This window comes from Desmodus rotundus, chromosome 9 (genome assembly GCF_022682495.2).
Source record: "Desmodus rotundus isolate HL8 chromosome 9, HLdesRot8A.1, whole genome shotgun sequence".
NCBI lineage: Eukaryota > Metazoa > Chordata > Mammalia > Chiroptera > Phyllostomidae > Desmodus > Desmodus rotundus.
The window spans coordinates 58,920,667-59,064,172 of NC_071395.1; the positions used below are offsets into that span (position 1 = coordinate 58,920,667).

A 143,506-nucleotide genomic window follows, 5' to 3' on the forward strand; every position below is an offset into this window, starting at 1 on the left:
TCTTCTTTATCTCCTTGGTTGTCAAAATTCCATACAGTTCGATTTTCTGTCAGTTCTGGTTGTTTTTTGTTTTTAAATTTTTGTTGTCCTTCTTTTGTTTCTGTGAGGAGGCAGAGTATATCTACCTACACCTCCATCTCGGCCAGAAGTCCTAATTAAAATATTTATTGAAGCCTTTATGATAAACCTAAGTATCTTCCATTTAGTAGATATACACTTCAAAATAGCTTCACAGAAACATTCACAAACCAAATGGCTTCAATGTACTGTTTAAAATAGACTTATGAAAACTTAGATGTGGAAATTTATTTAGATACTACCTAGTGCAAATTTTCAGTTTACAAATTATTGGGGGAAGTAATTTGACCCTAACAGAAACTGGTTTTAGTGTTTATGTTCCAAATACTTCCTAAAATATGCCAATAATAAAAATTCTTAGAATCAGTGCAATAAAGGTGAAGAAAAGAAAAATTTAATGAAGCTTGATTTAGGTCACTTGTATAGTATGTGACTGTTCTAAGATATGTGGGTGGAACTGTTCAGGTGGGTCAATATAACCCACACCACCAGACCGTTCTGTGTGGTGTGGGCCCAGCTCCCATTCGAAAAGGCCAATGGAAAGCGAGGTCCAGCACTCAGGACCCACGCCTATGGATAGGTTCTCCCACAGGGAATCAGGCCTACATTGTACCTAGGCCGCTTTGAGACTTGCTTTTTGCTAACACTCCCTCACCCTGAATTGAGGCAGCAAATGTTTACTGCATATCTTTAAAGTAACTTCCTAAAATCTACGCTAAACCTTGCAAGGATGAGTGTAACCAGTTCAACCACTTTCCTTTTTACATTTGCAAATATCCTTCTTTTTTGATGTAATTAACAACATCCTCTCCTTTGTTTTCTGTAAAAGGTAACCACCTAAAGTGCATAGTAAATGAGGACCATCCTCAATGTAATGTGCCCAGAAAAGCAATAAAAGCCTGTCAAGGCAAGGGTTGGGGTGCTCTCCCCTTGAGAGAGTGGCCGAGCCATCCTTTTTCCTCCACAGGACTTGGTAGTCCGTGTGAATTTGTCTTGTCTCAGCCACAACACCTTGGACACTGCAGGCTGGTGCCCGCATCAGCTAGCACCCTGAACAGGGACCCAGGGCTACGAGCCGTCGTTTTGGACAACACACCAACTTGGTTGGAATGCGCACATCGGCCCAGGTGAAGGCCAATGACACTGAGTGCTTTTTGGTTAGGTCATAGGGTATGTTAGATTTCAGAGGAAAAGGGTTTTCTTCCTAGGTCTCCCTCTCTTGCGACCTCTTTACATCTGTACCTTCTTTAGTAAGCAGGAGCCTTACTCTCTCTCCTAAGTATTTGCTGCAATCTCTTGGGCACGGGTCGAGTAGTTAAGAGCCACAAGGGCGCTCGCCGCTAAAAGTCACCCATGACAGTATTAGCTGGATGTGGACTGGGTCAGAACACTAGGTTTCTTGCCAGCCGCAGGCAAAAGTCCATGCAACGAGAGGCACACTGTAAAAACACTCAAAAGCCCATCCCCACAGCACAACCCCCAACTAGGTCTAGACTTGGAAGAAAGAGCAAAGACTTTCCCTGTAATCAGCTTTAAAAACAGCAACTAGTTACAGGAATATTTTAAAAGCATCTCAGCAAATTTTTTCTTTCAAGCCGCCTCTTGCGGTCTTTTCGATTTTGCCTTTTCCCTCTGTCTGCCTGCATAAGGAAGTGAATGAGTGTTTCAGTTTGACCAGACTCTGAATATCGCTTTCCAGAAGAATTTAGTGTTAGTCACAGGTTTTGTATGAGAGCTTTTAGCATTCGCCAAGCTCCGAAGACAAAAGGCACTTCTTCCCCTCAGCCCGAGAAACTGTGTTCCCATGTGAGTTGGAACCTTGCAAGGGTGTCTGGGATCAATCCCCGAGACGTGCAGGGGCCTTATAGGGACCTCCAACACTGCTTAATTTAACTTCTGGCTCATCTGGGAAGCACCATGTAAAGGTTGGTTACCTAGAGCTACGAGCCCCCCACCTCGCAGCCCTAAATGCTGGGGGAGAACCAGAAACCCATAAGCAGGGTGAGGGTACTTGGAAAGTCCGGTACCCCTCTTCCTGACTGTCTTTCACTAACAGCACATTTCGACCCACCACACTATATCCCTCAATAGCTAACTAGTTAGGGTTCAGCACAGGCGGCAGAATCTGAAAAGACAACAGTTGAAAGTAAAAAGGAGCCCTTTAATAGCAAGAATGGGCTCTGATTTATCTAAAGAACAGGAAGTTTAGCCACTGGTGTTACAGTAGCTCCTCCAGGAAGTGGGTTGCAAGGTGAAGGAGCAGCATCTCATTCAGCTTTTACAAATTATAAAGGAATACTACCCTGCTTTTCCTGATGAGGGAACCTTAGATGTAAAGGTTTGGGAAGATGTAGGCGATAGGTTATGATCTTTACAGGACAGTGGTGTTTCTATCGTAACTCAAAATTTAATAACTTGGGGACTAGTCAGGACTGCTCTCCTGCCAATATGGGCTAGGAGACCAGAACTAGTCACAAAGGAAGATAAAGAGTCTAGTTCAGAGATGGAAGTCATATGTAATATAGTGGAAAGAACCAGCTATAAAAGTTCTGCCTACAGCCCCACTGGAGGACCTGTTTCGTAGCCGTCGCTCCTTACTTCAACTCTGGGAGCGTTCCTCCTTGCAGGATGACTCACCACCAAGATAGCCAGAAAATTTAGACAGATAATACTGTTAGGGCCATATGACGGTGCCTGCGGCAGGCAGCAGAAGCTGGGGATTTAGATGCCCTTTCAGCCTTCCCCATTATAGTCAAGGGTCGAAGAAATGTCCATGGACCCCTTCCTTTTTTCCTTTACAAGGATCTAAAAAAGAGCATTAGAGAAAATGGGCTTCAGTCTCCTTATACTAATGGGCTATTTCAAAACCATCACTGACAACTATAGAATAGCCCCCTTGTGACTGGATTGCCCTGGCCAGGACAGTCTTAACCCCAGCTCAGTTCACAGCCTGGCATTTGGAGTACTCTCAGCGAGCTGGCCACCAAGCGGCCGAGAATGCACAAGTGAGTAATTCTGTCACCCTCCTTATGTTGCTTGGGTCTGGTGATTTTGCCACCACTGCGGATCAGGCCAGGCTTGATCCTCATGCTTTTAGTCAAAGTACTCAAATTGCTCTCAGAGCCATGAAGGCTGTGCCTGACTGCAGGGAATTTCTTCCTTTAACAATATCCATCAGGGTGCTGCAGAGGCATATATTGACTTTATTGATCGCCTCCAAGAAGCTATTACAAGGCAAGTAGATAATGACAGAGCAGCCAAATCTCTTTTGTGGCAGTTAGCTTATGAAAACGCTAACAAAGACTGCAGGACCATTATAGGACCCCTGCGAACTACCACCAAAGACACCAGTGAGTTTATCAAGTTTTGCCAAGATGTTGGCACAGAGAAGCATAAGACTTCTGTCTTAGCTGCTGCAATTAAGGGAGATCCAAGATGTTACAATTGTGGAAAGCCTGGTCACCTGCACAAGGATTGTTTGTCCACACCAGAAGGGCGAAAGGGTAATTACAAGCTTCCCCTAAAGGATTGTCTGAGCTGTGGCAAGGGCAGGCATTAGGCAAAGGAATGCCACTCTAAATTTGACAAAAATGGCCAACCTATTCAGGGAAACTTCTGAGGGGGCGCCCGATCCAGCTTCCCCAACCCAAATCGGAGCTTTCAGAAAAGCAATCAATATCAGGGGATGCAGGGAAATGAACAATTTCTGACCTTCGGGCAGCCACCCACAGAAGCACAGGGTTGGAATTTGTCACCACCAATGAGCTCATCTTAAAGGAACAGGATCAAGTAATTATAGCTCCCATTGGTATCTGGGGACCTTTGCCCCCAGGAACGGTCAGTTTAATCTTAGGGAGATCCAGTATTACTACCAAAGGCATTTTTCGGCCAGGGATCATTGACTCAGACTATCAAGGGGAAATTAAAATCATGCTTAAAGCTTCTGGCTATCATATTATTCCCGCTCAAACGTGCATTGCTCAGCTGCTCCTACTCCCCTACGTAATCTCAAAGACTCAAAATACAGTGAGTGGGGAAGGAGGCTTCGGTAGTACAGACAATCAATCAGTGTTTTTGGACAGAATCAATCAAATTAAATAAACCAATCTTACAAATAAAGATAAAGGATAAGACCTTTCAAGGCCTCATAGTAACAGGAGCCAACACCTCCGTTATCTCAAATCAGTTTTGGCCTCCAGAGTGGCCTCTAACAGACAGCAGAACGCCTGTGACAGGTGTTGGGGGAGTTTCTCAACCACAAGTCAGTGTATGGTGTCTTAAATGTTACAGACCAGAAGGACAGGTAGGGAGAATTCAACCATATATCCTGCTTATGCCCCTTAATATTTGGGGTCGTGATCTCCTCAGTCACTGGGGGATGCAAATCTCTCTGCCGCATTTTCCCTAATGGCCACTGCTCTTATAACTCCCCTACTGCTTACCTGGCTCTCCAATACACCCGTATGGGTTGATCAGTGGCCACTTAAAGGAGAGCAACTTGAACAGACCTGCTATTTAGTTAAACAACAGTTAGAAGCAGGTCACATTGAACCCTCTAACAGCCCTTGTAATACACCTATTTTTGTTGTACCAAAGAAATCTGGCAAATGGAGGCTTATTCATGATCTAAGAAAAATCAATGAAATGCTCCAACCTATGGGCCCCCTACAGCTGCGAGTTCCCGATCCAGCTTGCATTCCAAAGGATTGGCCACTTTTAGTTATTGACCTAAAGGATTGTTTCTTTACAATCCCTTTAGCAGAAAAAGATCTGGAGTGTTTCAAATGTTCCCTCCCAGTCATTAACAATTCTCAGCCTTTACAGCAGTTTAAATGGAGAGTTTTGCCTCAGGGAATGCTCAACAGGCCAAACATCTGCCAGCATTTTGTTCATAGAGCCATTCAGCCAGTAAGAGATCAGTTTCCTAATTTAATTATCTATCATTATATGGATGACATCCTGATCGCAGCTCCTTCACAAGATATTTTAGCAAAAACTGCTTCCTTTCTTAAGAATTCTGTAGCCTCTGCTGGGCTGGTAATTGCTCCAGAAAAAATCTAGCATTAAGAACCTTGGAAATATTTAGGCTATATCCTTTTTAATAGGGCAATCTGGCCTCAAGTCCTTCAAATTAATCTGCCCAAGTATTTAACTCTTAATTGCCTCCAACAACTCCTGGGTGCTACCCAGCCTTGGAATATGTACCTAACAATTAACTCATTTATTTAATGCCCTTAAAGTGGACCCAGGTCTTCATTTCCCCAGAAAACTGTCCTCCAAGGCCCTACAAGAATTAAATATAATAAATCAACATATTCAGCAGCGACAACTAACCAGAATTAATTCACAATTTCCTTTCTGACTTTTCTGTTTCCCAACCTTAGGCACCCCAATGGGTCTTATAGGACAGCTATCACCCCACTTAACTATGATAGAATGGCTTTTTCTGTCTCATCAACCACAACGTACTATTACCACCTATATAACTGCATTGTGCCATCTCATTATAAAAGGACATGAGTGAACACAGCAGTTATTTGGATATGATCCTGCCTTTATTAACTGTCCCCTTAAATTGTTTATTTACAACAATTGGAAGCTCAATCTTTGGAATTTCAGTGTGCCATAGCTGACTTTGTAGGGGGACTAGAAATTAACCTGCCTTCAGATAGATTGCTTCAAAACATTCCATTCCTTCAAATAAGGCTACCAGAAAAGGTCAGCCCAATGCCAATAACTGGGGTGAGAACTGTGTTTCTTCATGGGTCCAGAAAAACTGGATGGGCTGCTACTACCTGGCAAGAGGACAAAAACTGAAGAAGTTTTGTATCCTCACTACATTCCTCTACTCAAAGGGCTGAGCTTTTTGCTGCAATCATGGCCCTGTGGCAATGGCCCCAGGAACATTTGAATATTGTCTGTGACTCAGGGTATACTGTTTATACTATTCTGCATCTAGATCAGGCATTAATTAAGACTTCTATTGACCCCAATCTACTTACCCTATTTTTGACCCTACAGTCCCTCCTTGACGGGCAAGAACACCCCATCTTCATTACTCATATTCGATCCCATTCAGGGTTGCCTGACCCCCTGGTGGATGGTAACAATAAGGCAGATGCCTTAGTCAGTGTTCTTACTGCCTTCTGGAAAACAACAGCTTCTCATCAGTCTCTTCATCAAAATAGCCAGGCACTTTGACATTGAAAGCGATTTGACATTCCTAGCTCCCAAGGTAAGCAAATTATTAAAGAATGTCCTGATTGCCAAGCCCTTAGCAAGGCACCCCCATCTACAGGAGTTAATCCTTGAGGACTAAGTTCTCAAATAATTTCGCAAACAGATGTCATTACTCATTACTCTCCCTTTGGGAAATTCAAATATGTTCATATTTCTATTGATACTTATCCTGGCACCCTGCATGCATCTGCTTTAACAGGAGAATCTGCTAAAAATATACAAGCATTTAGTCATTTAGGACAGCCTCAGCAAATAAAAACTGATAATGGCCCTGAATACCTTGCCCATTCCACTCAGGTCTTCCTTCAGCATTGGAATATCCAACATAAAACAGGAATACCTTACAATCCAACTGGTCAGGCAATTGTAGAACAGGCTCACCATACTTTTAAAAATCTTATTAAAAAACAAAAAGGGGAAATTATGAGTCCTCCACCAAAAGTTTGACTATGTTAGCCATGTTTACCTATAATTTTCTAAGTTGTGATGAATCACTCTGTACTCCAATTGAAAAACATTTTCAGACAAAAGAGTCAAAACCGCCTTACCCTCAGGTTTTATATAGAGATCCGTTGGGAGATGGCTCTTGGCAGGGCCCTGTAGATCTCTTAACATGGGGAAGAGGGTATGCATGTATTTCCATTCCTACAGGTCCTGTCTGGCTACCAGCCGAAAGAACAAAGTTTTATCATGGGCAAAATAAACACCGAGCTCCTTTGCCTGGAGGTGAGAACCAATCAACTTACAGACCAGATGGCCCAGCTGACCCTGAACAACCAGAAGGAAAACAGACACCCACACTGTCACTCACGGACTTGGGTCTGCCAACAGAGGAGGATGGGGCCTGCCCTAAAGACAGGGATCGAGGCTCAAGTGCCTCCTGCAGAGGGCAACAACCCCTCAGTGCCCCATAATGTTCTCTTTAGGCGTGTCCCCACCACATGGGGGGACATCAAGGCTCTTAATGCTCGAGCAAAGGTCTTTTTGAACAAAAGGTGTTCCAGACCCTCCACAAAAATCTACAATGGCTGAACCCTAAAAACTGATTTAATGGACTGATTTTATGAGTTTGGGTCATGGCAGCCCTTGGATGCCTCCTTGTCTTAATCCTTATTTGTGCTTTATGATATATATGGAAGTTGTTTGCTCAAGATTGCATTTGGGAACAGTAAATAGTAGGTTTCACAGGCTCAACAACTACAATTGCATTCACAAACAAAAAAGGGGAGATGTTGGGAACCACCCTGCCTGGTTTCAGCAGCTGTAATCCCCCATGGTTAAGGCTGAGTGAAAGACCTTGGGACCCTAAGCCACTGAGGAGATGAAGCTTATCTCCCTGGCAGGAGCACCGCCTCTGCCCACTTTACTTCACCCTGCCTGGCCCCCAGTGCATGATTGGTTAGCCAACAAAGGGTAAGATTCCTCAAGGGAAGGACGACCTAAGACAGCCATGATCACAAGGACTTGGAGGGCTATAGAAAAAGGGGGTGATGGACACTCACCCCTCAGCTTTGACATAGCCTGAGTCCTCATTCTGCCTGCAAGAAGTCTCCTAATCTCTTGGCTGTCTTACTTCCCCTGCTCCACCTAAGCCTGAAACAATGCTGGAGGTGGGTGCGGCCCTGTACAGGTAAGGGCGAGTTCCCCATGGAGATAAGACCTAAGAAGGAATGCATAAAATCCTATCAAACCTGCTTTGCTAATACCCTCAATTTAAATGATAAGGGTACAAGGCTGAAATAGGCTTGTTTCCCCAAAGTTTTATGGCCCTTTAGCCATTTGACCCTGACTCTAAATCAGCCCTCATAGTTCTTTGAATGTTATCTATTGTTTGATCATTACTGCCTGACAATGACGGGCTTAATCTGAGAATGTGAGTCTTCTGAGCAGCTGGTTGCTTACTGATTATAATAATGCTCTGTATACTTTGATGCATGTGCAAATTATTTTCCCAGGGTCATGTGAAAGAGTAGCAAGTAGCAACCTTTATGGGATCTATAGTGGTCCTAACTAAAAACAAGGGGGGAAATATAGGAGACCGTTCTGCGTGGCGTGGGTCCAGCTCCCACTCGGAAAGGCCAGTGGAAAGCAAGGTCCAGCACACAGAAGCCATGCCCATGGGTAGGTTCTCCCACAGGGAATCAGGCCTACATTGTACCTAGGCCGCTTTGAGACTTGCTTTTTGCTAACACTCCCTCACCCTGAATTGAGGCAGCAAACATTTACTGCATATCTTTAAAGTAACTTCCTAAAATCTATGCTAAACCTTGCAAGGATGAGTGTAACCAGTTCAACCACTTTTCTTTTTACATTTGCAAATATCCTTCTTTTTTGATGTAATTAGCAACATCCTCTCCTTTGTTTTCTGTAAAAGGTAACCATCTAAAGCTAACCCGTGCATAGTAAATGAGGACCATCCTCAATGTAATGTGCCTAGAAAAGAAATAAGAACCTGTCAAGGCAAGGGTCGGGGTGCTCTCCCCTTGACAGAATGGCTGTGCCATCCCTTTTCTTCCATAGGACTCGGTAGTCCATGTGAATTTGTCTTGTCTCAGCCACAATGCCTCAGACCCTGCAGGCCGGTGTCTGCATCAGGTCAGTATCACAATGTCCAGGGAGAGTTCTAAGGGTCCAGTTGGGCATCTTCCCAAGTATTTGCCCACCCAGGTTCCTCCACTGGGTTCATGACTCATACTTCCTCTCTTCCTCCCATTCCCATTAATATTCTAAAGTCTCTAATCATCACAGGCCTTTTGCCCTCAATCTATTTTTTCTTTTTCATTTTTCAGCTCTATTTATCAGACATTTTTTCTCATATGATTCAACCTCTCCCATATAAATTTTTCTCACATTAAATAACATTTCTTCTTCAAATTATCTTTTTTGAATCTCCCAGGGTTGTCTTCTTTATTTTATATTAACAACTGGCATAAAATAATATAAAAAGACCAAATGCTCTAGCTAAGATGGGAAGAGTTTTCAGTTTCATGTGAAATAGTAACACTCAGTCCTATTTTTAAATTAACAGAAAAAAATTAAAAGCTGGTGGTTTTTTATTTTGACCGCCTTGAGAATAACACTATATTTGCTATATATTAAGCAGTTATCCATATGTTGATATATTCATATTGCAGACAATTTGGACTCTTCCAACACATGCTCATCATTAAAATAGGTGAAAGTACCTATTACACAGTAATTATACAAATAAATGAAATTGTTGTGATCTAAAAGAACTTATTCTCTGGTTTCAATATTTGTGAAAGCCCATTCTTAATGCACTTGGCACTCTGCTATACCCAAATGTTAGATATGGAAAAAAACATTTACTCTTGCCGTACTGACATAACATTTAATTTCATGAAAATAAAAAGCACAATATAAGACACACTGTGCCTACTTGCACAACCAAAACGACAACAACAATTTTAAAAACCAAAAGCAACCAGAACTGACAGAAAAACTAACTATCTGGAAGTCCAACAACCAAGGAGTTAAAGAATAAACATTCATCCAGACCGGTAGGAAGGGCAGAGATGGGCAGCCAGGCAGAGAGGACTTGTGGCAAGGTGGTGTCTAGAAGACCGGGACAGGCAAGGCAGTAGCGGGCAGACTGGGAGAGGCAGCAGCTGGCAGAGCAGGTAGTCCCACATTTGTATGTGGATAAACTGGGAGGAGTAAGTGGGGAGTGAGACAGACCATGCAACCCAGGGTTCCAGTGTGGAGAAATAGACCCTCAAAACCTCTGACTGAAAAACCTGTGAGGGTTGCAGCAGTGGGAGAAACTCCCAGCCTGACAGGAAGGTTCACTGGAGAGACCCACAGGGTCCTAGAATGTATACAAAACCACCCACCTCGTAATTGGCACAAGAAGGGCCAAATTTGATTGTGCGTAGTGGCAGATGTGACTGAAAGCCGGCAGAGGGCTGAACATGTGACACGGTTCCCTCCCAGACCTGTCCCCCAAGTACAGTGCCACAGCCCAGAAAAAATACACAAAAAGCTCCAGAAAAAATACAACTAAGTGAAGAAGAGATGGCCAACCTATTTGATGCAGAAATCAAAACACTGGTAATCAGGATGCCCACAGAATTGGTTGAGTATGGTTGCAAAATAGAGGAAAAAGTGAAGGCTACGAACAGTGAAATAAAGGAAAATGTACAGGGAGCCAACAGTGATGGGAAGGAAACTGGGACTCAAATCAATGGTATGGACCAGAAGGAAGAAACAAACATCCAACCAGAAAAGAATGAAGAAACAAGAACTCGGAAAAATGAGGAGAGGCTTAGGAACCTCCAGGACATCTTTAAACATTCCAACAGCTGAATCATAGGGGTGCCAGAAGGAGAAGAAGAAGAGTAAGAAATTAAAAACTTATTTGAAAAAATAATGAAGGATGGGGAGAAAAGGCATACAACTGTAATTGAATAACAATAAACATTTTTTTTTTAAAGAGACAAAACAAAAAGAAAAAAAATAATGAAGGAGAACTTCTCCAATCTGGTAAGGAAATAGACTTCCGTGAAGTCCAAGAAGCCCAGAGAGTCCCAAAGAAGTTGGACCCAAGGAAGCACACACCAAGGCACATCATCATTAAGTTACCCAAGATTAAAGCTAAGGAGAGAATCTTAAAAGCAGCAAGATGAAAGGAGAGAGTTACCTACAAAGGAGTTCCTATAAGACTATCAGCTGATTTCTCAAAAGAGACCTTACAGGCAAGAGGGGCTGGAAAGAAGTATTCCAAGTCATGAAAGGCAAAGACCTACATCCAAGATTACTCCATCCAGCAAAGCTTTCATTTAGAATGGAAGGCAGATAAAGTGCTTCTCAGATAAGGTCAAGTTAAAGGAGTTCATCATCACCTTATTATATGAAATGTTAAAGGAACTTATCTAAGAAAAAGAAGATCAAAAATATGAACAGTAAAATGACAATAAACTCACAGCTATTAACAACCAAACCTAAAAATAAAAACAAAAGCAAACTAAGCAAACAACTAGAACAGGAACAGAACCACAGAAATGGAGATCACATGGAGGGTTATCAACAGGGGAGTGGGAGGGGGAGAGAGGGGGGAAAGGTACAGAGAATAAGTATCATAAATGGTAGGTAGAAAATAGACAGGGGGAGGTTAAGAATAGTATAGGAAATGTAGAAGCCAAAGAACTCATTTGTACGACCCATGGACTTGAACTAAAGGCGGGGAATGCGGGTGGGAGGGGGTATGCCGGGCAGAGGGGAATAAAGGGTGGAAATGGGACAACTGTAATAGCATAATCAATAAAATATATTTTAAAATGTTTATCATAAATTTCCTGTAATCAAGGATGGTTATAAAACAGTAACAGATACGTATAATTATATTTCTCTTAGGTTCTTTTTCAACTGTGTGCCTTTGGGTAAATCATATACTTCAGTTTTCTTTTTTTTATTATTCCAAGTATTTTATTTTTTTAAATGTAATCTTTATTGTACTTTTTCCATTACCATTTAGTCTCCTTATACCCTCCTCCCCCCAGCAATCACCACACTGTTGTCTGTGTCCACAAGTCCTTTTTCCTTTTTGCTCAATCTATACTCCATCATCTTGCCTCCCCCACTAATTGTCATCCTGCTCTCCATCTATGAGTCTGTCCCCATCTTACATGTTAGTTCAGTTTGTTCATTAGATTCCACATATGAGTGAAATCATATCATATTTTTCTTTCTCTAACTGGCTTATTTCACTTAGCATAATGTTTTCTTTTTTGTAATAAGCAAAGTATTTATTGAAGTTGTCTGTGAATATAGATGTGGAAACAACTGAAAAGCACTGGACCAAACCACATAATTTATTGTGAATAAAATGGAGGGAACTGAAGGTTGGGGAGAAGGTCTTATATTTCCAGAACACTGTTCACTTGATATCACTGCATTGCTGTTATATTTATTTGAAAACTAAATTAGTAAATTAGATTATGTCTTTTCTGGAATGCCAAGATAAAGCAAGTTATTCAGGATGGTTTGAAGAAACCAGGTTTTCAACTTCATCCTGCTGGGGATCTTTGATCACAGCCCCACCCATATCTTCCTCTTCTCTCTGGTTTTGGGCATCAGTGGCCTTCATAGGAAACACTATCATGATTCTCCTCATCTACATGGACACCCAGCTCCACACCCCCATGTACTTCCTTCTCAGTCAACTGTCCCTCATGGACCTCATACTTATCTGCACCACTGTACACAAAATGGCCTTCAACTACTTGTCTGGCACCAAGTCCATTTCTCTGGCCAGTTGTGGAGCCCAGATATTCTTCTATGTGTCCCTGGTTGGAGCTGAATGTTTCCTGTTGGCTGTAATGGCCTATGACCGCTATGTGGCTATATGCCACTGTGTTCAATACACCATCCTTATGAATCAGAAACTCTGTGTCCTCCTGGCTGTTGTTTCCTGGATATTGGGTTGTCTTGATGGCATCATTGTTCTTGCAGTGGCCTTGTCCTTTTCTTATTGCAGGTCTGTGGAAGTTCATCACTTTTTCTGTGATGCTGCTGCCCTTTTACCTTTATCTTGCACAGACACTTTTGCATTTGAAAGACTGCTTTTCATCTGTTGTGTGGTGATGCTAATTTTCCCAGTCTCAGTTACTATTATCTCCTACTCCAGAGTCCTGCAGGCTGTCATTCACATGAGCTCTGTGGAAAGTCACTGCAAAGCCTTTACCACCTGTTCCTCCCAGCTGTCCATTGTTGGACTCTACTATGGTGCTTCCATGTTCGTATACATGAGACCAGCCTCTAACTGTACTCCAGACCAGGACAAGGTGGTGTCAGCTTTCTACACCATTTTAACTCCCATGCTACACCCTCTTATCTACAGTCTCCACAACAAAGAGGCATTCAGGGGACTTCAAAAATTATTGAGGAGGAACCAAGATGGCGGCGTAGGTAGACACACTGCGCCTCCTCGCACAACCAGAACTGACAGAGAATTGAACAGCAAGGGGGACTGACACCAAGGAAATAGGAAATAAACACATCCAGACTGGTAGGAGGGGCGAAGACGGGCACCGGGGTGGAGAGGACTCACGTGGCTGTGGCGGGACTGAGACTGGCGGAGTGTGGGACAAATGGCGCAGGCAGTCCGAGCACTAGCAGACCCTGCGGCCCCACATTTGCACAGATAAACCCAGAGGGCCGGACTCAGAGTGGCGGAGAGTGGGGCAGGCAGAGTGGCGGGTAGCACCCTGCGGCACCACATTCGCCCACAGATAAACCTGACGAACGGCGGGCAGCGAAGCAGACCATGCAACCCAGGGCTCCAGCTCGGGGAAATAAAGCCTCAAACCTCTGATTGAAAGCGCCCCTGGGGGTTGGGGCGGCAGCAGGAGAGACTCCCAGCCTCACAGGAGAGGTTGTTGGAGAGACCCACAGGGGCCTAGAGTGTGCACAGGCCCACTTAATCGGGAACCAGCACCAGAGTGGCCCAGTTTGATTGTGGGTATTGGAGTGAAAGATTGAACTCCGGAGGACAGTGAGGCAGGCGCCATTGCTCCCACTCAGCCCCTCCCCCACGTACAGCGTCACAGCACAGCCACCAGCATTACCCCGCCCCGGTGAACACCTAAGGCTCCGCCCCTTTAAGTAACAGACGCGCCAAGACAAACAAACAAAAAAAATGGCCCAAATGACAGAACACTTCAAAGCTCCAGAAAAAATACAACTAAGCGAGGAAGAGATAGCCAACCTATCGGATGCACAGTTCAAAGCACTGGTTATCAATATGCTCACAGACTTGGTTGAATCTGTTCGAAAAACAGATGAAAAAATGAAGTCTATGCTAAGACAAACAAAGGAAAATGTACAGGGAACCAATAGTGATGAGAAGGAAACTGGGACTCAAATCAATGGTATGGACCAGAAGGAAGAAGCAAACATCCAACCAGAAAAAAATGAAGAAACAAGAACTTGGAAAAATGAGGAGAGGCTTAGGAACCTGCAGGACACCTTGAAACGTTCCAACATCCGAATTATAGGGGTGCCAGAAGGAGAAGAGGAAGAACAAAAAATTGAAAACTTATTTGAACAAATAATGGAGAACTTCCCTACTCTGGCAAAGGAAATAGACTTCCGGGAAGTCCAGGAAGCTCAGAGAGTCCCAAAGAAGCTGGACCCAAGGAGGAACACACCAAGGCACATCATAATTACATTACCCAAGATTAAACGCAAGGACCTACATCCAAGATTACTGTATCCAGCAAAGCTATCATTTAGAATGGAAGGGCAGATAAAGTGCTTCTCAGATAAGGTCAAGTTAAAGAAGCTCATCATCACCAAGCCCTTATTATATGAAATGTTAAAGGGAGTTACCTAAGAAAAAGAAGATCAAAAATAGGAACAGTAAAAATGACAGCAAACTCACAGTTATTAACGGCCACACATAAAACAAAAACAAGAGCAAACTAGGCAAACAACTAGAACATGAGGGTTGTCAATAAGGGAGTGGGAGGGGGAGAGGCGGGTAAAGGTACAGAGAATAAGTAGCATAGATGATAGGTGGAAAATAGACAGGGGGAGGGTAAAAATAGTGTAGGAAATGTGGAAGCCAAAGAACTTATAAGTATGACCTGTGGACATGAACTATGGGGGGGAATGTGGGAGGGAGGGGGGTGGGCAGGATGGAGTGGAGTGGGGGGGGAAATGGGACAACTGTAATAGCATAATTAATAAATATATTTAAATTAAAAAAATTATTGAGGAAAGAAAAGTTAATGTAACTTCAAAAACCATAGAGTGTCCATTCTTGTCAATACTCCTTCATAGATTCTGAAACCCTTGTCAACTTTTTACAAATTTGAAATGTCTACTTTATTTTTTTTTTTAATATATTTATTGATTATGCTATTACAGTTGTCCCATTTCCCCCCCCACTCCACTCCATCCTGCCCATCCCCCTCCCTCCTACATTCCCCCCCTATAGTTCATGTCCATAGGTCATACTTATAAGTTCTTTGGCTTCTACATTTCCTACACTATTTTTACCCTCCCCCTGTCTATTTTCCACCTATCATCTATGCTACTTATTCTCTGTACCTTTCCCCCTCTCTCCCCCTCCCACTCCCTTAATGACAACCCTCATGTTCTAGTTGTTTGCCTAGTTTGCTCTCGTTTTTGTTTTATGTGTGGCCGTTAATAACTGTGAGTTTGCTGTCATTTTTACTGTTCCAATTTTTGATCTTCTTTTTCTTAGGTAACTCCCTTTAACATTTCATATAATAAGGGCTTGGTGATGATGAGCTTCTTTAACTTGACCTTATCTGAGAAGCACTTTATCTTCCCTTCCATTCTAAGTGATAGCTTTGCTGGATACAGTAATCTTGGATGTAGGTCCTTGCGTTTAATCTTGGGTAATGTAATTATGATGTGCCTTGGTGTGTTCCTCCTTGGGTCCAGCTTCTTTGGGACTCTCTGAGCTTCCTGGACTTCCTGGAAGTCTATTTCCTTTGCCAGATTAGGGAAGTTCTCCGTCATTATTTGTTCAAATAAGTTTTCAATTTTTTGTTCTTCCTCTTCTCCTTCTGGCACCCCTATAATTCGGATGTGGGAACGTTTCAAGGCGTCCGGAAGGTTCCTAAGCCTCTCCTCATTTTTCCAAGTTCTTGTTTCTTCATTCTTTTCTGTTTGGATGTTTGTTTCTTCCTTCTGGTCCACACCATTGATTTGAGTCCCAGTTTCTTTCTCATCACTATTGGTTCCCTGTGCATTTTCCTTTGTTTCTCCTAGCATAGGCTTCATTTTTTCATCTGTTTTTCGAATAGATTCAACCAAGTCTGTGAGCATATTGATAACCAGTGCTTTGAACTGTGCATCCGTTAGGTTGGCTATCTCTTCGTCGCTTAGTTGTATTTTTTCTGGAGCTTTGAAGTGTTCTGTCATTTGGGCCATTTTTTTTTTTTTTTTGTCTTGGCGCGTCTGTTACTTTAAGGGGCGGAGCCTTAGGTGTTCACCAGGGCGGGGGTAACGCTGGTCGCTGAGCTGTGACGCTGTACGAGGGGGAGGGGCCGAGTGGGAGCAATGGCGCCCGCCTCACTCTCCTCCGGATTTCAATCCTTCACTCTGCTACCCACAATCAAACTGGGCCCCTCTGGTGCTGGTTCCCGAGTAAGTGGGCCTGTGCACACTCTAGGCCCCTGTGGGTCTCTCCAACAACCTCTCCTGTGAGGCTGGGAGTCTCTCCTGCTGCCGCCCCAACCCCCAGGGGCGCTTTCAATCAGAGGTTTCAGGCTTTATTTCCTGGAGCTGGAGCCCTGGGTTGCGCGGTCTGCTCCCTGCCGTTCGTCAGGTTTATCTGTGGGCAAATTTGGTGCCGCGGGGTGCTACCCGCTGCTCTGCCTGCCCCACTCTCCGCCACTCTGAGTCTGGCCCTCTCGGTTTATCTGCGCAGATGTGGGTCCGCAGGGTCTGTTAGTGCTCGGACTGTCTGCGCCATTTGTCCCACACTCCGCCAGTCTCAGTCCCGCCACAGCCACGCGAGTCCTCTCCACCCCGGTGCCCGTCTCCGCCCCTCCTACCAGTCTGGATGAATGGTTATTTTCTATTTTCTTGGTGTTGGTCCCCCTTGCTGTTCGATTCTCTGTCAGTTCTGGTTGTGCGAGGAGGCGCAGTGTGTCTACCTACGCCGCCATCTTGGTTCTCCCGAAATGTCTACTTTAGTATAAAATTACACAGGCACTATGGGTAAAGTGGGCTGCATTTGAACATTAGCATAGGTTGCTTCACTCTGTAAATTTCAGTTGTGTAACTGGTTGTTAGCCATGATTACTTGACTTTAGGATGCTTGTCTTTCAACCCAGGTATGAGTCTACTGATCTTTGCTTTACCCAACAAAATGGTTTGCAACAGAGCCATTGCTTTCAGTGAGCCTCCTCTTTGTTTAAGTCAGTACTTGTCTTCAGTTTTACCTTTCCTTGAGCCTGTATATTGACCCTTTTATTCTTGACTCTTTTCTACTTAATTCCCATGCATTCAGAAGCAGGAAATTAGTGTTGGCAGTTCCTTAAATAAAGTCTTATATCTCTCTAAAGAGGGAAGGGGGTTGGGAGGTGGGCAAAGTGGAGGCAAAAGACTAAAAAAATTCTACATATTTTTACCTTTCAGATTAAAATGCATATTTTAACTAATAAAGGATCTAGTTAGGATACACAACCTTCGTCTTTGTTGTGAATATTTTATCTCCTACTAATCTTTGTATTAATAACTAGAATCAATTTGAAGCTATTAGAACACTATCATTTTCTGAATATAATAACCATGATTTCTTAATACAACTCTGAAGAATTGATATCCTACAAAAATAGGGGGGAAAGTTTTCTTGATGAGAATTCATGGTCTGTAAATATCTCACAACAATTGCTTTAATATTCCATGGAGTACCCACACTTTAACATAACCAAATTGTTATTAATTATTGTAGTTTGTATAACTTGATCATCTACATCCTTGAAATTGAAAGCAATCTTTGCTTGATTCACAGAGATTACCTTAATTTCTGTATACATTATTAAATGCCAATATTCACTTTGTAATGTATTATTGCTCTATAAATGCATGTTTAAACTGAAACCAGACTTGTGCTTTAATGATATGCACCATTGATTATAATCTGTTGCATCTTTTACCAAAATAGCAAAATTTTGGAATAAGTAGAATATGCTTAGTAAGTTTGTGCATATATATGTATGTGTAAAAATACATGTGAAATATATATATATATATGTATATTTTACATACAAGGAAATTCAACATTTTAATGTACAGAGTTTGGTGATTTTAATAGATTCACAGATGTGTACAAACATTAATATAATTTAATTCCAAACATTTTTATCTTCCCCCCAAAAGCACACCCATACCCATTAACTTTCATTTCTCATTTTCTCCTCCCCAACACTCAAGTTAGTGATTTTTCCTCAGAGTTTTGCCTATTTAGGACATTATATAATGGGAGGAACAGGGGAAGGTCTATCAAGGAAGATGTATAAAGGACATATGGACAAAGACAAATGGGATAGGTTCAAGGGTAGGAGGTGAGGATGGGTGGGGTGGAGCAGGGGGCCGAGGTACAATGAAAATGGAGAAAACTGTACTTGAACAACAATAAAAAAATGGAACCATATAATATATGTGATATTTTGTGACTGACTTTTCTCATTTAACATAATGTTTTTAAGGTTCATGTTGAAGCATGTATCAGTATTTCATTCATTTATATTAATAAATAATATTCCATTGTAAAGTTATACCATATTTTGTTTATTCACTCAACGATTGACATTTTGGTGATTCATGATACTTTACAAACATTTTTTTAATCCTCACCTGAGGATATGTCTTTTTAATTAATTTTAGAAAGAGAGGAATGGAGAGAGAGAGAAGACAGAGAGAGAGGAACAACAATGTGAGAGAGAAACATCAATTGGCATAAACAAAAAGAAAGACAAAAATCACATGATCATATCAATAGATGCAGAAAAAGCATTTGATAATGTACAGCACATATGTATGATCAAAACAATCAGCAAAGTGGGAGTAGAGGGAGCTTACCTCAACTTAATAAAGGCCACATACAAGAAACCACAGCCAACATCATACAAAAACTAAAAGCTTTCCCACTAAGATCAGGAACAAGACAAGGATGTCTGCTTCCCCCTCTTTCATTCAACATACTATTGGAAGTCCTAGCCATAGCGATCAGACAAGAAAAAGAAATAAAAGGCATTGAAATTAGAAAGGAGGAAGTAAAAATGTAATTGTTTGCAGATGACAAGGTAGTGTGCATAGAAAACCATATAAACTCCACCAAAAAATTACTAGACCTAGTAAGTGTATTTGGGAAAACAGCGAGATATAAAGTTAATATTAAACAACTTAAGGCATTTTTGTACACCAACCAAGAAATGCCAGAAACAGAGGTCAGGAAAAAATATCCCTTTGCTATGATAACAAGGAAAATAAAGTGCCTAAGACTAAACCTAACCAAGGAGGTAAAAGATCTGTACTCAGAAAACTACACAACAATGAAGAAAGAAATTAAGGAAGACACTAATAAATAGAAGCGTACACCATATTCGTGGATTGGAAGACTTAACATCATCAAAATGCCCATAGTATCCAAAGCAATTTATAGATTGAATGCCAATCTATACCAATGAAATACCAATGACATATTTCACAGACATAGAACAAACATTTCAGAAATTTATATGGAACCATAAATGACACTGAATAGCCACAGCAATTTTGAGAAAGAAGAACAAAGCTGGAGGGGTCAAAATATATGATATAAAACTATATTAGAAGGCCACAGTAATCAAGACAGTCTGGTTCTGGCATAAGAACAGACACATAGATCAGTGGAACAGAGAGAGAACCCCAAAATAAACCCATATCTCCATGGTCAATTAATATTTGACAAAGAGGGCAGAAGAAGAGAATGGAGTAAAAACAGTCTCTTCAACAAATGGTGTTGGGAGATCTGGACAACTACGTGTAAAAAAATGAAACTCGACGACCAACTTACACAATACACAAAAATAAACTCAAGATGGATAAAAGTCTTAAATATAAGTTGCAACACCATAAATTTTATTGTTGCTCAAGTACAGTTTTCTGCCTTTTTCCCCTCCTCTCCCCGCTACCCCAACCATCCCCACCTCCCTCCCCTGCTTCCTCCACCTCTTGGTTTTGTCCATGTGTCCTTTATAGTTGTTCCTGAAAACCCTTCACCCTTCCCCCCATTATCCCCCCCATCTCCCCTCTGGTTAATGTCCGTTTGTTCTTAATTTCAATGTCTGTAAAAACTGTACTTGAACAACAATACAATTTTTTAAAATGGGGAAAAAAACCCACAATGAGATACCACTTCACACCTGTCATCATAAATGAATCAACAAACAACAAGTGTGGTGAGGTTGTGGAGAAAAGGGAACCCTACTACACTCTTGGTGGGAATGCAGACTGGTGCAGCCACTGTGGAAAACAGTATGGAATTTCCTCAGAAAACTAAAAATGGAAATACCTTTTGACCTGGCAATTCCACCACTGGGAACATATCCTAAGAATCCTGAAACACAAATTCGAAAGAACCTATGCACCCCAATGTTCATAGCAGCACAATTTATAATAGTCAAGTGCTGGAAGCAACCTGAGTGCCCATCAGTAAATGAGTGGATCAAAAACTGGTACATTTCATAGTGGAATACTACACAGCAGAAAGAAAGAAGGAGGTCTTACTCTTTGAGACAGCATAAATGGAACTGGAGAGCATTATGCTAATTGAAATAAGCCAGGTGGTGAAAGAAAAATACCATATGATCTCACTTGTAAGTGGAACCTAATCAACAAAACAAACAAGGAAGTAAAATATAACCAGAGACACTGAAATAAAGAACAAATTGATGGTAACCAGAAGGGAAGGGGGAGAGGCATAACATAGGAAAGAAGGGGAAGGGTCATCAAGGAATATGTATCAAGAGCCCATGGACAAAGTCAAAGGGGGCAAGATTGAGGGTGAGAGTCAGGCTTGGGTGGGGTGGGGGAAAAATGGAGACAACTGTACTTGAACAACAATTTAAAAAAGAAACATCAGGAAGAACCAAGATGGCGGCGCATGTAGACACACTGCGCCTCCTCGCACAACCAGAACTGACAGAAAATCGAACAGCAAGGAAGTGCGACACCAAGGAAATAAAACATAAACATTCATCCAGACCGGTAGGAGGGGTGGAGACGGGCAGCAGGGGCGGAGAGGACTAGCGGGACAGAGACTGCAGAGTGTGGGACAAACGGGGCAGGCAGTCTGACCACTAGCAGACCCTGCGGCTCCACATTCACGCACAGATAAACCGAGAGGGCTGGACTCAGAGTGGCGGAGAACAGGACAGGCAGAGCAGTGGGTAGCACCCCGTGGCCCCACATTCTCGCACAGATAAACCGGACAAACGGCGGGGAGCTAAGCAGACCGCACAATCCAGGGCTCCAGCGCAGGGAAATAAAGCCTCAAACCTCTGATTGAAAGCGCCCGCCGTGAGGTTTAGGGCGGCAGCAGGAGAGACTCCCAGCCTCACAGGAGAGGTCGTTGGAGAGACCCACAGGGGCCTAGGGCAAGCACAAGCCCACCCACTCGGGAACCAGCACCAGAGGGGCCCAGTTTGATTGTGGGTAGCAGGGGGAGTGACTGAAATCCGGTGGAGAGAGGAGGGGGCGCTATTGCTCCCTCTTGGCCCCTCCCCCATGTATACCATCACAGCGCAGTGACCAGCATTACCTCGCCCAGGTGAACACCTAAGGCTCTGCCCCTTTAAGTAACAGACGCGCCAAGACCAAAAAAAGAAAAAATGGTCCAAATGACAGAACACTTCAAAGCTCCAGAAAAAATACAACTAAGTGAGGAAGAGATAGCCAACTTATCAGATGCACAGTTCAAAACACTGGTTATCGAGACACTCACAGAATTGGTTGAATCTGTTCGAAAACCAGATGAAAAAATGAAGCCTATGCTAAGAGAAACAAAGGAAAATGTACCACTTCTCATAGTGATGAGAAGGATTTGAGGGGCTCAAATCAACGGTGTGGACCAGAAGGAAGAAAGAAACATCCAACCAGAAAAGAATGAAGAAACAAGAATCCGGAAAAATGAGGAGAGGCTTAGGAACCTCCAGGACATCTTGAAACGTTCCAACATCCGAATTAGAGGGGTGCCAGAAGGAGAAGAGGAAGAACAAAAAAATGAAAACTTATTTGAACAAATAATGAAGGAGAACTTCCCCAGTCTGGCAAAGGAAATAGACTTCCAGGAAGTCCAGGAAGCTCAGAGAGTCCCAAAGAAGCTGGACCCAAGGAGGAACACACCAAGGCACATCATAATTACATTACCCAAGATGAAACAGAAGGAGAGAATCTTAGAAGCAGCAAGAAAAAAGGACACAGTTACCTACAAAGGAGTTCCCATAAGACTGTCAGCTGATTTCTCCAAAGAGACCTTACAGGCAAGAAGGGACTGGCAAGAAGTATTCCAAGTCATGAAAGGCAAGGGCCTACATCCAAGATTACTGTATCCAGCAAAGCTATCATTTAGAATGGAAGGGAAGATAAAGTGCTTCTCAGATAAGGTCAAGTTAAAGGAGTTCATCATCACCAAGCCCTTATTATATGAAATGTTAAAGGGAATTACCTAAGAAAAAGAAGGTAAAAAATATGAACAGTAAAAATGACAGCAAACTCACAGTTATTAATGACCGCACCTAAAACAAAAACAAGAGCAAACTAGGCAAACAACTAGAACAGGAACAGAACCATAGAGATGGAGATCACATGGAGGGTTGTCAATAGGGGAGTGGGAGAGGGAGAGGGGGGGAAAGGTACAGAGAATAAATAGCATAGATGATAGGTGGAAAATAGACAGAGGGAGGGTAAGAATAGTGTAGGAAATGTAGAAGCCAAAGAACTTATAAGTATGACCCATGGACATGAACTATAGGGGGGGAATGAGGGAGGGAGGGGGTGGGCAGGATGGAGTGGAGTGAGGGGGGGAATGGGAGAACTGTAATAGCATAATCAATAAATATATTAAAAAAAAGAGAGAAACATCAATTGGTTGCCTCCCATATGCACCCTGACTAGGGATTGAACCTGCAACCTAGTTACATTCCCTGACCCGGAATTGAACCCATAAGTTTTTGGTGTTTGGGATGACATTCCAACCAGCTGAGCCACCTGGCCAGGGCTATACAAAGTTTTTTATGAACACATGCTTTCCAATATCTTGAGTATATACCTAGGAGTAGAACTGCTTGATGATATGGTAACTTTATATTTAACTTTTTGCAGAATTGCCAAACTTTCCAAAGTGGCTAACAAAGTTTGGATTTCTACGTTTAGTATAGTAGGGTTCCAAATTCTCTACATTATCATACATTCTTGTTGTTTTCTATTTTTCTTATACATTACAACCATCTACTAGGGTATAAAGTGGTATTTCATTGTGGTGTTGATTGGCATTTTTCAATAACTACCGATGATATACATCTTTTTATGTGATTATTTTCATTTGAATATTTTCTTTGAGGAAATGTCCACCCAGATTCTTTGCTCATTTTTATGAGGTTATTTGTCCTTTTGTTGAGGTGGTAGCTTTGTTTATTTATAGTATTCTGGATATTAGACTCTAATCCACTCTATGATTTGCAATTCTTTTCTTTGTGAGTTGCCTATTTGCTTTATTGATGATTTCCTTTACATTTTAATTTACAAATATGTTTTAATTTTTATGTATTCTAATGTATATATTTTTAGCATTTTATGGCTTATGTTTTTGTATACTATGTAAGAAAAATTTAATACAAGGTCACAAAGATTAATATTTTATTTTTAGAGTTTTAAAGTCTCTAAAAATAAAATATTAATCTTTGTGACCTTGTATTAAATTTTTCTTACATATGCTAAGTGAAATAAGCCAGGTGGTGAGGGACAAATACCATATGATCTCACCTTTAACTGGAACATAATCAACAAAAGAAAAAAGCAAACAAAATATAACCAGGGACATTGAAGTTAAGAACAATCTAACAATAGCCAGAGGGGAGTGGGGAGGGGGTAGTGGGGAGAGGGGCTTCCAGGAACTACTATAAAGGACACATGGACAAAACCAAGGGGAAGGGTGGAGGTGGGGGAGGGAGGTGGGTTTGGCGGGGGTGGGGCGGAGGGGTGGGGAGAAAATGCAGACAACTGTAATTGAACAACAATAAAAAAAATAAAACTAAAAAAAAATAAACCACTTGAGGTAATTTGAGGTATTAGATAGTGGTCCAACTTCATTCTGTGCCTGTGGCTATCCAGTTGTTACAATACAATTTGTTGAAGGTACTATGCTTTACCCATTAAATTGTTTGGTACCGTTGTGAAAATGAGTTGAACACACATGTATATATTTTCTCCTGGACTCCTAATTCTACTTCATATGTCTATACATTTACCCGTATGTTAATACTGCACTTCCTTGATTACTGTAGCCTCATTGCAAGTGAGAAGTCAGAAACTATGAGACCTCTAACTTTGGTCTTGTTGGTCCAGATTGTTTAGTCTACTGTGAATATCTTAAATTTCCATGTAAATTTTAAGATCAGCTTGTCAATTTCTGAAATAGGATCAGCTGGGATTTTTTTATAGAGGTGGTATAGCATCTTTAGGTCACTTCGGGGAATTTTCCAATTTTACAATAAGCTATACAATTTGTAAGCACAAACTATGTTTGAACTTGTTTCTTTGTTTTAACTTTTCTATTTTTAAAGATTTTATTTATTTACTTTTAGAGAAAGGGAGTGAGAGGGAGAGAAACATCAATGTATGGTTGCCTCTCATGTGCCCCCAAGTGGGTACCTCACCTGCAACCCAGGCATGTGTCCTGAATGAGAATTAAACCAGTGACCCTTTGGTTCACAGGCCAGTACTCAATCCATTGATTGATACCAGCCAGGGCTAATTGTTTTTCTTTTAATTTTTGTACTTTTTAGGTGTGCAAATATTTTGTTAAATTTACTACTAAATATTTTATCCTTTTTGATGCCATTACAAATTGACTGTTACCTAAATTTAGTTCCCTAAAGTTCATTGCCAGTGTCAATGTGTCTGACATGCAAATAATTGTGCATGTGTTGAAATCTCATGTTTATTTGTCTTTCCCTTTTTAAGCCTTTTATATACTTTACAATCATCTTTATGAAGATAGTTTCTTTAGTGACTACGGAACTCAATATCTACTCATCATCGTTCACTTTCAGATCTATATCTTTATGGTTTGGGTCCCTGAAGTCACCTGGGATATCATGCTCTGCTTTTTCACATATATTTATGGTTCTCCTGATAAATATATTTTGAAGCATAATCATCAAACAATTCCAGAAATATTTAGCTCATCACCACCTCATACTTTTGCCTAATTTCATTGTTTCTAAAACAAATATGACACTTCAGTACTCCTTTCTGTCTGTTATACTGTAAGGTTAAAAACTCTGCAGTCAGAAGCCTATGTTCACAACTCAGGTTTGTCGCTGGACATGTAACCAGGGGTAAATTAATATACTAGCTATTCCTGAATATCTATCTGTCCAATGAGATGAGAATGATGGAATGATCAGAGGACTAAATAAGCTCAGAACTCTGAGGCACTAAGAAAAGTTTCTTTAACATAAAAGTACTTCATAAGAATGAGGTTGTTTATCATTGTGGGACTAAAGGTACTGATGTTCAATGTTTCTTTCCCATTTTTAAAATTTATTGTTGCTCAAATATAGTTATCTGCCTTTTTCCCCTACCACTGCCCCCGACCCTAGCCATTCCCATCTCCATCCCCTGATTCCAACTCCCCTTGGTTTTGTCCATGTACCCTATACAGTTGTTCCAGAAAACTCTTCCCCATTTCCCCCATTATCCCTTCCCACCTCTCCTCTGGTTACTATCCGTTTGTTCTTAATTTCAATGTCTCTGGTTATATTTTGCTTGTTTCTTTGTTTTGTTGATTAGGTTCCTGTTAAAGGTGAGATCATATGGTATTTTTCTTTCACCACCTGTCTTATTTCAAATAGCATAATGCTCTCCAGTTCCATCCATGTTGTCCCAAATGGGATAGTAGCTCCTTCTTTCTTTCTGCTGCATAGTATTCCATTGCGTAAGTGTACATAGTTTTTTTTTTTTTTTTTTTTTTTGGTAAGCAATATTTTATTTTATTTTACTTTATTTTTTTTAATTGTTATTCAATTACAGTTGTATGCCTCTTCTCCCCATCCCTCCACCCCACCCCAGGTGAACCCACCTCCCTCACCCACCTCCACCCTCCCCCTTGGTTTTGTCCATGTGTCCTTTATAGTAGTTCCTGTAATCCCCTCTACCCACTGTCCCCGCCCCCCCCCTCCCCCCCCGCCCTGGCTATTGTTAGATTGTTCTTAACTTCAATGTCTCTGGTTATATTTTGTTTGTTTTTTTCTTCTATTGATTATGTTCCAGTTAAAGGTGAGATCATATGGTATTTGTCCCTCACCGCCTGGCTTATTTCACTTAGCATTATGCTCTCCAATTTCATCCATGCTGTTGCAAAGGGTATAAGCTCCTTCTTTCTCTCTGCTGCGTAGAATTCCATTGTGTAAATATACCATAGTTTTTGGATCCACTCGTTTGCTGATGGGCACTTCGGTTGCTTCCAGTACTTGGCTATTGTAAATTGTGCTGCTATGAACATTGGGGTGCACAGATTCTTTTGGATTGGTGTTTCAGTGTTCTTAGGGTATAATCCCAGCAGCGGAATTGCTGGGTCAAAGGGCAGTTCCATTTTTAGTTTTCTGAGGAAATTCCATATTGTTTTCCACAGTGGCCTCACCAGTCTGCATTCCCACCAACAGTGCACGAGGGTTCCCTTTTCTCCACATCCTCTCCAACATTTGTTTGTAGATTTGTTTATGTTGGCCATTCTGACTGGTGTGAGATGATACCTCATTGTGGTTTTAATTTGCATCTCTCTGATGGCTATTGATGCTGAGCATCTTTTCATATGTCTCTGGGCCCTCTGTATGTCTTCCTTGGAGAAGTGTCTGTTCAAGTCCTTTGCCCATTTTTTCATTGGGTTGTTTGTCTTCCTGGAGTGGAGTCGTGTGAGTTCTTTATATATTTTGGAGATCAGGCCCTTGTCTGAGGTATCATTGGCAAATATGTTTTCCCATACTGTTGGTTCTCTTTGTAATTTGGTGCTGTTTTCTTTAGCCATGCAGAAGCTTTTTATTTTGATGAGGTCCCATTTGTTTATTCTTTCCTTTATGTCCCTTGCTTTAGGGGATGTCTCTGTGAGGATGCTGCTGCGTGGAATGTCTGAGATTTTCCTGCCAATGTTTTCCTCAAGGACTTTTATGGTGTTACGGCTTATATTTAAGTCTTTTATCCATCTTGAGTTTATTTTCGTGTATGGCGTAAGTTGGTGATCGAGTTTCATTTTTTTGCACGTAGCTGTCCAGATCTCCCAACACCATCTGTTGAAGAGGCTGTTTTTGCTGCATTTTATGCTCCTGCCTCCTTTGTCAAATATTAATTGATCGTATAGACTTGAGTTTATTTCTGGGCTCTCTATTCTGTTCCATTGGTCTATGTGCCTGTTTTTGTGCCAGTACCAGGCTGTTTTGATGACAGTGGCCTTGTATTACAGTTTGATATCAGGTATTGTGATCCCTCCTGCTTTGTTCTTCTTTCTCAATATTGCTGTAGCTATTTGGGGTCGTTTATGGTTCCATATGAATTTCTGCAATGTTTGTTCTATATCTGAGAAATATGTCATGGGTACTCTAATAGGGATTGCACTGAATCTATAAATTGCTTTGGGTAGTATGGCCATTTTGATGATGTTAATTCTTCCAGTCCATGAACATGGTACATGCTTCCATTTGTTTGTATCTTCCTTAATTTCTTTCTTCAGTGTTGTGTAGTTTTCTGAGTACAGGTCTTTTACCTCCTTGGTTAGGTTTATTCCTAGGTACTTTATTTTTCTTGTTGCTATATCGAATGGGATTTTTTTTCCTGATTTCTGTTTCTGCAGTTTCATTGCTGGTGTACAGGAATGCCTTTGATTTCTGGGTATTGACTCTGTATCCAGCTGTTTTGCCAAATTCATTTATTAGGTCGAGTAGTTTTTTGGTGGAGTCTATAGGGTTTTCCATGTACACTATCATGTCGTCTGCAAACAGTGACAGTTTCATTTCCTCCTTTCCAATTTGATTGCCTTTTATTGCTTTTTCTTGTCTGATTGCTGTGGCTAGGACTTCCAATACTATGTTGAATAGGAGTGGTGAGAGAGGGCATCCTTGTCTTGATCCTTATCTTAGTGGAAAAGCTCTAAGTTTTTTTCCATTGAGTGTGATGTTGGCTGTAGGTCTCTCATATATGGCCTTTATTATGTTGAGGACTGCTCCCTTTATTCCCACTTTGCTGAGTGTTTTTATCAGAAATGGGTGCTGTATCTTATTGAACGCTTTTTCCCCATCTATTGATATGATCATGTGATTTTTGTCTTTGCTGTTGTTGATGTGATGTATTATGTTTATTGATTTGTGCATATTGTACCATCCTTGCATCCCTGGGATGAATCCCACTTGGTCATGGTGGATGATCTTTTTGATATATTGCTGGATGCGGTTTGCTAATATTTTGTTGAGAATTTTAGCGTCTATGTTCATCAGCGATATTGGCCTGAAGTTTTCTTTCTTCGTTGTGTCTTTATCTGGTTTTGGGATTAGGATGATGTTGGCTTCATAAAAAGAGTTTGGGAGTCTTCCATCAGTTTGGATTTTTTTGAATAGTCTGTGAAGGACAGGGGTTGGCTCTTCCTTAAATGCTTTGTAGAAATCTCCTGTGAAACCATCTGGTCCAGGGCTTTTGTGTGATGGTAGTTTTTTGATGACTGCTTCAATTTCCTTTGCTGTTATTGGTCTGTTCAGGTCTTCTGCTTCTTCTTCATTCAGTTTTGGAAGATTATATTTTTCTAGAAATGTGTCCATTTCATCTAGGTTTTCAAATTTCTTAGCATACAGTTCTTCATAGTAATTTCTTACGATCCTTTGTATTTCTGTGGTATCAGTTGTAATCTCTCCACTTTCATTTCTAATTCTGTTTATTTGGATCCTCTCTCTTTTCTTCTTGATGAGCCTACTTAAAGGCTTATCGATTTTGTTTATCTTTTCAAAGAACCAGCTCCTGGATTCATTGATCCTTACAATTGTGCTTTTAGTCTCTATGTCATTTAGTTCTGCTATGATCTTGGTTATTTCCTTCCTTCTGCTTGCTCTGGGCTGTCTTTGTTGTTGTTCCTCCAGTTCTTGTAGGCATAGGGTTAGGTTGTTTGTTTGAACTGTTTCTAACTTCTTAAGGTAGGCCTGTATTGCTATGAACTTCCCTCTCAGGACTGCCTTTGCTGTGTCCCATAGGTTTTGGGTTGTTGTGAGTTCGTTTTCATTTGTTTCCAGGAAGTTTTTGATTTCTTCCCTAATCTCGTTCTTGACCCATTCATTGTTTAATAGCATGCTATTCAGTCTCCATGATTTTGAGTGTTTTGGGTTTTTACCCTTGGGGTTGGTTTCTAGTTTCAGACCCTTGTGGTCAGAGAAGATGCTTGATATGATTTCCATTTTCTTGAATTTGTTGAGGCTTGCTTTGTGTCCTATCATGTGGTCTATCTTTGAGAAAGTTCCATGGACACTTGAAAAGAATGTGTATTTTGCTTCTTTGGGATGAAAAGCTCTGTATATATCAGTTAAGTCCATTTCCTCTAGGGTATTGTTAAGTGACACAATATCTTTGTTGATATTTTGTTTGGAAGACCTGTCCATTTTTGATAGTGGGGTGTTAAAGTCCCTTACTGTAATTGTGTTGCTGTCAATATCTTTCTTGAAATCCTCCAAGATTTTCTTTATGTATTTGGGTGCTCCTATGTTGGGTGCATATATATTTACAATGTTTATGTCTTCTTGGTGGATTCGTCCTTTGAGTATTATGAAGTGACCTTCTGGGTCTCTCTGTATGGCCCTTCTTTGGAAGTCTATTTTGTCTGATATGAGTATTGCTACCCCTGCTTTATTTTCCTGTCCGTTTGCTTGGAAAATTTGTTTCCAGCCCTTCACTTTCAGTCTGTGTAAGTCTTTTGTCCTGAGATGGGTCTCTTGTAGGCAGCATATGTGTGGGTCATGTTTTCCTATCCATTCAGCTGTTCTATGTCTTTTGATTGGAGCATTTAATCCATTTACATTGAAGGTTATTATCGATAGGTAGTTATTCATTGCCATTATTTCCTACCTGTGTTCCTCTGTCTTTCTCTTTTCCTTCCTTTCCTTAAAGCAGTCCCTTGAGCATCTCTTGCAGAGCTGGTTTGGTGGAGCTGTATTCTTTTAGACTTCTTTTGTCTGGGAAACTCTTTATTTGGTCTTCTATCTTGATTGAGAGCTTTGCTGGGTAAAGTAGTCTTGGTTGCAGGCCTCTGGTTCTCATTACTTGGAATATTTTTTGCCATTCTCTTCTGGCTTGGAGCGTTTCCATTGAGAAGTCAGTTGCTAACCTTATTGGGGCTCCCTTGTATGTTACTTCCTTTTTCTCCCTTGCTGCCTTTAAGATCCTCTCTTTGTCTTGGAAATTTGCCATTTTAATTATGATGTGTCTTGCAGTGGGCCTCTTTGGGTTCCTCTTGCTTGGGACTCTCTGTGATTCCTGGATTTGGGTGACATTTTCTCTCCTCAGATTAGGGAAATTTTCCATCATTACTTTTTCAAACAGGTTTTCTATCCCTTGCTCTTCTTCTTCTCCTTCTGGTATTCCTATTACACGGATATTGTTACGTTTCATGTTGTCCTGCATTTCCCTTAATCCCTCTTCATTCTTTCTGAGCCTCTTTTCCTTTTCTTGCTCTTTCTGGGTGTTTTTTTCTACTTTGTCCTCCAGCTCGCTGATCCGATCCTCTGCTTCATCAAGCCTGCTTTTAATTCCTTCTACTGTGTTCTTCAATTCAGAAATTGTATTCTTCATTTCCTCTTGGCTCTTGTTGATATTTTCTATTTCCTTTTTCATGTTGATATAGTTTGCAGTGAGTTCATTGTAGTTTCCTTGTAGTTTCTGGTAGTTCTCTTTGACCTCAGAGAGCTCAGTGAGCTTCCTGATGACCATTGCTTTGAACTCAGTATCTGATAGTTGGTTTGCCTCTTTTTCGGTTAGCATTCTTTCTGAGACTTCCTCTTTTCCTTTCATTTGGGAATTGTTTCTTTGTCTTCCCATTTTTTGTGAGGCTTTTCTTGTTGGCCTCTGCTTCTTAAATTGCTCTATTCTGACTCCCTGGGTTTATGATACGAACTTCTATGGTAGAATGCCAATGGGATTCGGTGGTGCTGTCTCCTTAATCTCCTGTGCTCACTGGTCTTGATTTGACGTTTATGTGTTTAACACGGTCTAACTCTAGTCTTTTCAGCACTCCAGGTTTTGTTGTCTCACCTGTGGGAAAAAGAGAAAGGGGGGAAGAAAGAAAAGAAAGAAAAAACAAACAAACAAACAAACAAAAAACAAAAAAAACAAAACAAAGATGGGAAGGAGGGAAAAAGGAAATAGAAAAGGAGGAAAGGAAGGAAGGAGGGAAGAAGGAATAAAGAAAGATCGGAGGCAAGATAAGAAGGAATTTTAACAAAAATTAAAACATAGAAATAGATAAAAGAAGGCAGGAAGAAGACAAAACTGGTAAAGGATGGGAGGAAGAAGGAAGGAAGAAAAAAAAAAGAGAGAGGAAGAAGGAATTCAGGGGGAAAGGAGGAAAGGAAAAAAAAAAATCTTCTGCTGGCTTTAAACGGGTCAGGTTAGTTCTGCTGGTCGATCTGTCTGTGCAACGGGAGGGGGTGGTTGGAAGGATTGGTTTCACTTTTCTCCCTTCCTGGGTCACACTCTTCGCTGTTGTTCAGCCTACAGACTCCACTATCACTGTAGCTCCCCTCTGCTGGGTGTTCTGCCTTTGTCCTAGAGAGCTAGTAGGGCCTGCAGGGTGTGCAAGTGTTAGGTAGGCATTGTAGGTGTGGTCCCTGGCAGGCAATCAGGCCATTGATCAGCCAATCCAGCAGCTTTGTTCTTGGGACGCACAAGCGGCGGCTCCAGTGGCCTTGGCTTGGGACGCGTGCGCGTGCAGCAGGGGTATCTCGCAGCTTTGGGTTTGTGAAGCTCTCAAGCGGCTTTGTGCTTGGAGCGCGCAGCCGGCTGATCCAGCCGCCTGGGCTTGGGGCGCTCGAGCGCAGGCTGCGGATTCAGCTGCCTTGGGGTTAGGACGCTCGCCAGTGGCTTTGTGCTTGGAAAACGCTCATCCAGCCTGCCCTGCGCTTGGTGAGCGCGCAGCCGGCCGAGCCAGCAGCCCTGTGCTTGGGGGGCCGATCCAGCCACCCTGGGCTTGAGTCTCTCGGGCGGGCGGGGCCGCCCTGGGACCGAATCAGGAGGCACTTGGTTCTGAGGTTTTGGGCCTGTGGGTGGAGTAGCTAGCTTCTGCTCCAGATGATCTCGGAGGTTTCATGTATGGGCCCCCCCCCCACCCCGTTCGCTAATCTGCGCGCGACGAGACCTCAGGTGAGCGCCAGGGCTGCTTATCTGGCGCTCACAGTCCAGGGGCAGAGGGGGGAGGGGCGCCAGGGGCCACGGATGCTGCCGAGAGTTCTCTAACTAGCCCCTGAGTGTCTCTATTTTCTTTTTCTTTTTGAGAAATTCCTCCTTTTCAAGCCCCCCTGGTCCAATCAACACCTGGCTGCTCACAGCTCAGCCTGGCCCTCTCCCAAGACTCCTGCAGCAGCCCCTGCGCCTGGGCTGGCGCTTCTGCCGCCCTTGGCCCTTGTACCGCGCGGTCCCGGTCGCGGGTCCTGGGGACCTTATTGTCCTTGAGCGCTCTTCTTACCATCAGATCTTTCAATGTCCTCTATCTTTGGTCTCTGATCTTCGTATATGCTGGAATACTGTTGGCTGTTCGCTCTGCTCCTCAGATCAGCTAGGTATTTCCCTGGCGTTGAGGGGAAGTGGACACCACTCCCACCTATGTTGCCGCCATCTTCCCATAGTTTTTTGATCCATTCATTTACTGATGGACACTTTAGGTTGCTTCCAGCACTTGACTATTGTAAATTGTGCTGCCATGAACATTGGGGTGCATAGGTTGTTTTGGATTGGTGTTTCAGGGTTCCTAGGATATAGTCCTAGCAGTGGAATTGCAGGGTCAAATGGCAGTTCCATTTTTAGTTTTCTGAGGAAATTCCATACTGTTTTCCATAGTGGCCATACAAGTCTGAATTGTCACCAACAACAAGTCTGCACTAGGATTCCCTTTTCTCCACATCCTCTCCAACACTTGTTGTTTGTTGCTTTGTTTATGATAGCCATTCTCAATGGTGTGAAGTGGTATCTCATTGTGGTTTTAATTTGCATCTCTGTGATGGCTCCTGATGCTGAGCATCTTTTCATAGGTCTCTGGATTCTCTCTATGTCCTTCATGGAGAAGTGTCTGTTCAAGTCCTTTACCATTTTTAAATTGGGTTGTTTGTCTTCCTAGAGTGGAGTCATGTGAATTCTTTATATATTTCGGAGCTCAAACCCTTGTCTGAGGTATCTTTGGCAAATATGTTTTCCCATGCTGTTGGTTCTCTTTTCATTTTAATGCTGTTTTCTTTAGCCATGCAGAAGCTTTTTATTTTGATGAGGTCCCATTTGTTTATTTTTTTCTTTTGTGTCCCTTGCTCTAGGGGACATATCGGTGAAAATATTGCTACATGGAATGTCTGAGATTTTCCTGCCTATCTTCTCCTCTAGGACTTTTATGGTGTCATGGTTTATATTTAAGTCTTTTATCCACCTTGAATTTATTGTATGGTGTGAGTTGGTGATCGAGTTTCATTTTTTTGCACATAGCTGTCCAGATCTCCCAACACCATCTGTTGAAGAGGCTGTTTTTGCTCCATTTTATGCTCCTGCCTCTTTTGTTAAATATTAATTGACCATAAAGACTTCAGTTTATTTCTGGGCTCTCTGTCCTGTTACATTGGTCTATGTGCCTGTTTTTATGCCAGTACCAGGCTGTTTTGATTACAGTGGCCTTGTCATACAGTTTGATATCAGGTATTGTGATCCCTCCTGCTTTGTTCTTCTTTCTCAAAATTGCTGCAGCTATTTGGGGTCGTTTATGGTTCTATATAAATTTCTGAAATGTTTGTTCTATATCTGTGAAATATGTCATAGGTACTTTAATAGGGATTGCATTGAATGTATAAATTGCTTTGGATACTATGGGCATTTTGATGATGTTAAGACTTCCAATCCACGAATATGGTGTATGCTTCTATTTATTAGTGTCTTCCTTAATTTCTTTCTTCAGTGTTGTGTAGTTTTCTGAGTACAGGTCTTTTACCTCCTTGGTTAGGTTTATTCCTAGGTGTTTTATTTTTCTTGTTGCTATATCAAATGGATTTTTTCCCCTGATTTCTGTTTCTGAAGTTTCATTGTTGGTGTATAAGAATGCCTTTGATTTCTGAGTATTGACTTTGTATCCAGCTGTTTTGCCAAATTATTTATTAGGTTGAGTAGTTTTTTGGTGGAGTCTATAGGATTTTCCATCACATTACATCTTGAAGAACTAGAAATAGAAGCATAAAGGTAACACCAAATTGGGACAGTTATAATAGAACAACAATTTTTAAAAAAGTTTTATTGTTATTCAATTACAGTTGTGTGCCTTTTCTCCCCATCCCTCCACCCCACCCCAGGTGAACCCACCTCCCTCACCCACCTCCACCCTCCCCCTTGGTTTTGTCCATGTGTCCTTTATAGTAGTTCCTGTAATCCCCTCTTCCCACTGTCCCCGCCCCCCCTCCCCCCGCCCTGGCTATTGTTAGATTGTTCTTAACTTCAATGTCTCTGGTTATATTTTGTTTGCTTTTTTCTTCTATTGATTATGTTCCAGTTAAAGGTGAGATCATATGGTATTTGTCCCTCACCTCCTGGCTTATTTCACTTAGCATAATGCTCTCCAGTTTCATCCATGCTGTTGCAAAGGGTATAAGCTCCTTCTTTCTCTCTGCTGCGTAGAATTCCATTGTGTAAATATACCATAGTTTTTGGATCCACTCGTTTGCTGATGGGCACTTCGGTTGCTTCCAGTACTTGGCTATTGTAAATTGTGCTGCTATGAACATTGGGGTGCACAGGTTCTTTTGGATTGGTGTTTCAGTGTTCTTAGGGTATAATCCCAGCAGCGGAATTGCTGGGTCAAAGGGCAGTTCCATTTTTAGTTTTCTGAGGAAATTCCATATTGTTTTCCACAGTGGCCTCACCAGTCTGCATTCCCACCAACAGTGCACTAGGAGAACAACAATTTTTAAAATGATATAAAATATCAGTACAAAGCAGGAAAAGGAAATAAAAATTAGAGCAACATTGAATTAAATAAAGAAGAAAAAGACTAAAAATTAATATATGAGAGCTAGTTTTTTAGAAGAATAATAAAATTGATGAACCCCTGGCTAGACTCACTAAGGAAAAAAAGAGAAAAGCTAAAATAAGCAAAATCAGAAATGAAAACGAAGTTACCACAGACATCACAGAAATACAAAGGGTCATACTAGAATACTGTGAAAGACTATATGCCACTATATTCAATGGGTAAGCTCCTAGAAATATATAACCTTCCTAGACTGAATCCTGAAAAACTGTAACATTTAAATAGACTGATCAACAATGAGTCAGTTGAAACTTCCCAAAAAGTAAAATTCTGGGAACAGATGACTTTGTACTTTATTCTACCAAACATTCAAAAAACATTTGATACCTCTCCTTCTCAAACTCTTCCAAAAACTTGAAGAAGCAGCAATATATTCTAACACACTTTATGAGGTAAACATAACCTGGATAACCAAAACCTGGCAAGGATAGCATTTTTTAAAACTACAGAGCAATATCTCTGATGAATGTCCATGCAAAAATCATAAACAAGATTCTAGCAAATCTAATATAATATAACATAGAAAAATAATAATCATGGCCTAGTGCGGTTCATTCCAGGAGCACAAAGATGGTCCAACATATGCAAACTACATTAAAAAAACAAAGGATTAAAATCTTATGACTTTATCAACAGCTGCAGAAAAAGCATTTGATGAGACTGAACATCCATTTACAATTAAAACACTCAATAAAATATGTAGGGAAGGAAAATAACTAAACACATTCAAGGCTATTTCACAAACCCTCAGCTAATATCATATGTGATGGTGAGAAATTGAAATCTTTTCCTCTAAGGCCAGGAAAAACACAAAATATCCAATCTTGCCACAGTTATTGGAAGTTGAGCAATTAGGCAAGAGAAAGAAATGAAGAGCATACAAATCGAGAATGAAGAAGTAAAAAATGTCACTGTCTGCAGATGACATGATTCTTTATAAAGAAAGCCCTATGGAGTCCACAAAAAAAAGAACAAAACTGTTGGAAACAATAAAATATAAGGTAAATTTACAAGATACAAAATTAATGTAGAAAAATCCACTGCATTTTTATATATTAACAAAAATATTCAGAAAAAGAAAAGAAAAACATGAATCCTTTTGCAATTGCAAGAAAAAGAATAAAATATCTAGGAATAAACTTAATCAAGGATGTGATAAACCTGTATACAGAAAATTATAAAGCATTATTAAGAGATTTAAAAAGACACAATAAATTAAAAAGATCTTCCATTTTCATGGATTGGGAGAATCGACATAGTTCAAAATTTCATATTACTCAAACCAATGTACAGATTTAAACCAGTCCCCATCAAAATTGCAATGACATTAAAAAAATAGAACAAAAAACCCATCAGATTTGTATGGAACCACAGAGACCCCAAACAGCCAAAGCAGTCCTGAGAGAAAAGAATAAAGCCAGGGGTGTCATACTCCCCAACTGCAAACTAGAAAGCTATGACAATCAAAACAGCATGGTCTTGGCAGAGAAATAGACACACACAGAACAATGGAACACAATCAAGAGCCCAAAATAAACCCACATGAATATGGGCAAGTAACTTTTTTCAAAGCAGCCAAAAACATTCAATGGATTTTTTAAAGAACCCTCTTCAACAAATGATGTGGCAAAAATTGAAAAGCCACTTGCAAATGAATAAAACTAAAATATAGTTTTACCCCATATATAAAAATTTACTCAAAAGGGGCAAACATATAAATATAAGACCTGATCCCTGGCTGGTGTGGCTCAGTGGATTGAGTGCCACCTTGCAAACTAAAGGGTCGCCAATTCAATTCCCAGTCAGGGCACATACGTGGGTTGCAGGCCAGGTCCCCAGTAGGGGGCCCTTGAGAGGCAACCACACATTGATGTTTCTCTCCCTCTTTCTCCTTCCTTTCCCCTTTGTAAATAAATAAGTAAATCTTTATGTATTTCCCCTCTGTAAAATAAATAAATAAAATCTTTAAAAAAATAAATAAATGTAAGACCTGAAACAATAAATTACATAGAAGAAAACAAAGGTACTAAAATTACAGACCTTGATCTTAGAGAAGACTTTATGAATTTGACTCCAAAAGCAAGGGACATAAAGGCAAAAATAAATGAGCGGGACTATATCAAACTAAAAAGCTTCTGCACAGCAAACAAACTGCCTACTAAATAGAAAGACAACCAACTGAATGGGAGGAGACATTTGCAAACAACAGTTCTGACAAGGGGCTACATCCAAAATATGTAAAGAACTCACATAACTCAACACCAAACAAAGAAATAATCCAATTAAAAATGGGCAGAGGACCTGAGCAGATGCTTCTCCCAAGAAGATATACAAATGGCCAACTGATGTATATAAAAATATTCAAGTTCCCTAGCTATTAGGAAAATGCAAATCAAAATAATGAGATACCTCCTCACACCTCTTAGAATGGCTATTATGAACAAGACAGGTAATAAGAAGTGTTGGGGAGGTTGTGGAGGAAAAGGAACCCTCATTCACTGCTGGTGGGACTGTAAGCTGGTACAGCCACTATAGAAAACAGTATGAGGATTCCTCAAAAATTAAGAATAGATTTGTCTATGGGCACTTGGGCTATTAAGTAAATGAGTGGAGAAAAAAAGCTGTGGTATATTTATTTACACAGTGGAATATTACTTGGCCATTTTTAAAAAAGGAAATCTTACCTTTTTGTGACAGCATAGTTGGACCTGGAGAGTATATGCTAACTAAAATACACCAGTCAGATAAAGACAAGTACCATATGATCTCATTTACATGTCAAATCTAATGAACAAAATAAACTGACAAAATAGAAAGAGGCATGTATTATAGAAGTATACACTTGAAACCTATATAATCTTATGAACAAATGCCCCCCCAATAAATTTAATAAAAAGAAAAAATAATAAAAACATAAAGAGTCTTGGGTGCTTTGCAAGTTGAGTAAGGATGGGTCTCAGGGCATCATCAGCATGGCCAAGCAGTGTTCACCAGGTTAATGCAGATTCAGATTTGGCATCAGTTCTAAGCCTGGGGTTACTCAGCAAGAGTTACAGGGCACGGCATGGCCAGCCACCACTCCCCTGAGGCCTGTGGACCTTCGAGAGTTTTTAAGAAAGACAGAATTGCAGGCCAAGGCTGTCTTCTCACCACTAGAACAGCCTACAGCTGTTCATGGGACAAGGCTGACTGCTACTAAGAGAGCCTCCTCCTGCACTTAAGTTGGGTTGAGTGGGGTCTCAGGGAGTCATCAGGATGTGGCAAGTGATGTTGATCATGTTAATGCAGATTTAGATTTGGTCATGAGTGGGAAGGCTCAAAATAGGAAAAATGTTGCCTGCATGTTAGCTGTGTGGAAGGAGGGCTCAACACAAGGACATTGGTGGGTGTACCTTCAGTCCTTGACCTCAAGCAACACAACTTAGTTTTCCTCTGTATGTTTCTGGCACCTGTTATACTGCTCTCTTTCTGCCTGAGCTCAGGCTGAGTTCCTGTGAATAGGTGAGTCTGTGTATGCGCCCTTTAAGGTTACACCTGGGTTTCCGGAAGTCTTCCATTTCCCCAGATGGATGGAATCCTCAGTAACTTTCACAGCCAGATGTTGTGGGGGCTCCTGTTCTCATCACTGGTGCTTCAGTCTGGGGAGACTGGTGTGAGGTTGGGACCTCTTGCTTTTCCGGGGAAACCTCTGCAGCTGAGAAATCTTTTCCAATTCTTAACCACCATACGTGGGCGTGGGTCCAGTCCACATCATGTCTCTGCCCCTCCTACCAGTCCAAAGATGGCTTCTTCTTTATATTCTTAGTCATAAGCTAGTATTCTAATGGTTCTCCGGGTTCATTGTTCTAAAATTTAGTTGTAATTTTGATGTGCTTATGGGAGGAGGTAAGTTCAGTGTCCACCTACTCTGCCTTCTTGATCAGAACCTTAAAAGAGTCCTGGCTGATGTGGCTCAGTGGATTGAGTGTCGGCCTGTGAACCAAAGGGTCATCAGTTTGATTCCCAGTCAGAGCATATGCCTGGGTTGTGGGCCAGGTCCCCAGTTGGGAGTGTGCAGGAGGCAACCACATGATGCGGATCCCGGCCAGCAGGATCCTGTGTTGTGTCAGCAATAGACAAATACACACGGACTACAGAAATCCTGTGGAGAAAAAGGGACGGCGTGGCCACTCTCTCAAGAGGAGAGTGCCTCGACCCTTGCCTTGACAGGCTTGTATTGCTTTTCTGGGCACATTACATTGAGGATGGTCCTCATTTACTATGCACAGGTTCACTTTAGGTGGTTACAGAAAACAAAGGAGAGGGTGTTGCTAATTACATCAAAAAAGAAGGATATTTGCAAATGTAAAGGGAAAAGTGGTTGAACTGGTTACACTCATCTTTGCAAGGTTTAGCATAGATTTTAGGAAGTTACTTTAAAGATATGCAGTAAACATTTGCTGCCTCAATTCAGGGTGAGGGAGTTTTAGCAAAAAGCAAGTCTCAAAGCAGCCTAGGTACAATGAGGGCCTGGTTCCCCATAGGTGAACCTATCCATGGGCGTGGGTCCTGCCTGCCAAACCTCGCACCCACTGGCTTTTCCAAGTGGGAGCTGGGCTACATTTCCCACGTGTGGAACAGTTCCCTATAACCACATGTTGATGTATCCCGCTTTTTCTCCTTCCCTTCCCCTCTCTCTAAAAATAAATAAATAAAATCTTCTTTAAAAAAAAGAACCTTAAAAGCTATTAGATATTAAATGGAGGAGAAAGATAATATATTAAAATAAGGAATAACTATGATGAAATATCAAAAAAACTTCAACTTCAAACTTTTAAGTATAATCTCCAAATCTATTTTCAATTCCTTGCTCTCTCTTTTCTCCTTCTGGCACACCTATTATACTTCTGTTTTTACATTTGATGTTGCCCCAGAGGTATTTAAAATATTATTATTTATTATTTTTTTCTCTTTGCTGTTTCAATTTGATGTTTTTTATTACCTTGTCTTCTAGATTACTGATTCAATCCTCTGATTTTTCTGATCTGTTATTGATTCATTCTAATGTATGCTTCATTGTAGTTATTGTAGTTTTCATTTCCATTTGGTTCTTTTTTATGTTTTCTGTCTCCTTTTTTATGGTTTCTCTCTCTTTGTTAAAGTTCTCACTGAATTCGTCTATTCTTTCCCTAAGTTCATGGAGCATCCTGAAGTTAGTCACTATTTGTGCCAGGCTTGGGGCTACCTGCTAGGAGTAACAAAGTGATCTGTGTTTGGTTGCTGCTTGTGCTGAGTTTGGATGTGCTTGGGAAAATCTATGCTGTATGCCAAGGTCTGCTGCCACTAGTCCAATCACCACTTGTGCTGGGCTTGAGGCTGCCTAGTTGGAGCTACATTACAGGCCAAGACTAGTTGTTGCGCATGCCAGGTTTGGGGTCACTTGGAGGTACAACGTGTGTTGAGACTGGTCATCACTTGTGTTAAGCTTGGGGCTTCTTGGCAGAAGCTACAATGTATTCCAAGGCTGGCTGCTGCTTGGGTGATTTTTCAGAGAGTCTGTAGCATGAGCCAAGCATTGCCACCACCTGTATGAGATTAGTGGGCCTTTGAGAAAGTCTATAATGAAAACCTAAAGCAAATATCACTCATGTGGGCTTTATAGACCTTTAAGTGAAACTGCAGCATGAGGTGAGGCAAGCTGCTTCTGCGGAGGAGGCACTGGGAAAGACTGGAGCTGGGCAAGGAAGTTGGGTGGGGTGGGTCTCAGGGATTCCCCAGGACAGTGCAAATGGTGTTATTCAGGTTAATGGAGACCACAGACTTGACACTCATCTGTGCCAGGCTGACTGGCTGGAAGAAAAGCTCCACAAAGGAACAATGGTACCTGCCAGCACTTCTGTTCCCAGAGGAAGTAGCTCCCAACCCTGCCAGTCTAGTCCTCACCCTGAAGTTAGTAAAGTTACTTTCTCCCCATATGTCCCTGGTGCTTTTTGAGCTGCTTCCCGTGACCTGATGCTTAAAGTGAGTTTGTTTGCCAGCCCTTCGGTCTTCCAAAGCTTTTTATCTCTCTGGGATATAATCCCTGATGATTTTCACAGCCTGGTATTGTGGGGATACCTCTTCCGAGTACTGGCACCCCAGTCTGGGAACTCCTCACAGGGAACCTCCATAGCTGAACTATCCCTTCCATTTCTTTTAGAGGAAGAAAATGGTAGGGAGGGAGGGAGGGAGGGAAGAACAGAGAGAGAGAGAAACATCAATTTTTTATACATTCATCAGTTGCTCCTTGTATGTGCCCTAACTAGGGATTGAACCTGCAAACTTGGTGTATCAAACAACACTCTAACTGACCTACCCAGCCAGGGCTTCCCTTCCATTTCTTAATTGCCATGTGTAGGTGTACTACCTGCCTTTCTGCATCTTCACTCCTCACACCAATTGATGTGGCTTCTTTATTTTCTTAGTTATAGGAAGTCTGTTCAGCTAGTCTTCAGGTGGTTCTCAGTGATAGTTATTCTGTATTGTGTTTGTCATTTTAATATGATCATGGGATGCGATGATCTCAGAGTTTCCTTACTCTGCCATCTTGACCAAAAGTCCTAAAATTTAAGTTTTTATGTTGGTTGGTTTTTCTTGAGGGGGAGGAAATCATAGGTCTTTCAATGGTGTGTGGCCCTCCCAAGGATCATAGTATATAAACAGATACTATAAACAGTAAGTTGAGAAATCTCAGGCTAGGGTGGGCTGACTAGGAACAGGGTGAGAATGTTGGGGGCACCTTGAGTGGGAGTTAAAGCATGAGTAAAGGCAGGTTCCATTCTGGGACAGGTGTGTGGAGTTAGGAATTCTATGGACTATTTAAATTTAAATTAATTAAAATTGAATGAAATTAAATTTCAGTTTCCTAGTCTAACTAGCCACATCCCAAGTGTACAATAACCTCAAGAGCCACATAAGTTACTTGTATTAGTTTCCTGGGGCTGCTATAATAAATTACCACAGGCTGGAGGAGTCAAAACAAGATATGTATTCTCTCATTGTTCTGGAGGCCAGAAGTCTGAAGTTAGTTGCTGGCAAGGCCATGCTCCCTCCAGAGACTCTAGGGGAGAATCTGTTTATTGCTTTTTACATTCCTTTGTTTGTGGCTGCATCACTCCAACCTCTTGTTTCCATGGCCTCATAGCTCCTCCTCCTTTTCTGTGTCTTTTCGCGTCTGTTTCAAAACTCCCCCGCTCCTGTCTTACAAAGTACATGTGATTGCATTTAGGGCCCACCCAAAGCTTAATCACACCTTTTCCATATAAGGTAATATCCACAAGTTCTCAGGATTAGGAGGTGAAGGTACCTTTGGGGCCACCATTCAACCCAGTACTATATCGGCATAAATAACAACATTTTCATTTTGCAGGAAGTTCTTTTGTACACTGCTGTAGAGGAAGGTATGAACAAAACAGGGGCTGTGCAGTAAATCTGATGACCTTAGGGACCTAAAGTAACCTCACAGGGTGATCTAATAATAAATTTCTAACTGGGCAGGTGATGCAGATCTTGGCCGGCAAGATCTGTTGTTGTGGTTGCAGTATTCCAATACACATACACACGGACTACAAAGGTCCAGTGGGGGAAAAGGGACAACACGGCCACTCTCTCAAGAGGAGAGTGCTTCTGAGCACCTCGGCCACTCCCTCAAGAGGGGAGCGTGTGGACCCTTGCCTTGACAGGCTTTTATTGTTTTTCTAGGTCCCTTACATCAAAGAAGGTCCTCTTTTACTATGCAAAGGTTTGTTTTGGGTGGTTATCTTTTTCAGACAAGGGAGAGGGTGTCACTGAATACATCAAAGGAGGATATTTGCAATGTAAAGGGAGAAGTGGTCCAAAGGGCTAGGTTCCATACCTGGAAGGTCTAGCCCAGATTTTAGGAAGATAAAGATACTCAGTAAACATTTGCTTGCCTCAGGGTAAGAGAGTTTTAGCAACAGCAGGTCTCATAGCAGTCTAGGTACAATGCAGGCCTGATTTCCCACTGGAGAATTTATCCATGGACTTGGGTCCTGCCTGCCAACCTCGCTCCCCACTGGCTTTTCTGAGTGGGGGCTGAACCACATTTCCCATGCTTGGAACGGTTCGCCACAGGCAGGCTGTGCTGGGCAGTCATACCCCAGGCCTATTGTTACAGAGCAAGGCAGGGGTGGTTCACAATAAATTATTACAGAAAGGATTCCCCCTTTCTGTCTCTGGAGGTTCCTCCCCCCCATGCCCACCTGCTAGGTTCGCAATGCCCACCGCCAGAGGAAAGACGTCTCTCATGCCAGAGACTGGTGAAAAGGAAAGGAATCGTTTATTTAAAAGTTACACAAACTTAGAGTAATGGCTTAATGTCTTCAATAAGATACTAAAGTCCTTTAGAATACCCACAGATGCACAGTCCTTCCCTCTCCCTGTGCCCAGTCCGGGATACCGTATCCCAGGAAAAGAAGTAGAAGTCCATGATTCGGGCTCCCAGCACCATCAGCTGTGTGGCTGCTGCAGTCTCCAGTTAATCCAAAGCCATGTGGCACCTTCTCATGGCCCACCAGCAAGAGTCCTTTCTACCCTTTCTTCCCGGCAAAGTCTCTCCTGCTGCCTAAGCCGCATGGTCCTCCTCCTTTTACTTCAGAACCTCGTGGCCCTCTCTTTACTTTACCAAAGCTGCCTGATCCTCTCCTTTCTCCCCCCAAACCTTGTGGTCCTCCCTCTCTACTTGCTTCAGAACCTCGTGGTTCTCTCCTTTTACTTCAGAACCTAGTGGCCCTCTCTCTATCTACTTGCTTCAGAACCTCATGGTTCTCCCTCTCTATGGCTGCTGTGCCTAGGTTTAAATCCCAGCGCCCATCTTCCTTTGCAGCCCCATTTCCGACTCCTCCTATCCTCCTACAATCAGTTACACCTGCCAGCATCCCCGTATTCTTCCAGCTTTACTGGGCTGCCATAGTAAGTCTGGGCAGGTGTGGCCCCATGGCATGGAGCCAGTCATCTCCAAGCTCTCACGCAGGCCCTGTAACCAGGGGGAGTTGCTTCCCAGTCCCATCTTGGGTGGAAGTCGCTCCCATCTCCCTGGATCAAAGCAGGGCCACAGCTATTTAACATATCTATGAAACCAGTTAAAGGTTATAGATATGTTAAATGACCATGCCAGGGGTTAGCTGCAAAGCTCTTGCTACCCAAAACAGCTCTGAATGGCCCTGTTCCATGTGTCCCATCCCCCCTGGCTCAGGCTTGTGGGGGTGAGGACATCCCATATATATTTTCTAATATTTCCTGGACACCTTGAGCTCTGGACCCCATTACAAATCCCTTCTTGGGGCCCTCCTCTTGGCTGCACCCTGCTTCACTATGACTTTCTTAGTAAAAGGTTCATCTTTACCTTAATTGAGCCCTGTTCATTGTTCTAGTGAATCTAGTTTAACACACCTTTGAAATGTTACAGTAATCCTCTTTTCAAGACCCCTGAAGGGAGCACATCATCTTGTTGCCTGTATACCATTCTTATTTACTGTAAATATTAGATATTTTATCTCTTAATTTTACTTTCATCCAATCATAGAGATGACCCCACCTTGCTTTTCTCCCATCTCCTTAATCTACCACCAATGGGATTCATGTAATCTCTCCTCCTTTGATTCTAAAACTGCCATTCTCTGAAGTATTTTCTCACTCCATTGATATCTTGCTTTTGGGAATGTCCCCAGTTTGGTTCAAATAAACTAATAAACTCATAAAACTTTCTATACGTTTGCATATTCTTACATCAACAGAGGTTATGAGCCAAGGGTCAAAAAACTTGTTGAGTGGTCAGAAATAATTCCATAGATGGTGAATCTGTCACAAAGAATAAGGCAGTACATATAAATGTCAAAGGAGTAAGGTCTTCTCAATTGTAGTTTTAAAAAACAACATGGAATTCCCCATGTTAATAATTTTAAGTATACAATGCAGCAGGGCCACTACACATTATTGTGCATTCGATTCCTACAAATTTTTCATCTTTCAAAACTAAAACTCTATACCCATTGAACAACTCCTCTTTCCCCCTCTCCCCAGCCCCTATTTCATTTGTGGGGAGGCATGTAGTATTTGTCGTTTCTGACTAACTTATCTCACTTCCAAGTGGAAGGATTTACTTCTTATTCTTCTTTTTTAAAGATTCCATTTATTTATTTTTAGGGAGAGGGGAAGGGAAGGAGAAAGAGAGGGAGACAAACATCAATGTGTGGTTGCCTCTTGAGCACCCCCTACTGGGGACCTGGCCCACAACCCAGGCATGTGCCCTGACTGGGAATTGAACCAGCAACTGCAGGCCCGCACTCAATCCACTGAGCTACACCAGCCAGGGCTGGAAGAACTTACTTCTTTTTAAGGCTAAATAACATTATACATATATACACACACATATATATATACACACACATATATGTGTATATGTATATAATCTCATTTTGTTCATAAATTCATCCCTCAATGAACATCTAGTTTGCTTCCAAAAAGAAGTAGGGTTTTTGCAGTTGCTGCAAAATCCAGGCCTGAAAACAGTGGAAGAATAGGCAGAATTCTGAAAATTGCACTCCACACACAATGACAGCCCATTCATGTTCTTGGCACAAAGCTCATGACTGTGCATGGGGTGACTGTGCACAGGTCCTTGACTCCCCAGGTTCTGGGTGCAGAGTTTCCCTGTCGAGGTCTGTGAGCTGTGTTAAAGGATGTTCCCAAGTGTGGGTGGGGATCAGACAAAGTAGGTCACATGGACCACTCACAGGGGCTGGTGGAGGGCTGCTCAGAGTCCATCACACAGGTGCCTTCTCAGAGGTGGGGTGCGCAGGTAGGGAGAAGGCTCAGCTCCATCCAATAAGACATATTCAGTGGGATGTGGTGGGTACACACCAGAGAACCCTGAAAACAGGGACCCCCCTCCCCTGAGCCTCATTCCCTGAACTGTGAAAAGAGCCCAGCAAGCCTTCTGCAGTCACGTGAGCCCTGAAGCATCTCATTGGCCAGTACCACCAAAGGGCCGAGAGAGTGAGAGGCGGGACTAATGGGGATGGACCAACGGGGAAGTGGCAGCCCCTGACCTACACATGCGCAGTGCATTCTGGCCCCCTGCAGCGCAAGCTGTTTTGGACCGTATTGCCAGTTACACGTTCAGGTACAGGTGCACACTGCAAGGTTACACAGGCCACCCCAGACCCATATGCTCTGCCAGCTCATGGAACCCTGTGGAAAAGAGCACACAGGCCACACTTGATCCCAGATGTCTAGGAGGGCGAGCTCTCCACTATGCAAGGGATCCGCAGGCCGGGAGGGTCACAGATGGGAGGCCACTGATGGGCAGGGTGGTCCAGGCATACAGCTGACCAGCCCTGTCTCCCACAGAAAATCGACCAGCACCATGCTCCCCACAGCTCTTTGTCACCTGCTCCTGGCCTGCAGCCTCTCCCTGGCACCGTTTCTTGGAGGTGAGAGTGCCTGGGGCCACCCACACCCCACATCACCGCCATCATTCTCACCTGCACCCATACCAGCACCCCCAACCCCCATCCTGCATCCCCACTCACACCCTGCACCCCACATCAGCATCCTCACCAGCACCATCATACACACGAGCACCCCTGCTGGTCAACAAAATTAGAGATTTCAGGTACACAATTCTAAAATACATCATCTGTACACTGTATTGTGTGTTCACCACTCCAAGCCAAGATTCTGTCCATCACCGTTTACCCCCGCATATACCCTTCTCCCCCACCCTTCCCCCCTGCCCCAGCAGTCACCACACTGTTGTCCGTGTCCATGAGCTTTTATCTCATTTCTCTTCTTTTTTGCTCAATCCCTCCACTTCTCCCTCCCATCCTCCCCCCCCACCACCCCTAACCCCCACCCCTGACAGCTGTCAGCATGCTCTCCATCTATTTTGCATGTTAGTTTATTTTGTTCATTAGACACAACATATGAGTGAAAACACGTATTTGTCTTTCTCTGACTGCCTTATTTCACTTAGCATGATGCTCTCTGGGCCCATCCATAGTGCCACAAAGGGTAACACTTCCTTCTTTTTTATGACTGAGTAGTACTGGATACTTGGACCACACTTGGGAGGAACATGAGACATAGTGGAGGGCTGACATTTAGAAAACTTTAATTAGAGGGTAGCTTGCTGTTTTTCTCTGGAGACCACTATATATTGTGGAAAGGAAGGAGGAAAGAAAATGTTCACCCCAGAAGGGTGAATCACAGTTCCTTGTCCAAGCGGCTTTCCTTTCCGATGTCCCCAAGGGATGTGGGGACTGTGGGTACAGCCTCCACTACCCCTCCTTATTCACTGGATACCATGTGCTTCATCTGCTTATGGACCGCACTCATTCCATTCGTGCTACCTAATCATTTTAAATTACTGGGGTTGTCCCAGGGCATCCTGGGATTTCCTCCCAAGCTGGCTTCCTCCATCACTAGGATAGTCCGCTCACCCACTGGCCAGTGGTGTAAACTGCTTATACTCATACCCTTTTGCCCCCCCTTTCCTCAGCCTCTTAATTGCCCATCATTTTGTTGTTGTTGTTGTTGTTTGTTTGTTTTTTATAGAAAGGACTCACCCCTCACTGATGGACCAATACAAATAGTTATCACTTACTAAGAATTCACTTTGAGCCAGTTTAGGATTCCTGGTGAAAATAAGAAAGTTTGGCATAATTTTACTTAGTATTGCATGTCTTTCTTGCTTTCTTTCCTTCTCCTTTGCTTCTGTCACCTAATAAAAGATTACAGAAAATCTCTTATTAGTATTTGGGACAGGCCTTAGGTAAAATGTGGACATTTATCTTGAGCTGTCAACCTTCAAGTCCTGCACTTCTTTCTCTAGTTCCTGTCTTTCCCACTGCATCATATCAAAGCCAGCCTCACTGAATTTTCCATGAAAACTTATTTTCAAGGAAGGATGGGAAAATCATGGTTCCTCTCACTGTGAATAACTGAGAACCTGCCCGTGGTGCTCTGCATTTTCACAGAAACCAAAGCCCAAAGCTAAAAAAAACCAAAAAGACCTTTTCCTTCAATAACAGACATAAGAGAGTTTGTGACTGGTGTTGGGCCTAGAGAACAGGGACGTCTGTCCACTCACATTCCAGCAGCTTCCTTCCAGTTCAAACACTATTGCCTGGATAGCCAGGGGTCTGAGGGAGGCCTGAGGGCAGCACCATGGGGAGGGAGTGAAGTGATATGCCCACACTTAACCAGGGGACCATTGTTTCCGGAGGGGTGATCTCCATTCCTCTTGCTTTGTGGTTATGATTTGTAGTGAAGTTTGCTTCAGTAGTTCTATAATGAGCCTTTTTCAGTTTTATTGAAGTGTGTTGGCACATATCACTGTGATAGATTTAAGGCATACAACATAACGGTCTGACTTACATATGTTGTGAAAGGATGACAATAAGCTTTGTTAACATCCATCCTCTCATAGAGATATAGCAGAAAGGAAAAGCAAAAATTTTTTTTCTCTGTGATGAGAATTCTTAAAATTTCTCTCTTAAGTTACCTATATATCATAGTGTTATCTATAGTCACATCATGCTCTATATTATATCCCTAGTACTTAGGTATCTTATAAATGGAAGTTTGTACCTTTTTGATCACCTTCCCACAAATCCCCTTCCTTTTGTAATCACAAATCTGATCTCTGTTTCTATGAGTTTGGGTTTTACTTTATTTAAAAACTCATAGGCACAGACAAAAGTATGGTGATTACAAGAGGGAAAGGGGTTGGAGGGAGTTAGAAGAGGGTAAACGGGGGATAAATGGTGACAGGAGGAGACTTCACTTGGGATGGTGAACACACAATACACTACACAGATGATGTATTATATAATTGTACACCTGAAACCTATATCATTTTATTAACCAATGTCACACCGATAAATTCAATAAAACCTCTGGAAAAAAATTCCACATATAAGGGAGATCATACAGTATTTTTCTTTCTCTGTCTGACCTATTTCACGTAGTATAATGGCTTCAAGATACATCCATGTTGTCACAAACAGCAGGATTTTCTGTTATTTTATGACTGAATAATATCTCCGTGTGTGTATATCACAACTTGTTTATTCTTTCATTTGTTGATTGACACCTAGGTTGCTTCCATATCTTGGCTATTGTAAATAATGCTGCAATGAACATAAGGTTGCATATATCTCTTTGAATTAGTGTTTTTGTTTTCTTTAGGTAAATACCCACAAGTGGGATCTTTGGGTCAAAAGGCAGCTCCATTTTTAATTTTTTGAGGAAACCCCATACTGTTTTATGCAGTGGTTACACCAATCTGCATTCCCACCAATAGTGCACAAAGTTTCCCCTTTCTCCACGTCCTCGCCAGCACTTGTTTGTTGATTTATTGATGACAGCCATTCTGACAGTGTGAAGTGGTATATCATTGTGGTTTTGATTTGCATTTCTCTGGTTACTGGCTATGTTGAGCATCTTTTCATGAATCTGTTGGTACTTTGTATTTCTTCTTCAGTAAAATGTCTATTTTTTAAATTGAATTACTTAGTTTTTTGCAGGCTTTTTTTTTTAGGGGGCAAAAGCAAATTTTAAAACCTATCTTTTTCTATCTTTTCTCACTGTTTTCATTTACTTTATTTGTTTTTGAATAACAAACAACATAGTTTAATATAGTTTTTTAAAATAATATAGTTTTACACTTTACATACATTTTAATATAGTTTTTTAAAATAAATACTATATGCCCATGGTATAAAATGCAAAAAGTGTAGAGCAGAGAATATATTATCCTCTCTTCTCTAGCCTCCCACCTGAACTTCTTGGAGACGACCATAATTGTCCCTTCTTGAGGACCTTTCCAGAAATGGTCTGTGTATTTAGCAACATATCCAAATGTATCTTTTTCTTCCATGGCATTTTATACCTAGTGTTACAGCTCTTGCTTTTTTCCTTTCAAGGTGCACCTTGTAGGGCTTTCCTATCAGTGTGTGTAGAAGGACACATTCTGTGAACGCACGTCTATTTCATGAATGTACTGGAACCTGTCTAACCATGAGCATTTCAGTTATTTCCAATCACTTGGTATCACAGAGATCCCTGCAGTAAATGACCTACAAATACAATTACACATGTAGGAAAATTCCTTGGAATTACTGGATCAAAGAGTTTGTGCAATCTAACCTTGTTTCCAAATTATCACATTGTTCTCCAAAGAAGTGGCACTGGTTTACCCACCAGAAGTAGAAGGAAAATGCCCTGTAACCAGCACACTCTAGGTTTAACTGGATTTTTTGTCTTACCATGGAAGACTTTGTGCAGTGCTCTCTACTGGGATGTTTCATGATGAGCAAAATGTCTGCTGTTTATGTGGCTTTTGAGCATTTGAAATGCGAATAGTGCAACCAAGGCAGTGAACTTTTAATTGAGTAAATTTAAAGAGATGGTGAACAGAGCAGCTTCAAGCACAGTGAGGTGTGAGAGTTTGGAAGAAGAGGGGATTGGAGACATTGCTGAGAAATTATGAACTGGAGTTTCTTTAATGTTAATGACTGTAATTCTTTTTTTATGTCATTTTGTTTGTTTTTTAACTACTTTTGGCTGTATGTGCTTCCTCAAGCAAGACTCTCCAGGGACAGCAGGCCAGGTCAGCCCTGTGTCTGTAAGGGTCTCAGTGTCTTGAGAGCTCCAGCTGTCTCTGGACTCTGGTTCTGCCCCAGCTCCTGCCCAGGGTGGAGGCCTGCTACCCTCACATTTGCAGGGCCCAGGGCAATATGGCTCCATGTTTAAAAGGGACACATTAAGCTTTAATAAAAAGATTAATCTATGTTGCATTCTCTTACCTGGATAAAAGGTCTGCAATTTTCACACCTCTTAGAGTCTCATGCCAGGGAAGGCCAGCACTGAGAGATCCCTGGCCCAAGCCTGCGTCCTCTGTCCATCCTGCCACCCCCTCACAGTGAAGGGGTCCCGATCCTGTGCATGGACATGCCAGTCCTTAGGCCAGCCTCTCCACTGCTGTCACCTCTGCAAACTGCTCCATCTGTCTGAGCAAGAAATCCCAGGATTCTGGGTACCCAGGCAAGGTGTGGGGAGGGTGTTCAGGCTCCTAGTGGGCATGCCCCTTGATGTCACACACTACTTGTCCCTGCCCTTCCCCCATGGAGGCTGGTGCAGCCAGAGGAGAATGAGGGGAGGCTCTGCTGGAGGGGAAAGTAAATAATTCAAAACCACCTTTTCAAAGCCCGAGGAAAATTCTGCAGATAAATACTGTGACTTTTACTCCCTTTTCCCCCTTTCCTTAAATTCTCACAGGTTTCCCACCTCTTTATCCACAGTTTTCTCCACTATGTGGACATCTTTCATTGGAGCAGCCAAGTCTGGTTTTTGTCCTCAGCAGCAGGGGTAGTAGGACACTTGGATGGAGACAGGGGGTCAGAGGACTCAGTTCTCTGAGCAGTTACAGAGCCCCAAAGTCAGAGAGTGCAAGAGGGTGAAGGCTCCTTCCTGTCAGCTGGGCCCTGTTTGAGATTTTGTGCATGCTTCATCCTTTGCCCTTTGTCACACTGCAACATTCAGTGTAAGTGTCTGGAAGCCACCCTTCCAGTGAGGTGACCCTGTGAATTGCAACCACATCCTGCACTTACTGTCCTGTTCCAGTTCTCTCTAGTGTTTAATCATCATCTGATGCACCATGTGTGTGTGTTTGTTTGTTTGTTTTAGTCTGCCCTCCTCACCAGAAAGTTGCCTCCACGAGGGTGGGGATTTTTGTGGTAACTCTAGGGTTGAGGGTCCCATAACCAATGCTGGAGTGGGTGAGTCCAGACAGTTTTCTGTCTTTTTTTAAAGTCTCCTGGGAGATTAAAATGAATGACCTAGAGGAGAAAGATGTGGATGAATTCACCTCCAATGGCTTTAAGTGCCCAACCTGCTTCGCAGTGATGGGAAGGAAGTGTGACAGTGAGCTCAAGTGGTGCACAGCAGACAAAGTGAAATGTGTCGAATTCTCTGGCATCATAAACACAGGTACCTTTTAAGGATGCAGTATTGTGTAAACGCAGAGCAGTGGCAATCTGCCACCAGTTTATGGGGCATGTGTCCTAAAGGCAGGATTGAGGAGAATCCAGCTTTTGTCCTAATCTCTTAGAAATAAGGACACCACAGTAGTCTGACTCTGACAGTATGTCTAACTGGCTTTCTCACATTAATTCATTCATTTATGAATTTGTGTACTTTTCCCAAGTCTCTGCTGGCTTTGAGGAAGTTAGTTCAGTATATTGGTTGAAACTTCATCCTCTGCAAACTTTGGTTAGGTTTTTTTTGTTGTTTGTTTTTTACACAAAGTAGTAATTTATGTCCTTGCCCCAGGAAGGTTTAATTTCCAAAGTAAAAGTTTTGGAGATAGGTAATGATTACTTTCTTCAAAAAGATTGTAAAACATAATTTACTGTGCTCCCTTTAAGAAAATCCAACACCAAGTTGAAGTTAATTGAAGACACACATTACAAATAAATTAGGGCACAGGAGGGTTCCTAGGAGTGGAGCTCCATAGGGCTGGGTTGTTCTGAAACTCTTCTTTACCTTCTCACTTTCTGTCACTGTTGCTGAGGAACTCAGCCTTCTTACTAAGATCAAGGGCTGGTCATGTCCATCAGTCTCTTGGATTCTTATGTTTGTACTGTCTGTAATTTGTGTGACAGTGATTCTGCATTACAATAGCAATCACTGATATTGCACCCAGAGAAGGCAGGTGAAATCACCAAGAGCACAGGGTGCTCCACGTGAAACAGTATATCAGGAGGCACTTTGAAAGGCAGAACAATCAAAGCAATTGCTTTTGTATGTCTGTTATTTCTTACAAGATAATGTAAACCAAGGATAAAAGAAAATTCGATTTGAGTCCTTAAAATCATGAAGTGTGAAACAGATGCACCAAGTCCTGACATCCACAGTGTAGGGTCACTAAGGACTTGTGGGCAAACAAATGTCTATAAAAACATTATGCAGGTGATAATATAAATTGGAAAATTTTTACTTACATAGGTTTAGAACATACATGAGTATTTGATTGAAATAGGTTGTGAAGATTTTGCAAGCCAGGTGTTTGGGGGACACCATGCCAGCTGATTGCCTCAGTTGTGGGGGATGACCCACACACAGTGTGGCCTGGTGGGTATCAGACTCCAGCCCAGTCTGGGTTGGGGAAAGGGTGAAAGAGAGAGTAAAGAGGAGAAGAGTGGAAGTCTCATTCATAATTTCTTGCAGGTCTTAAAGACATAGCTGTTGAAATGAAGAAATGCATACAAGCAGATCTCTGCAAAGAAACAATAACTTATATGGGCTTTCCAGTTGTTAACAGGAGCAAAAATTGCAGATCAGCCATCAGAAATGGGGCATGGGTCAGACCTCCAACTTTGGTCTTCTTTGTTCTCTTTCTCAAGAAGCTGCTTTATTAAGCTGCTGCGAGGGCCAAGCCCATTTCCCTTTCTAAATTAAACATGTATTTTTTGGTTTATGAATTCTTTCATGTTTGTTGATTTCTCCACACTTATATTCAGTTGTCCATTTATTGACTCATTCAGCAAGGTTTATTTGTGTACCCAGCCTCACACAAAGTGGGTCAGGATCAAAGTCAGTCCTTGCCTTTGAGAACATCCCAGAGGATTTGGAAGAGTACAGGCACAGATGAAATGCTTAGGAAGCAATGCAAGAAGCAAGAATAAGAGTGGTACCTCTGCTCAAGTAGCCTGAGGTTACTGCTTCAGGCACAAGGTAGAAGTGGCAGGTATGGGTTTCCTTAGGGAAGGTGAAGATTACAGATGACCTGTGAGGAGATCTCTGTCATTTGGCAGCAGGGGTAGTGTGTATGGTGTGTGGGAAGTGGGCAGAGGCTAACATGCAACAGCTGAGGTCAGTCATAGGCAGACTGAGACAAATATGTTGGCCCATCTGGAAGCCTCTATCTGTGAATGATGGAGGTGCCACTGGTGGGCGAACACAGTGTACTCACTGCACTGAGCACAGTCTGCTCCCTTGATGGAAAGCAGTCCCTAGTCCCCTGGAGACATGGTCTAAAATCAGGGGCCTCCTTGTGGCTCTCACCTCTGAATGCCCATTAGAATCACCTGGTAGCTTTCAAGGAGAACACTCATTGGGCCACACTGGGGATCAGGACTCTGGTGATCTGAGGGAGTCCTGGCCCCTGCCTCCTCCCAGCCCTGCATAATTTTTGTCCTCAGCCTATTTAGTTTTTATCTCCTCCCAGTGATTCTAACTTTCAGCTATTGTTAAAAAAACAAACAAACAAACAAACAAACAAAACACTGCGGTCTGAGGAAAAAAGTAAAAGTCTTTATTTACACAAAGTGGAAGATGTTCAATTAAGCTAACCAACAAGTGCATGTAAACAAGAACTTTCTAAGGATATCAAACGTCACTTTGTTACTGGACAGGCAACCAGCCAGAAGCAGGTCTACCTCAGGTTCTTGACTTCGTACAGGAAAGATTTCACAACACGAGTCCAGGTGATTCTGAGAATAAATGTATTGCAGTTGGGGATGATGAAACAAGGAAGGACAAGGTAGAAGAACAAACAGGAGAGAGCTTAGGCAGGGTTCTGATTTGGCTCCCTACAAATGTTATAGCAAAGGAGTGAGCCAAGGTGGGGCTGCCGTTAGCTCACCAGGAAGTCAGAAAAAAGGGGGATCAGTGGGTTAGCCTGGGTCAAACTTCTGCTGCCCACTGCTCCCCTGGCTGGAAGTCTCCTGGGGACCCTTAGAATTTAGGAGCAAGTGAAAAGCTAATGCCCAGGAAGGGACATGGGCTTGCTCTAGAGCACGGGTGTCCAACTCATTTTCACCGGGGGCCACAGCCTCGTGGTTGCCTTTTAAGGGCCAAAGTAATTTTAGGACTGTATAAATGTAACTACTCCTTAACTGCGAAGGAGTTGAAATTACATTTGGCCCTTAAATGAGTTGGACACCCCTGCTCTAGAGCAAGCCCACACTGCATCTTGGTTTTGAGGGCTTTATATCTTTTTCCTGTGGGTGAGAATCTTGGGCGAAGGTATCAGCAGAATATTCATCAGCTTTCCAGGTGCATTTTTCATATGCTGATGCATCAAAATGAGTGATAGGGGGTTTGGGGAATATTCTTTGGTCCGTTACCTTTTTATTTTATCTTGAATCTGTTTGGCTTTTAATGGGAGTTTTTGTTATTTGTTTCCTTGACTTCATTGGGTTAGGCTGGCACAAATGACATTAATTGGGTCTCTGCTCTGTCTCCCAGACCAGGGAGATTTAAGCTGTGTATTCAGTTAAGGAGGACATATGTACACAATTCAGGGGATTGCAGGGGGAGATATTTTTGCAGATGTGGTTTTGTACCCGCGGTTTTGTGGTTTTGTTCTGGCAGCACCTGCACAACAGCATACAAGATGTGGTGGGCAGAGTGATGCTCAGTCAACCAGCTGGAGGGAAGGACCAACCAAAGAAAGACCCAACAATAATCAAAATCCAAAGACATACAGTTAGCCAACATAAACTGCATAAAGGGCATCCCAAGAACATCCAGTTCAGGAGATCAAGGAGACTGCACCACTGAATCTTACAGGTCTCCTACCATAGAAGTTCACACCACAAACTCAGGGAGTCAAAACAGACCAATTTAAGAGCAGAGACAAACAAGAAGAGTCTCACAAATAATGGGAAGACAAAGAAACAATCCCCAAACAAAAGGAAAAGAAGAATCCTCAGAAAGAATGCTAAACGAAATAGAGGCAAGTCAACTATCAGATATTGAGTTCAAAACAATGGTTATAGGGAAGTTCAATGAGCTCACTGAGAATGACCAAAATCTACAGGGAAACTACAAGGAACTTACTGCAAATTACATGAGCATAAAAAGGGACATAGAAACTATAAACAAGAGCCAAGAGGAAATGAAGAATACGATTTCTGAATTGAAGAATACAGTACAAGGAATCAAAAGCAGCCTCAAAGAAGCAGAGGATAGAATCAGCAGGCTGAAGAACAGGTAGAAAAGAACTGCCAGAAGGAGCAAGAAAAGGAAAAGAGACTCCGAAAGAACGAAGAGGTGTTAAGGGAACTGCAGGGCAACATGAAACATAATAATATCCGTATAGTAGGGATACCAGAAGGAGAAAAGAAAGGGATGGAAAACCTGTTTGAAAAAGTAATGATGGAAAACTTCCCAAATTTGATGAAACAAAAAGTCACACAAATCCAGGAAGCAGAGAAGGTACCAATCAACAAGAACCTAAACAGGCCTACTTCAAGACAGATCATAATTAAAAGGGCAAAATTCCAAGACAAACAGATCTTTTTAAAAAAATATATTTATTGATTATGCTATTACACTTGTCCCATTTCCCCCCTCACTCCACTCCATCCTGCCCACTCCCTCCCTCCCACATTCCCACCCTATAGTTCATGTCCATGGGTCATACTTGTAAGTTCTTTGGCTTCTACATTTCCTACACTATTCTTACCCTCCCCCTGTCTATTTTCCACCTGTCATCTATGCTACTTATTCCCTGTACCTTTCCCCTCCTCTCCCTCTCCCACTCCCCTATTGACAACCCTCCATGTGATCTCCATCACTATGGTTCTGTTCCTGTTCTAGTTGTTTGCCTAGTTTGCTCTTGTTTTTGTTTTAGGTGTGGTTGTTAATAACTGTGAGTTTGCTGTCATTTTTACTGTTCCTATTTCTTATCTTCTTTTTCTTAGGTAAGTCCCTTTAACAGTTCATATAATAAGGGCTTGGTGATGATGAACTTCTTTAACTTCACCTTATCTGAGAAGCGCTTTATCTTCCCTTCCATTCTAAATGATAGCTTTGCTGGATACAGTAATCTTGGATGTAGGCCCTTGCCTTTCATGACTTCGAATACTTCTTGCCAGTCCCTTCTTGCCCGTAAGGTCTCTTTGGAGCAATCAGCTGACAGTCTTATGGGAAGTCCTTTGTAGGTAACTGTCTCCTTTTCTCTTGCTGCTTCTAAGATTCTCTCCTTCTGTTTCATCTTGGGTAATGTAATTATGATGTGCCTTGGTGTGTTCCTCCTTGGGTCCAGCTTCTTTGGGACTCTCTGAGCTTCCTGGACTTCCTGGAAGTCTATTTCCTTTGCCAGACTGGGGAAGTTCTCCTTCATTATTTGCTCAAATAAGTTTTCAATTTTTTGTTCTTCCTCTTCTCCTTCTGGCACCCCTATAATTCAGATGTTGGAACGTTTCAAGATGTCCTGGAGGTTCCTAAGCCTCTCATTTTTCCGAATTCTTGTTTCTTCATTCTTTTCTGGTTGGATGTTTCTTTCTTCCTTCTGGTCCACACCGTTGATTTGAGCCCCCGTTTCCTTCTCATCACTATGAGAAGTGGTACATTTTCCTTTGTTTCTCTTAGCATAGGCTTCATTTTTTCATCTGGTTTTCGAACAGATTCAACCAATCCTGTGAGCGTCTTGTGTGAGCGACTGGTTGTCAAAATAACCAGTGTTTTGAACTGTGCATCTGATAGGTTGGCTATCTCTTCCTCGCTTAGTTGTACTTTTTCTGGAGCTTTGAAGTGTTCTGTCATTTGGGCCTTTTTTTTTTTTTTGTCTTGGCAGGTCTGTTACTTAAGGGGCAGAGCCTTAGTTGTTCACCGGGGCTGGATAATGCTGGTCGCTGCGCTGTGATGCTGTAAGTGGGGGAGGGGCCGAGAGGGAGCAATGGCGCCCGCTCCCCTCTCCACCGGATTTCAGTCACTCCCTCTGCTACCCACAATCAAACTGGGCCCCTCTGGTGCTGGTTCCCGAGTGGGTGGGCTTGTGCTTGCCCTAGGCCCCTGTGGGTCTCTCCAACGACCTCTCCTGTGAGGCTGGGAGTCTCTCCTGCTGCCGCCCCAACCCCCACGGGCTTTTTCAATCAGAGGTTTGCCTGGGTTGCGTGGTCTTCTTCACTCCCTGCCGTTTGTCCGGTTTATCTGTGCACGAATGTGGGGCCGCAGGGTGCTACCCCCTGCTCTGCCTGCCCTGTTCTCTGCTACTCTGAGTCCGGCCCTCTCGGTTTATCTGTGGGTGAATGTGGGGCCGCAGGGTCTGCTAGTGCTCGGACTGCCTGCCCCATTGTCCCACACTCCGCCAGTCTCGGTCCCGCCACAGCAATGCGAGTCCTCTCCGCCCCGGCTGCCTGTGTCCACCCCTCCTACCGGTCTGGATGAATGTTTAGTTTTTATTTCCTTGGTGTCGGACTTCCTTGCCGTTTGATTTTCTGTCAGTTCTGGTTGTGCGAGGAGGCGCAGTGTGTCTACCTACACCGCCATCTTGGTTCCGTATCCAAACAGATTATCTTAAAGGCAGCAAGGGAGAAACAGGAAGTAACCTGCATGGGAACTCGGATAACACTAGCAGCTGACTTCTCAATGGAAATGCTCCAAGCCAGAAGGTAATGGCAAGAAATATACCAAGTAATGGAAAGCGAAGGCCAAGACTCACCAGCGAGGCTCTCAATTAAAATGTTAGGCGAAATAAGAGTTTCCCAGCCAAAAGAAAGCTAAACGAATACACCTCCACCAAACCAGCACTGCAAGAGATGCTAAAGGAATGGCTTTAAGAAAAGGAAGAAAAAGAGTGAGAAAGAGAGGAACACAGGTACAAAGGGAGTAAAATCGCAATGAGTAAGTACCTATAAATTATAATCTTAAATGTAAATGGATTAAATGCTCCAATAAAAAGACAAAGGGTACTGACTGGTATAGATCAGTGGATTAGGTGCAGGCTGCGAACCAAAGGCTTGCTGGTTCAATTCTCAGTCAGGGCACATGCCTGGGTTGCTGGCCAGGTCCCCCATGGGGGCCATGTGAGAGTAAACCACACACTGATGTTCTCTCCCTCTCATTGTCTCCCTGCCTGTCTCTCCAAAAATAAATGAATAAAACCTTAAAAAAAAAAAAAGACAAAGGGTAGCTGAATGGATAAGAAAATGTGACCTGCAAATATGCTGCCTACAAGAGACCCACCTCAGAAAAAAAGACCTACATGGATGGAAAGGGATGGGTTGGAAAGAAATATTCCAGGAAAACGGACAGGAAACAAAACACAAAAAACTGTGGTAGCAATACTCATATCAGACAAAATAGACTTCAAAAAAAAAAAGGGCCATAAAAAGAGACCCAGAAGGTCACTTCATAATACTCAAGGGAAGAATCCATCAAGAAGACATAAATATTATAAACATGTATGCACTCAACAAGGAGCACCCAAATACATAAGGAAAATCTTGGAGAACTTCAAGAAAGATATTGATAGCAACACAATTATAGTAGGGAAATTCAACACCCCACTGTCAAAAATGGATAGATCTTCCAAACAAAATATCAACAAAGATATTGCAGCACTGAACGATGCCCTAGATCAAATGAACTTATCTGATACATATTGAGCCTTTCATCCCAAAGAAGCAAAATACACATTCTTTTCAAAGGCACGCAGAACATTTTCAAAGATAGGCCACATAATAGGACACAAAACAAGCCTCGGCAAATTCAAGAAAATTGAAATCATATCAAGCATTTTCTGTCACCACAAGGGACTGAAACTAGAAACCAACCTGAAGGGAAAAACTCAAAAACACTCAAACTCATGGAGATTGAATAGCATGCTATTAGCCAATGAATTGGCCAAGAGAGATGAGGGAAGAAATCAAACGGTTTCTGGAAACAAACGAAAATAAACTCACAACAATCCAAAACTTATGGGACACAGTGAAGGCAGTCCCAGGAGGGAAGTTCATAGCAATACAGGCCTACCTACAAGATATAGAAACACTTGAATTCAACAACCTAACACTACATCTACAAGAACTCAAAGAACAATAAAGACAGAGCAAGTAGAAGGAAGGAAATAACCAGGATCAGAGCAGAATTAAACGACACAGAGACTAATGCACAATTCTAAGGATCAATAAATCCAGGAGCTGTTTCTTCGAAAAGATAAACAAAATCGACAAGCCTTCAAGCAGACTCAAGAAAAAAAGAGAGGACCTAAATAAACACAATCAGAAATGAAAGAGGAGAGATTACAACTGATAATACAGATATACAAAGGATTGTAAGAAATTACTATGAAGAACTATATGCCAAGGAACTTGAAAACCTAGGTGAAATGGACACATTTCTAGAAAAATATAATCTTCCAAAACTCAATGATGAAGCAGAAAGCCTGAACAGACCAATAACAGCAGATGAAATTGAAGCAGTAATAAGAAAACTCCCAACACACAAAAGCCCTGGACCAGAGATTTTCACAGGAGAATTCTACAAAGTATTTAACAAAGAGGTGATGACTATCCTTCACGTACTATTCTGAAAAACCCAAGAAGATGGAACTCCCAAACTTTTTTTATGAAGCCAGCATCATCCTAATCCCCAACCAGACAAAGACACAAGAAAGAAAGAAAACTTCAGGCCAATATCGCTGATGAACATAGATGCTAAAATCCTCAACAAAATATTAGCAAACTGCATCCAGCAATACATTAAAAAGATCATACACCATGACCAAGTGGGATTCCTCCCACGGATGAAAGGATGGTATAATATTCACAAGTCAATAAATGTAATACATCATGTGAACAAATGAATGACAAAAATCACATGATCATATCAACAGATACAGTAAAAGCATTTGATAAGGTACAGTACCCATTTATAATAAAAATACTCAGCAAAATGGGATAGAAGGAGCATTCCTCAACATTAGAAAGGGGATATATGAGAGACCTACAACGAACATCATACTCAATGGGCAAAAACTGAAAACTTTCCCACTAAGATCAGGAACAAGACAAGGTTCACCACTTTCACCACTTCTTTTCAACATAGTATTGGAAATTTTAGCCACAGCAATCAGACAAGAAAAGGAAATAAAAGGCATCCAAATTGGAAAAGAGGAAACAAAACGGTCAATGTTTGCGATGACATGATAGTGTACATAGAAAATCCTATATAGTACACCAAAAAACTACTCGACCTAATAAATGAATTTGGCAGAACAGCTGGATACAAAGTCAATACTAAGAAATCAAAGGCATCCCTGTATACCAACAATGAAACATCAGAAACAGAAATTGGGGAAAAAAATCCCATTTCCTATAGCAACAAGAAAAATAAAGAACCTAGGCATAAACCTAACCAAGGAGGTAAAAGACCTGTACTCAGAAAACTACACAACACTGAAGAAAAAAGTAAGGAAGACACAAACAAATGGAAACATATACTGTGTTCATGGATAGAAAGAATTAACATCATCAAAATGTCCATACTACTCAAAGCAACTTGTAGATTCAATGCAATACCTATTAAAAGTATCAATGGCATATTTCACAGATAGAGAACAAACACTTCAAAAATTTATATGGAACCATAAACAACCCTGAATAACTGCAACAATTTTGAGGAAAAAAAATACAATGAAGTAGGAGGGATCACAATACCTGATATCAAACTGTATTACAAGGACACTGTAATCAAAACAGCCTAGTACTGGCATAAGAACAGACACATCAATCAATGGAACAGAATAGAGAGCCCAGAAATAAACCAAATCTCTATAGTTAATTAATATTCAACAAAGGGGGCAGCAGCATAAATGGAGTAAAAATAGCCTCTTCAACAAATGGTGTTGGGAGAGCTGGACAGGTACATGCAAATAAATGAAACTAGTCTACCAACTTATACCATACAGAAGAATAAACTCAAAATGGATAAAAGACTTAAATATAAGTCATGATATCATTAAAGTCCTAGTGGAAAACATAGGCATCAAATTTCAGATATCCCATGTAGCGGTATGTTTGCCAATATATCTCCTAGGGCAAGAAAAATAAAGGAAAAAATAAACAAATGGGACTACATCAAATTACAAAGCTTCTTCAGGGCTAAAGAAAGCATCATCAGAATGAAAAGGGAACTGGTGGTATAAGAGAACATATTTGCCAATGATACATTGGACAACAGTGTAACCTTCAAAATATATAAAGAACTCATATGACTCAACACCAGAAAGACAAACAATCCAATTAAAAAATGGGCAAAGGACCTGAACAGACACTTCTCCAAGGAGGACATACAGAGGGCCCAGAGACATAAAAAAAAGTGCTCAGCATCACTAGCCATCAGCAAGATGAACAGTAAAATGACAGCAAGCTCACAACCACACATAAAACAAGAACAAAAGCAAACTAAGCAAACAACTAGAACAGGAACAGAATCACAGGAATGGAGATCACATGGAAGGTTATCAGCTGGGGAATGGGAGGGGGAGAGAGGGGGAAAATGTACAGGGAATAAGTAGCATAAATGGTAGGTAGAAAATAGACAGGGGGAGGTTAAGAATAGTGTAGGAAATGTAGAAGCCAAAGAACTTATATGTACCACCTATGGACATGAACTAAAACGGGGGAATGTGGGTGGCAGGGGGTGTGCAGGGTGGAGGGGAATAAAGGGGGGGAAATGGGACAACTGTAATAGCATAATCAATAAAATATATTTTAAACAAGAAAAAAAAACACGATGAGATATCACCTCACATTTGCCAGAATGGCTATCATTAATAAATCAACAAACAACAAGTGCTTGAGAGGACTGGAGAAAAAGAGAATCCTCATGCACTGTTGGTGGTAATGTAGACTGATGCAGTGCTTGGGAGAACAGTATGGAATTTCCTCAAAAAACTAAAAATGGAACTTCCTTTTGACCCAATGATTGCATTGCTGGGAATACCCTAAGAATCCAGAAATATATAGATATAGGTGGACAAAATCTTATTGTAAATAAGATATATACAAATATAGATATCTTATTATAAATAACAATGTCAACAAAGCCAAAATCAATTTATTCCCCAGGCCTGGGTCTTTTTAACAGCAAGCCAGGCAGTGTGGTATGCAGCCAGGTGGAAGCTCCTGGAAAGCAGAGGGTATTGGTGCACGCACTACAGTGGGGTTCTGGAGAGGACTTACAGCCTTACTCCTCCAAGTATGGTCCAGTGCCCAGTGGTGCAGATTCTCAGGGACTCAGGCCCCACCCAAGACCAGCTAAATCAAAATCTGAATGTTAACCATGTCCTCACCTAATTTGTGGTGCAGACCCAGAGAAGAAACATTCATTTGATGTGAATCCTCAACTTGACTTCTTGCCCTACACCCAATTTGTTTTTGGTCTGAGTCAACCACTGTGAGGGAAGCCCTGGTTTTCTACCAAGGTACTGAGACCTGCCCTGTCCAATCAGAATTGCACAAATTGTACCCTCATTTACATAAAATGGTCCTAATTGGGAATGTGGGTGGGTACTTTCACTATAAAAGGCAGCCTCCCAATGCACTGAACACAATTTATGTTGCTATCTGAATGTCTCCTGGGATACATCTTCTGCTCAAATAAATGTTCATTATTCTTGATTACAGTCTAAAATTAATTTTGGTTTACAGTGGCAACCACAGCTTCAAAAACACAGACTGAAATGAAGCCACCTAACACTCCAAATGCAACATATGGGGCTTGTTTGGAGCCTGAAGACCACCCACTGTTAAGGGACATTTATGAGGCAATCGGAGAAATGTTCCTTTAGTTTAATAGATGACTCTAAGAAATTAATGTTAATTTAGTCTTGTGTGGCACAGGGACTCAATTTATGTTCCAAAGACCTTATTTTTCAGACTTGCATTCCAAAAATAGAAACAGCAAATCCTAGCTCCTGCCACTTACCTTACAATGTTCATGGCCATATTTTTCCTATCTATGGTCTAAAATACCCCAGATACCGTTCTCCAGGGTAAATGGTAAGGCTGTACTTATTACTTCTTTTAAGTTAGTAGTCCAGGTGACCTGCCTGGGCCAATAAAAAGTGAATGAGAGGAGAGAGACTTCCTGTCAAGATGGAGGTGTAAGTAAACATCAGAATGAAAAGGGAACTGATGGTATAAGAGAACATATTTGCCAATGATACATTGGACAACAGTGTAATCTTCAAAATATATAAAGAACTCATATGACTCAACACCAGAAAGAGCCTCCTTGCACAACCACAGAAAGAATTACAACTAGACCTCTGAACAAGTAACACTCAGGACCATCAGAAAGTTGAGCTGTATGGAAGTCCAACCACCAAGGATTTAAAGAAGCCACATTTAACTAGATGGGTAGGAGAGGGTTGGAGAGGAAAGAAGACACAGTGTGGCACAGAGAGGAGGCAGTGCCAAAATAGGCGGTCCCACATTCACGTGGTAGATAAAAATTGGGAGGGATACCTTGGGAAAGAGCAATCCCAGCCCAAGGCCAGACTGTATAGCCCAGGGTTCCAGCACCAGAAAGATAAATCCCCGTAACTTTTGGCTTTAAAAACCAGTGAGGGTGGGGGTGGGGTGGCAGGAAAACTGCCGGATTTTCAGGAGACTCCACTTAAAGGGCCTGCAAGGTCTTAAAAATGTACACAGACCCTTCTGGGATTTAGCACCAGGGCAACAGCTGGAAGGGCACCAGTCACACAGGGCAAGTGCTGAGCAAACCTTCAGAAGCCAGGCAGTGGCACTGTCCCTTCTTTGAGCCCTCCTCCACACAAAACCACAAAGTGGTGAAGTAGGTTGCCCTGTCCTGGCGATTACTGACTCCGCCCCACACAATTTCCAGGTGCCTTTTCTACAATAGACCATGCTACTAACACAGGGAGTCAACACAGCTCTGCCTAATACACGCTTAAAACACAGAAACAAACACAGGGAGGCTGCCATATTGAGGAAGCAAAGAAATGAAAGAGCAGAACAACACCCCAGAAAAAGAACTAAACAAATGGAGATAACCAACCTGTTAGATGCAGAGTTTAAAAACTGATGATCAGGATGTTCAAAGAACTCACTGAGTATGGCAACAACATAAAGACAAGAAGGATACACTAACTGAAATAAAGAAAAATCTACAGGGAACCAATGTTAAGGGAGGAAGCCAGGATTCAAATCAACTATTTAGAACATAAGGAAGAAATAAACATTCAACCAGGACAGAAAGGAGAAACAAGAATTAAACAAACAAACAAACAAACAAAAACCAAGGATAGTATAAGTAGACTCTGGGACATCTCCAAACATGCCAACATCTGAATCATAGGGATACCAGAAGAGAAAGAGCAAGAAATTGTAAACCTATTTGAAAAAATAATGAAAGAATACTTCCCTCATTTGGTGAAGGAAATAGACATACAAGTCCAGGAAGCACAGAGAATCCCAAAAAAGTTGGCCCAAAGAGGACCACGCCATCACACACCATAATTAAAATACCAAAGGTTAAAGATAAAGAGACAATCCTAAAAGCAGAAAGAGAAAATCAGAGAGTTACCTGCAAAGGAGTTCCCATAAGACTATCAGTTGATTTCTCAAAAGAAACCTTGCAGCAAGAAGGGACTGGCAAGATATATTCAAAGTGATAAGAAGCAAGGAACTACAACCGAGACTACTCTATCCGGCAAAGCTATCATTTAGAATGGAAGGGCAGATAAAGTGCTTCCCAGATAAGGTAAAGCTAAAGGAGTTCATCACCACCAAGTCATTATTACATGAAATGTTAAAGGGACTTATTTAAGAAAAAGACCAAAACTATGAACACTAAAATGGCAACAAATTCAAAAGTATCAACAACTGAATCTGAAAAAACAAACTAAGCAAACAACTAGAACAGAAACAGTATCACAGATATGGATATCACTTGAAGGGTTATCAGCTGGGAGGGGGAAGGGGGAGAATTGGGGAAAAGACGTAGAGATTAAGAAGCATAAATGGTATGTACAAAATAATGTACAAAATAGACAGGGGGAGGTTAAGAATAGTATAGGAAATGGAGAAGCCAAACAACCTTACATGTATGACCCATGGACATGAACTAAGGGGGAGACTGCTGGAGGGAAGGGGAGTACTTGGCAAAGTGGGGCAAAGAGGGAAAATTGGGACAACTATAATAGCATAATCAACAAATATATTTGATTGATTTTAGATCTAAAATATATTGATTCAATAGATTTTAGATAAATTGAAGATAAATGATCAGTCTTAGGCATCCGATGCAGCGATGTGTTTTCCATATTCCCAATTATGCCTGTTCACAAACTCCAGCAACCACCAGGATCATCTGGAGGGCCCACGAACAGACTAGGTGCCACCCCCAGCTGCACCAGAAGTTCCTGGCCCAGTACCTCTGGGGTGGGTGGGACCTGAGAGAATGTGCTTTTCAAGTAAGTTGCAGTGATATTTACATCTAGGCCAGAGTATCAGAATGATGAAGGGTAGGTGAGAGGCAGACATTCCTGTGTTCTCATTTCACTGTGAGATGTTTATGTTCGTAATTGAAAGATCATGTTTCACAAAGAAACAAAATTCTCAGAACCCACAAGTCCTCAAGAAAACAGCACTGTTTTGATTTAATTGGCCTATTCAGCTTCAGCTGGGTTCCAGGCAGACAAATCCTCATGGAATTAATGGTGCAGAGCTGCCCAGAAGGCCTTGGGCACAGCTCCCTGGGTCCTCTGCTACCTCAGGCCATAGGATGACTACTTCCAGGAAGAAGTTCAACTGTTCCTTGTGTCTCCCATGGGCCCTGCCTATGTCTTTAGTTCACTCATAACATCTGGTTTCTGATTATGAGATATCAAACACTGTTGGGAGCTAGTGGACGGTGAAACGTTTGAAAAAAAGTTTATCAGTGATTTTCCTGACATCTGAGCCATAAACTTCAGGCCTACAGATGGTTGCAGACTGAAGGGAGATCCAGGAAGAGCCCACACTTAGGCACCTTGAGACAAGTTAAGATAAGAAGGGCTATAAATCTGACCTGGGATCAGTGAGTCAGGATAGTTACAAGCTAGGAAAATTCCTTGGCAAGTTGAACAGGGAAACTGAGACAGATGGCTGAACACAATGGCCGAGCAATATACATTCATGTACAAAGGTTCACATCCCTGGAGATAACATCTAGGCCTCAGTTGTATTTCAGCTCCAGGAGCAGAAAAGCAGCAAAACCGGGTGGGTGATGACAGAACCAGCTGCAATGACTAATGGCCCCTGCCCTGTCACTGATGCATAAGTGGAGGCCGGGATCCTTCCCGACAGGGCATACTGCAGAACTGATGAATATCCTGCCGAGACCCTCCCCTGAGACCTCCCCTAAGATTCCTGCCTGCAAGAGATAAATGCCTAAAAACAAAGGGCTCAGCACACACGCACTCTTCTGAGAAGCAGTTCCCTTTCCCTTCTTCTTTCCCACAGGCATGCCTCTCCTAAATTCTAAGAAACCCTGAGACTTGCAATCTGGGGAGCAATGGGCAGAGCAGCTTGCCCCAGGCCAATTCCCTGAATCTGCCCCCAAGACCCCTTTTTCTCTGACTTCCCAGTGGGCTAAGGAAGCAAAGTCTACTGTTGCTTCCTCTATGCTAAGCCCTTCCTTGTTTTATTGTCCCCAACTTTAATAAACGTATCCCAATAGTCACCTGAACTCATATTGTGAAGTCTTTCTTACACAAAGTCAAGAACCCACACACTACTGCTGGCCCTAGGCAGCCCCACTCTGGGGCAGACCCCTGTATGGTAACAGGAGCACCATTCTACTGCTGCCTTAGTCACCTGGGTGTGCTTCTGCTTGACTCTGAGGCTCCGCCCAGCAGCTGAGTGCACCAGCTTCACCTCTCTTCTCCATTTCTTTTACTTTCTTCAGTTCTTAGTTTCTCTAGTTGCATAGTGTTTCCTCTCATCCCCCTCCATTTATGCTTCCAGATGGATTTGCCTTTCACATTCTCTCTGGATGTGTCTTTAAATGTATGTGTATATGTGTGTATATATATATTTATTTAAACTAATTAATTTCAGACAGAAAATAAACAGCATATCCAAGGTGGCAGGCAAGCTAAATACCTGGTTGCAATTATTTTTTTAAACCTTGAATTTGTTTTTGTTGGTGGCATAGAGACATAGCTTCCCTGCAAGGGAGTCCACCCTAAAGCATTGTGCCCTTTCTTGTCATTGACAAGTCCCTTCCAACTGAGTTGCCACAGTTCCTTCTGCTAAATATAACTGTTTGAGGGAGAAGGAAGGTTTTGTGATCAGAAGCTTCGGAAATCCTGTCCAAAGTGGAAGTGAGGTTTGGGTGACAGGCAGCTGAAAGAAAGCCAAATAGGAGAGCAGGGGCAGCTGGGTCCCTGGCCTCTCTCCAAGGAGAGTGGGAGGCTGAAACCACAGCAACAACACTGAAGTCAGAAGAAAAGGGAGAGGTGACATAAAGCGAGGGCCTCTTGACCTCCCCTGAACAGTGGCAGCCCCTGAGAGCCTGCACAGCTCCAGGAGCCCCCTGCCAGGAAACCCTCTGTGCCAGAAGCTTCCATTATCCCTCCACTCTTCCCCCAGTCCCTTGACCCCTGTAAGGATTCCTGCCTCACCTCTGGACAAGGCCCCTATGTGGCTGACATGCTCTTCTGCTGTATGTGGAGAGGACATGAAGAAGAGAGGAAAGGGGACAGGATGCCAAGGAGGACACGTGGGATAAAGAAGAAGCTGAGGAAGGAGAATTTTGTTATTTTCTTGCCGAACTCCACCACCCTGATCTCCATTTAATCCTAGATCCAAATGTTCCTCTGTCCTAAATGGGGAAGAAACTCATGTTGACTCCCCCTCGCCAGTTATGTTATGGACAAATCAACTGATTTATCCCAGGCATGGTGACCACCACCTGCCTTCCAAGGGAAGAAGAGGCCACTCCCCAGCACTGCAGGACCTTTTATGCAATGGTCGGTCATCAGCTCACATCCAAAGCAGGTGTCCACTGCCTCCAGCTGGGTCCCAACCAACCCTGGACTTGGAGTTCTCATGCTCTGTTCCCAAGACCACTCTACAAACACATCCACCATTTTATTGCCACCAAACTCCTCACAGGCAAACATTCCACCAGCCGTGTCGTTTTAGTGCTTTAGAGAACCTGAGAGGCCATCTGCCCAGTGTAGCCCCCTTCTTGCAGACTGGAACACCAAGGCCAGGGGCTGAGTGGAGCACTCATAGGTACACAGCTCCTAGTAGTGGAGACAGACCAATGACAGCCCTCTTTGGAGAGTGTGGTCAGTGCTTTTCCACTCCTGAGTTACATCTGCCCCTCTCACACTAAGGTGTCCCAGTTTAGACCAAACGTGACATATGGCCACACTATTATGTCTCTTATAGCATGTTAAGTGTTGAAAAAATATGGAGTCAGGGATGACACCGCAGTGGCATTGGGCCAATCCTGTAGTAAGGCAAAGGGCCTTAAGCAACTTGGGGAGGGTGGAGGGATTAATGCAGACCTGGCTGGAGAGCTGGGGAACCAGAAAAAAGGCCTTCCGTCAAGTCTGCATGAGCCCTGGCTGGTGTGGCTCAGTGGATTGAGCACCAGCCTGCAAACCAAAGGACTGGTGGTTCAGTTCGCAGTCAGGTCACATGCCTGGGTTGAGGGCCAGGTCCCCAGTAGGGGGTGTGTGAGGCAACCACACATTGATGTTTCTCTCCCTCTTTCTCCCTCCCTTCCCCTTCTCCTAATGGGCAGATGATTGAGGGTCTATGCCATGTGCCAGACCCTGAAAACACCAAGTTGGGTGAGCCTGGAGGCGCTCAGGACATCAGAAGAGACCTAGAGTCAGGAAGACTTGGGGGCAAGGGACATCCTGCCAGCACCTGTCCAGCCTGCACCCAGTGGCTGGTTCAAAGCTTCAAAGTAGTGAGCACCCTGCTCAAAGTCCTCCATTCTTTCTGAGCCTCCCAAAGCCCTCCTTCACTAGCACTCTCTAGTCAATCTGTATTGCCCTGCATGTACCTGCTACCTGCATGCATCTGTGTTCCTCACCTGGACACCCCACACACTTTCTGGTGTCCTTAACAAGCCCTACCAGTGTTTTGTATTAAGGATCCAGGTTAAGTATCTCAATAAAATGCACTCATCCATTTGCCAGCCAGTGAATTGATCCCTGGTTCTGACAGTTCTGGGAGGGAGCAGTGTGGAGTCCTGCGGTTCAGGAATAGGGCCGGGTGGAGAATGATTGCCCAGGAGGCCAATGTGGAGCAAGGCTAAGAAAGGAGCAAGCACAGGACCCTAAAAAGGATGAGAAAGGTGGTCCGAGGAAGAGGCCGGGGGCAAGAGCCACCGAACATCTGGTCCCAAATGGCACTGTCCCACACAACTGGCCCAGCTTACTTTTACCCTGTGTGCAATAAGGACAGGCAGGATTGCAGGAGGCCCGAGTGGGGCCAGCCGGGCTCAACTGGTGCCCCGCCCAGCGTTCATCTGCCAGGTGCCCAGTGCTTGAGGAAGGAACCTCGCAGGGCAGACCCAACACATGCTGCCGCCCCCTGCAGACAGCACAGGGTGTGACATGCCAGGAGCCCACCCTTTCCAGTCACACCTTGAAGGAGACTAAGCTGGAGGTGAGGCTTTAGTATTTCCTTGCCCAGCACATGGTGGGACCAGGCCCCTCGAACAGGTTTACTGTTGACATGGAGTGGCTAGCACTCACTGACCTGTATCAGGCTGATACACCTGGACCTTGTCATTGTACAAGCAATGACACTTAAGCAGAGACATTGGAGAACCCCCACCTAATTGTGTGTGACCTGGTGTACATCAGACTGGAAGCATGTGGGAGGGCGCAAAAGCATGGTCACTGAGCATCTGTTAGGTACCAGGTGTATGCTGCTGGGCGGTGGGGAGACTGAGGCACAGCTGCTCACTTGAGGACATGGTTCAAAAGCACTGTTACCACTTCCTGTGACATGGGACATGGTACAGGAATGGGGGACACAAGGCTCCACATCCCCCACAACCTGACCGCTTCGCTCTCTAACAAAATTCCTTGACCATTCCAGGATTTCCAGCAAAACTTCCTAAGAAGTGACTTCACCCACTGCCTCTGCTGTGTCACCTCTGGGTCCTGTGAGATCCTCGACTCAAGGGCTCTAGTTTGGACTCTTAAGGACCCAACTGCCCCCATCTCCTTCTACAAAGCTGAGGCAGACTAGGCACTCCCACTATGCCTGTTTGTCATTTGGCAAAGGCAGTTGTGGTGCCACCCACCCCACAGTGGGGGTGAAACGGGTCGATGCCCTGGGCTAGTGATGGCTACTGCTGTCAAGATCCAACTGAGGGTGCTTGCACTGTGGCCATTTTATTCCACTTAGAGGAAGCATCATCAGCTTTAACTTTCCTGGTCTCTCTCCACTGGTCTCATGTGGCAGGTGATTTTGCAACAGGCAGCCACAGCCAGCCCTTCTTTCCTGGGTCGCTTCACACCAGGAGCCTTACAGGTCTGCACTGCCAGGGACTAGGGAGAGAAGAATGAATGACCTGGGCATCACCTCAGAAAGCTCACCTGTCCAAGGACACAGGCCATGCACTCATAGCTGCTTTTCTAGGGATAAATGGAACACTGTGGCACCTATCTGCCTTACCACACTTCCCTTACTTCTTAGTAAAGGCAGCCTCACATCTAGAGAGTACCTGTCAGAGGGTGCAAGTGTACGTTCTGTACACAGTGGCTGCTAATGTCCCATCTGAGGTCACGAGTCACTGCTCTGCCCTCCTGTCCCTCTAGCTCCTGGCCTTTGCCAGCCCCTACAGGGTCTTCCGGCCTCATTTCCCACCAGATTTCCAGTGGGTCTCCCGCTCTCCCAGCAGCACCTTCTCTATTCCTTTGGCTAACCCCAACCCTCAGCTGCCTGTATATGCAGGCGCAGCCCTGATGGGGCTCAGCCAGAAGCCTTTGTGTACCTCATGCTCCTGAATCCTGAAGTTCTCAGCCCTTCTCCACCTGATGCCACTGGATATTTCACAGGCTCAGGTCCAAAGGCACTCAAACCCTTCTTGCCCCACAACAGAGCAAGTCCTCACTTGGGAGTCACCTTTCATGTGTTAGAATGTGATTTCAGATAGCACAGAAATAACTAAGTATGACCTAACAGTTCAGGAGGCAAAAAATCATTCACTATCTGAAATTCAAAGCTAGCCAGACAACTCTGCTAAATCCTGTAACCCTTCCTTCACGCTCACTCACATCTAGGAGTGGCACTCATGTTGACAATAAGCAGCCAGCAATTCCACCCGACTCTACCCTACACACCTGTCTCCATCCAGCAGGCAGGGTGGGGAGCCTCCCACTGGGGGTTCACCCCAGCCATGAGCCAGAAGCCTTCCCTCCCACCTTGGCCTGGCTAGATCAGATCCAACTCTTTACCTCCCCGGGGCCTTCCCTGACCACTCCACCAAAAGAGACACCCATCACCCTGCTATTCCCCTCTCCCTATGCTCCTTTCTGGGGTAGTAGAGGTAAACGTTACTGTTACATAAACTATTTTATTTAAATAAAATCAGGGATGACCACCCCCCCCCTCACACACACACAGACATATACACACACATACACAGCCATGACCACCTCAAACCCAGAGGTTCTCATCGTGACCATCCTGCCTGGACCCTAGAACAGGGAGACAGCGTCTATATGCAGGCCAACTGCTCCACTGACAGCAGCACACCAGCCCAGCCCGGCCCAGCCCAGCCCTCCTAGGCTCGGACAGGAACCACCACTTCCTCCAAGGCCCCCAGACTCAGTGTGGTTTCCCCACCCCATCCCCACACACAGGCTGGCAGCACTACCAGACACCTGGAGCTGTTCCCTGCGGAGGGTGAGTCCTCTCTCAACATCAAGGGCAGCCACTCTTGGGCATTCCCCAGGGACCTTCAAGTACGTATGGTTTGGTTGGGGGAAGAGCACCAAATTCCTAACTCCATCCTGCAGGAGGCCAAGATCCAGCTCAGCAACCTTTAAAGTAAACCTTACTCCACACCAGGACCTCATTATCTCTCTACTCCCAACATGGACCCTAGCACAGACCCAGTAGCACCTTGGCAAAGTTGAGGACGCAGCCCTGCTGGGAAAGCAAAGCACATGGGAGCCCATAGTCCCATGTTGACAATGGGATTGGGTTTCACCCTTTCTGACAGCAGCACCCTTCAAGTCTTACTCTGGGACATCCAGAGCAAAGTGGATTAGGTCATGAGAATGGAGCGCTGAAGGGACAGGGGTTGTGTCTTCCAAAGGCACACAGCCCCACAACGCATCTTACAGATTACACACAGGCTGACTGAGACCTGAGACAGCCCTGGTAGAGCTGCCAGGAGGGCTCTGCCACATCCCTAGGGCCCCTCAGGAGACGGGGAGGTAGGAGGAACACCTGCCCATCCACTCAAACTGGGGGGCCTAAGATGCTGGATTCAGGTCCCACCTTCTGTGATGGGCTTCCCTGTGCCTCCCAGATTACCTCTCAAATTACCTGAGGGGAAAAGCCAGGCGGGAGAAAAGAAGTCAGAAAGAGGCCAGCAAAGGGCATGGACAGACTGTGAGGGCCAGAAATAAGCCTTCTGAAGAGTAAGGCAACACCTGGGGGGAGGGCACAAATGACAAGAGGACTCAGTCACAGCCAACCCAGTCTCTCCAGGGGAAGCAAGGCCCCCAGAAAAGGAGTTGGGAGCCCACTCAGCCCTGCACAGGCCAGCAGTGGTAAGGGACACACAATCACTCCAAGCATGGGCTACAGACTGATGCTGCGCTGGTGGCGGCCCCCGTGGCCCCCACGGCCCCCGCTCTGGGGACCCAGCTCCTGGCCGTCTAGACTGGCATGGTCCGAGAGGCCCCGCAGGTGTTCCACAGAGTCACACTTCTGCAGGTCCGAGGCCACTGTGCGCAGGCTCAGCAGGCTCAGCGTGTCCGAATCCTGAGCAGGAGCAGGTCCCAGGCTGCAGCCCTCTTCCGGGGCTCCACCCCCAGCTCCCTCAATGATCCCGTTGTCTCCATCCTCCTCTGGCCTAGCCTCAGCGCCCACAGGGGAGGATCGCCGAGGGCCTGGGGGGTGTGGAGGCAGGCCCCTGCGTCGTGCATGAATTTGCTCACTGATCTGCTCCAGGTTACGCAGGGCCACAGAGTAGCGGGTCTTGGCCTGAGCAACCTGATGCTCCAGCTCTGTCACCTTAGCCTTGTGCTCCTAAGGAAGAAGGGAAGGAGGAGCTGAGTGACATAACCCAGTAGGCAATGCTCCACAGATGAGAGTTGCCAGTTCCCTCAGCCCCAATGGGCAGCCCCGCTCTGTCTGCTCCTCCTCCTTCCCCCACAAGCTAGGCCCTACTCAGGACTTAAGCCCAAAGGCATCTTCCTCCCAGGTCTTCATCCCTACCCACCACACTTCTCTTCCCACAGTCCTCTTTCTCTATCTAGCCAGCTCCTCTTCCTCATCCTTCCTCGTTTGCCAATTCTCACTTTTTCTCTTACCACCCTACAACTCCATTCTTAGTCAACATCTGCCCCCAACCCCAACCCTTACTCCCCAATGTCATTCTGAGTCCCATCTAGCTGGCCTGGCAATGGTGCAAAGGCAGACCACACACCGTCCTGCTGCCCTCACTTTCTATGTCTGCCTCCTCCCACCTGTGCCCCCCTCCCCACAGCTACCTCCAGGATCTGGCTGAACTGGGCCTTGAGCTCAAAGTAGGGGCGGCTCTTGCCAATGGCCCGCCGGAGGGTCTTCTGCAGGGCTTGCACCCGAGCCTCTGCCTGCTGGCACAGCTGTGTCACCCGCTGGTGCTCCCGCTCGCCACGAAGCCGCTCCTCCTCCGCCTCGTTCACCTGGCCCAGGTAGGGCGGATGATAAACGTCACTGAGCTGGGGGACATGCTCCTGCCCCTGTCATTGGCCCCCAAGCTGCCACTCCAAATGTTACCCTGGGGGAAACCCCTGCTGTCTGCAGAGCCTGGAAAGGGCATGGATCCCGAAACCCACAGAATAATGGGTCTTTGCACCTGCTATTGTTACCTGCATTACTGCCGCTCAGTTTTCCTGCTGCTAGGAGGGTGCTGGGCCCTATGGACAACTTGTAAGCTTGTTGGGAATGTCTCTCTGGGCACATCTGCCACAGTGCTTGTCCTCAGGGAGCCCTCAGTACCAGAGGAGCCCCAGTGAGGGGATCCACAATTCTACACTGGGTTTTCTGGATTTTCATGACCCAACAAGGAACTTGAGGCATGGCCACCCCTCAGGAGCTCACACTTGCTTTCTAGACTAAATGTGCCCCTCTCAAAGCTCACATGTTGAAATCCTAACTACCATGTTGACGCTGTTGCAGGCAGCCCTCTGAGAGGTGATTAGCTCATTAGTACATTAATAAAAGGTCTCTGGAGAGCTCCCTCACCCCTTCTGCCACATGAGGATACAATGAAAAGATGGCCAGCTGTCTAGAAACCAGGAAGGGGACCCTCACCATGCATCAAATCTGCCTGTCTCCCGATACTGGACTCCGCAGCCTCCAGAGCTATGAGAAATAAACATCTGCTATTTAAAAAAATGTTTAAGACATTTACTGTATGTTATTTTGTTTTCTTAGCCTGAATAGACTGAGACACTTGCTCTTTACACAATGAAGGTGGCAGACTGAAGCTGATGCCAAGAGTCCTCCTGCTCCCCAGTCCCCTCAAGTAACTTGGAAATGATACACAAATTACACTTCAAATATCAAAGTACAGTGGCGGAGCTTCAAAGCAAGAAAGGGTGAATATTCTGAAAACAGAAGGGATCACAGCAAAATATAATAAAATGTGCATGCTGACTGCAGAGCATCCAGCAGGGCTGGACTGTTTGGGTTAGTCCCAAACCTGGAGGGAAATGTTTAGAAGGAGCCAGGGAGTCTGAGTCCAGAGATGTACATGAAAAGCACTGGAAGCCAAGCAGGACAGGGCAAGAAACAGGTTTGCCAGAATCAGAGTTAAAGCTGAGTAAAGGCTGGAGTGGAAAATAGAGAGAAAGGAGTGGAGCGGGTAATGAGATGAAGAGACAGCAAAAGAAGCAAGGAAAACAGGGGAGGGGATCTGCTGCAATAGCTTGGCTCACCTTGCAGGTGGCATGGTTGAGCATCTCCTGCCACGTAGGATCCAGTCGGTTCTTGTCAGCCATGACTCCCTGCTCAGCCACAAACACCATCTCCCGGGCCGCATTGTGCATGCTCACAGCCCGCTCATACCGCAAGGCTGCCTTCTGTGTCTCCTGCTGGGCCTGGGGGGAGAGGGTCGTCAGAATAGGGCGTCTCAGAGGGTCTCTCCGTGGACCATGGAGACCTATCCTAGGTGAGGACAAAAGGAAGAAGTCCCACCTCAATGTTGGCTTCACTTTTCACACTATGATGAGGATAAATGTCAACCAAGGAAGCAACATTCTACAAAGAATATGTTGTAAGGGCTTGGCCTGAGAGAAAATGGGAAAGCATGATGCTGCCAGTGAAGCATGAGCATGTGAGACCCAGCAGTCTCAGAGGTTGCTGGCCTTCTGCCGGATGGAGAACAAAAGATGTCCACCCTGTGTTAATTGCAATGGGATTAGTAATATGGATTGAGTTTCACAGAAAGAAAGTATGCCTAAGACCATCGACTCCTGTCCAGCAGGGAAGGTGAGGGAAATAATCAGACAGGTGCTCAGAGACAATCATCCCAGCTTTGCTTACCAAACAAAACACTGGAAACAAATCTAAGTTCAGTGCCAAGGAACTGGTTAAATAAATATAGTGTATCTCATGAAAGGAAATATTCAGCAGCCCTTAAAAAGGAAGGCATGAATGAATGAATATTTACTGACATGGAACTATGTCATAAGTGAAAGAGAAAACAAAAACAGCATACAACCCTTGCTGGTGTGGCTCAGTGGATTGAGCACCAGTCTGTAAACCAAAGGGTCGCTGGTCAATTCCCAGTCAGGGCACATGCCTGGGTTGCAGGCCAGGTCCCAAGTAGGGGGAGCATGAGAGGCAACCACACACTGATGCTTCTCTCCCTCTTTCTCTCTCTCTTCTCCTCTTGTCTAAAAATTAAAAAATTTTAAATAAAATATATTTTTTAAAAAACCAGCATACAACCCTGGCCGGCTGGCTCAGCTGGTTGAAGGACTATTTCATAAACCGAAAGGTTGAACAGTGGTTTGATTCGATTCCCGGTCAGGGTACATGCCTAGGTTGCAGGTTTGGTCCTTAGGATGTATGTGACAGGCAACCGAAAGATGTTTCTCTCCCCCCTTCTCTCCCTCCCTTCTCCTCTCTCTCTAAAATAAATAAGCATGTCTGTAGGTAAAGATTAAAATAATAATAATTAATAAGAATAACAAAAAAATTAAAAATATAGCATATATTGTGTAATACCACTTTGACATGATTTATACAAAAATTTTAATGGGTTATCTGTATTGTATTAATCATGTTTTATATTTTCTGTATTTTATAATGCTTTGACATGGTGGGGGCCTTGCTGTCCCTCCCAGAGCTAACTAATTCCTGAGATAAACTCCCCTGTGAGCACACCTTTCACATTCAAACCAGCCAACCCAACACCCACCACTTCCTGTATCTGATTCTCACACACCAGCCAGCATCGCCTGTCCTAAATCACCCAGGGCCATGCACAAGACAGCTAGATCCCACTCCCGTACGTAACTCAGAGCCCAACCCCATGATCAAAACCATCCCACCCTAAGTTTGGCCAGAGCGGCTTACCCTGCCTCACCCATTTCTTCCCACGAAAATCACAAAAAAGGGCCTGGGCCAAGCTTTCTCCTTGTGCCTTCAACCTCCTGACCAACCCAGGTGCTTCTTCATGTGGCCAAGCGTGAGGTCGCAGGACCCCTGTTCTTGGGAACTGCCATTGTTCTCTGTCATCTCATCACACATGACCAAAACAAATCCCAGGTACAAAAATCATGAAACATGTACACAGTAGAATTTGGGGTAATTTTTGTTTTCTTCTCTTTCTCTTGTTTTACTGTTAGTCTTCTAATGTTGAATCCATATTATTTGTGTAAAGAAAAGGGAGAAAGAAGGGTAAGGAAGTGGAAGGTAAGAAAAAAGAAACATGAACCAAAGGGAAGAGAAGTAAGAGAAAAGCAAAGAGAAAAGGTGATCTGTTTCCCACTCCGTACAGAGGAAGAATCCTTGCCCAGGCTGAGCACATAGCCCTTCCAAAGCGAGGGTCAGGGGTCTATACCTCCTTAGCCAGTCGCCGAGCCTCATAATAGGGTCGAGCCTTCTCGATGCAGCTCCCCAAGTGGGAGCCCTGAGTGTTGAGCTTCCTTGCTGACTCCTGAAGGATCCTCCGATAGGTGGTCCTGGCCTCCTGGCAAAGGGACAAATGGGTAGGCAGAGGACACATTGTGTGCAGATCCCAATCCCTCATTTCCCATATCTCCCCTTTCCCTGCCACTGTGCTGAAAAGGGAGGGAGACCCATGAAGAAACCTGAGGCAGAACACTCACGTCCAGCTGCAGCTCCACCTGGTTGATCTCCTCACTGGCCTGGTTCAGGTGCTCCAGCTCTTCCTGCCACAGACAGGGGCAGAGTTAGAGACGACAGTGGGCCACAGGAGTGGGGGCGGGGAGTGCATGCACAGAGGGAGAGTCCACCCAAGTAAGGAAGGGCAGAAATGCAGAAGGGCACTACTCCTCTGTGTCAGACACTAACACACAGTTTCCAGTCATCTCACAAGTTACCTGTGCCACGGAGTAAAACCTCCACTTTAAAGGAGAGGAAATCAAGGTTTGGAGACTGGAACACTCATGCACACATCAACATGGCAGCAGCCTGTTAGCTCTCCCTCAGATCATACCACCTCCTCCTCGACCTCCAGCCAAGAGTCTCCTCAGCGCTTACACTCTCTTCCCTGAGCCACTTGCTCAACACGCATTTACTGTACAGTTAACACAGCTCAGCACATTAGATCTGAGAATTCAGGGCTCAGAGAGGTGACGGCTCATGACCCAGCAAGTGAGCAAGAAACCGTCATGGTATCAGAAGCCATGGGAGGGGTGGGCCTATTAGGTGGTAGGGGCAGCCGAGCCACCTACCTGGGCAGCACAAGGCCAAGGCAGGACACCCAGAGCACTTGTCCCCAGACTGGACCCTGATGAATGTACAGAAAATACCAATGACAGGCAGGTGCCGGGAGGCAGGTGCTCAGGTGAGAAGCCAGCAAGGCTGGGTCACAGGGGAGGGGCGCCTCTCAGAGCCTGGTATGACCTGGCCTAACGGAGCATGTGAGAAATGAGTGGACAGCCCAGGGAAACAATGGTGGCGGCTGTCTGAAGTACTCCAGCTGGGGGAAGAAAGGACAGGTCCAGGGAAATGCAGGACACAGAACCATAAGGGCCTGATGGACAACTGAGGTCAGATTAGGGAAGAATGCATGGTTCAAGAGGCCTTGAGGCCTGCTCGGGAGTAGGGTGACAATAACTCCAGGTTCCCATCCAGCAGATCCTGTGAGAGAAAGGAAGACCCTCAGGGAGAAGTCACCAGACACTATGGACCCAGGACAAACTGGAACAGAGAGCTGGCAGAAGTGTTGGTGTCAAGTTTCCACCCTGACCTTTCTCAGCCAGTTTCCTGGAGCCCAACAAGCCAAGGACAGTCCTGAGGAGGAGCGGTGCCCCAGGAGACATCTGGTGCTCAGCTAAGGGAGTCCCTGTAGGAGCCCCACAGCAGCCAGCCAGACTTGCCTGGGTCTGCCTGTTGTCCATGCCCAGCCATGGCCTACACTTGGCCAGGAGTCACATTGCCACTGCCAGCTCCCATATGCCTCACTAGTCTTTTTATTTCTATACCCCTCCCCAAACCCTGAGATTTGAGTCTACAAGTACGAATCTAGGAAATCAAGTCACATGTCCCAATTATAGTAAAGGAAGAACACAAAGGAAGACACACAACGAACAGAACCAAAAACAAAGATATGAAAGCACTCTGACCTGCCTCCAAGAGGGTTTCACACTGGACTGAACAGAGCTGCCCAACAAAAATACAATGGGAACCTCATGTGCACTTTTTAGTTTTCTAGTAGCCATGTTAAAAAAAAAAAAAGCAAAACCAAACAGATGAAACTGTAACACTCTTCATTTAACCACATATTGCCCAAGAAATTGTAATTTCAATGTTATCAATATAAATTATTAAGGTATTTTACATTCTTTTTTAGACTATGCCTTTGAAATATCCACGCGCATTTTGACCCTCAGGGCACATCTCAGCCTCACCAGTGGCACTTGGCTTCCATACTGGGCAGTTCCGGTCTAGAAAGTGGTGCACATGGGCCACCTGGTAAGTCACACAAGCCAGTGTCCATAAGAAAACATGGCAGTCCAGACCCACAGGCAGCCAACACTCAGGGACCCTAGGGAGGCCAGAGGGAGCACCTAGCCACCACACAGCTCCCAGTTTCACTGCTTTCCCCATAAAGACAGCACCTGGCACGGACGGAGGCACATCAGTGGGCCCTCAGAGGAGGCAATTCCTGTTAGGGTGAGAGGCCTCCTCTCCCCGTGGGCCTAGCTCACAGCAGTTTCAGACTCCAGGACAAGAGGTGCCACCCTCCCAGCAGCCCCACCAGCATCCTCCCTTTCTCAGCTCATTCCCTTTATAGAAAAGAAACAATGAGGTGAGCATCCAGCCATCAGTGACAGAGCTGGGGCCGGATCCAGGACTTACCCTTTGATCAGGCTTTCCTGCTACTGTGACTACCCTCCTAGCACTAAGGATGTCCTTGGATGGACACCTCAGAGAAAACAGGAACATCATCACCTCAGAAAGCCATGACCGATAGCAAAGGACAAGCCTCAGGAGAGCAACAAACATTGATTCTGGGGGAGAGGATGAGAAGGGTGCAGGCCACTCTGCATTGTTCCCATAGGCAGACCAAGATCCAGACTACCTCTCACTCGGTTCCCTGGCCCAATGTGCTCCCAGCCCCTGACAAGATCATCAGAGTGGATGGCTCTATGAAAGCCACCCCCACTGGAGATGGAGAAAGGATGTGTAGGGCTTCAGCTAGTGGTGAAGGGTGGAAATTTGCACTGGTACAGCAGCTCCAGAAATTAAAAGTCCTATGTTGAATGAGGTCTGCCCCTCAGTCAGTCACAAAAATCTTTCTAAAGGGCTACAGGGTGGTGGAGGCAGCCAGGCTGGGCCGTTTGGGCAGCTGGTAACTTGTTCTATATGGCTTGTCCTGCTGGGGACTCCTGATAGCTGCTGACACAGAACTCCAGGAAAATGAGGTCTGAGTTAGCGAATATTGTCCATCAGTAAGCCTGTAGCCAGCAGGGAGGGTGACCTTCCTGGGGACATGGCGCATTTCCAGGATGCCAGGCCACTCAGGCTGCCAACATACCTGTGCTGCCATTAAAACACTAAGCCATGGTCAGAGACTGGGGCCAGGGTGACACTCAGCCCGTATCTTGAAAATAAGGGAAATAAAGCTGTCTGTGAGCCAAATCAACATTTCAGATGAAGAGGCAGAGGCTGCAAAGTCACCCTTAATAGTCTGGGAAGCAGGATCTGAGTGAATATACTCACTCACCACAGGAACGAGTGCACCCATCACAAAGAGGCTGAGAAACTTGCCGAGGAGGAGATTCAGGCCCACCTAGCACCACCCTCCTCCCTTGGGACCCTCCTTGTCTCACAGAGCACAGGACCAGCTTGGAGGCCTCAGAGAACTAGGATGAGGTTAAGACATGGGGAGGATTGGGCCAGTGGACTCCAGCTGGCTTCCCTTGACTTACCAGCGGGCTGCCTGCCTTCCAAGAAACCCCAGACCCCATATCAGAAAGAGCCTCACCTGAAGTTCCAGAAAACATCTGAACAGGATCTCTGTCTTCAGACACTCCTGGCCCAGTAACCTCGCCCAGGCTGCATGTTAGAACCACTTTGTGCCCACCCAGGCCAAGGGGTTGCACATGTCCGGGCACAGCTCAGACAGGTGCTCTTAGAGCTTCCTGGTGGGTTTTGATGGATCTGTGGGTGAAGACCCACTGAATACACTAAGAATCCACTTACAGCACTAAAATACTTTATCAGGAGAACACGGTCTGTGCACTGTCAGCAGAAAAGGGACCTGCAAAGACACACGCTCCACTGTCGTCTGCGTCCAGAAGAGCCCAACTCCAGAAGGGCTGAATGCCAGCTGCCTACTCCATGAAGGGTGCCCTCACAGCAGCCTGCCTCTCCCACATGGCATCAGGGGCTGAATTCTTACCAAGGCCAGAACACTGACTGGGCTGAGGGTACCAATGAGAGAGGCCTGTGCAAGGACACCCTTCCTTCCTACATACCCCACAACACACCTCCCACTTTGGCAAGTCACGGTGGGCTCACTGAAGACTTGAGGATACCAGTATGCCCGGTGTACTCCAAACCTCACAGAGCTCATCCAATGGAACTGCCCATGACAGAATGTCCTAATTCTACACTGCCAACAACATCTAGGGAACAGCATCTTTAATTTTTATTTCATTTTAATTGACTTTATTTAAGTAACCACTTGCAGCTAGTGGCTATGTGATTGAAGAGTGAAGCATTGGAGTGACTTTGTGTGGACACTGGGAATTACAGGAGCAGGAGGAACTGCAGGAAGAAGCTGCTGGATTCTCCTTGGGGACAGTGCCAGGAATGCTGCAGGGAGCATGCCGCACATCACATGGCCCTCCTCCCCATTAAGTACAGGGCTCTCTTTCCCAAAGCAGTACCTACCACCAAGAGACAAACTAAAGAATTTATGAAACAAAAGATTCATAGGACTGTCAGAACAGGGTGGGAAAGAGTCATGCAAATCAGTGAGAACACCCCTTACTTCACAGATAAAGAAACTGAGGCTTGCAGAGGTTATGTTACTTGCATGAAAATCACAAGTTTGCTTAAATCTCAGTCTAAGGCATTTTTCACTACAACTTGTTTCCTCAGTGGAGGACAAATCTGTAGAATGAGCAGGAAAAATTGAGCTGATTTCAATGTAACACCTGTGGGACACAGCAGGAATGTCACCAACTCATCGCTGCTCCTCTGTGAGCAGGGACACAGTTACCACACATATCACAGGAACCCCACCAAGACGGCAGGAAGGATTCTAGGACCAGCTCTGATTTCTTCTGAACACACAAAAGTAATCTAGTAAAGGTTTGTGGACAGAGAAGCCTAGGAATGCAAGCCTCCAAATGTGTTGCTCACCCACAGGCGTGAGTCACCTGCACATCAGAAATTTTGAAGATGCTATGAAGCAAAAGGCAGAGTCAACCCCAAACACAGAAACATGCTGGCCTTCACCTGCCCAAGCAGCTTCCCAGGCTAGTCCTTCCCTGCCACTGCCCGGAATCACTGCAATCCAGCCTCGGTTGGCCAAGCATCTCCTCCACCTGGTGCCCACCCTCCGCCATCCTGGCCCATTACTCCACGTTTCCTTCCCCAAAATCTGACCAACCAACCAAGCATCCTGTAAGTGCTCCAAGGCACTGGACAGCAGCAGCATCCTTATAGCTTGGCCCCTGTGTCACTGAGGACTGACCACAACTGATACACATCAGATCTCATCATAGGCCTAAACCTCATGCCACCTTCACAACACATGAAAGGTCTCACCCTTTACAGATGTGAACATCCCTGGGAGGCACTGATAAGGTAAGATCCTCTCCCAACCTCAAAGTCACCTCCTCTCACGTCCCAGTCAACCACATCTGAGCCGACAGGCCCTCTGCTTATTTGGAAACAACAACAGTTCTCTGCACTGACCTGAAGCATGCCTCCTGTGTCTGCCACCAATTTGTCCCTTCCCTTCTCCAGTGAGGCTTCAGCAACCACACCAGGCACTTGGGCCGGCATTTCTTGGCACTCCCATCACAGACTAATCTTTTAGTACTTGTCACACTGCATTGCCATGATTTGTTGACAAGCCTGTTTTCCTTTTCTGCCCTAGTGCACGCATCTGCCAGCTCTCCAGGAAAGGTGGCACCCCTCTTCCTCCCCCATCAGTCTCACCTGTATTCGAGGATCCAACTCTTCCTCCTCCCCGGGGGACAATTTGGACTCACTGCTGTTGCTTCCATCTCCTTGGGGCTCCTCCACGACTGGGCTCCGAGGGATTTCATCCTCCACAACCTCTGGCCGCAACTCCCCTTGAGGGGTCTCCCGGCCCCCTGGAACCGGCCTGAGCTCAGCCATGCTGACAGGGAGAGGGCACAGCCCTATGCACAAGAGAGGATTGACATGCTGGGGCCAGGGCCCCAGCTTGGGGCTTCCTGGGCTCTGGGTGGCAAGAAAGGTTTCTCTTTTCGAAGAGTAAAGGGGGCACAGGAAGAGCACGCACTGAGTTAGAGGCGGAGATTCCAGTCGTCAGCGGGGTGCCTAGAGCTATAGCCTAGCCTGTGCAAAAGTTCTTTCCTCCCAGCCACGGGGAGCTGCTGCTCCACGGCAAGGGGCACAGGAGGCCTGTATCCTGGGCCGAGGCCTGTGAAGAGGCGCACCATTCGGGAGGACAGAAGCAGGCGCCTCGGGGTAGAGGTGGCAGCTGGAGACAGAGCGCTGGGCCCAAGAAGAGGCCGCCGATACGTGTCTGGGGAACTGCAAGGGAAACAAGGCCGAGGCTGTGCTCAACCTCAGAACGTTGGGCACTAAGGACCCACTCTCGTCCTCCCACACACCCGTAGTACGATTGGCGCCCACCTTAACTTCTCAGTCCTCGAGGACCTGAGGTCCTACTGCGCGTTCCAGCCGCTCCCGCCCGCCCCCCAGCGGTCCCCGGGCTCACTCTCCCGCACACCCGTCGGTAGTCCGCGGCACCCACGATTCACCTCGCATCCCCCCAGCCCCGCCCCACCTCCACGTCTCTCGCCAACTTGCGAACTCTCCAAGCTTCTCGTCTCCAACCCTACACTCTTTCTCGAGCCCAAAGATGCTGCCTCCAGATCTCCGGTACAGCCAGGTGCAAAGATCCCCGCACACAGCCTAGCCTCAGTTTACCTTACCGTGCGCAGAGTTCCAAACAACCTTGCCCCGCCCTCCGCAACAACCCTGTCCAACCAAATAGGACGGAACCAAGAGGAAGCGGAAATACACCGCGTAGTAACGACGCACCCCCGCGCACGCCCTCCTGCCAGGCGGCCTCCTCTGGATTCCCTGACGCTCTCTCCGCCCAGCGTTCAGTTTCCGTACAAAATGGCGCCCGACAGGGCTCAGGTCACCTTAAGTTATCTCCTGCCCGTGCCCCACTACAGCTGAATGAGGTTGAAATATGAGTGAGCTGTTCTAAGAAATCCAGGGAGGGAGATGGAAATATAGAGAGCCGGGTGGGTACAGAAGTACTATAAATAGGACAAAGACCGAACAACTCCTTCTTGGACAGTGTTGCCATCTTGCTTTACGGCGCTGCGCTCCGGGAGCCGGAAGCCGGAAGCCACATCCGGCCTCGCCCAAGAAGTCAGAAGCGGCCCCGGAAGTGGGCTGGTGGGCGTTCGTGGCTGGAGATCTTGGACTAGCGGGGTCTGCTGTTGGGATTGAGTGTTGTTCTCCACAAGTGTTTGTCCTCACTACAGTGAAGTCAGCGGTGCCCTAACAAAACATTATCTGACGAACGGTTCCAAGGGTTAAATCTCGCCGTCGAGCGCTAATGGCTCTGCCCTGAACCCTGTCCCTGTGCCCCGGAACGTCGCGTCGCTGGGGTTGCTGCTACCCGCGAGCCCTAACCAGAAATCTGTCCGCGTGGACTCGGCGCTCTGGGCGCTCGAAAGCCTGCCACCAGGAGGAGCTTGCTGCAAGACCTGTGAGTCAGGTACAGGACTTGAGCACAGCGACCTGGTCACCGCTTGCAGGTGTCGCCAGGCGAGGCTGAGAGGACGTGGTGTTTCTGCCAAAGGCCTGAATTCCCGAGGTGGGGCCAGTGCTCTCCCAGGGTGTAGAAGGCTGCGTTACCAAGGACCGTTACCGTCCTCCCTCACTTGTTAATCTCCATGTGAAAAAACTGTTTTAACAAGCAGGTCCAAGTATTCCTTTGAAAGTGATTGCAAAGAGATTTTCCACAAAATTACTAACTATTTTTTCCACAAAATTATTAACTTTATTTTTTAAATTCCAAGAGTGACGTTGCTCACTGCAGTGCGTCAGCGGGACTATGCCTCAAGTGGACAGATGTGCATAATAAACGCTTCAGTCTTCTGTCACGTTCGTTTTTATTATTCAGCTGTCTACAAAAACCATGAGAGTTACACATATAAATCAAACAGTTTTTTATTTCTTTGCTAGCGGTCACCTTAATTTTGTAAAACCGTAATGACTGCATTTTACCCACCTGTGTTCCCTGGCCCAAATCCTCCCCTATCCCAACATTCGTCACCTTTGTTTCTTGTCCCACAGCTCCTCTCCCTGTGCAATCATGACTTTTAGTTGTCATAGGTCTTTGCTGCATTTGGTGGAAACGTCCTGTAGACCTGTAATGCCCCGACTGCCCTGATCATGTCCCGAAGTAGTAGCATCCCTGATGTATGCACTGGCCTCTCCCAGGGTTGACTCTCCCCCCATGGAGACCAAATGTCCTGTCATCAAGGATAGGTTTGGAACTTTCGAGTAAGAGGAGGTTGGCCGCTGTGCACTGCTTGTTTGAGGCTTGCATAGACATGATGAATGGAAGCTCTTCTCTGGGCCTCACTCTCCAGTGGACCTTTCTGCAATGATGGAAATGTTTGGTATCAGGTCTGTGCAATATGGTTGCCACTGGCGGTGTGTAACCATTGAGCACTTGAAATGGAGCTGGTATTGTTAAGGAACTGCATTTTAATGCAATTCTAATCTAAACAGCCACAGGTAGGTAGTGATTCCATTATTTGACACAGTTCTAAAGGATGCCTTTCCTATAATCTCTTCCCCACACATGTTGAACTTTCACATCTTCAGTACAACACAGATTTCTCTCAGTCTCCACTGTCATTTGTCTCATCTCTACTTCCTTGCCTCCCATTTACATCTGCAGTCTGGCGTCTGCTCCTGCCAATCCACAGCAATTGCACAAACAAGCTCACCTGTACTCTGAACATTGCCAAATCACTGACATCTGACCCTGGATTGTTTCTTCTTTCTTCTCCATTTTTAGCTCCTAAGTCACCCTTTTTCTGGGTTTTCTCTTACTTCTCTGGCATATTAATTCGTTCCTTCATGCAGTATGTCTTCACTGAGAGACCACTGTGTGCCAGGATTTGGGGTAATGAGAAAAAGGACATTGTCCCAGTTCACATGTAGCTTATAGTCTGTGCTGCTCATTTTTTAAATCAGTGATATCCAGGCTAATTGGACCACAACCCAGAAATATGTTTTACCTTGCAACCCAGTATACATATATGTGTGTAAATATATGCATGAATGTTTCAGGAAAATATCTTAGACTATATGCAAAGCATATTAATATTTTCTATACTACATTTTTAATGCTGCTGGAGATCTAGTCTGTTGATTTCTTCACCCACTCACAATTTTGATACAGAGTGATCTGATCAGATCACTGGGAAGAGTAGGGAGGGGCCACAGGAGGAGGTTACCTGAGGCAATGGTAAACAGTCTAGGATGGGATTGTTTGAGAAGCTGAATACCTCCAGAGCACATGAAATTATGGATGAGAAGATCTGAAGTAAAAGAAGGACTCTCAGACTCTTGGAGGGACTGGTTCTCTCAGGCTCTCTTTTCCTTGAGGATGCCTGGATGATTGTGCTGGAGCTGCCTGCATTTCTGAGCAGGCGGTATTTTGGATGGGAAGGAACTCCAGGCACAGCCTTGGATCCCACCAGCCTGGCAGAGGGTGGCAGGGTTATTATTCTTCCGGTGTTTTAGACGGGACGAGCTCTGAGGCCTTCCATTCTTCCAAAATCGTGTAGCTTTTGTATCTTGTGTCATTTTAGCTTGTAAACAAACCCTATAGAAATAAGATAATTAAAAACCAACAGGGGGAAATGACAGGAGATCTCGGGTGTTAAAAAGTTTCACCTTAATTGAAGGGCTTAAGTGATTAAAGCTGTAACTAAAGAGTTAAAGATTTTAGCCTTAATTGATTGGTTTAAGTGACTAATTCTTTTGGAAAGCTGTTATTCAAAAATTGTGTAGCTTTTGAATAAAGACTCCTTTTCCTTTATCACCAAACATTGGCTTCTGGAATTTTGTCTAGAGGGTGGCAGCGGGCAGTGGGGCCCCACTTGCTGTTCAGTAACATTTTGAAAACCCTGCCCTAAATGCCAATGCTTCCCAGGCCGTGGCACTAGCTTCTGGCTGTCTTCTGCAGCCTACTTTCTCTAGCCCTAGCTCAACTACAGGACTCCACCCTTACCCAAGGATACTGTCCCTTTCTTGGAATTCTGTCTTCACCTAGACTCCCCACAGATCACATTCTGAAATCCAGCAGCTTCTCAAGCCACTGTCCCAGGCTTGCCTCTCACTCACTGGGTGCAAATCTGATTTTATCCCCTCTCCAAATCCTGCTTCTTCTATATTTACTTTGTTGATGAATGATTCTACCATCCACCTGTTTACCATAGGGAGCAACCTAGAAGACATCCTAAATGAGTCCCCATCTTCACTCTGCATTGCATTAAGTACCTCAGAGAGATCCCTCCTCTCTGTCTCATTGCCACAGCCTCAGCTTAGACCCTCCTCACCTCCACTGTAGATAATGTACCTCAAGAGTCTTCTGAATCTTTTATGTCCAATAGAACTTTCAGCAATATTGGGAATTTATCTGCACCATCAAGAACTTAAAACGTGGCTAGTGCAACTGTAGAGCTAAAATTTTAGTCGAGATGTAAACTGCCACATGTGTTTAGTGACAAATGTATTGGACAGCACAAGTCTACATGATTTCCCCACCACAAGTTTACCCTCTTCTTAAACCGAAAAAGTCGGCATTCATGTCGCCTGGCATCACCAGAACCAATAAGTAGAAAAAAGGATTGAATCTTTATGGGCACTTTATTCCGAAGACAGTGATCTGAGAAGATGGTAGGTTATGTACCATAAACCATCTCAACATCTTATCTCAAGCCAACTTTTTGTTAAGGGGAAGGAAGGGGTAGGTAAGGGGTTTGTGAAAAAGTGAATCAGGTAAGAGTTGCAGTCCAGTGGTGAATTTTCCTAGTATGTATTTATTTACCAATCAACAGTTCTTTATCTGTGTCACTGACTTATTTCCCTGGAACACAATGGCTCAGATATCATCTCAATCACTTGCAGACTTGCAGACCCCCTGGAGCACAAAGTTTGACTTGCTTGTGGACCTCCTGGAGTCACAGGGTTCACGTACTCCAGTTCCTGGAACAACAGCTTTCCACACACATTAATCACGTAAGCCTATTAACTATAAGTAAAGCTAAAATCTTTGACAATTGAATTCCCCTATCACACAGGTGGCAAACACAAGGCCCACCTGCCAAATCCGGCCCTCCACCTTGTTTTATCTGGCCCAGCACCTTGTTCCTACCTGGTGGCAGTGCCAAGTTCTCGCTTACCTGTTAAGAGATAGTTACATTTATACAGCCCTAAAATTACATTTGGCCCTTTGAAGTCAACCGTGAGGCTGATGTGGCCCCCAGTGAAACTGAGTTTGACACTCCTGCCCTATCACTTCTAGTCCCTGACACAAATAACCAACCAACCAACCCCTATCGACTAAGCTAATGAATGAAATATAAAAATATGAAAGCCATATAAAGATGTTAGTACTGCCATTAATTATTAGCTAGTATCACAAGTCAAATATCTCTCAGTGAAATAAAATATTCTCATAAATTTTTATTTTTTAATTTCTTCACCCAAATATTTTAAATTTCCTTATTCTTAAAAACTACTTTCTTTAGTTTGTTTTTTCTACCAATGAGAACTACATTTTTATGTTCTTTTATTTTTCCTACCATTTCTCAATTATTTCATAAATATGACCATCAAATGCTAATTAAACATATTAGTTGATTAATGTATGATGACATGATGCGGATCCTGGCCAGCAGGATCCTGGGTTGTGCCAGCAATAGACACATACACACAGACTACAGAAATCCTGTGGAGAAAAAGGGACGGCATGGCCACTCTCTAAGTGAGAGAGGGTGAGAGGGCTAGAGAGAGCCCACCCCTGACTGGACAGGCTTTTATTGCTTTTCTGGGCACATTACATGGAGGATGGTCCTCGTTTACTATGCACAGGTTCACTGTAGGTGATTACCTTTTACAGACAACAAAGGAAAAAATGCTGCTAATTACTTCAAAGAGAAGGATGTTACAGATCAAGGGGGAAAGTGGTTGAACTGGCTACACTCCATACTTGGGAGGTTTAGCACAGACTTTAGGAAGTTAAAGATACTCAGTAAACATTTGCTACCTCAATTCAGGGTGAGGGAGTTTTAGCACAAGCAAGTCTCATAGCAGCCTAAGTACAATGCAGGCCTGATTCCCCACGGGAGAACCTGTCTGTGGGCGTGGGTCCTGTGTGCCAGACCTTGCACCCACTGGCTTTTCTGAGTGGAAGCTGGGTTACATTTCCCATGCATGGAACAGTTCCCTATAGTGACAGAAAGTAGATCAGTGGTTGCTTAGGGGGAAGGTGGGAGGGATTGCAAAGTGGCACACAGAAACTTACGAGCAATGGATGTGTTCTCTATCTTGACTGTAGTGAAGATTTTATTTGTATATACATATCTCAGAACTTCTGAAATTGTACATGTCAATGTGTGAGAGTCTGTATTATACCTCAATAAAGCTATTTTTAAATAAAAAACCTGTTCAAAAATTTGCTCCTAGAAATACATAACATCAAATCTGCTATAAATGTTAATCAAAGGGAGAGATTATATTACTAAAATCCCTGAATTACTTATGTATGCCCTTGTTAAATCTGCTGGGTTTTCCAGTAGTAAATTATTTTTCCAAATTGCTCATCTCATTTAATAATACAACAGCAAACACTCAGTGCAGTGTTTACCTGTGCTGGGAACAGTGGTTTATATCTACTCATTTGATCCTCAGGACAATCAACCAAGATATATTGTACCTCCACTTTACAATTGAGGAAATGGAGAAACTAGAGATTAAACAACTTCCTCAAGGTCATACTGCTGGTAAGTGGTGGCACTAGTCGTTGAACTTAATCCATGCCCTTAGGCACAATAATATACATACTCCCTTAAGCTTTATGAAGAAAGGTATTTAAGATTATTTAAAATCTTTTAAACGATGCATTATATGTTAAGTTTAAATGTATTTACTTAAATTGTAAATGCTCCAATTTATGAAAATAACCAGAATCAAAATATTTTCTAAAGATGCTGCAAGTTTGCTTGTGATACTAGTGTTATGGGAGAAACTCAGCTCTTCTTGCTGACACAGTAAAGAATTATAGATAGCAAGTCTGTTAGCATGCAAGCAGGGTTTATGGGTGATATGTTCTGATGGAAGAGAAAGGGCCTTGCCAAGGTGGGATGAAAGGCATAGGTTCAGGGCAGGGCAAGAGCAAGAGTGTCAAGAGTATCAGGTCTTTTGTTCTGAGGCTTCTATAGTTGGTGTGATGGGGGTGAGGGAGTTACATATTGGTTGATGGGTAAAGGTGTTGCCTGCTTCCCCCGGGGGAAGTGACTACCCAAGAGAACCCGACACATACCAAACACAGGTATGTGTTAGCCTGAATCCTTATCTTGCTCCAGGCCACATTTGTTCATCCCTTTGTAAAACAGACACGTGACAGGAGGCAATAATTAAAGTTGAGGCAGTTACCCAAAGTTATTTATGGGCTCTTTCTCTAAGCACTTGGGACCCACTGGTAAAATAGACAGTGACCACAGGTAGGGAATTAACCAAAGTTGTTTTACGGGCTTCTCCTTTGGTCACTGTGGACTCCCTCCCGTGCTAGACCTTGGGATGAATACATAGTTTCAAAGGCTTTCTTCCTGGATAGTGGAAACATACATAGAATTTCAAGGGCTTCTCTCTTCCTGTGCTAGCAGGGGGTTTCTTACGATGGTGGAACACATGGTGTTATTACTGAACCAGAGTTAGTGGGTTAGACATGTCTCCTCCTCCTCCCTCCCTGCCTTGGTCTGCTATCTATCCTACCTACCACCAGTATTACTTATATTACTGCTCTTAGCCTTTGGTTTAAATCATAAAAATTGATTTTTTCCTTACCTTGTATTTTACTTTGATATTGATTTTCCTCTGAAGGTTCTGTTTCATAATTTTTAAGTGTATTTTATTTATTATGCTATTACAGTTGTTCCATTTTTTTCTCCCCTTTCTCCTCCTCCTCCACCCTGTACTGTCCCTCCCTCCAGCATTCCCTTGCTCCTTAGTGCATGTCCATGGGTTGTACATGTAAGTTCTTTGGCTTCTCCATTTCCTATACTATTCTTAATCTCCCCCTATTTTGTGCCTACCTATTATGCTTCTTATTCCCTGTACCTTTTCCCCCATTCTCCCACCTCCCTCTCCACACTGATAACCCTCCATGTGATCTCCATTTCTGTGATTATGTTCCCGTTCTAGTTGTTTGCTTAGTTTGTTTTTGTTTTTGTTTTTTAGGTTTAGTTGTTGATAGTTGTGATGTTGTCATTTTACTGTTCTTAGTTTTTGATCTTTTTCTTAGGTAAGTCCCTTTAACATTTCATATAATAAGGGCTTGGTGATGATGAACTCCTTTAACTTGACCACATCTGTGAAGCACTTTATCTGCCCCTTCATTCTAAATGATAGCTTTCCTGGATAGAATAATCTTCAATGTGGGTTCTTGCCTTTCATGACTTCGAATACTTCTTTCCAGCCCCTTCTTGCCTGTAAGGTTTCTTTTGAGAAATCAGCTGATAGTCTTATGGGAATTCCTTTTTTTTTTAATTTTAATTTTTTATTGTTATTCGATTACAGTTGTGTGCCCTTTCTCCCCATCCCCCACCTCCACCCTCCCCTTTGATTTTGTCCATGTGTCCTTTATAGTAAGTAGTTCCTGTAATCCCCTCTCCTCACTGTCCCCTCCCCACTCCCACCTGCCAATTGTTAGATTGTTCTTAACTTCAATGTCACTGGTTATATTTTGTTTGCTTTTTTCTTTTGTTGATTATGTTCCAGTTAAAGGTGAGATCATATGGTATTTGTCCCTCACCTCCTGGCTTATTTCACTTAGCATAATGCTCTCCAGTTTCATCCATGCTGTTGCAAAGGGTATAAGCTCCTTCTTTCTCTCTGCTGCGTAGAATTCCATTGTGTAAATATACCATAGTTTTTGGATCCACTCGTTTGCTGATGGGCACTTCGGTTGCTTCCAGTACTTGGCTATTGTAAATTGTGCTGCTATGAACATTGGGGTGCACAGGTTCTTTTGGATTGGTGTTTCAGGGTTCTTAGGGTATAATCCCAGCAGCGGAATTGCTGGGTCAAAGGGCAGTTCCATTTTTAGTTTTCTGAGGAAATTCCATATTGTTTTCCACAGTGGCCTCACCAGTCTGCATTCCCACCAACAGTACACGAGGGTTCCCTTTTCTCCGCATCCTCTCCAACATTTGTTTGTGGATTTGTTTCTGTTGGCCATTCTGACTGGTGTGAGATGATACCTCATTGTGGTTTTGATTTGCATCTCTCTGATGGCTAGTGATGCTGAGCATCTTTTCATATGTCTCTGGGCCCTCTGTATGTCTTCCTTGGAGAAGTGTCTGTTCAAGTCCTTTGCCCATTTTTTCATTGGGTTGTTTGTCTTCCTGGAGTGGAGTCGTGTGAGTTCTTTATATATTTTGGAGATCAGGCCTTTGTCTGAGGTATCATTGGCAAATATGTTTTCCCATACAGTTGGTTCTCTTTGTAATTTGGTGCTGTTTTCTTTAGCCATGCAGAAGCTTTTTATTTTGATGAGGTCCCATTTGTTTATTCTTTCCTTTATGTCCCTTGCTTTAGGGGATGTGTCTGTGAGGATGTTGCTGCGTGGAATGTCTGAGATTTTCCTGCCAATGTTTTCCTCAAGGACTTTTATGGTGTTACAGCTTATATTTAAGTCTTTTATCCATCTTGAGTTTATTTTCGTGTATGGCGTAAGTTGGTGATCGAGTTTCATTTTTTTGCACGTAGCTGTCCAGATCTCCCAACACCATCTGTTGAAGAGGCTGTTTTTGCTCCATTTTATGCTCCTGCCTCCTTTGTCAAATATTAATTGATCGTATAGACTTGAGTTTATTTCTGGGCTCTCTGTTCTGTTCCATTGGTCTATGTGTCTGTTTTTATGCCAGTATCAGGCTGTTTTGATGACAGTGGCCTTGTAATACACTTTGATATCAGGTTTTGTGATCCCTCCTGCTTTGTTCTTCTTCCTCAAAATTGCTGCAGCTATTCCGGGTCATTTATGGTTCCATATGAATTTCTGAAATGTTTGTTCTATATCTGTGAAATATGTCATGGGTACTCTAATAGGGATTGCATTGAATCTATAAATTGCTTTCGGTAGTATGGCCATTTTGATGATGTTAATTCTTCCAATCCATGAACATGGTACATGCTTCCATTTGTTTGTATCTTCCTTAATTTCTTTCTTCAGTGTTGTGTAGTTTTCTGAGTACAGGTCTTTTACCTCCTTGGTTAGGTTTATTCCTGGGTACTTTATTTTTCTTGTTGCTAAATCGAATGGGATTTTTTTCCTGATTTCTGTTTCTGCAGTTTCGTTGCTGGTGTACAGGAATGCCTTTGATTTCTGAGTATTGACTCTGTATCCAGCTGTTTTGCCAAATTCGTTTATTAGGTCGAGTAGTTTTTCGGTGGAGTCTATAGGGTTTTCCATGTACACTATCATGTCGTCTGCAAACAGTGACAGTTTCATTTCCTCCTTTCCAATTTGATTGCCTTTTATTTCTTTTTCTTGTCTGATTGCTGTGGCTAGGACTTCCAATACTATGTTGAATAGGAGTGGTGAGAGAGGGCATCCTTGTCTTGTTCCTGATCTTAGTGGGAAAGCTCTAAGTTTTTGTCCATTGAGTGTGATGTTGGCTGTAGGTCTCTCATATATGGCCTTTATTATGTTGAGGACTGCTCCCTTTATTCCCACTTTGCTGAGTGTTTTTATCAGAAATGGGTGCTGTATCTTATCGAACGCTTTTTCCCCATCTATTGATATGATCATGTGATTTTTGTCTTTGCTGTTGTTGATGTGATGTATTATGTTTATTGATTTGCGAATATTGTATCATCCTTGCATCCGTCAGATGAATCCCATTTGCTCATGGTGTATGATCTTTTTAATGTATTGCTGGATGCGGTTTGCTAATATTTTGTTGAGAATTTTAGCCTCTATGTTCATCAGCAATATTGGCCTGAAGTTTTCTTTCTTCGTTGTGTCTTTATCTGGTTTGGGATTAGGATGATGTTGGCTTCATAAAAAGAGTTTGGGAGTCTTCCATCAGTTTGGATTTTTTCGAATAGTCTGTGAAGGATAGGGGTTAGCTCTTCCTTAAATGCTTTGTAGAAATCTCCTGTGAAACCATCTGGTCCAGGGCTTTTGTGTGATGGGAGTTTTTTGATGACTGCTTCAATTTCCTTTGCTGATATTGGTCTGTTCAGGTTTTCTGCTTCTTCTTCATTCAGTTTTGGAAGATTATATTTTTCTAGAAATGTGTCCATTTCATCTAGGTTTTCAAATTTCTTAGCATACAGTTCTTCATAGTAATTTCTTACAATCCTTTGTATTTCTGTGGTATCAGTTGTAATCTCTCCTCTTTCATTTCTAATTCTGTTTATTTGGATCCTCTCTCTTTTCTTCTTGATGAGCCTACTTAAAGGCTTGTCAATTTTGTTTATCTTTTCAAAGAACCAGCTCCTGGATTCATTGATCCTTTGAATTGTGCTTTCAGTCTCTATGTCATTTAACTCTGCTCTGATCTTGGTTATTTCCTCCCTTCTGCTTGCTCTGGGCTGTCTTTGTTGTTGTTCCTGCAGTTCTTGTAGGCATAGGGTTAGGTTGTTTGTTTGAACTGTTTCTAACTTCTTAAGGTAGGCCTGTATTGCTATGAACTTCCCTCTCAGGACTGCCTTTGCTGTGTCCCATAGGTTTTGGGTTGTTGTGAGTTCGTTTTCATTTGTTTCCAGGAAGTTTTTGATTTCTTCCCTAATCTCGTTCTTGACCCATTCATTGTTTAATAGCATGCTATTCAGTCTCCATGATTTTGAGTGTTTTGGGTTTTTTCCCTTGGGATTGGTTTCTAGTTTCAGCCCCTTGTGGTCAGAGAAAATGCTTGATGTGATTTCCATTTTCTTGAATTTGTTGAGGCTTGCTTTGTGTCCTATCATGTGGTCTATCTTTGAAAAAGTTCCATGGACACTTGAAAAGAATGTGTATTTTGCTTCTTTGGGATGAAAACCTCTGTATATATCAGTTAAGTCCATTTCCTCTAGGGTATTGTTAAGTGACACAATATACTTCTTGATATTTTGTTTGGAAGACCTGTCCATTTTTCACAGTGTGGTGTTAAAGTCCCCTACTCTAATTGTGTTGCTGTCAATATCTTTCTTGAAGTCCTCCAAGATTTTCTTTATGTATTTGGGTGCTCCTATGTTGGGTGCATATATATTTACAATGTTTATGTCTTCTTGGTGGATTCTTCCTTTGAGTATTATGAAGTGACCTTCTGGGTCTCTCTGTATGGCCCTTCTTTGGAAGTCTATTTTATCTGATATGAGTATTGCTACCCCTGCTTTTTTTTTTCCTCTCTGTTTGCCTGGAAAATTTGTTTCCAGCCGTTCACTTTCAGTCTGTGCAAGTCTTTTGTCCTGAGATGGGTCTCTTGTAGGCAGTATATTTGTGGGTCATGTTTTCTTATCCATTCAGCTATTCTATGTCTTTTGATTGGAGCATTTAATCCATTTACGTTTAAGGTTATTATTGATAGGTAGTTATTCATTGCCATTTTTTCCTACCTGTGTTCCTCTGTCTTTCTCTTTTCCTTCCTTTCCTTAAAGCAGTCCCTTTAGCATCTCTTGCAGAGCTGGTTTGGTGGAGCTGTATTCTTTTAGACTTTTTTTGTCTGGGAAACTCTTTATTTGGTCTTCTATCTTCATTGAGAGCCTTGCTGGGTAAAGTAGTCTTGGTTGCAGGCCTCTGTTTCTCATTACTTGGAATATATTTTGCCATTCTCTTCTGGCTTGGAGCGTTTCCATTGAGAAGTCAGTTGCTAACCTTATTGGGGCTCCCTTGAATGGTACCTCCTGTTTCTCCCTTGCTGCCTTTAAGATCCTCTCTTTGTCTTGGAATTTTGCCATTTTAATTATGATGTGTCTTGCAGTGGGCCTCTTTGGGTTCCTCTTGCTTGGGACTCTGTGTTTCCTGGATTTGGGTGACTTTTTCTGTCCTCAGATTAGGGACATTTTCCATCATTACTTTTTCAAACAGGTTTTCTATCCCTTGCTCTTCTTCTTCTCCTTCTGGTATTCCTATTACACAGATATTGTTACGTTTCATGTTGTCCTGCATTTCCCTTATTGCCTCTTCATTCTTTCTGAGCCTCTTTTCCTTTTCTTGCTCTTTCTGGGTGTTTTTTTCTTCTTTGTCCTCCAGCTCACTGATCTGATCCTCTGCTTCATCAAGTCTGCTTTTGATTCTTTCTACTGTGTTCTTCAATTCAGAAATTGTATTCTTCATTTCCTCTTGGCCCTTGTTGATAGTTTCTATTTCCTTTTTCATGTTGATATAGTTTGCCGTGAGTTCATTGTAGTTTCCCTGTAGTTTCTGGTAGTTCTCTGTGAGCTCAGAGAGCTCAGTGAGCTTCCTGATAACCATTGCTTTGAACTCAGTATCTGATAGTTGACTTGCCTCTTTCTCAGTTAGCATTCTTTCTGAGGCTTCCTCCTTTCCTTTCATTTGGGGATTGTTTCTTTCTTTTCCCATTGTTTGCAAGACTCTTCTTGTTAGCCTCTGCTTCTGAAATTGCTCTATTATGACTCCCTGGGTTTATGGTATGAACTTCTATGGTAGAATGCCAATGGGATTTGTGGTGCTGTCTCCTTAATCTCCTGTGCTCACTGGTCTTGAGCTGAGGTTTATGGGTGTAACATGGTCTAATCTGGTCTTTTCATCACTCCAGGTTTTGTTGGATCACCTGTGGGAAAAAGAGAAAGGGTGGTGAAAAGAAAAAAAAAAGAAGGGAAGGAGGGAAAAAGGGAATAGAAAAGGAAAGGAAGGAAGGAAAAAGGAATAAAGAAAGATCGGAGGCAAGATAAGAAGGAATTTTAACAAAAATTAAAACAAAAGAATAAATAAAAGAAGGCAGGAAGAGGGAATAAAAATGGTAAAGGATGGAAGGAAGAAGGAATATAAGAAATGAAGGAAGGACAGAAAGGAAGAAGGAATTCAGGGGGAAAGGAGGAAAGGAAAAAAAAAAAGTCTTCTGCTGGCTTTAAACCAGTCAGGTTAGTTCTGCTGGTCTCCCTGTCTGTGGATCGGGAGGGGGTGGTTGAAAGGATTGGTTTCATTTTTCTCCCTTCCTGAGCCACACTCTTTGCTGTTGTTCAGCCTCTAGTCCAGTTCCTCAGGGTCCTTCTGATCCCCACTAGGCCTTCAGTTCACCAGTTGTGCTGTCCTTGAGTTGCACCAATTAGGGGCAACTCACACTCCCCCTTCTTGCTCTTTGCTGTCTTAGATGCTAGGGGCTCTCGGTGCTGCTATGGGGTAGTTCAGTCCTCTATTGGGTCGAGTCTTTCCGGGGAATGCAGTCTCACCTGGCCCTGCAGCTCCCTTCTGCTGGGTGTTCTGTCTTCGTCCTAGAGAACCTGTAGGCCCTGAAGGGCTCTTTGCGCAGGGGCTAGGTCGGAGTTGTAGCTGTGGTCACTCATGGGCCGCCAGGCCGTTGATCAGCTGATCTGCTGCTTTGGGCCTGGGTCGCGCATGGCTGGCTGGTCCGCAACTCTGGGCCGATTCAGACGCTTTGTCCCCGAGTCACTCAGGGCCTGCCGATCCAGCCACTTTTGGCCTGAGTTGCACGCTGCCGGCCGATCCAGCTGCTTTGGGCCTGGGTCGTGCGCAGCGGGCCAGTCTAGCCACTTTGGGCCTGAGTCTCGTGGCCCTCGGGTCCGCCGCTTTGGGCCTGTGGGTGGGGCAGCTAGCCTCTGCTCTGGGTGCGCACCCACCGGAGGTTTCAGGTGTGGGTGCCCCGCTGGGGTTTCAGGTGTGGGCCCCCAGTCCGCTAATCTGGGTGGGGGCAACCGGGCTTCAGGTGAGTGCCCGGGCTGCTTATCCCGCATTCACCGTCCAGGGGCTGAGCGGGGAGGGGCGCCAGAGGCTTCGGCTGCTGCGGGGAGTTCTCTAATTAGCCACTGAGTGCCTCTATTTTCTTTTTCTTTTTGAGAAATTCTTCCTATTCAAGCCCCCCTGGTCCAAACAAGTACCTGGCTGCTCACACAGCTCAGCCTGGCTCTCTCCCAAGAATCCTGCAGATGACCCTGCGCCCGGGCTGCACAGGTCCCGGGGACCTTATTGTCCTTAAGCACTCTTCTTACTGTCAGATCTTTCAATGTCCTCTATCTTTGGTCTCCGATTTTCATATATGCTGGAATACCGTTGGCTGTTCACTCTGCTCCTCAGATCAGCTAGGTATTTCACTGGTGTTGAGGGGAAGTGGGCGCTGCTCCCACCTATCTCGCCGCCATCTTGTCTCAATCCTGGGAATTCCTTTATAGTCAACTCTCTCCTTTCCTCTTGCTGCTTTTAAGATTCTCTCCTTATCTTTAATCTTGCGGTACTTAATTGTGATGTGCCTTGGTGTGCTCCTCATGGGTTCCAACTTCTCTGGGACTCTCTGGGCTTCCTAGAGTTCCTGGAAGTCTATTTCCTTCACCAGATTGGGAAAGTTTTCCTTCATTATTTGTTCAAATAAGTTTCAGTTTCTTGCTCGTCCTCTTCTCCTTCTGGTACCCCTATGCTTCCGATGTTGGAACGTTTAAAGTTGTCTCAGAGGTTCCTAAGCCTCTCCTTATTTTTTTGCATTCTTTTTTCTTTATTCTGTTCCAGTTGGATGTTTATTTCTTCCTTTTTTTTTTTTTTTTTCAAATCATTGATTTGCACCCTGGTTTCCTTCCCTTCACTGTTGGTTCCCTGTATATTTTTCTTTATTTTCCTTTGTGTAGCCTTCATTTCTTCCTTCATTTTGTGACCAAACTCAATCATTTCTGTGAGCATCCTGATTAACAGTGTTTTGAATTCTGCATCTGATAAGTTGTCCATCTCCTCGTCGCTTAGTTCTTTTTCTGGAGTTTTGATCTGTTCTTTCATTTGGGCCATATTTCTTTGTCTTTCCTCCTATTATGTTGAAAGGGGCATAACCTTAGGTATTCACCAGGGCAGGGCAACCCACTTCAGCGTGGTTGTGGCACTGTCTGCGGGGGAGGGATCAGAGAGGGAACAATGCCGCTTGCTAGCTCGCTCAGCTCTCACCCCACTTTGCATCACTTCCCTGACTTCCCACAAGCAAATTATGCCCTTTCGGGTGCTGATTCCCAGGTGGGTGAGGTTGTGTATGTTCTAGGATCGTGTGGGCCTCTCCAACAGACATTCCTGTGAGACTGAGCATTTTTCCTGCCACTGCAATCCCCCACAGGTTTTTACAGAGAGAGGTTTTGAGGCTTTATTTCCCTCCGCTGGAACCCTGGGTTGTGCAGGTTGTCTCGCTCAGCAGTTGTTCTTTCTGGCTTATCTGCACATGAATGTGGGACCAACTGGTTTGCCAGCCGCTGCCATGCTGCCTGTCCTCTCCACCCCAGCTTCCCATCTCTGCCCCTCCTACCACTCTGGATGAATGTTTCTTCTCTAACTCCTTTATTGTCAGACTTCCATGCAGTTTGATTTTCTGGTAGTTCTGTTTGTTTTTTTGTTTTTAAATTTGTTGTTGTCTTTCTTTTGGTTGTGCAAGGAAGTGAAGTGTTTCTATCTATGTCTCCATCTTGGCTGGGACCTCCTGTTTCATAATTTTAAGCTCATTTTCTATATCTTATTTTGTGAACCGCTGAGTTCTAGATGTGATTTGGAACTTAATTTTTATCTGATGTAACTCTTTTTTTTTTAGTTATTAAGGACTAAGCAACTTCATCACTGAGGATGAGGAAAAAGCTTGTATTTTAAGGAAAGTGGATTTTTTTTTATTTTAAAAGATTTTATTTATTTACTTCTGGAGAGAGGGGAAGTGAGCGCAAAAGATAGGGAGGGAAACATCAATGTGTGGTTGCCTCTCATGGCCCCTACAGGGAGCCTGGCCTGCAACCCAAGCATGTGCCCTGACTGGGAATCAAACCGGTGACCCTTCAGTTTATAGGCTGGCACTCAATCCACTGGCCACACCAGCCAAGGCGAAAGTGGATCTTTAAATATACTCTCACCAAATATTCTGTTCTTGTGCTATGCCAAGTTTATTTAGTTTACCTATATCTAGTTTACTATAGCTCTTTACAATTAGTTTACCTGCATAAATGTAAAAATACATAGCAGTCTCCAATGGAATCAGTGTCAGAGACCTTGAAGTTGGCAGCACACAGTAAACAGCACAACCAATCTTTTAAATTTTTTTAAAGCTTTTGATTTTTAGAGAGAGAGAAACATCTATTTGTTGTTCCAGTTGTTATGCATTATTGATTGATTCTTGTACATGCCCTGACTGGGAATTGAACCCACAGCCTTGGTGTAGGGGGCCAACTGCTCCTAACCAACTGGCTACCCAGTCAGGGCTCCAATCATTTTCTATTAAGAGTTTTGTTTAGATTAATTTAAAAGACACTTAATGCCTGTATCACATCCTTAAAATGAATGTGTTATTGATGCAATTTGTAAGTTGGCCCTCTTTCATTTCCTGAAATCCATTTTGATATGGATCTTATGTTTGCATATGTTTGCAACTTAAAATTAATAAAAACCCTTATGGTTAAAAAAAGTAAAATCTACAATTCAGGATTTCATTGAGTTTATGCCTTTTTTCCTGTTATTATTCCAGATTGTTAATTTCACTTTTCTGTACTTGGGAAATTGTATCCGATGACATCTGTGAAGTCATTTTGGGAAGCACAGGAAGCTACCATTTTTATTGTATACATCAGTGATTTTCAACCGGTGTGTTGCAAGAGTTTTTAAAACATGCAATACCTTACTATATAGTCAGGGACACTGACCTCTTTTCCCTTAGATTGTCAAATAAAAAAATGACAACAGCCAACACAATAGCCATCTGGTGTGAATGAATCAAAATCATACCTAATTTTTTTGTCAGCTCAGCAAAGAATATATGTTTTTGGTGTGCTGCAGAATTTGAGTGGTTAGTTTATGTAGGCCGTGATAAGAAAAAGATTGAAAATCGCTGGTATATGGGACTGAAACTGGAATGCTTGGAGAACAAAAACCCTATTTGGTCATTAACTTGTGGGGAGCCCCACTGGCAGGGCTGTGGTGAGGATTACATGAGGTAACAGGTTTTGTCTGACCTCACTGTAAGAAGTCTCGTTATGGAGATGTTTTGGGTAGGTGGCAGCACCTGTGGGAACACATGTCTGTGGCCCAGGGGTTGCGTGTGGCGAGTAATGGGAGGATCAGGGGGTGCAACTTACTGCAATGGAGGTGGTGCACTTGGCTCAGTTCAGTGTCCTCTCAGGTGGACAAAGGAGAAGCAGGGATTGGTTAAACCCATAAGGTAGATGGGGCCTTGGCCTGGGAGGCAAGTGGGACCTCAGTGTCCCTCTGTTCCCTGTTAGCCATGTCTCTTGCCAGAATAAACTAGCAGTTCTGCCTCTTGGTTGTAATTCAATTTAGAAAGTCTCAGATTTTTCCGCTTGTCAAGAGTCACTTAGATCTGTCCATAAAGTATCCAGCCAGGTACTATGAAAAATAGAGACATTTATTAAAGATGATACAAGAACAATTGGAGGACTTCCAGACAAGATGGTATAGGTAGACACATTGTGCCTCGTCGCACAACCAAAAGAAGGAAAACAACAATTTAAAAACAAAAAAACAACCAGAATTGATAGACAATTGAACTGTATGGAAGTCTGACAACCAAGGAGATAAAGAAGAAACATTGATCCAGACCAGTAGGAAGGGCAGAGACGGGCAGCCGGGGCGGAGAGGACTTGTGGCAAGGCAGTGGCTGGCAGACCCAGAGATGTGGCAGATTGTGGAGAGGGGCAGGCAAAGCTGCAGCTGGCCAGGGAGGCAGCAGCTGGTGGACCCGGTGACAGACCACACAACTCAGAGTTCCAGCATGGGGAAATAACGCCTCAAACCACTGAATGAAAACACCTGTGGGGGTTGAGGTGGCAGCAAGAGAAACTCCCAGCCTCACAGGAGGGTTCATTGGAGAGACCCACAGGGGCCTAGAACACACACAAGCCCACCCACTCGGGAAGCAGCACTGCTCCCTCTCAGGCCCCTCCCCCACATACAGCTTCACAGCACAGCGAGGAGGGTTACCCTGCCCTGGTGGATACCTAAGTCTCCGCCCCTTTACTTAACAGGTGCGCCAAAAAAAAAAGGTCCAAATGAAAGAACAGATAAAAGCTCCAGAAAAAATACAACTAAGCGAGGAAGAGATAGCCAACCTATCAGGTGCACAGTTCAAAACACTGGTTATCAAGATGCTCACAGATTGGTTGAATCTGTTCGAAAACCAGATGAAAAAACAAAGCCTATGCTAAGAGAAACAAAGGAAAATGTACAAGGAACCAATAGTGATGGGAAGGAAACTGGGATTCAAATCAATGGTGTGGACCAGAAGGAAGAAAGAAACATCCCACCAGAAAAGAATGAAGAAACAAGAATTCAAAAAAATGAGGAGAGGCTTAGGAACCTCCAGGACATCTTGAAACATTCCAACATCCAAATTATAGGGGTACCAGAAGGAGAAGAGGAAGAACAAAAAATTGAAAACTTATTTGAACAAATAATGAAGGAGAACTTCCTTAATCTGGTGAAGGAAATAGACTTCCAGGAAGTCCAGGAAGCTCAGAGAGACCCAAAGAAGCTGAACCCAAGGAGGAACACACCAAAGCACATCATAATTACACTACCCAAGATTAAAGATAAGGAGAGAATCCTAGAAGCAGCAAGAGAAAAGGACACAGTTACCTACAAAGAGTGCCCATAAGACTGTCAGATGATTTCTCAAAAGAGACCTTACATGCAAGAAGGGGTTGGAAAGAAGTATTCAAAGTCATGAAAGACGAGGACCTACATCCAAGATTGCTCTATCCAGCAAAGCTTTCATTTAGACTCGAAGGGCAGATAAAGTGCTTCTCAGATAAGGTCAAGTTAAAGAAGTCCATCATCACCAAGCCCTTATTATATGAAATGTTAAAGGGACTTATCTAAGAAAAAGAAGATAAAAAATATGAACAGTAAAAATGACAGCAAACTCACAGTTATTAACAACCACACCTAAAACAAAAACAAAAGCAAACTAAGCAAACAACTAGAACAGGAACAGAACCACAGAAATGGAGATAACATGGAGGGTTATCAACAGGGGAGTGGGAAGGGGAGAGAGGGGAGAAAGGTATTGAGAATAAGTATCATAAATGGTAGGTAGAAAATAGACAGGGGGAGGTTAAGAATAGTATAGGAAATGTAGAAGCCAAAGAACTTATATGTATGACCCATGGACATGAACTATAGGGAGGAATGTGGGAGGGAGGGGGTGTGCAGGATGGAGTGGAGTGAAGGGGGGGAAATGGGACAACTGTAATAGCATAATCAATAAACTATATTAAAAAATAAATATATATTTTTAAAAGCAACATTGTATGGAGGACAATGGTGCCTCAGTCCCCTTCAGATGCCTCAGTCACCTTGAGCGGCCCCATCGTATTTTCCTGAATCTCATTCATGATCTGAAATCTTTTCCCTTACAAAGGTGATTTTAGTTTTGGGAAAAGCCAGAATTCTCACACACCAAATCAGGGCTGTGGTTGAGCTGTGTCACCTGGGTGACTTGATGTTTTGCCAAAAAACTGTGCACACGATGTGATGCGTGAGTGGATGCGTTATCATGAGCTGCCAATCACCAGTCGCCCATAGCTGTGGCCTTCTGAATCATCCAAATAGTTTCCTTGGAGTAATGTTCAAGCTTAATGCAAAATTTGATGCAGATTCGTTGTCCTAATCACTCAGTCATTTTGAATGCAACAGCCACACAATACACACGCTCACTCAACAGTGTCTACCATCTCCACTGACTAGTACAATGAAATCATCATTGTTTACACATGTGCATTCCAGACCACTCTCCTTGGCTTCCAGGTTACATCAATTTTGCGCAAACTGTTCTCATTATATTAACGATGGCTGGAATTTTTCCGGACAGACCTCATGTACTGATGATGTCAACAGCTGGGAGATTAGCAGTGAGGGACACTGCGTGGGTCACAACCTGGTCTTCTAAAGGCAGCACAGATGTCTTCTTTTGCAGGTGGACCCTCTGGAGGGGTAGCCAGGGCCCAGAGTCTTGGGAGATTGTAGGAATGACCCACTTCTCTAGTTACTGAGACTGTAAGGGTTAGGACAGCCAGATATCTTCTGACCAAACCTCCCAGGGACTGTAGCTGGGCCAATCTCCCTTCATATATTGTCCCAGGGTTTGGAAAGGCCATTTGGGCAAGCATTATCCAATAAAAATACAATGTGAACCACATTTGTAACTTTCACTTTGCTATCTTTTAAATTTTATTTACTTTTTAATTTAATCTTTATTGTATTTTTTCCATTACCATTTAGTCCCCTTCTACCCTCCTCCCCCCAGCAATCACCATCATTTTTCTTAAAAACATGTGAAATTTAATAATATATTTCATTTAACCCAGTGTGTCACAAATATTATTTCAACAGATAATTAACATTAAACATTTTAATGAGATATTTTGCATTCTATTTCTATACTAAGTCTTTGAAATCAGGAGTGTGCTTGAGCCTTACAGCATATCTTAGTTTGGACCTTTCAAGTGCTCAATTGCCAGAGGTGGCTCCTGGCTACAGCAGTGGACAACACAGCTGGGGCAGCCCTCAGCCTCAGCTCCTGCAGCCCAGACCCCGTTTCCACAAGTCTGAGTTACCAACAGAGAAATTGCAAGGTGATCTCTTTCCTCTTCACCCTGCCCAGAAGTGTGGGCCAGGCAGGACAGATAACTGGGGAAGAAAATCTTCATATTGTCTCCAAAGGAGGACTAAGCTGCCTCACAGCAGATTGTTAGTGCATGTACTGACTCCTAATTCCTACACTCTGGACTGGTGATGTGTCATCACTTAAATATGGTGTGAGATGCCTGTACATCTATCGAGAAACAAAAATAAAGTGATATCTAAAACTCAGAGTTTATCTTCAATCTGTGCATGTTAACTTTCTCCATTAGCTTATCTTACTCCTTAGTACCTGTTTTTTATTAGTTATGTGTTTAGTGTTTATAAGTATTTGTAAATATTAAGTGCTTGAAAGCACAATACTTTAAAGTTTTGAACATTTAAGACTTTTCACCAATTTACATATGACTATCCCTTTCTTTTCCCTTTTCTAACCTTACCTTGTACTTATTTTTATTCAAAGTAAGAAATTTGGTGGTATAGCATCAAAACTCAGTCAGGAAAATGGTGGTTAGGACAGTCTAGAAATTGTTTTTTTTTGGCACAGTAATATATTTTTTTTCATATTCCCTCTTAAGTACAGACCCTTCCTTTGCTTCCAGAGCAAGCTCCAGCATGGGGGTGAGGTGCAGAAGAGACTTGAAGGGTGTACCTATCACTCAAGCCCCAGATCTGCACCGTTGACCAGGAGAGTCTTTCTTATTTCACTTTAGTAATGCGGGGGAGATGGTGTCCTTGCTTATGGTCCATTTGTGTGTGCATTCTGTTTGTGTGATTGTCTTACCTTTCTTGGGCATATACTCTGGGAGGCAGTGACTGGGGCATGAACATTGCTCTATTTGGCATTTGGGATCAAGCACTGACTCCTGAGGAAAGGTTTCATTCAGTGAGGGCAAACATTTCTTTGGGCAACCAGCTAGAATCAGCAGCCTACATGTCTGGGCTGGAAGTTCCTTCTGAAAGAACTGAGAGACTCCCTCCACAGTGTACTCTGGGGTCTGCAGAGGGGCTCCTGTGCCAGTTTGTAGAGTTTAGTTAAAACTCATCCTCTTTGAATAAGATGTCTGGGATTTAAAATACTCCAGACCGCACCCTCCACGCAAAAAGTGGGTGGGGGGTAGTGAGTGTCATAGACAAAACAGCATAGCAGAATGTTGATAGAAGCTGAAGGTGGGTGAGTGATTGGTGATACTATTCTTGTTTGATTGAAAAAGTCCACTAAAAAAATTCCCTCCTCCAGGAAATATTTCCCACTTCTTCCTCTCCCTGCTTCTCTTCCTTCTGCTCAGTTTAAACCCATGTTGTCCCTCTTACTTCTGCCCCGCAGGGCACCGCATATCCTGCTCCAGAGACACCAGAAGAGTACTCCATAGACCCCTTGGGCACAGTACAGACAGGAGCAGAAGCTCCAGGGCACACTCCTCCAGGATTGTGGCTTTTGAAGCTTTTTCAGTTGCCCTCATTTCCATCCAGAAGAGTTAGACTGTATGTACAGGGTGTTTTAACCAGAGCTCTGGGTATTTGAGTTCACATCTGCTACTCAAAAAAGAGTAGCAGATGAGTTCTGACTATTTTGTTTGTTTTCTCTCCATGATCTGTTGGCTGACATGGCCTATAACTGATAGGGACTATACCTAATTTCCAGCATCCCCCTGAACTGAGCTCACTACAGACTCCGGAGCCTTGAGGGAGGCAGTCATTGGTGAGACCAGCCAGGTGAGGACACAGCCTGGAGGGCACAGAAGCTGCTGTGCACAAAGGCTGACCCTGCTCCCAGGCAGCTGACTGGACTGATTTATTAGGCTTTGGGGATACCATTTGAGATAAAGGATAGCAGAGCAGATTTTTGTCCCCATAAAGGGGCTTCTCTATTACTCCAGATTCTCAGACCTCTGGAGCTGGAGCAGTCAGGAAAGTCTGCAAACAACCTGGAAGCCCTGAGAATTAGAAAGGATGCTCCTTACTTTTCCCCAGCCTTCCTTAAACGTGTAAAAAGCACTCCACGGGTAATGCCATCAACTTTTGATAATATTCTTTGTGTATTTTTCATGCTCTGCTTTCACCCCTTTCCTGGGTCTGGAGTTGCTTTCTCAAGGATAGGCTAGGGAACTTCAGGTTGTGTACTGATGTCGAGTGATTCAGTCACTGTGCAGAGCCATGGAGCAATACTTAGGGGCCTGGCAGAAGGGAAGATATCCCCTTACCTGGCCCCAGCCCTTCTGAGGCTTAGCTCAGGCTGCTGTTGCTAGGTGTGTTTATGCTTCCAGCCTAGGCCTGGTTGGAGTCATATCAGTGACTCAGAAAACCTGGGTCTCAGAAAAAGGTGTTGCTGTGGTCCAGACCCAGGGCCCTTCTCATTGCCCCTGTCATTTCCAAAAACACCTCCAGGGCAAGACCTGTGGTCTAGGCAAGAACTCAGGCTGGGCACTCCCCCGACCCCCTAAGTCCCTCCTGCCCTTCCTGGTGGCACAAGGATTCTGCCTCCCCACATTTTGAGGACTCCTATGGCTTTGCCTTGTCTTAGAGAATGAAATTGGGGGATGACATTGCTGAGGGCAATACAGGCAATCAGGAGTCTGCTCACCCTTCCATCCACCAGGTTAATGCTGCTGTGGTTGTTGGTGGGGCTCACAGTGACCTACTCTCTACAGGGCGCACCTGGCTGCAGCCCACCTCCAAATCAGCCACAACGCCTTCCCAGGAGAGAAGGAACCCTGAAATCCACAGGCTGGTTACTTAGGCCTTAAAAACACTGAAAATAACTCACAGCTTGAGGAAGTGGACCCTGCAGCTTGAACGGCTAGCTTCCCTGCCCGCCCAGTCCTCTGCAGGTTCGCTGCATCAGAAGAGGTAGTGGGGCAGGCCATGCACAGGCGGTGAGTGTGGCAGGAGCTTCTGCTACAGCTCAGTGCTGCTGCCACTACCTGCACCGTGGCCAGTGTGGCGCCAGGCCGCAGAGCTTCAGGTGTGTCCACGCATCCACGTGGCCAGAGGCTCTACATCTGCAACGAGGGTGGCCAGAGTTTCTGCCACAGCAGCCTCCTCGACATACACCAGGGTGTGCCTTGCATCAGCAGCCCGCCTTTGTGGCCCCTATAGTGCCTCTGGCTCTGCTGTTGCGCTTCAGCAGGTCTTCCACCAGAGCGCGCTGCATTTCCACCAGGCGTGGGTGCACCAGTGGGAAGAGCCCACAGGTGCTCCCTACCGCTGCGCATAGTACGGGGTGTGGGGGGGGGGGCGGGGCGCCCTCTGCAGCGACACAGGGCTGCAGAGCCACACACAGCATCCACGAGGCCTGAAGCTCCAGTGACCCCACCCCCCAGCAGTCATGCTTTCTGAACACACCCTTGCATCATGAGCGGCAAGAGCTTCTGCAAGAGCTCCATGCTAACGAGACACCTGCAAAGGCATTTGGGTGAGAAGCCCTGCAGGTGCTGAGTGTAACAAGGGCTTCTTGGAGAGTGCCACGTCGGTGCACCTGAAGCCCATGCACACCAGGGAGAAACCCTACATATGTGGTGACTGTGTGTGCTGCTTCAGCAAGAGCTCCACACAAGCACAGCCACCAGGGCATGCAGCAGCACATCTGTGCCATATGCTGCAAGGACTTTGGCCACCGCTCCGACCTGCTGGTGCACCAGCGCATCCACACTGTTGAAAGGCCCTTCCCACATCCTGAGTGTGGCTGCAGCTTTAGTGACTGCTCAAATCTCACCAAGCACCAGTGCATGCAAATGGGCGAGAAGCCCTACCACTGTGAGTTGTGCAGCAAGCACTTCACAAGTGTGTTCAACCTCAATGTGTACCAGAGTAACCACACGGGCCACAAGCCCCTCAAGTGCCCCCAGTGTGGCAAGGCCTTCAGCACGGGCACCGAGCTGGTGCCGCCCCACAAGAGGCACCTGGGCCAGCCGAAAGCACAATGTGCTGAGTGTGGCAAATGTTTCAGCCACAACCACTGGCTGTCACAGAACCAGCAGGCCCACATACAAGCTCACACCACTTCTGCCACCACACGAGACACCACGGCCGCAGCCCTCATCTTTGCTGCCCAAGTAGGACAGCAACAGCAGGGACTTTTTGTTTTCCAGCTGAAGGAGCCTTTCTTCAGGGAAGTCCAGAGACTTCCCTGGACTGTGCTAGGCACCAGTGACAAAAGTGTCACAGGATGGTGGGCAAACTCACAAAGTGGGGTCTGTGCAAAGATAGCAGTCTGTCACCTTTACTCATCTCAGGTGACTACATCTACTTCCTTGTCAGCTCTTTTCCTGTACTCAGTCCTGCTCCTCTGGCGGGGTGAGGCAGGGAGGAGTAATTGGTGTAGTCAGGACAAGCCCCCAGACCCACATACTTGGGAGACACTAGGGATGGGTGTCCCACAGTCCCTGTGCTTCAGTGTTTTTCAGTGTTCTTTTTAGGGTTGTTTTCTTGGTCCCATCTTTTTCCAGCCTAAGTTCCCTCTACCTCTCCTGCCTGGGTACTTTAAAAAAACTTGGTTTGAGAGAGACAGGGAGACAGAAACATCAATTTGTTGTTCCACTTATCCATGCATTCAATGGTTGATTCTTGTATATGCCCTGACCACATACTGAATCCACAACCTTGGTGTATTGGGACAATGCTCTAACCAATTGAGCTACCTGACCAGGTCCCTGCCTGGGTACTTCTTATGTCCTGCCTCTCCAGGTAATGATCACAGATGTGGCTATGGTCTCATCCTACTTGCCCCTTTCTGCCTCACGGTTCCACTTGGCTGTTAGCCTCTCATTGCTTCCTCCCTGAGCTTCTGAGACACTGGAAATTTGCAGGCAGAAATGGTGGGGAAGCTTGCTTCACTGAAGGATGTCTGTACACCAGAAGCACCCAGCCTGCTGCCGTGGAGAGATGGCCCAAACTTGTGAAGGTGGGTGGGAGCTTTCAGCACAGCTACTCACCTATCCCAGGGGACAGACTTAATGGTGTCCAGTGCCTGTTCAGACAATATTCTCCAGCCAGGTGGGGGACATTAGCTCTGGGACCTTGATCCCCAAAGCCTGGAACTGCCAAGTGGAACACCTGAAACAAGCTCAGAACTCCACAGAAGCAACAGGGCAGGGTGGAAATTTCCTGAGCCAGCAGTTTACTGCCATGACTGGTAGGTGTCTGGGTTCTGGATGCCAAGAGCCCCCTATTATCAGACCTGGGGGCACTGTCTGCAGACTTAAGGAGTAACGGGAGGACCAGGCCCATCCTGAGTTCCCAAGTCAGCTCAGCAATGCTGCATACAGCCCCCTGATCTTGTGCTGGAAGGTGAGAATCTTTGGGCCTGCACATTTGCTTCTCCAGGTTAATGGACAGGATGTGGACCAGGGTCATATAACTGTGTACCTGGCCATCCATACCTCTGGAATGACGCAGTGCTCCCCCTACTCTCAGGGCCTACCCCACTCCAGTGCAAGAGTGGGTGTGATGCTCCACAGGAAAAGGCAGCAGTGCCCAAGCAAATTAGGAAAGCTGGGTCCTTGGAGGTGCAGGCCTGCAGAGAAGAACAGGGCTCACCTGTGCTACACATCTAGCAGAGTGCCTACAAAGGGATTAAGATTCCTGTGCCTCAGGTGTGAAAACACTCTGCCCAAACATGTCCATGTAAAACACTGGGTTTATTCTGTCCTATAGGAAGACTACTATAGCCTGGCTGTGCTGGAATCCAGTCCTGCCCTGTACACCCCATCACCCTAGTTCCCAGGGACCAGGTGTCTGGCCTTTCTCCTCTTCAGTCCCTGTGGTCACTGCTTAGGAAGCAGGGCCAGAGCCTGCAGAACCCGAGGGGGCCTGCACTCATCCCTGGACCCCAGGAGTGCAGGGGCAGAGATGCTAGGACAGGGCTCCACTGGGCCAAGTTGCTCTGATGTGGCCAGGAGCACAGCCGGGTGGCTTTTACTGCAGTGAGCTGCAACGCTGTCCGGTTTCTCAAAGCACTTGCCGCAGACCTTGCAGGGGAAGCGCAGGGTGGCTGCTGTCTCTGCATGCTTGCGCTGGTGCCAGTTCAGGGAGGCCTTCTGGCGGCAAGTGAACCCACAGATTTCACACCTGAGCCAGGGCCAGCAGAGAAAAGTTAGGGGCTTCAGCCCAGTTGCCTATGTGTCCTCCTGCCAGTGCCCTCCTCCAACACCCACCCCCCACACTCACTGCAGGGGTTTCTCTCCAGTGTGGATGCGCTGATGGATGACCAGGTTGCTGCTGGTGCGGAAAGACCGGGCGCAGAATTCACAGATGTAGTCCCGAGTGTCTGTGGGGGCATGGGGACACCCCAGCATCCATCCCCAGGTTGTGGCCCCTTCTTGGCCCACGCACCAGCCCCCACAGGAGTACTGTCCCTTTTAGCCTGCACATCACATCCATCCTGGCCAACAACAGTGCCTTGTGGCTGTCGGCAGCAATCTTCTTTTTTTCCCTGGAACCTGCCCTCCCTGCCACATCCAAGCTGCTGAAGGTGGCCCTTACACCTCTGTATGCCCTGCCATCAGATCACACACACACACTAGCAGCCTTCGCCCCCATCACTCCCTTGTGCTCCATGTAATACTGGCTCTAGGTCTTCTCACCAGCCACTTCTGCTGTCAGTTTGCTTCCTGCTTGGCCAGCGCTCACATCTGTTTCCTGACCTTCACTGACCTGGCCCCCCACTCTTCTCTCCCAAGACATGCCCCATCACCACAATTTCAACCATTTGAGTTCCAGCCAGAGAACTGGCTATAATACTCTACCTTTTCCCACCATGATAATCCCATGACTCCAGACTGCCAGTCCAGAGCCGAGTCCCCTGCCCCTCCTTGCCCAATGCTGTTTCTAGGGTGGCTGTGTAGCCTTTCTTCATTCACACCAACTCACTAGTCCCTTTCTCCCTCAGCTGTACCTGCTAGGTTAAAACCAATGGAGGATAAACACTACCCTTGGCCTGCTCCAGGCCTGCACAGGAGGAGCAGAAACACCTCTCCCCCAGCCTCCCCTCTCATCCACCAGAAGTCTCAAGGGCCCGTGTGTGCCTCTGTATTTCCCCAGTCAGTTTAAGCTCCCCTCTCTGGAGTCTATCTCTTCTCCAGCAGCCCCATTCAGCACTGAACTCATTTTTGAAAGTCACCAAGAGTGACCTTCCCCAGAGGATGCTCATATCCTGCCCCCATATCCACCTCATATGTGACTACCGCCCACTCCTCTGCAGCTGCCCTCCAACTGAGCTCGACACACCCTCATCAACCAGAGGTTGCCAACCCAAGTCAGCAAGTCTCTCCTCTCTGGAGGATCAGTCCTGCCTCTGTGCTCCTAGCTTGTAGCCCTCTTAACTAAGGCCCCAACTCTGCTGGTTTTCCCAGCAAAACCCAAAGAGGTAACCACACTCACTGTCTCTACTTCCTTAGCTCCATCCTGCCTGGAACCCACTCCATTCTGGCTGTCATTCTCTCATCACCCACCATCTGGTCAGTGACAGCTTCCCACTACCACGTCTGTTGGCCTGTCCTCAGCTTCTTACTCAGCCCTGTGGCACAGGCACAACTCCCTTCCCCTTCCCAGCACTGTGTCCACTTGGTCCTTAGATATCAGTTTCCTCACCTGCCTTCCAGAACCTCTGCAGCTGCCTTTCCCACCTGCCAGCCCAAATCTCTTCACCCAGACTCACTCCTTCCATTAAGGCATGCCATCCACAGCTCCAAATACCATCCATGTGCTCATGACAAACACATTTTTTTTTTCATTTCCCCTTAATTCCAGATTCACATCTTCTGGAATACCTAATAAGCATGCCCCAAATAAAATGTCTCCTTCCTGAAGTGCATGTCTGTCTCAAGAAACCACATAACCTTCTGCCCAGTTGTTCAGACTAGAGTCCTCCAAATCACCCCCAACTCCTCCCTGCTCATCCCTCTGGTGGCTAATTTGTCCTTCCCATGGCAGCCCTTCTGGTTCCACTGTCATGCTCTCAGCAGCCTCCAGACTGACATCACTATACATTGCCATGTCCCTGCAGTGCCCTCCTCCACACGACAGCCACAGCTCTCCTTTCAAAATCAGCTGTGTTCTTTCACTGCTCCAGATCCTGAGATGAGGCCCCTCTCACTTAGTCAGGAGCCAAGCCATCCTCATGGTAGTCTAGGGACCCCCACCACCTGTCTTCTCTTCCTTCCCACGTGCTGCCCATAGAGGTGGACAAGTCTCCATATTTCCTTTCACTGAGGTCTTTGCTCAAAGAAACTCCCTTTCTACAAGAACAACTCCCCCTCCACACTCTCCTTGCTTCCCTGCTTTCACACATCTTCCACGCTCTACATGAGTGGACATCTTATGAGGTGAGGACTGCTTGCTTTGTTCACTGAGGTTCCCAGCACCTACGGTCTCAGGCAGGCATCTGCCCAACACACTGAGAAGTATATGAAAGTCACCTACAGAGGGTGTGATGGGAACTGCAGATAGTTGACTGGCCCCCCCAGAGGGAAGTGAAGGGACCCACAGGGGGAGGTGAGGAGGCATTCCCTCCACTGACCACTGTGCAGCTTCACATGCTCCTTCAGGTGTTTCTTGAAGTTGAAGGACTTCCCGCAGGCTGGCTCTGGGCAGGAGAAGGACTTCTGGTGGATGTGCTGGTACTTCTTGTGGTGCTACAGAGGAAGGGAGTGCTCTCCTCAGGGAGACCCTAGAGCTGACCCAGCAGGCAGGCTCCTGTCTGCCCCAAACCATCACTGCCAGGTCCTATCATCCTCACATGATCATCTCCACCCTACCCCATCCTGACCACAAAATGCCCTCATCCTACTGTACCCTATTTCTATAATCTCATCTCCTTGCCACCACCTCCCCTCGCAATGCTCAGTTCCCTAATTATGAATGTGCTGTCTGCAGGGGATAGGACACCTTGTGGTGGGCATGATTATCTTCTTCCTTACCCATATTGAAGTACATCATCACCCAGATGGCCTACTTTTTAGTAATAGATCACCCCAGATATATATTATATGGTTTTCTCCAACATCTGCTTTGGATATACACATGCATTCTTACCTGGAACATTTTTAAGGGTAGTGTGTTTTTTAGCCTTGACTCTCCAAGTACTTCTGGGATATATTTCTCTTCTTATGTGACCCAGGTTCACACCCTGCTTCACTGCTTCCCCCTCCAGAATCCCACTTTCTGTAGTTAAATTGCTGCTAGGGGTGCTTCATCCCCACCTTGAACAGTTCAGGTGTATCCGAGCAGCCCTGCTGAAAGTCTGAAGCCCGGAGCTTTGCTGCCACGTGGGTATTATCTCCCTCTACTTCTTCCTGGTATATCCTTGACTCACCAGCCCTGGGTGGGCCCTCCTCAGCCCCCAGACCTGTCCTGAGAGCTCTGGCTGAGTCTGGGGGTGGGCCTTGCCTTTTCTGTGCCTCAAACTTCTCTTGCAGTGAAGATGGGGACAAGACTCAGGGATCCCCAGCATTACTAATACTCTAGCTGAGGAGCCTTAGACAGTGCTTAACCTTCTGTACCTCGGTTTCCTTACTTGCAAAGTGGCAATAGTATCAGCGCCTACACCCTAGAGTGTGGTGAAGATCAATAGGTCAAATGCTTACAATAGTTGCTATTACCCCAAGAACCCAAGAATGCCACCATCATTTCCTGTGATCCCCAGAGGCCATGAAACAAGCAATAGTGGGCAGTGGTTGTGCGTCCAAGGTTGGGTTTTCTGCTTTCCCTACCAGTTACTTGGTTTAGTGATTATTAACTGCAGGTAAGCTCTGCACACAACCCCAACACTTCTCTTCCCGATTCCCCCAAACCCCAGGCTCCTTCCCCTCAGCTTCTTCTCTACTTGAAGCCACACGGAACCCAACCTGTGCCCCTCACATCCTCACATTCAAATATTGCCGGTTGGAGAAGATCCTTCCACAGCCAGGGAAATCACAAGGCAGCAGCTCCTTGTTAGCAGCTTTCCTGGGGGTGAGAATAGGGAGAAGTATGAAGATTCCTGCAGGCTCTCCTCAGCCTCCCTCCCTCCTCTTAGCCCCTTCCAGAGTCCTTCCCCCAGTCTTACCGAATTCTCTTGGGGCCGATCTGTGCACTGTCCTTGTCCCAGGCTATAACCAGAGAAGACTGGGCCCGACTCCCAGGGCTATGAGCAGCAAAGAAGGAGCAAAGGGCCTCGAAGGTGGGCCATGGCCCAGGATACCCCTGCCCTCTGTCTCAGCCATCAGGTTACCTGGCCAGGGGCTCAGATTGCTGGGCTGCTTGAGGGGTTTGATTGACCTCCAGCTCTGCCCTGCCTTCCACAGGCAGAGAAACTCCAGGACTCACTGCAGGTGCTGAGAAGGGTGGCCCAGCCAGAGAAGTGGGGGCAGCTGCAGGGGCCAGGGCTACCTCTCCCTCTTTGAGTGCATGGGTAACAGGGAAAGGAGGCAGTCTGGGGCCATCTGGCTCACAGCTGAAACAATGAAGAGGAGGACATTATCTCCCTGGGCCCTCAGCTAGCCCCAGCCCCTAAATCACAAGGATCCCAAATTCAGAACAAACCTACCCAAGCCTCCACTCACATCTGTGTTCAGACTTCATTCTCCCACAGAGCCTAACTTCACCCCTCCCCATCCAATTCCAATCCTCCAGTTCTTTCTGCCCTCCTCACCAATAAGCCCCTTCCTCAAGTCTGCAAAGCTCTGCATCCCTGGCCTGCTGCCTTTGCCCTTCTGCTATGCTCAGTGTTTCCCTCAGCCCCAACTTACTTGTCTGAGGAAGAGCTATAGGTCCATGGGCTGGCATCACTGAGCATCTCCTCTTCACTCTCATCTTCATCACCCCCTTCGTCTTCTCCTGGGGGCAGAAAGAACGCTGGTGGGGGTCTTATTCCCCTGCAGGAGCAAAGAAGGCAAGCCTGTGGTTCTGATCCTTCAGCACCATTGTTCACTGGTCTAGTCTGTCCCTCCTCCCAACCTCACCTCGGCAACCTTGCCTCCTGAGTCCTCTTCTCGTGCTCAGATTCCAAACCTGTTGGCACAGGTGGGGTCAAAGTAGAAGCAACTTTGGGCTGGAGGGATGAGAGCAGGTGGACTCTAAGGTCTGAATTCATGGGAAGATTCTTAGGAAGGAGGAGGAGGAAGGGGCAAAGACTACTACAGTGGGAAAGGGTATTTTATTTTAAAGATGATACATTCAAATGGTTCAAAAAAATTACAAGTATAAAAAAGTACAATATGAGAAGTCTCTTTTCCAATACTGCCCACCAATAATAGCCTACCTCTTCCCACAGGCAACCTGGTTCCAACTTGCCCTCCCAGAGATATTTCATTCATTCCAAAGTACTTTCTTCCCTTATTTTCCCAACAAAATACATACCATGCATCCTATTCTGTATTTTTCTTTTTATACCTAAAATATATATTTGAGGATATATTCCCTTGACAGCATAGTTTTTCCACTGAGAAAGGCTCAGTTTTAAAGAATAGGGTTTTGAGCTCTAGGGATGGAAACCCTTTTTCCTTCCTATTCTCTACAACTCTTCTTTCCCGGTCCTACCTGTAGGCTCCTGCCCACCCCTGGCCTCTGGGCACCAGCTTCTCTGGGAAGTACTTGGAAGGAGGGCTGGCTTGGACTCCGCTGGAGGTGTGGGGCCTGAAGAGGGGCCCCAGGAGAAGGTGTGGCCCGCTGAGCACTCCCACACAAGCCCACCATCTCGGCCCCCAGGCTCCCGCAGCCCAGGCACCAGGCTGCACTCTTGGCTGTGGGCATGAGATAGGAGAACCAGATACTGCAGACCCTTGGGGGGCAAAGGCTTGGGACCTAAAAGGGTGAAGGTGACAGTCAGGGCAAGTTGGATTGCCCCCTACACTGACCGTTGAGAGCCATACCCAGATAGCCTTGCCTCCCAACACCCCTGGGCAACCCTGGTCCTGAGTCCAGTTGACCATTCTTCAGAGCCTTGACCCTCAGGTCCTGAGCAACTCCTCCCTTCCCCATAGGCTGCTGCCATCTAACTGCGTTGGGCTCCCCAACTCCTCTCCTCTTCCCACACTTGCTCTGCTCGGGGTTCCCTCTGATCCAACCCATTTACAGAGGGCGTTCCTGGGTCACACCAATGGCTGCTGCCCCTCTCCCCTCTGTTGCTCCTGAGCCCCTTCCCCGCCCACCCGTTGCCTACCCACCTGCACAGAGCACACAGCCTTCAGAAGTGTACCTGCCAGAGGAACAAGAGGCAGGTCAGGTTGCGCCCCAGCCAGACACTCACAGACTATAGGCACTCACACAGTTAAGGAGCAAGTCCTAATAGGACCCCCTATTTGCTGGGGGCCAAGGGGGAAGCGGCACGACCCTGGCAGGCCACAAATCTCACAGGCTATACAGCTGAAGTGAGAAATGGGCCAGTAGGAAGGAGCAATGGGCCCGCACTTTGGGTGGGGGGCGCTAGGGGCCGCACCCCCACCCGTGGTCCGGCCCTAACCGATCAAGCAGGAACTTGGCGAGCTGCGAGTGCAGGGAAAACCCCAGCCGCTCCTTGAGGAGGCACCACTGTTCCATGTGGCCGCCCAGGCGGATGCGACACTTGCTGCGGCGCGCGTCCAGCTGCCGCCGCTTCTCCCGCCGCCTGTGGAACGCGTCTGCAGTGGAGGCCGCCATGGGCCCGGGGCCTGCGGGACAAAGGACGCTCGTGAGCCGGCCTGACTCACCGGACCGCCCTCGCGGTCTCAGCGGGGGATGACCAGGACCAAACCGTTGCCACAGCACTCGCAGCAGATGATGGGAGGTACCCGGCCACCGAGGGGCGGGAGCGGCGGGCCGGGGCTAGAGTCTTCCATGGGGAACTCCTCCCGGACGGGGGAGCCGGATGTGCAACAACTTCAACTGCAAGGATGCGTCATCCGCGCTGCGGGCGTTCTGCATAGTTGGGTCGCAGTAGCCGGGCCGGGGGTCTGCAACGCGCCCCAACCTGGTTTCGAGCTGCAGCATGTAATGCGTACAAGGCGCGGACCAAGCACTGCAAAGACCGCCCGCAAACCGCCCGCCCGGCTTGGCCTTACCTGCGCCCCGCGCCAACACGCCCAGCGGAGAGAGGCGGGAAGATGGGATTCACCTTCCGCGCGCCGCCGCCGTTTCTCCTTTGAGAACAACCCGACCCCTAACGCGTCGTCCGCCTCGGCCCGGAACTGGGTCCTGCGCAAGAGGAAGACACCTTGGAGAGGGAAGAGGTGTGGGTTGCGCCTGCGCACTGCCGCACCGCGCAACGCCTGCTGGGAGCTGTGGTTCTTGCACAAATCGCGCGCGGTGCGGTGCCGTTTGAAGTGTGGTGGGAGTTGGGCGTGTGTCGCTTTTGTGGCGCGCGCCTGGTGACCAAAGGCTTGCGGAAACGGTTCGCTGACTCAGCCCTCCAGTGTGCCGAAGGGGTGTTGCCTCCTCATTTCTACTTCCCCTTCAATTCTGACTCCCCCGATGACACCGACAAGAACGTGCGGGAGAATCAGCTGCGTTCAAAACCAACTAAAGCCCTATATGCACCCCAAGGCTGCCGCCAGCCATGGCGCACTCCCATTGTGGATCAAGGGTTCTCAGAAAAGTTGCGTAGATTCGCTACGGATATTTCGTCACTCTCCAGTAGTTCTTCAATAGGCTAAAGGAGCTTTCCTAGCCACCAGGCCACTGGACTGTGCTTCTCAAGGCCACTTGTGGCGACCACGTTGCCAAATGCGGTGGTCACTTCTCTACCTCTCCACCCTTAGAGCAACATGTGACGATGTAGATTTTTCCCTCCACAACCCACCCCCCTCACGTCTGTGACTTCATACCCTCCTGCCTTTCTCCCTCCTCTTTGGCTCCTCCTTTCCTTTGTTGGACCCTCTTCTATGTCCCGCTGAAACATAGATTGTCTCCTGATTCAGACCCTGGACCAAGTCTCTTTTCTTGGGCTATAGACTTGGCCCCATGGCTTTAAGTACAACTAATAACTTACAGACTTGTATTTCCAACCTAGCCTTCCTTAGCTCCATAATCATATCAAATTGACACTCCACAGATAACTGAATTATGAACTTAGCAGTGATACATGCTACTTGGTATTTTCTCAAACACAACTATTAATAATTTCTCCTCCCCCTATCCTATCTCAGTAATGTTGCCACCCGCCACGCACTTGCACAGAACAAAAACCTGGGAATCATCCTGGGCTCTTCTATGATATCAATACCATATATACATCAGCTAGTGCTATGGATACTATCTCCAAAAACAGATCTTGAATCCAATCACTTCTGGCTCTTTCTGTTGCTAAAAACCCTACTCCAAGCCACCCATATGCATATTTTTGTGGTTACTGTTATCACCACAAACTTGGTGGCTGAAAACAAAGTTATTTTTTTTCACAGTTCTAGAGGCCAGAAATCTTAGTATCAGATGTTCATATAAGGGAAATCCTTCTTTTCTTGTGGCCAGCCTTCCCTGACTTGTGGCCACATTACTGAGTCATTGTCTCCCTGGTCATATTCTAACAGTGAGGAATTGTAATCCACCCACCATTCTTTTGACATTGTTTCTGTCAATGCTGACTCTGACTAATATGTAGCTTATAGATAAACAGCATGTTTGTATAAAAATACTAGGAACTAACTTTAAAAGATACAGACTCTGACCTTCAGTCATCTGAGAGATTTGCTGATCTTCAACTATAGAGCAGGGATGACATAAAACCAGGATGATGAAAACCAAGATGACACACACTAGACTATCGCTTGAGGTCCTTATTGGAATGGACTGTTATGGTCTCCATGTGGAGAACTTTTTAACCACCTCCCCTTGATCTCTTTGTTCTGGCTTCCCTCTCCCTCCTTATAAACACCTCTGCCTGCACTGATATGTGGAGATGGGCAAGAGATCCCCATCTTCTCAGAATGCTGATATCTGAATAAACCACTTTCCTTTTCACCAGCACATGTCTCATGAGTTTGGCTTTTGTTGTAGCAGGCAGGCGGACCTGCATTCAGTTGCAATATTGCCTCTTTTTCTTTTGTCTGTATCAAATCTCCCTTTGTTTCTCTTTTATAAGGACACTTATGATGACATTTAGGACCCACCTGGATAATCCAAATAATCTCCCCATCTCAGTATACTAAAACAATCACATCTGAAAAGTATTTGCTAGATAAAGTTATATCACAGGCTCCAGGGATTATGAGATGAATATTTTTCCAGACCACTTGTTATTGTTGAACAGTTACAGTTGTCTCCATTTATTCTCCCATTGCTCTCCCCCACCGTGCCCAACCCCTGCTCCCAAAGACAATCCCTACCCCATTGTCCTTGACCGTGTGTCCTCTGTAAATGATCCTTGACTTGACCCGTCCTCTTCTTTACCCTGTTATTCCCCTCCTCCCTCCACTCTGGTCACTATTAGTGTGTTCTTTATTTCCATGTCTCCATGTTTTTTTGCTTATCTTTGTTATGTTGATTAGGTTCCACTTATAGGTGAGATCATATAGTATTTGTCATTCACTGCCCGGATTATTTCACATAGTACAATACTCTCTAGTTCCACCCACGTTGTCGCAAAGTGTAGGAGTTCCTTCTTTCTCCCTGCCGTGTAGTATTTATTCCATTCGGTAAATGAACCAGTTTTTTGATCCACTCATTTACTGATGGGCACTTAGGCTGTTGCCAGCACTTGGCTATTGTGAATAACACTGCTCTGCATATAAGGGTGCATAGATTCTTTTGAATTGGTGTTTTGGAATTCTTAGGGTATAGTCCCAGCAGTGGAATTGCTGGATCAAAAGGCAGTTCCATTTTTAGTTCTTTGAAGAAATTCCATAATATTTATCAGAGTGGCTGCACCAGTCTGCATTCCCACCAATAGTGCACTAGGGTTCCCTTTTCTCCACAACTTAGCTAGTACTTGTTTCTTGATTTGTTATTGATGGCCATTCTGACTGGTGTGAAGTGGTATCTCATTGTGGTTTTAATTTGCATCTCTCTGATGGCTAGTGATGTTCAGCATTCTACAGGCCTTCTGTATGTCCTCCTTGGAGAAGTGTGTGTTCAGGTCTTTGCCCCCTTTTTAATTGGAGTAGTTGTCTTCCTGGAGTGGAATTATATGAGTTCTTTATATATTTTGGAGATCAAATCCTTATCTGAGGTATCATTAGCAAATATGTTTTCCCATATGGTTGGTTTGCTTTTCACTTTAATGATGTTCTCTTTAGCCGTACAGAAACTTTTTAATTTGATGTAATCCTATTTGCTTAATCTTTCCTTTATATCCCTTGTCCTAGGGGATGTGTTGGTGAAAATATTGCTGCATGGAATATCTGAAATTTTCCTGCCAAAGTTATACACTAGGTCTTTTATGGTGTCACAATTTATATTTAAGCCTTTTATCCATCTTGAGTTTATTTTGACATATGGTGTAAGTTGGTGGTTGGTGGTCTAGTTTCATTTCTTTGAATGTATCTGTCCAGGTCTCCCAATACCATTTATTGAAGAGGCTATTTTTTACTTCATTTTATGCTTTGGCACCCTTTGTCAATTATTAATTGACCACAGAGACATGGGTTTATTTCTGGGCTCTCTATTTTGTTCCATTGGTCTTTGTGTCTGTTCTTATGCCAGTGTCAGACTATTTTGATTACAGTGACCTTGTACTGTAGTTTGATGTCAGGTATCGTGATCCTTTCAATTTTGTTCTTCTTTCTGAAAATTGCTGAGGCTATTTGGGGTTGTTTATGGTTCCATACAAAGTTTTGAAATGTTTGTTCTATATCTGTGAAATATGTCATTTGCCTTTTAATAGGGATTGCATTTATTCTGTAAATTGCTTTGGGAAGTATGGGCATTTTAATGATGTTAATTCTTTCAACCCATGAACCCAGTATGTGCTTCCATTTATTTGTGTCTTCCTTAGTTTCTTTCTTCACTGTTGTGTAGTTTGCTGAGTACAGGTCTTTTACCTCCATGGCTAAGTTTATTGCTAGGCATTTTATTTTTCTTGTTGATATGTAAGTGGGATTTCTCCTTCTAATTTTTGTTTCTGATATTTCATTGTTATTATACAAGAATGCCTTCGATTTCTGAATATTGACTTTGTATCCTACCATTTTGCCAAATTCACTTATTAGATCGAGTATTTTTTTTTTTTGGTGGACTCTACAGGGTTTTCTATGTACACTATCATGTTATCTGCAAACAATGGCAGTTTTACTTCCTCCTTTCCAATTTTGATGCCTTTTATTTTTTTTCCTTGCCTGATTGCTGTGGCTAGAACTTACAAATCTATGTTGAATAGAAATGGTGAAAGCACACACCCTTGTCTTGTGCCTGATCTTAGGGGGAAAGCTTTTAGGTTTTGCGTGTTGAGTATGATGTTGGCTGTAGGTTTCTTGTATGTGGCCTTTTTATGTTGAGTTGTGCTGCCTCTACTCCCACCTTGCTGAGTGTTTTTATCACAAATGAATGCTGTGCTTTTTCAAATGCTTTTTCAATATCTATTGATATGATCATGTGATTTTTGTTTTTCATTTTGTTTATGTGATATTACCTTCATTGACTTGCAAATATTGTACCATCCTTGCATCCCTGGGATGAAATCCACTTGATCATGGTGTATGATATTTTTAATGTATTGCTGGGTGCTTTTGTCAATATTTTGTTTAGAATTTTAGCATCTATGTTAATCGGCAATATTCACCGATAGTTTTCGTCCTTTGTTGTGTATTTATGTCGTTTTAGAATTAGGATGATGCTGGCCTCATTAAAAGAGTTTGGGAGTCTTCCAACTTTTTGGATTTTTTGGAATAGTTTGAGAAGGATAGGCGTTAGCTCTTTCCATAATGTTTTGTAAAATTCTCCTATGTAGCCATCTGGTCGAGGACTTTTATGTGCCAGTTAAAAAAAAATATATATATATATATATTATTATTATTTTTTTTACTACTTCAATATCATTAGCTGTTATCAGTCTAATATGACTTTCTGTGTTTTTTTTTTTAAATTTTTATTGTTATTCAATTACAGTTGTATGCCTTTTCTCCCCATCCCTCCACCCCACCCCAGGTGAACCCACCTCCTTCCCCCACCTCCACCCTCCCCCATGGTTTTGTCCATGTGTCCTTTATAGTAGTTCCTATAATCCCCTCTTCCCATTGTCCCCGCCCCCACCACCCACCCCCGCCCTGGCTATTGTTAGATTGTTCTTAACTTCGATGTCTCTGGTTATATTTTGTTTGCTTTTTTCTTCTATTGATTATGTTCCAGTTAAAGGTGAGATCATATGGTATTTGTCCCTCACCTCCTGGCTTATTTCACTTAGCATAATGCTCTCCAGTTTCATCCATGCTGTTGCAAAGGGTATAAGCTCCTTCTTTCTCTCTGCTGCGTAGAATTCCATTGTGTAAATATACCTTAGTTTTTGGATCCACTCGTTTGCTGATGGGCACTTCGGTTGCTTCCAGTACTTGGCTATTGTAAATTGTGCTGCTATGAACATTGGGGTGCACAGGTTCTTTTGGATTGGTGTTTCAGGGTTCTTAGGGTATAATCCCAGCAGCGGAATTGCTGGGTCAAAGGGCAGTTCCATTTTTAGTTTTCTGAGGAAATTCCATATGGTTTTCCACAGTGGCCTCACCAGTCTGCATTCCCACCAACAGTGCACTAGGGTTCCCTTTTCTCCACATCCTCTCCAACATTTGTCTGTGGATTTGTTTATGTTGGCCATTCTGACCTGTGTGAGAGGATACCTCATTGTGGTTTTGATTTGCATCTCTCTGATGGCTAGTGATGCTGAGCATCTTTTCATATGTCTCTGGGCCCTCTGTATGTCTTCCTTGGAGAAGTGTCTGTTCAAGTCCTTTGCCCATTTTTTCATTGGGTTGTTTGTCTTCCTGGAGTGGAGTCGTGTGAGTTCTTTATATATTTTGGAGATCAGGCCCTTGTCTGAGGTATCATTGGCAAATATGTTTTTCCATACAGTTGGTTCTCTTTGTAATTTGGTGCTGTTTTCTTTAGCCATGCAGAAGCTTTTTATTTTGATGAGGTCCCATTTGTTTATTCTTTCCTTTATGTCCCTTGCTTTAGGGGATGTGTCTGTGAGGATGTTGCTGCGTGGAATGTCTGAGATTTTCCTGCCAATGTTTTCCTCAAGGACTTTTATGGTGTTACGGCTTATATTTAAGTCTTTTTTCCATCTTGAGTTTATTTTCGTGTATGGCGTAAGTTGGTGATCGAGTTTCATTTTTTTGCACGTAGCTGTCCAGATCTCCCAACACCATCTGTTGAAGAGGCTGTTTTTGCTCCATTTTATGCTCCTGCCTCCTTTGTCAAATATTAATTGACCGTATAGACTTGAGTTTACTTCTGGGCTCTCTGTTCTGTTCCATTGGTCTATGTGACTGTTTTTATGCCAATACCAGGCTGTTTTGATGACAGTGGCCTTGTAATACAGTTTGATATCAGGTATTGTGATCCCTCCTGCTTTGTTCTTCTTCCTCAAAATTGCTGCAGCTATTCGGGGTCGTTTATGGTTCCATATGAATTTCTGAAATGTTCTATATCTGTGAAATATGTCATGGGTACTCTAATAGGGATTGCATTGAATCTATAAATTGCTTTCGTTAGTATGGCCTTTTTGATGATGTTAATTCTTCCAATCCATGAACATGGTACGTGCTTCCATTTGTTTGTATCTTCCTTAATTTCTTTCTTCAGTGTTGTGTTGTTTTCTGAGTACAGGTCTTTTACCTCCTTGGTTAGGTTTATTCCTGGGTACTTTATTTTTCTTGTTGCTATATCGAATGGGATTTTTTCCCTGTTTTCTGTTTCTGCAGTGTCGTTCCTGGTGTACAGGAATGCCTTTGATTTCTGGGTATTGACTCTGTATCCAGCTGTTTTGCCAAATTCATTTATTAGGTCGAGTAGTTTTTTGGTGGAGTATATAGGGTTTTCCATGTACACTATCATGTCATCTGCAAACAGTGACAGTTTCATTTCCTCCTTTCCAACTTGGATGCCTTTTATTTCTTTTTCTTGTCTGATTGCTGTGGCTATGACTTCCAATACTATGTTGAATAGGGTTGGTGAGAGAGGGCATCCTTGTCTTGTTCCTGATCTTAGTGGAAAAGCTCTCAGTTTTTGTCCATTGAGTATGATGTTGATTGTAGGTCTCTCATATATGGCCTTTATTATGTTGAGGACTGCTCCCTTTATTCCCACTTTGCTGAGTGTTTTTATCAGAAATGGGTGCTGTATCTTATCGAACGCTTTTTCCCCATCTATTGATATGATCATGTGATTTTTGTCTTTGCTGTTGTTGATGTGATGTATTATGTTTATTGATTTGTGCATATTGTACCATCCTTGCATCCCTGGGATGAATCCCACTTGGTCATGGTGTATGATCTTTTTAATATATTGCTGGATGTGGTTTGCTAATATTTTGTTGAGAATTTAGGCGTCTATGTTCATCAGCGATATTGGCCTGATGTTTTCTTTCTTCATTGTGTCTTTATCTGATTTTGGGATTAGGATGATGTTGGCTTCATGAAAAGAGTTTGGGAGTCTTCCATCAGTTTGGATTTTTTCGAATAGTCTGTGAAGGATAGGGGTTAGATCTTCCTTAAATGCTTTGTAGAATTGTCCTGTGAAACCATCTGGTCCAGGGCTTTTGTGTGATGGGAGTTTTTTGATGACTGCTTCAATTTCCTTTGCTGTTATTGGTCTGTTCAGGTTTTCTGTTTCTTCTTCATTCAGTTTTGGAAGATTATATTTGTCTAGAAATGTGCCCATTTCATCTAGGTTTTCAAATTTCTTAGCATACAGTTCTTCATAGTAATTTCTTACAATCCTTTGTATTTCTGTGGTATCAGTTGTAATCTCTCCTCTTTCATTTCTAATTCTGTTTATTTGGATCCTCTCTCTTTTCTTCTTGATGAGCCTACTTAAAGGCTTGTCGATTTTGTTTATCTTTTCAAAGAACCAGCTCCTGGATTCATTGATCCTTTGAATTGTGCTTTCAGTGTCTATGTCATTTAACTCTGCTCTGATCTTGGTTATTTCCTTCCTTCTGCTTGCTCTGGGCTGTCTTTGTTGTTGTTCCTCGAGTTTAAGGGTTAGGTTGTTTGTTTGAACTGTTTCTAACTTCTTAAGGTAGGCCTGTATTGCTATAAACTTCCCTCTCAGGACTGCCTTTGCTGTGTCCCATAGGTTTTGGGTTGTTGTGAGTTCGTTTTCATTTGTTTCCAGGAAGTTTTTGATTTCTTCCCTAATCTCGTTCTTGACCTATTCATTGTTTAATAGCATGCTACTCAGTCTCCATGATTTTGAGTGTTTTGGGTTTTTTCCTTTGGGATTGGTTTCTAGTTTCAGCCCCTTGTGGTCAGAGAAAATGCTTGATGTGATTTCCATTTTCTTGAATTTGTTGAGGCTTGCTTTGTGTCCTATCATGTGGTCTATCTTTGAAAAAGTTCCATGGACACTTGAAAAGAATGTGTATTTTGCTTCTTTGGGATGAAAACCTCTGTATATATCAGTTAAGTCCATTTCCTCTAGGGTATTGTTAAGTGACACAATATCTTTGTTGATATTTTGTTTGGAAGACCTGTCCATTTTTGATAGTGGGGTGTTAAAGTCCCCTACTATAATTGTGTTGCTGTCAATATCTTTCTTGAAGTCCTCCAAGATTTTCTTTATGTATTTGGGTGCTCCTATGTTGGGTGCATATATATTTACAATGTTTATGTCTTCTTGGTGGATTCTTCCTTTGAGTATTATGAAGTACCTTCTGGGTCTCTCTTTATGGCCCTTCTTTGGAAGTCTATTTTGTCTGATACGAATATTGCTACCCCTGCTTTTTTTTCCTGTCCGTTTGCTTGGTAAATTTGTTTCCAGCCCTTCACTTTCAGTCTGTGTAAGTCTTTTGTCCTGAGATGGGTCTCTTGTAGGCAGCATATGTGTGGGTCATGTTTTCTTATCCATTCAGCTATTCTATGTCTGTTGATTGGAGCATTTAATCCATTTACGTTTAAGGTTATCATCGATAGGTAGTTATTCATTGCCATTTTTTCCTACCTGTGTTCCTCTGTCTTTCTCTTTTCCTTCCTTTCCTTAAAGCAGTCCCTTTAGCATCTCTTGCAGAGCTGGTTTGGTGGAGCTGTATTCTTTTAGACTTCTTTTGTCTGGGAAACTCTTTATTTGTCCTTCTATCTTGATTGAGAGCGTTACTGGGTAAAGTAGTCTTGGTTGCAGGCCTCTGGTTCTCATTATTTGGAATATTTTTTGCCATTCTCTTCTGGCTTGGAGTGTTTCCATTGAGAAGTCAGTTGCTAACCTTATTGGGGCTCCCTTGTATGTTACTTCCTTTTTCTCTCTTGCTGCCTTTAAGATCCTCTCTTTGTCTTGGAAATTTGCCATTTTAATTATGATGTGTCTTGCAGTGGGTCTCTTTGGGTTCCTCTTGCTTGGGACTCTCTGTGATTCCTGGATTTGGGTGACTTTTTCTCTCCTCAGATTAGGGAAATTTTCCATCATTACCTTTTCAAACAGGTTTTCTATCCCTTGCTCTTCTTCTTCTCCTTCTGGTATTCCTATTATACGGATATTGTTACGTTTCATGTTGTGCTGCATTTCCCTTATTGCCTCTTCATTCTTTCTGAGCCTCTTTTCCTTTTCTTGCTCTTTCTGGCTGGTTTTTTCTACTTTGTCCTCCAGCTCGCTGATCTGATCCTCTGCTTCATCAAGTCTGCTTTTTATTCCTTCTAGTGTGTTCTTCAATTCAGAAATTGTATTCTTCATTTCCTCTTGGCCCTTGTTGATAGTTTCTATTTCCTTTTTCATGTTGATATACTTTGCAATGAGTTCATTGTAGTTTCCTTGTAGTTTCTGGTAGTTCTCTTTGAGCTCAGAGAGCTCAGTGAGCTTACTGATGACCATTGCTTTGAACTCAGTATCTGATATTTGACTTGCCTCTTTTTCACTTAGCATTCTTTCTGAGACTTCCTCCTTTCCTTTCATTTGGGAATTGTTTCTTTGTCTTCCCATTGTTTGTGAGACTCTTCTTGTTGGACTCTGCTTCTTAAATTGCTCTATTCTGACTCCCTGGGTTTATGGTATGAACTTCTATGGTAGAATGCCAATGGGATTCGGTGGTGCTGTCTCCTTAATCTCCTGTGCTCTCTGGTCTTGAGCTGACGTTTATGGGTTTAACACGGTCTAACTCTAGTCTTTTCAGCACTCCAGGTTTTGTTGTCTCACCTGTGGGAAAAAGAGAAAAGTGGGAATAAAGGGAAAAAAAAGATGGGAAGGAGGGAAAAAGGAAATAGAAAAGGAGGAAAGGAAGGAAGGAGGGAAGAAGGAATAAAGTTAGATCGGAGGCAAGATAAGAAGGAATTTTAACAAAAATTAAAACATAGAAATAGATAAAAGAAGGCAGGAAGAAGACATAAAAATGGTAAAGGATGGGAGGAAGAAGGAATGAAGAAAAAAAAAAAAGAGAGAGGAAGAAGGAATTCAGGGGGAAAGGAGGAAAGGAAAAAAAAAAAAAATCTTCTGCTGGCTTTAAACCGGTCAGGTTAGTTCTGCTGGTCGATCTGTCTGTGCAACAGGAGGGGGTGGTTGGAAGGATTGGTTTCACTTTTCTCCCTTCCTGGGCCACACTCTTCGCTGTTATTCAGCCTGCAGACTCCCCTAGCCCTGTAGCTTCCCTCTGCTGGGTGTTCTGCCTTTTTCCTAGAGAGCTAGTAGGCCCTGCAGGGCTCTATGCTCAGGTGTTAGGTAGGCGTTGTAGGTGTGGTCCCTGGCAGGCAATCAGGCTGTTGATCAGCCAATCCAGCAGCTTTGTTCTTGGGATGCGCAAGCGGTGACTCCAGCTGCTTTGGCTTGGGATGCGTGTGCGCGCAGGAGGGGGATCCAGCCGCTTTGGGTTTGTGAAGCTCTCAAGCGGCTTTGTGCTTGGAGCTCGCAGCCAGCCGATCCCGCAGCCCTGGGCTTGAGTCTCTCGGGCGGGCGGGGCCGCCCTGTGACTGAATCACGTGGCACTGGGGTCCGAGGTTTTGGGCCTGTGGGTGGAGCAGCTAACCTCTGCTCCAGATGCTCTCGGAGGTGTCAGGTGTGGGCGCCCCTCCGGGGTTTCATGTGTGTGCCCCCAGTTCGCTAATCGCGTGCGCGCAACCGGACCTCAGGTGAGCGCCAGGGCTGCTTATCTGGCGCTCGCAGTCCAGGGGCGGAGGGGGGAGGGGCGCCAGGGGCCACGGATGCTGCCGAGAGTTCTCTAACTAGCCCCTGAGTGTCTCTATTTTCTTTTTCTTTTTGAGAAATTCCTCCTATTCAAGCCCCCCTGGTCCAATCAAGCACCTAGCTGCTCACAGCTCAGCCTGGCCCTCTCCTAAGACTCCTGCAGCAGCCCCTGCGCCTGGGCTGGCGCTTCTGCCGCCCTTGGCCCTTGTACCGCGCGGTCCCGGTCCCGGGTCCCGGGGACCTTATTGTCCTTAAGCACTCTTCTTACCGTCAGATCTTTCAATGTCCTCTATCTTTGGTCTCTGATCTTCATATATGCTGGAATACTGTTGGCTGTTCGCTCTGCTCCTCAGATCAGCTAGGTATTTCCCTGGCGTTGAGGGGATGTGGACTCCGTTCCCACCTATGTTGCCGCTATCTTCCTGGACGTGAGAAGGTGGAAGGGCTGGGCGCCGGGCTCCTGCCCGCCCCACCGCCAGAGGGAGCTGAACCCACGGGGAGGCCTGGGGATCACCGGGGACCCAAGTGCTGGGGGACCAGTGGCCGGCGGCCCCGTGCGCACAGACACGAGGTTCCCGTGGCGAGGAGCGTTTGGCCTTTGCTCCCTCCAGTCTCCCACACGCCTCTTCCCTCCTTTCTGTGTGTTTTTGATTCAGTTTTGGAAGATTATATGTTTCTACAAATTTCTCCTTTTTGCCCAAGTTTTAAAATTTCTTAGCATATAGTTCATAGTAGTTTCTTACAATTGTTTGTATTTCTTCAGTATCAGTTGTTACTTCTCCTCTTTTATTCTGATTGTATTTATTTGGGTCCTTTCTCTTTTTTTTCCTGAAGAGTCTGGTTAAAGGCTTCTCAATTTTATTTTTTCTGAATATATTGACCCTTTACCAGTTCTTGGATATATTGACCCTTTGAATTGTTCTTTTAGTCTCTATGTCATTTAAATCTGCTCTGATCTTGATTATTTCCTTCCTTCTCTGGGCTTTGTTTGTTGTTGTTCCTCCTACATCTTGTAGATGTAGGGTTAGGTTGTTTATTTGAAAATTTGCTATCTTTTGTAGGTAGGCCTGTATTGCTATGAACTTCCCTCTGAGGACTGCCTTCACTGTGTCCCATAGGTTTGGGGCTTTTCTGTGTTCCTTTTCATTTGTTTTAGAAACTTTTTGCTTTCTTCCTTGACCTCATTGTCAAACCATTCATTATTTAATAGAATGTTATTCAGTCCCCATGAATTTGAATGTTTTTGAGTTTTGTCCTTGATGTGATTTCTAGTTTAAAACCATTGTGATTCAAGAAAATGCTTGTTATGATTTTAACTTTGTATTTGTTGAGGCTTGTTTTGTGTCCTATCATGTGGTCAGTCTTTCAGCATGTTCCATGTGCATTTGAAAAGAATGTATTTTGCTTCTGTGTGTTGAAAGGTTCTGTATATATCAGTTAAGTCCATTTGCTCTAGGGTGCCGTTCAGTGCCACAATATTCTTTTGATTCTTTCTTTGGAAGATCTGTCCATTGTTGACAGTCAGGTGTTAAAATCCTGTAGTATAAGTGTGTTGCTGTCTATATCTTTCTTGAGGTCTTCCAAGATTTTCCTTATATATTTTGGTGCTCCTGTGTTGGATGCATATGTCTTTACAATGCTTATGTCTTCTGGATGGATGAATTTTTCCCTTCAAGAAGTGGCCTGTCTTTTTATGTCCTTTGTTTTAAAATCTATTTTATCTGATATAAATATTGCTTTTTTTCCTGTCCCTTTGCTTGGAATATTTTTTTCATAACCCTTGACTGTCAGTCTATAATGGGTCTCTTATGGGCAGCATATGCAGGTCATGTTTTTTTTGAGTGTTGTTTCTTTGTGTGTGTTTAAAGATTTTAGAGGAAAAGGAGGGAGAAAGGGAGGAAGAGAAACATCAACATGTGGTTGCCTCTCATGTGTCCCCAACTGGGGACCTGGCCTGCAACCCAGGCATGTGCCCTGACTTGGAATCTAACCGGTGACCCTTCGCTTCACAGGCCGATGCTCTATCCACTGAGCTACACGCTGGCCACCCAGGACTCTGTGTTTTCTTTTTTTCCTACTTGTTAGCTTTAACTGTTTTGACTGCCTGTCTTCATGGTATGAACCTGTGGTAGGAGACCTGTGGGAGGTTAGTAATGCAGTCTCCCTGATCACTTGCACTTGATGCTCTTGTGCTGCTCTTTATGCCTTTTATGTGGTTGTGATGCAGATCTCGGCCCACAGGATCTGCTGTTGTGGTCACAATATACAAATACACACGGACTACAGAAATCCTGTGGAGGAAAAGGGACGGTGCGGCCACTCTCTCAAGAGGAGAGCGTGTGGACCCTTGCCTTGACAGGCTTTTATTGTTTTTCTAGACCCCTTACATCAAAGGTGGTCCTCATAGGTTTGTTTTGGGTGGTTATCTTTTGCAGACAACAAAGGAGAGGATGTCACTGAATACATCAAAGAAGGATATTTGCAATGTAAAAGGAGAAATGGTCGAAAAACAGGCTGTGTTCCATACCTGGAAGGTCTAGCTCAGATTTGGGGAAGATAAAGATGCTCAGTAAACATTTGCTGCCTCAGGGTGAGGGAGTTTTAGCAAGAGCAAGTCTCATAGCAGTCTAGGTACAATGCAGGCCTGATTTCCCACTGGAGAACCTATCCATGGACGTGGGTCCTGTCAGCCAATCTCACTCCCCACTGGCTTTTCTGAGTGGGGGCTGAGCCACATTTCCCACGCTTGGAACAGTTCCCCACATCTCCCCCCTTGTTTTTAGTTAGGACTGCTATAGATCCCACAAAGCTTGCTACTTGCTGGTCTCTCACACGACCCTGGGAAAATAATTTGCAAATGCAGTGGAGTACACAGAGCACTATTATAATCAGTAAGCAACCGGAGGTTCCAAAGACCCATATTCTGGATTAAGTTCATCAAACAAGTTTTTTGGGTTTAGCCAGTCGAGATTATGATTGAGGGTTTGAAAAACCTCTTGCTTAATCAAGCATTGAATGTCCTGCAGCTGCTGATGCAATTCTAGCTGCAATTTAAATTGGTAGAAAAAGTCCCTCTAGGTGATGCTGAATATCACTCCAGGAGTACTGGATGGAATTGCACTTCAGGGTGGGTGATATACAGCTTGGAGAATCCTGGATCAGAAGAGTCCAGTAGGGTGGAGGTGGGTCGCTGCCAGGGAAGCCTTTTCTCATATGGCTTCAACCTCTTCAGTGCAGCTCTAAAGGTCCATCTGGAGAGAAAAACACAAGCATACCCTCTTCCCCAAGTTAATAGTGCAACTGGGCCTTCCCATTTTCCTTCCCCTAACGGGTCTTTGTCTTTTTGTTTTTTTAAATATATTTATTGATTATACTATTACACTTGTCCCATTTCCCGCCCTCCTCACTCCACTCCATCCTGCCCACCCTCTCCCTCCCACATTCCCCCCTATAGTTCATGTCCATGGGTCATACTTATAAGTACTTTGGCTTCTACATTTCCTACACTATTCTTACCCTCCCCCTGTCTATTTTCCACCTATCATCTATGCTACTTATTCTCTGTACCTTTCCCCCCACTCCTCCTCCCACTCCCCTATTGACAACCCTCCATGTGATCTCCATCACTATGGTTCTGTTCCTGTTCTAGTTGTTTGCCTAGTTTGCTCTTGTTTTTGTTTTAGGTGTGGTCGTTAATAACTGTGAGTTTGCTGTCATTTTTACTGTTCCTATTTTTTACCTTGTTTTTCTTAGGTAATTCCCTTTAACATTTCATATAATAAGGGCTTGGTGATGATGGACTTCTTTAACTTGACCTTATCTGAGAAGCACTTTATCTTCCCTTCCATTCTAAATGATGGCTTTGCTGGATACAGTAATCTTGGATGTAGGCCCTTGCCTTTCATGACTTGGAATACTTCTTGCCAGTCCTTTCTTGCCTGTAAGGTCTCTTTGGAGAAATCAGCTGACAGTCTTATGGGAACTCCTTTGTAGGTAACTATCTCCTTTTCTCTTGCTGCTTCTAAGATTCTCTCCTGTTTAATCTTAGGTAATGTAATTATGATGTGCCTTGGTGTGTTCCTCCTTGGGTCCAGCTTCTTTGGGACTCTCTGAGCTTCCTGGACTTCCTGGAAGTCTATTTCCTTTGCCAGATGAGGGAAGTTCTCCTTCATTATTTGTTCAAATAAGTTTTCAATTTTTTGTTCTTCCTCTTCTCCTTCTGGCACCCCTATAATTTGGATGTTGGAACATTTCAAGATGTCCTGGAGGTTCCTAAGCCTCTCCTCATTTTTCCGAATTCTTGTTTCTTCATTGTTTTCTGGTTGGATGTTTCTTTCTTCCTTCTGGTCCACACCGTTGATTTGGGCCCCAGTTTCCTTCGCATCACTATTGGTTCCCTGTACATTTTCCTTTGTTTCTCTTAGCATAGGCTTCATTTTTTTCATCTGGTTTTCAAACAGATTCAACCAATTCTGTGAGCGTCTTGATAACCAGTGTTTTGAACTGTGCATCTGATAGGTTGGCTATCTCTTCCTCGCTTAGTTGTATTTTTTCTGGAGCTTTGATTTGTTCTTTCATTTAGGCTTTTTTTTTTTTTTCCTTCTCGGTGCATCTGTTAGGTAGTAAGGGGCGGAGCCTTAGGTGTTCCCCAGGGGGCGGGGGGTGGGGGTAATGCTGGTTGCTGTGCTGTGATGCTGTATGTGGGGGAGGGGCCGAGAGGGAGCAATGGCGCCCGCTCCACTCTCCACTGGCTTTCAGTCTTTCACTCTGCTACCCACAATCAAACTGGCCCCCTCTGGTGCTGGTTCCCGAGTGGGTGGTCTTGTGCACGCCCTAGGCCCCTGTGGGTCTCTCCAACGACCTCTCCTGTGAGGCTGGGAGTCTCTCCTGCTGCCGCCCCAACCCCCATAGGTGTTTTCAATCAGAGGTTTGAGGCTTTATTTCCCTGCGCTGGAGCCCTGGGTTGCGTGGTGTGCTTTGTTCCCCACCATTTGTCCGGTTTATCTGTGTGCAAATGTGGGGCCGCAGGGCCTGCTAGTGGTCAGACTGCCTACCCCGTTTGTCCCACACTCCACCAGTCTTGGTCCCACCACAGCAACTCGAGTCCTCTCCACCCCGGCTGCCCCTCTCCGCCCCTCCCACTGGTCTGGATGAATGTTTATTTTTTATTTCCTTGGTGTTGGACTTCCTTGCTGTTCGATTTTCTGTCAGTTCTGGTTGTGCAATGAGGCGCAGTGTGTCTACCTACGCCGCCATCTTGGTTCTCCCCTAATGGGTCTTTGTATAAGACCAAGGGGTGTGGGACTGCAGGCCCATTTTGCCCAAGGTGTTTGTCTATGGGTGACTTTAAATTATCATCACAATTCAAAAAATTGTACGTATTCATTGCCAGCATGGTTAAAATCCAGGGAGGTAGTGAGTAACTTCTGTTTACCCAATTATTTGAGGTTGCAAACCTCTGGGGTTAGCACAGAGGGCAGGGTACTGTGCATTCCCCAGAGTGAGGAGGTCCCTGCCCCAGGAATTGAGTAGGGTGGGAAGTAAGGCTGAATTCATCTAACTTGCCCTTTTAGAACAAAACAAGAGACTACACACCTTTCCAGGGTTGAGAAATGTCCCCATTCTAGTTATAGAAATGTAAATGTTATAGAAATCCCTTTTTCAAAAACTAAGCACATTGGGGGTCTCCCCTTGGAGATGTGCAGTCTGCTGCTAGGCGCCCGAGGAGGCTGGGTGCTGCTTGGAACCCCCACCTGGGGCAGCCCGGCAACTCGAGATCATGCTGGCGCTGGGCACAGGGAAAGGAGGCGAGAGGACCAATGTCTCCTCCACCCCGGCCTGTCCTTGGCAGAAAAACCTGGCCCTGATGCGCTGGGAGTGTGCACACACTGACACCTCAGCTGTGCTGTGAGCTTGTGCACACCTGCGCCCCTGCTGAGCTCACCGGGGAGTGCATGTTGCTCGCTGCAGCTGGAGCGAACTGCAGAAAGGGCCTAGCTGGCGGGCCTCAGCCCATTCCTCTTTTTGTCTGAGCTTTTCCCGACTATGAGGCTGCTGCACCCTGCTTTTCCCCATATTACAAATGTAAAGATCCCTTATCTGGGAGACATCCAGCAGCCTTAAAAAGCTGCTGAATTAGCAGAAAACATTGCTCCTGTTCCTTAGAGAGCCTGTTCCCCATGGTAGAGGATTCGTAGAAACCTTTAAAGAAAAGTTTTTAACAAATACAAGAACCTTTTCTGAAATTCGTCCCACCGCAAATGTGTCAATTATAAAAGCAGTCTGTTTTGCTTTTTACTCTGCCTACTCCTTTAAGTCTTACTTCTCGCTAGTGAGGAGAGTGTAGTGGGTCCAAATGTGCTGTTGGTGAAAGACGGTCAGGGAGAGGGGCACCGGACTTTCCGAGTACCCTAACCCCGCTTATGGGTCTTGGGTCCTCCCCAAGCATTTAGAACCATGAGGATGGGGCTCGAAGTGCCAGGTGACCAGCCTTTATATCGTGCTTCCCCGGATGAGCCAGAAGTTAGATGAGGTGATGTTGGAGGTCCCTATAAGGCCCCTGCACGTCTTGGGAATTGATCCCAGACACCCTCGCAAGGTTCTGAGTCACGTGGGAACACCCAATTTCTTGGCCCGAGGGGAGGAAGTGCCTTTTGTCTTCAGAGCTTGGTGAATGCCAAAAGCTCTCGTACAAAACCTGTGACTAACACTAAATTCTTCTGGAAAGTGATCTTCGGAGTCCAGTGGAAACCAAAACACTCATTCCCTATCCACTTTTCCAAGCGTGGGAAATGTGGCTCAGCCCCCACTCAGAAAAGCCAGTGGGGAGCGAGGTTGGAGGGCAGGACCCATGTCCATGGATAGGTTCTACAGTGGGAAATCAGGCCTGCATTGTACCTAGACTGCTGTGAGACTTGCTCTTTCTAAAACTCCCTCACCCTGAATTGAGGCAGCAAATGTTTACTGAGTATCTTCATCTTCCCCAAATCTGAGCTAGACCTTCCAGGTATAGAGCATAGCCATTTAGACCATTTCTCCTTTTACATTGCAAATATCCTTCTTTGATATATTCAGTGACATCCTCTCCTTTGTTGTCTGCAAAAGATAACCACCCAAAACAAACCTATGAGGACCACCTTTGATGTAAGGGGTCTAGAAAAACAATAAAAGCCTGTCAAGGCAAGGGTGCACACGCTCTCCTCTTGAGAGAGTGGCCGCACCGTCCCTTTTCCTCCACAGGATTTCTGTAGTCCGTGTGTATTTGTATATTGCAGCCACAACAGCAGATCCTGCGGGCCCAGACCTGCGTCATGGTTGTAATTGGGTTTTCGTTGTTGTTGGGTCATTCTTTGGTGGGTTCTTCCCTTCTGTCTGACTCACAGAGTGTCACTCCACCCTCCATGTCTTGTATACTGTTGTACAGGTGCTGCCAGAACAAAAACCAAACAGTCTAGGAAACAGACCCACACCCACAAAGATATTCTCCACCCACAGTTACAGTATTTACAACCAATGCACCAATATCAATAAAGGTATAAAGAGATCACAACTATTATAAGAAAGGAAAAATGAATATGAGATTACTAACAGAAAGAAAAGAGGTTTTGTGAGGGTAGAGGGAGGGACAATAATAAGAGTAGGGAACAGATACAAGGCAAAGCAGGAAATAAAATAAAATTTACTTCATAGCTAAAAAAGGGATGAGGGAAGGTGGAATGGAGTAAGAGGAGAGAAGCATATAGTATTAGGTTAAAACCAAAATTTAATGAAAAAAATATGTATTTGTATATATCTAGTGAAAAAAAATAACAGACAGCCACATCAAATACACACACACACACGGCCCTAAGTGCAAAAAATTGCCACAGAGGTATTAGCAACCAATGAACTATAATTTATGTAGGTGGAATGGGAATAAGAGGGCACAAAGAAAGAAAGAAGGGCTAAGAGATGTGTAGAGGAAAGGGAAGTTATTTTGAGAGGACAGAGGGAGAGGGAATACTAAGAGTGCAGGATGAAAACCCAGCTAAGACAGAGAAGAATTAACATTTAAAATGAAAAAAGGCAGGGGCAGGAGGAAGGCAAAATAGAGTAGGAGATGGTAACAGTGATAGTTGAGATTTGAAATACAAAGATAGTTACCATCTAGTAACAAGACTGAAGAATTGTAACAACTACCTTATCCAATACCTATGAGCGAAGATTGAAGGTGGAGAGAGAACACAGGCATTATAAGAGTGGGAAAAAGAATTGAGATAACTATTGGCAAGAAAAATGGTTTTGAGAGGCTGGTGGGGGGAGAAATAGTAAGAGTGCAGAATGGAAACAAGTTGAAGCAAGAGAGAAAACAAAATTTAAAATGAAAATAAGAGGAAAGAAGAAAGTGAAAGGGGTCAAAAAGGGAGGAGCAAAATATGAGATTTGAAATAAACTATAATATAAAATCTAATGCACAAACTTGAAGGACAAGAAATGAATGTTAAAAAACTATGCAGGAGAGGAAGTATTGCAAATCATGAATAAGACCATGGTGTTTTTCATCTTGGTAGCATCTAGTATTTACCACTTTTTTTTTTTTTCCTTTCTGGATCCATCTCTGGTGATGTCAGGCTGTGTCCAAGTCTGGCCTTAGGCAACCTGTTCAACACTACCTAGGATCCGTACTGTCTGTGGCTGACTCCTTCAGTTGTTAATCTAGTCACTCTGCACTCAGCAGTTAGGCTTAAGCACTACAGGGTGGGGCAGAGTATTTCTTGCAAGTTGGGCTATTGCTCCTCTCAAGCTGATGCCAGTTGGAGTGGAGTGTTGTGCCTGAGAGAGATGGCTCCTGTAATATGGGGATGACTCAGCACATGGATCCTGGTGGCTGCTCTTTTAGTTCTCTCCCCAAAGTCACTGGCCCCAGTCCGTCCTCAAGCATCTATAGTCCTCTCTGCTGTCCCTTTGCCAGAGTTCAGGGTAAGTGGCTGCAAATGAAAATTTATGTGTTGGCTTTTTAAAAGGCTCACTGCATCTCCAGCTGTCTGTCCTTGGCAGAGAGAAACTCTGCAATTTTTTGCAGCTGGATTTTACCCGGGTATTTTTCAGGCTCTGATACTATAGTCTGGGGAGCCCAGCTTGGGATTTAGACCCTGTACTTAGTGGGATCCACCCAGCTGCTGAAATATTCCTCCAGTACTTCAGCTGCTGACCGTGGGAGCCCAGCCAGCCCTCTCATGTTTCCTCTGCACGCCCTACCAGTCACGTTGTGGTGAAGCTGTTTTTTCTATCAGTCCGTAGTTATAGGGCTTCCCTCCTCCTATTGTTCAGTTGTTTATTCTGGATGATTTCTCTGTAATTTATTTATAATTCCAGACTTGTCCTGGGAGGAGGTTAGTATAGCTTCAACTAACTCCTCCGCCATCTTGGATCCATCCTCCAGATCATTCTTTTTAGCCTACCAGACCACTGTCATCTTTCTTCTGGTTTGTTATTAGCTCCTCCCAATTGATCTGTCTACTCCTTCCACTCAACCTCACAAAGCAGGAAGGGTAACTTCAAAGGGCAAATTTCCTGCTTAAAACCTTTCAATGTTTTCTAGTGCAATCCAAAACCCTTACATGGTCTCCAGGCCCTGTGAAATCTGGCCCTTGCCTGCTTCTCTGGACTCTTCCTTGCCTTCCCTTGTGTTGTCTACTCTGTCATAGCTACTTCCATCTTGATATTTCTCAAGTGTGTCAAGTGTGGTGGAAGGAATTCCTTCACTCTGGAGTGCTCAATCCCCTGCAGCTCTTCATGTGGCTGTTTCATCCTTATCTAAGACTTAACTCCAAGATCACCCATTGATAAAGATCTTTTTTTTGTTCTCTGCCCCACTGTGCACTATTCTATCCCTTTCATAACACTCATCATTCTCTGAAATCTTACTTGCTTGTATGTTTGTTGTTGGTATATGACTGTTGGCTGTCTCAGGCCTCTGCTCTGCAGCCTAAGCAGCCCAAATGATATGGTGTTTAATCATGTTATCCTTCGGATAAGCCCAGTATGCCTTGCTCATATTGTCATCTTGGTTTGTGGTACCAATGACTCAATATCACCTAGTATAAGGTAGCAAGGAAGATTACCCACCTTGTCCTCACGGTCCCTTAATAGACATCTGCAAAATCCTTTCTCTTCTCTCCTTGGATGAAATCAGTTTCCATAATCTTGGTTACTCTTAGGTATAATAAGTCCTTTACTCACTTTGAAACCCAAGACATTCTTTGTTTTCTCAGTATGATAATGTTCAAAATAATAAAAACTAACCTCCTTAATTCTCCAATACTCCTTTTCAAAAAAACCCTTTTCCTCTCTTATCTTTTCTTCAATTTCTTACATCACTGAAGTCAGGGATGAGCCAAGTCTCTCAAAATAGTCACCAGCCCCCTCCTTTGTAAGTCCTGAACACCAGCACTAACTTGTTTGGCATGGAGGGGACGGGGATTATCTATATTTTTTCTCTGAGTTCAGTGTTAACACAGCCAAACCTGAGACTTAGAGAGTTCCTTTTATCATCCTGTTAAAAAGGCTAAGATTAAATTTGAGCTTTTTGCAGTTTTAACTCCATTGAGTTACAGAGTTTACAGTTTGTTGAATCTGCCAATTCCTTTTCACATGTGAAGTTGTTAGTGTAGGTAGCTAGTTAGTTAAGGAAGGGAGCAAATGAAATCAGCATTAGGCCTAATAAACTAGGGAGCCGAGTTGAACATTAAGCGTGGCTTACTAGGACACTGTAACATTCACATGCTCCCCAGGAGACTATCTCATCCTCCTGAAAGGATTTAATTCCCGAGCAATCCCCTAGTGGGCAGGAAGAATCTCCCCAGGAAACACTCCATTGTTCCCCACAGGTTGGAGGGGGGTAGGGGGAAATAAGAACTGGTGAAGAGGAAATTCCTTTGCTAGGCACATGCATAGTAAAAGCCAACATGGCAACTATAAAGGTGAGGTGTCTAGCCTTGGAAGAGGATCGGATTGGATAAAGGACATAAAACCTGGGAAGATCCAGAAAAGGATTGGTAAGAGGGAGGATTCAGCACAAGCCCACAGAAGAGCATTAAAGAAATTGGATAGTTTGAAAGGCAGCCTGCTCTTTCCCAAGCCAGAGATAATATAATAAGCTTAACAAAGGCCCCTCTTGGTAGCACACCTTCACCTGTTTGTTTCTGCATTCTCTGTCTGTAGCAGCTGCGTGGTTCCAAGCGCAGGCCCAAGCATGGGTGGAGGTGCAGCAGTGCAGCGCCCTAAAAGCGCAGCTGGGAGCAGAGATTATGCTGGACTAATGGAGCCTAGGATGATGGCATTTCAGTTCTGGATCCTGACCAGATGCAATATTTCCAGCTCTTACAAACGCTCTTAAAGGGCTTGGGAGTGAAAGTGAAACAAAAAAGTTTTGAGGAATTGTTTTCCTTGATTAAAAAGCATTGTCCTTCTGTCCTTTATAGTGGCTCCTATAGACCCCTCTCCCCACTATCCGGATGGAGGGATGGGGAGAAAATGCAGACAATTGTAGCTGAATAAAAGTAAATAAATAAAATTTAAAAAAAAGCATTGTTACTGGTTTCAGCCATCAGGAAAGGCTGCTTTAAATTTGGAGGTTTGGAGACAAGTTATGCGGGCTTTGCGTCTAGCTCATCAGCAGGGGGAGCGAATCCCTTTGTCTGTGTGGTCGCTTTGTAACCTCGTTTCCTTGGCTCTGGAGCCGCTGCAATCTGACTCCAAAGAGTCAGTTTGTCGCCTCGCAAGGTGACAGATATTGAGGATCATAAAACTAAGTCTTGGCTCTCCAGAGCCTATGAGTCGGCGGATGAAATTCCCGCCCGACCTTAATCTCCAATTCCAGGACCTATTCCTGCACCCGGTGGTATCGCCCAGACGTTTAAATCAGTGGCTCAGAAACATGAAAGCTGGGAAACGTTGCATCATGAGAATTTGTTTGTTGAAGAAAATGCCACACAAAGAGAAAGTAAAAGAGTATTTACGGCGCTACAAGCCGAGAGCTCTGACTTGGAGGAAGAGTCAGAGGAGGAAAAAGAGAAATTAAGACAAGAAATGAAAAGTCTTTAAAAAGATATGCATAAGTTAATAAAAGCAATACAGGCTCCTGAGAAGAAAGTGGAAAAGGAAAAAGAAAAGTTGGAGCCTAAGTTGGAGAAATTGCCTTTAACCCCTTCAGCTCCTCCTGCACTATGCCCCATATGGGGTAAAGGTATGCACTGGGCAAGTGAGTGCCGCTCTAAATTTAATAAGGTGGGACAGCCTCTTCAGCGACAGGGAAACTGGGGGAAGGGCACGAAGGCTCAGAACCCAAGAATAAACAATACGAGCTTCCAATTCCATTCATTATATGGATGATATTTTATTCTCTCATGAAGACAAAGATATTCTATCAAAGATGTTTCAGATAGCTATAAAAGAATTAGCTAAGTATGGGTTAATAATAGCTCCAGAAAAAATTCAGCAAACTTCACCTTTTAACTATTTAGGCACCAAGATTGAGGAACAAAAAACTTTTCCTCAAAAGGTGCAACTAAGAATGGATTGTTTGAAAACTCAATGATTTTCAGAAACTATTGGGAGACATTAATTGGCTCAGACCTTCATTAGGTATTCCTACCTATATATTGCAAAGTTTGTTTTTAACCTTGCAAGGCAATCCTGATCTTAATAGTCCCAGAACTTTGTCAACAGTAGCCAAAGAAGAATTGGCCATAATTGAACAGCAAATGCAAAATGCTTATTAAGATAGGATCGATCCGTATTTACCTACCAGTCTTATTATTTTTCCTTCCAATCACTCTCCTACAGGAATTCTTTGGCAAGACAGAAAAGTTTTGGAATGGTTATTTTTGCCACACAAAGATACTAAAAGGTTATCTACTTATCTCCTTAAAA

At 44.5% G+C, this 143,506-nt stretch overlaps 4 protein-coding genes across 17 annotated transcripts; 2 read left to right on the top strand and 2 right to left on the bottom strand.

The window, feature by feature from the left end:
• The first annotated feature begins 12,316 nt into the window (after positions 1–12,316).
• Positions 12,317–72,206, top strand: LOC112304968 (olfactory receptor 2M4-like). Its single transcript, XM_024560644.2, is given in 3 exon segments — positions 12,317–12,411; positions 12,413–13,241; positions 72,018–72,206. Coding segments are annotated over 3 exon segments (1,113 nt in total).
• SH3BP5L (SH3 binding domain protein 5 like) lies at positions 57,590–85,346 on the bottom strand. 6 transcript variants are annotated; one of them, XM_024560821.4, is made up of 8 exons: positions 85,133–85,269; positions 84,623–84,876; positions 84,295–84,500; positions 78,759–78,821; positions 78,491–78,619; positions 76,359–76,520; positions 74,928–75,101; positions 57,590–74,463 (listed from the first exon to the last, which is right to left on the bottom strand). In XM_024560821.4, the coding sequence occupies exons 3-8, from the start codon at positions 84,475–84,477 to the stop codon at positions 74,014–74,016; spliced, it is 1,161 nt and encodes a 386-aa protein (XP_024416589.1). In that variant the 5' UTR covers positions 84,478–84,500; positions 84,623–84,876; positions 85,133–85,269; the 3' UTR covers positions 57,590–74,013. The 6 variants fall into 6 exon arrangements, with proteins under 6 accessions (XP_024416589.1, XP_024416586.1, XP_024416587.1 ...); XM_024560818.4 differs by lacking the exon at positions 85,133–85,269 and adding an exon at positions 85,281–85,346 and having other exon boundaries at positions 84,295–84,876; XM_024560819.4 differs by lacking the exon at positions 85,133–85,269 and adding an exon at positions 85,276–85,340 and having other exon boundaries at positions 84,295–84,876.
• Positions 85,347–109,731: 24,385 nt separating this feature from the next.
• ZNF672 (zinc finger protein 672) lies at positions 109,732–112,111 on the top strand. Its single transcript, XM_053911250.1, is given in 4 exon segments — positions 109,732–109,827; positions 109,829–109,942; positions 109,944–110,448; positions 112,049–112,111. Coding segments are annotated over 4 exon segments (762 nt in total). The 5' UTR covers positions 109,732–109,747.
• Positions 112,014–119,596, bottom strand: ZNF692 (zinc finger protein 692). 9 transcript variants are annotated; one of them, XM_053910770.1, is made up of 12 exons: positions 119,410–119,596; positions 118,833–119,019; positions 118,537–118,568; positions 117,911–118,174; positions 117,334–117,382; positions 117,121–117,208; positions 116,604–116,825; positions 116,439–116,516; positions 116,260–116,338; positions 114,912–115,026; positions 112,562–112,661; positions 112,014–112,462 (listed from the first exon to the last, which is right to left on the bottom strand). In XM_053910770.1, exons 4-12 carry the CDS (start codon positions 118,121–118,123, stop codon positions 112,159–112,161), a joined length of 1,248 nt encoding a protein of 415 aa, XP_053766745.1. In that variant the 5' UTR covers positions 118,124–118,174; positions 118,537–118,568; positions 118,833–119,019; positions 119,410–119,596; the 3' UTR covers positions 112,014–112,158. The 9 variants fall into 9 exon arrangements, with proteins under 9 accessions (XP_053766745.1, XP_053766742.1, XP_053766739.1 ...); XM_053910767.1 differs by having other exon boundaries at positions 117,121–117,246; positions 117,334–117,422; positions 119,410–119,594; XM_053910764.1 differs by having other exon boundaries at positions 117,121–117,246; positions 117,334–117,454; positions 119,463–119,556.
• Positions 119,597–143,506: the final 23,910 nt, after the last annotated feature.

What these genes read in the sequence shown, in the direction of transcription:
- SH3BP5L (XM_024560818.4), bottom strand. Translation starts at nt 84,477, where the DNA reads ATGGCTGAGCTCAGGCCGGTTCCAGGGGGCCGGGAGACCCCTCAAGGG. An exon ending in AGGTGGAGCTGCAGCTGGAC is followed by an intron (nt 78,620 to 78,758) that starts GTGAGTGTTCTG and finishes TCCCTTTGCCAG; the next exon opens with GAGGCCAGGACCACCTATCG. An exon ending in AGTTCAGCCAGATCCTGGAG is followed by an intron (nt 74,464 to 74,927) that starts GTAGCTGTGGGG and finishes CTTCTTCCTTAG; the next exon opens with GAGCACAAGGCTAAGGTGAC.
- ZNF692 (XM_053910764.1), bottom strand. Translation starts at nt 119,008, where the DNA reads ATGGCGGCCTCCACTGCAGACGCGTTCCACAGGCGGCGGGAGAAGCGG. An exon ending in AGGCTGTGTGCTCTGTGCAG is followed by an intron (nt 118,175 to 118,536) that starts GTGGGTAGGCAA and finishes TCACCCTTTTAG; the next exon opens with GTCCCAAGCCTTTGCCCCCC. An exon ending in TATAGCTCTTCCTCAGACAA is followed by an intron (nt 116,826 to 117,120) that starts GTAAGTTGGGGC and finishes TCATTGTTTCAG; the next exon opens with CTGTGAGCCAGATGGCCCCA.